This window comes from Tursiops truncatus, chromosome 1 (genome assembly GCF_011762595.2).
Source record: "Tursiops truncatus isolate mTurTru1 chromosome 1, mTurTru1.mat.Y, whole genome shotgun sequence".
Classification (NCBI taxonomy): Eukaryota; Metazoa; Chordata; class Mammalia; order Artiodactyla; family Delphinidae; genus Tursiops; species Tursiops truncatus.
Window position 1 is genome coordinate 87,728,520 of NC_047034.1, and position 141,879 is coordinate 87,870,398.

General features: G+C 48.1%; 4 protein-coding genes and 1 pseudogene across 12 annotated transcripts in view; 3 read left to right on the forward strand and 2 right to left on the reverse strand.

The window, feature by feature from the left end:
- Window positions 1-10,225: 10,225 nt before the first annotated feature.
- LOC101321333 (L-lactate dehydrogenase B chain-like) lies at window positions 10,226-11,068 on the forward strand (annotated as a pseudogene).
- A 26,840-nt stretch (window positions 11,069-37,908) lies between these two features.
- EPS8L3 (EPS8 signaling adaptor L3) lies at window positions 37,909-51,424 on the forward strand. 4 transcript variants are annotated; one of them, XM_033862293.2, is made up of 18 exons: window positions 37,915-37,977; window positions 38,697-38,837; window positions 41,802-41,862; window positions 42,021-42,085; window positions 43,806-43,964; window positions 44,250-44,399; window positions 44,488-44,543; window positions 44,943-45,082; window positions 45,170-45,285; window positions 45,547-45,667; window positions 45,753-45,814; window positions 46,042-46,116; window positions 46,437-46,585; window positions 49,589-49,670; window positions 49,914-49,948; window positions 50,433-50,616; window positions 50,803-50,931; window positions 51,097-51,424. In XM_033862293.2, exons 1-18 carry the CDS (start codon window positions 37,960-37,962, stop codon window positions 51,106-51,108), a joined length of 1,755 nt encoding a protein of 584 aa, XP_033718184.2. In that variant the 5' UTR covers window positions 37,915-37,959; the 3' UTR covers window positions 51,109-51,424. The 4 variants fall into 4 exon arrangements, with proteins under 4 accessions (XP_073666013.1, XP_033718184.2, XP_073666010.1 ...); XM_073809909.1 differs by lacking the exon at window positions 51,097-51,424 and having other exon boundaries at window positions 37,922-37,977; window positions 50,803-51,087; XM_073809912.1 differs by lacking the exons at window positions 46,042-46,116; window positions 51,097-51,424 and having other exon boundaries at window positions 37,909-37,977; window positions 50,803-51,088.
- A 2,270-nt stretch (window positions 51,425-53,694) lies between these two features.
- On the forward strand, window positions 53,695-56,940 carry LOC101320455 (glutathione S-transferase Mu 3). The gene is made up of 8 exons (XM_019920103.3): window positions 53,695-53,836; window positions 54,232-54,307; window positions 54,648-54,712; window positions 55,767-55,848; window positions 55,926-56,026; window positions 56,151-56,246; window positions 56,336-56,446; window positions 56,747-56,940. The coding sequence occupies exons 1-8, from the start codon at window positions 53,789-53,791 to the stop codon at window positions 56,843-56,845; spliced, it is 678 nt and encodes a 225-aa protein (XP_019775662.1). The 5' UTR covers window positions 53,695-53,788; the 3' UTR covers window positions 56,846-56,940.
- Window positions 56,941-72,542: 15,602 nt separating this feature from the next.
- LOC101320747 (glutathione S-transferase Mu 1) lies at window positions 72,543-88,501 on the reverse strand. Its single transcript, XM_004332317.4, is given in 8 exon segments — window positions 72,543-73,059; window positions 86,067-86,177; window positions 86,265-86,360; window positions 87,079-87,179; window positions 87,278-87,359; window positions 87,660-87,724; window positions 88,156-88,231; window positions 88,451-88,501. Coding segments are annotated over 8 exon segments (684 nt in total). The 5' UTR covers window positions 88,487-88,501; the 3' UTR covers window positions 72,543-72,942.
- Window positions 88,502-137,597: 49,096 nt separating this feature from the next.
- The window catches only part of AMPD2 (adenosine monophosphate deaminase 2), a 12,236-nt gene continuing 7,954 nt past the window's right edge, over window positions 137,598-141,879 (reverse strand). For 5 of the 6 annotated variants that reach the window (XM_033862321.2, XM_073809936.1, XM_073809941.1 and 2 more), the window contains 11 exons: window positions 141,832-141,879; window positions 141,448-141,577; window positions 141,087-141,281; window positions 140,867-140,998; window positions 140,494-140,657; window positions 140,132-140,258; window positions 139,879-140,042; window positions 139,465-139,585; window positions 139,036-139,209; window positions 138,743-138,853; window positions 137,598-138,627 (listed from right to left, as the gene is read on the reverse strand). The exon at window positions 141,832-141,879 is cut by the window's right edge and continues 42 nt beyond it. In XM_033862321.2, the coding sequence (XP_033718212.1) occupies window positions 138,418-138,627; window positions 138,743-138,853; window positions 139,036-139,209; window positions 139,465-139,585; window positions 139,879-140,042; window positions 140,132-140,258; window positions 140,494-140,657; window positions 140,867-140,998; window positions 141,087-141,281; window positions 141,448-141,577; window positions 141,832-141,879 (1,576 nt within the window). In that variant the 3' untranslated portion in view covers window positions 137,598-138,417. The remainder of the gene's footprint in view (window positions 138,628-138,742; window positions 138,854-139,035; window positions 139,210-139,464; window positions 139,586-139,878; window positions 140,043-140,131; window positions 140,259-140,493; window positions 140,658-140,866; window positions 140,999-141,086; window positions 141,282-141,447; window positions 141,578-141,831) is intronic. The other variant, XR_012334073.1, reaches the window with a different exon arrangement.

Below are 141,879 nucleotides of genomic sequence, written 5' to 3' on the forward strand. Positions count from 1 at the left end.
AGAGTCCCAGCACAGGCCTGGCTCAGGCCCAAGCAGCCTCCCCCGTGCAGGGGCACAGCCAGCTTCTCTTAGCCTGGACATCTGCCCCCAACCCTCCCCATACCTAATCTGGGTGCAAAAGGAAGACAGGCACCCAGCTCTCCTTCCCTTCCCACCCTGAAGACATGCCTTTAAAGGGTTCACCCCTAACTCCTTCAGGGAAAGCAGAGGGAGAAACAAAAGCATCCTACATTAGGGTTTGAGGAATGTTTCAGACCTTTACAGGCTCTTACAGTCCTAGCCTCTGGGCCACTGCCTCTGGGCTTCTGGCCTCCACTTTTCTACTTGAGGAGGGTGGGTGAACCTCCCATCTGACTGACCCAGGGCAGGTGACCCTGCTCCAGCAGGACCCCCACTCACCACCCACCACCCACCTCCTGCAGCTGAGATGGGCCTTCTGCCTCTCTGAAGAGACTCCAGCTCTGAGGGCTGTGGCTTTGACCCAGAAATGACACAAATGATCCCTCTGGTTTGTCTTCTACAGATCCGAGTTGGGCAACAGCTGCCCAGATATGCGAGTCTCAAACTGCTTCTGCCCCTGCTCGGAAAGAATTTCTACGCTCAGGGCCTGGATGGGCTGCACGGCTGGTCTGGTGCCAGGCTGAGGATGAGCGAGGTGCTACCGAGTCAGCAGGAGTCTGGAGCCCCCCCCAGCGGAGAAAGTGCTGGAAGCAGTGGTAGAGGGAAAGAAGAATCGAGGGTGGGGAGCCAGAGCTCCGTAGAGAGAACTGGGCCAAGGCCAAGGGTGCCCTAGCAACACCAGGGACCCACAGACCCTGAGGGAGGAGCACTGTTGAGAGAAAACCCTGGACCAGCAGCTCAGGATACGTAGGTTCTGTTCTAACTCAGCCACGCAGCAGCTGTGTGACCAGAAGAAGCCGCTTCCCCTCTCTGGGCTTCCGTTTATCTACCTTGAAGATTCAAACAGAGGAAATGAAATACGTAAAGTGTGGAGCCCAGAGGCAGGAGTAGGCACTTGACAGACATGAGTCCTCATCCCGTATCCTAAAGATGGCTGTTGACCCCTTCCCAGGGGTCTAAGGCTCTTCCCAGCCCAGATGCTCTATGTCTCTGAAGGAATCCCTCTTTTCTTCCCCCATTAAAACCTGCAGGGCACACCACACCCAGATCCCAGGGAGACCCTGCTCGGAGTGGGCGAGGCCGGGTGGAGGTGTGGGAGGGGAGCTGAACGCTAAGAAGGGAAGAAAGCCCGGGGTGGAGGCAGGTGGGCAAACATGGCAACAGGAACTGGGGGCTCCCCATAGCAGGGCCTGACATGTATTTACTTGTCCTTCCTGACTTGTCCATCCAACCTGCTCCTGTTCCCTCCCTCCCGCCAACTACCACGAGCCCTTGGGGCTATAGCTCGGACTCAAATCGTTCTGGTTAGTGCTGTGGCTCAACCCTTGTGAAACATTCAGACTAAACTCAACACCCTAAACCCCAAAAGCTGAGCGCCAGAGGCTAGAAAAGTTAATACGATACAGAGCTTATCTTCCAAGAACTTTAAACTATTACTAAGAACACCTATTGATCATACTAGCTAATACCACGTGACAAATTCAACTGCCTTCAAGATCCAGACAGATGATATAAATGGCTGGAGCAGCCCGATGGAAGCCAATAGGACATGGTGGGGCCTGGGGACCAATTATGGATCAACATTTCCTATTTCCAAGTGGGTCAAAGAAGAAACAGCTGCTTCTAGCTGCCTTTTATGGCATTTTCTGAGTTTTCACTAAGTGCCAGGCACTGTGTGAAGTGTTTTCATGCTTTCTTTCATTTAACTCTCTCACGAATTCTGAGAGATTAATATCGTAGGAGACAGATTCTAAGGTTACCCCCATGATCCCCATATCCCCACGTTCATTCCCTTGTGTAATCCCCTCCCCTCGGGTATGGGCAACACCTGGGACTTGTTTCTAATGAATGGAATAACCAGTATGCCAGTATCTAACCAATATTGGCAAAGGTGATGGGATGTCCTTTCCATGATTGCATGTTGTAAAGACCCAGTCTCACCAGCAGACTGGTGCTAGAGACTTCCTTTCTCGCTGACTTTGAAGATGGAAGCTACCATGTTCTGAGAGGGCCTATAGAGAGGGTGTCATGGCAAGGAAGGGTGGCCTCTAGGGATCGAGAGCAGTTCCCGCCCCCTCACCAACCAGCAAGATTTCAGTCTTTTACCGCAAGGAGATGAATTCTGCCAACAACCTGTGTGAGCCTGGAAGTGAATCCATCCTCGCTAAAATCTCCAGATGAGGATGCAGCCCTGGCAGGCACCTTGACTGCAGCCTTGCCGGGGACCGAGCTAAGCTGTGCCCAGCTCCTGACCCATGGACGCTGCGGAGAACGAATGTGTGCTGTTTTAAGTTGGGAAGTTTGTGATAATTCGTTATGAAGCAGTAGAAAACATTAATGGCAATGTTAGCCCCATCCTACCGATGAAAAACCTGAAGCCCAGAGGCTGATCAGAGTCCCCAAATTAGCATAAGGCACAGCAGGGACCAGACCCCCGCCTCCAGCCTCCTGGGGCTGACGTTCTCTCCAGGACCCAGCCTGCCACGCTGGTCATTGTTCTCCCAGTGCCCACCTAGATACAAGAGGAATAATCTGCATGGTATTGATTGAAATATTGTTTTTCCATTTCAATTCAACCGCCTGTTGAACCCTTACTGTGTGCCCCGCACTGTTCCAGATGTTGGGGATACAGCGGTCAGCAGTGCAGACACAGGGTCTCCTTTCAGGGAGAGGCTGGAGCAGTGGAGGATGTAGACAATGGACAAGGGATATCGCTGTGATGAGGGTTACAAAACGAGGAGGGATGGGATGTGCTGGGAACATGTAGTGGGACAGCCAGCCTCAGCAAAGGGCCAGGGATAGTGTCCATGAGGAAGTGACATGCAGGTCCCTTGGGGGTGGGCTTGGTAGGGAGTCAGCCTCTGCATTGCAGGTGAGTGAGTGAGTTGGCGAGCTTTCCTGATCGAGGGTCCCCAGGGAAGAGGCCTCTTCCAGCAGTGTGAAGTCACCCTGTTTCTGTGCACTGGCTTCCAAGACACCTTGTCCCAAGGACCCAGGGTCTGTCTGACTGGCCTGTGACGTCCAAGACCTCAGAGCACTACTTCCTGGATGTATCATGGGTAGACAGGGTAGGCGTGAAAGTTGCTTAGCCATCACTCTCATCCCTTAAACATCCCCAGACATCTGGCAGGGGAAGAATGACAGGTGAGGGCTGGAGGCAAAGCAAGCAGATAGGGGAGCGGGGAGGGTATGAGCAGAGGCAGAGAGAAGGAATTAGAAAGCCGCCCCCCCCCCGCCCCCACCACGGGCCCAGCTGCAATCTGTGATGACTCAGCAGAGCCAGGAGTCCTTGCCAATGAGCTTGCAGGATGGTATGGTTCAATCAGGGTCCCGGCAGGAAGCAGACCACATACTCAAACTGGACCATTTGAGGAGCATTCAATAAAGAGATTCTTTTCAAAGGTAAGGGCAAGCTGTAGGAAAGGACTGCAGGAACCTGGACCAACAGCAACCGTCTGTTCCACTGCTAAGCCTGACGGGGCCGGGGAGGTGACCAGAAAGGGCCTGAGTGAAGAGGCTGCCTGAGAGTATGTAAGGCCTCAGTTGAGGGATGCAGCCAGACAGTGGCAACCCCACAGGGGGCATTAGGGGGAATAAGTGCCCTTGTTCTCTCCCCTCTCTGCCTCCCATAAGCTGGCGGTGCTCCCCACTGGTCAAGGCAGAGAGCTAAGTGTACCATTGAAGCAGTCCCACCGGTCAGCCTCCCAGGGCGCTGCAGAACAGCATGGAGAAGCTGGGGAGCAGACCCGGAAGTGAGGAGAGGCCCAGTCCCAACTCCACTCCTTCCCAGTGGGGGAGTCTGGACAAGCCACTCAACTTTCCGGGGCCTCAGTTTCCTTCTCTGTAAAAAGGACAGCGAGTGTGTCCCGAATTTGAAATTCAGTGATGGATTTAAGAATTCCAGCTTGGAGCCCCGCATGCATTGGCTGGCTGCCAGCACTTGGTTTCTAAGAGGCAGCAAAGAGAACACAAAATCGAGGCCACTGAGGAGCCAGGCACCCTGCACATCCATCCCAGAAAGCCTGGGCATCCAAACGCTGCACTGTGAGAGGCTTGATCAGCAGGTCCTGGAGGCCCTGCCAGGACTGGAACCCAGAAACTCTCTCTCTCTGCAGAGGCCTGAGTGGCACACATGCCCACACACACACACACACACACACACACACACACACACACACAGAGCAGCTGCAGGAAGGGCAGTGCCTCGCCTCCTGGCCCCTCTGGAGAGAAGCAGCAGTAGGCCTGTCGCAGCCCAGGATCTGCCCTCGGTATGGCTGAGGTTGGTGGAAGGACAGACAGCAGGACCGGGCCCCGAAGAACTGCCCGTGGAGCCCAGCTAGAAGGGAACTTGGCAGAACAAGTGCACCTCCCTGTGTGGAAATCCTTCCAGGCACCCTAGACACGAGTCGTTTAGGTGGGACCCCAGCTGCAACAGGGAGGGAGCTCACCACCTCACAGGGCACCCCGGGCAGCCACCTGCCCCTGGATATATAGGCCCCTCCAGGACAGTCTTCGGAGCCTCAAGGACAGACTCCAGGCCCCGACCCCACCTCTGTCTGCCTGTGACATTGCTTCCGTGCCCAGAACAAAGGCAGCGGATGAAACCCACAACCCTCTGCCCTTTATTTCTTTATCACCTGCATTTCAAGTTCACAGGAAGAGGGTTTCAAAGCCTCAGAGTCAGGATGGCACTGCGGTCAGTATTTTCAAAAGAAAGGAAACCAAAAAGGATCACAGAACTGCAGGTATAGCAGATTAAGGCCCTGGGAAGGGGCCAGGGGGCAGGGAAGGGTGTGCATGCGTGCGCGGGGAGCCCACTGCTTTCCCAGCTCTCCAGGGCAGGAGAGGGAGAAGGGGCAGAGAGGGAGGCCGCTGAGGGAAAGGAGAGCAGGGCTGCCCCACTGCTTTTTAGGTTGAGGGGGGCAGCTCGCGTGGCCAGGGCACTGGCCAGCTCTTGCCTCCACTGCGACAGCCCCTAACGTTCGCCCCGCTCCAGCCTCGCGCCACGGTGGCACGTTTCCTTTTGCTGAGCGACGCCATCTCTTGTGCTCCTGGAGGCTCAGATGCATCCTGAGCTCAGCGTGGGAATCGTTGTGTTCACATCTCCGATGAGGCTGTGATTGAATCTACCACGTTGCTCATAAAAAGTGTGGGCCATGAAGTCGTTTGTTTTACTGCCTGTGTTTTCCTTTTGCTTCATTTTTCTGGTTTCTTTTTCATTGACTTTATCTTGTGTATTGAATGAATCCTTTTTAGAAAAAAAACTTTTTTAAAGTTGTGAAATGTTTTTAAAATATAGAAAAGCAGAGGGAATTACAAAATGAACCCCCTAGTACCCACCTACCAGCTTTATCAATTCTTAACAGATTACCACAGTTTTTCCTCATTTTGTTGCGGTTAGATACACTGACACAAAATTTACCGTTTTGACCATTTCAATGTCTTTTAGAAACATAACATTATACGTACAGTTAAAGGGCCCTATGACCTCTCTCCCACGCCCTTCCCTTCTTCCCTAGAGGTACCCACTATTCTGAATTTGATTCCCCTATAAAAGTGATACATGGGTATTGTAAAACAATCCATATAGTGGAAAAGGGTATAAAGCAAAAAGTAAAAATCTTCCTGCTACCGCCAGCCTTAAAGTCACTCCCCCCTGAAGAAACTATTGTTAAAACTTTCTATGGGGCTTCCCTGGTGGCGCAGTAGTTGAGAGTCCGCCTGCCGATGCAGGGGACACGGGTTCATGCCCCGGTCTGGGAAGATCCCACATGCCGCGGAGCGGCTGGGCCCGTGAGCCATGGCCGCTGGGCCTGCGCGTCCGGAGCCTGTGCTCTGCAACGGGAGAGGCCACAACAGTGAGAGGCCCGCGTACTGCAAAAAAAAAAAAAAAAAAAAAAAAAACTTTCTATGAATCTTTCCAGGTATCTTTTAATACATATGAATATATTATTTTGTTTCCTTTCTTTATACATGTGAGCTTACACTATGCATAATGTTCTCCAACATGCCTTTAGTTCCCAGCTGTCACTGTTCCTTGGACACTTTTCTGTTAGTACTAATAAATCTACTGTGTTCTTTTAAACAGCTGCATGAGATTCTACTTTACTTGATAAGTTTCCCATAGATGGGTATTTAGGTGGTTTCCAGAGACTTAGCTATTCTAAACAAGCCTACATTGAACATTTGTGACATATACTTTTGCTCACTTGTGGGAATACTGTATATCTGTAGAATAAATACCTCAAAGTGGAGTTTCCAGGTAAAAAATACTGAACATTTGACACCTTGAAAGATATTGCCAACCCTCCGTCTAAATATGATCAACTCAAACACCAACAAACAACATGTGAGAGTTTCTGTCTCCCCACATCCTTGAGAACATGACTTTTCATACCACTATTGGCCTTTTGTTTATTTTCTCCTGTAAGCTGTCTGCTCTTACCCGTTTTGAACCCTAGCATTTTGTGGGCTTACTTTTTACATTTGAATCTTTGATCCACCTGGAATTAATTTTAGGTGCTGTGTGAGACAGATACTCTTTTCGATGAACATTTATTGAGATTCCTGCTCCATAAGTAGATTGAATTAAGTACTGACATGAAAAGAAAAGCAGATTTCTCTTCATTCCGAACAGGCCACAGCTACGTGGTTTTGCCTCCCCACTTAGAACTAGCTGACATAAGGCTCTAGATTAAGAAATGGACCATCCAGAATGGATGGGTAAACACAGAGGCTCTGCAGACATTCAATCACTTCGTTGTTCAACAAATAGGCAGTGGTGGATTCAGTCACTGGAACTTTGGTTTTTTCCTGAGGAGAGGTGTATTGCATGTGGGAAGAGGGGTACACACGTATTTGGTAGCCAGAGTAGACCGTGGCCAACTGCAAAGAGTCCACCCAAATCCATTTTCTCTCTTCCATTATAACGGGCTTGAAGCTGGGCACATGGCTGCCTGACTAGGGACAGCGTTTCCCAGCCCTGTGCATTTAGAAGGGACCATATGACTACATTCTCACCAGGGGAATGTGAGTAAAGCTGACATGAGCCCCTCCAGATATAATGGTTTTAAAACATGACACAAAGTCTTTGACTCTGTACCTGCCAAGTGGTGGGTGTCTATGATCCCTCTATTTGAACCTGGGCAGTCTTCACCCAAGAGGAAAGTGGGAAGCAATGTGATTTCTGAGGCCAGAGCATAGAAGGCTAGGCAGCTTCTACCTTGTGGGAACACTCGCTCTTGGCGCCCTGAGCCTCCATAAAAGAAGTCCAACTCCCCTGAGGCCACCAAGTTAGAGAGGCCCCATGTCAGTGCCCTGGAACAAGCCCTGCTGAGCCCAGTCTTCTAGCCAAGCACCAGGCAAGTGAAGGTGTCTCCTGACAATTCAGCCTCCAGCCATCTGAGTCACCCCCAGCCACCTGAGTCTTCCCAGCTGAGGGCCCAGACGTTGTAGAGCAGAGAGACAAGCCATCCTCCCTGAATTCTGTCCAAAATCCCCAGCATTCCTCACAGACCCACAGAACCGATGAGGATAATGGAATAGTTGATATTTTATAGCACTATTTTGGAGTGGTTTGTTATTCTGTAGTAGATAATTGGAGCTAAGCCAAAGCCTAGAAAACTCTTCCCCCTTTCTGCTGGCTCCAACTCAGATGTGGCAATGACCCAGCCTCAACTATGCAGATGACGACTCCTAGGAATGACAGAGCCACAGGATGGAAGGAACTTGGGTCCCCAAAGGACCACATGGAACACTGCCGCTAGCTGATAAGAAACACTCACCTTGAGGGTTATACGTGAGAGAGGAATACATGTCTTTATCCCTTAAGCCAAACAAACAGTACATACTGTACACCTGAAACTAACACAACATTGTTAATCAACTATACTCCAATATGAAACAAACAAACGAACAATACCATACAAAGATATAGTAGTGAGCAAGGTACACTGGTCTGGGGAGGAGGGTGGAGGGAGGCGTCACAACAGCAGATCAACCCCCCCAAAAAAACAACGCGATAGGTTTTTTTGTTTTGGCGGTACGCGGGCCTCTCACTGTTGTGGCCTCTCCCGTTGTGGAGCACAGGCTCCGGACACGCAGGCCCAGTGGCCATGGCTCACGGGCCCAGACGCTCCGCGGCATGTGGGATCTTCCCAGACCGGGGCACGAACCCGTGTCCCCTGCATCAGCAGGCGGACTCTCAACCACTGCGCCACCAGGGAAGCCCCTGCAATAGCTTATTTAATGACAGTTGTAATCAATTCTTAGCAGAGATATACAGGGAGCTGTAAAAACAATTCACAGGGGCTCTCACCCAGTGTGAATGGACATGGAAGGTAGCCCTGAGGAAGTGATGCTGCTTTGAGACCAAAAGGGTGAGTAGAAATTAAGTAGGATGATAGGGAGGGAGGAGAGGAAGAATGTTCAGCCGCTGAGGGTGGGTGGAGCATGTGCAAAGGCTCTGAGTCAGGAAGGAGATGGTGAGTTTGAGGAACTGGAAAAAATAAAAGCCAATGTGGGTCTTGTGGGTCAGGCTGAGGATTTCAGATCTGACCTCTAAGAAATAAGAATCCATGGGATAATTCTCCAGCAGGAGAGTGACTTGATCAGGTTAGCCTCTGGAAGCTGTAGGGGGAAGAGACCAGGGGCAGGGAGACCAGGAGGAAGCTGATGAAGACCCTGTTTGTGGTGGGGGCCGTGGAGAGAAGTGATTGGGTCTGAGAAATATTTGGGAGGCGGTCAATAGTATTTGGAGGGTAGGGGGAGCTTGTTGAGAGAGGGAGGAGTCAAGGATGAAATACCAGGGAGATATCTGGTCTATGAGTAAGTTATGATGTCATGGCCAGAGGAAATCTAGACATGGCTAAGTCCAAAGGTAGCTCAGAGCAGGAGAACGGGGACTGGATTTGTTGGTGGGTGCCTTTGAACAAGTCATTTCTCACATCTTTATATCTTTTCTATAATATGGAAACAACCTACTGCACAGGATGGCTGTATGTGTAAGGACAATGGCTGCCCTCATTCACCCAAAAACACTTAGTGAGTGGAGCCTACGATGTGCAGTCAATAAGATAAATACCTAAAGTACATGGTGTGTTAGTGAAAGTGCCAAGGAGAGCAAATAAAGTAGGGAAAGGAGACAGAAGGAAGAAGCAAGCTTTTAGATAGGATGTTTAAGGGGTACACTCATGAACAGGTGATCCAGGTTCTGTGGAACCTGAAGGAGGCTCTCCTCTAGAAGATAAAAATTAAAACATCTTATTTATTCAAATTTCACAAAGATATGTGGCCATATGAGTAGACTTCTAGGGCTTGGAAGGGGCAGCGGTGAGTCAGGGGACCCAGAGCTTAAGCATCCAGGGTTGCTCAGTAAATCCAGCTCCGCTCATGAGTAACAGAGCTGTGGGAGGGGGAGGAGGATGACTGCGGGTGTCACCAAAAGAACCTGTTTTATGACACTTATGGTAAGTCATTCAACTACTCTGACCCTCAGCTTCCTGATCTGTAAATGTCCTTATAAAGTTTTAAGGAGTGAATAGAGGCATATAAATCAAGTTCCTGGCTCATAGTAACAAGTGGTCGCTATTACTTTAATTTGCATTCCTACAATGGAGAACCATGGTCTCAGCCTTGGGGAGGGACCAAAATAAAAAAGGGATTACGAGCCCCAGTGGCAGGCAGGCCCCACGCTGCCTGTGAATGCTGGGGTCAGTGGCTCCCCTGTGGACCTGGCGTGCGGCAATGGCCCTCATGTGCTACACTCTGGGGAACAGCCTTATGGAGATCACACATCTCACGAAGGCCTAGCTGTCCCTATGGACTTGGATGCGTGAACAGGATGAACAGAAAGAGAGGAGGCTAGACACATGGCTGACCTTGTATCCTTTGCATGACCATTACACCTGTCCTCAAAGCCTTCTCTCTCCTGTGCACAACGGCATCTCTTAAGGAAAAACTGATTGCGCTGGTCACAGAAGAGGCAACAGTCCCAAATAATAAAATCATTGTAGTGGGTATTGGACATGTAGGTATGGCATGTGACATCTGCATTCTGGGAAAGTCCCTGGCTGATGAACTTGCCCTTGTGGATGTTTGAAAAGATGAACTCAAAGTAGAAATGATGCATCTGCAGCATGGGGACTTCTTTCTTCAGACACCTAAATTTGTGGCAGATACAGTTTACTCTGTGATTGCCAATTCAGAGATTGTGAGGGTAGCTGCAAGCGTGCGCCAGTGAGAAGGAGAGAGTCATCTTAATCTGGTGCAGAGAAATGTTGTCTTCAAATTCATTGTTCCTCAGATCATCAAGTACAGTCCTGATCGCATCATAATTGTGGTTTCCAACCCAGTGGATATTCTCACATACGTTACCTGGAAAGTGGATTACTTAAGCACTGCGTGATTGAAAGTGGGTGTCAAATGTGGATTCTGGTAGGTCTCACTATCTTATGGCTGAGAACTTGGCATTCATGCCAGCAGCTGTCGTGGATGGATTTGGAGAGAACATGGCAACTCAAGTGTGGCTGTTTGGAGTATATGTGGCCAGCGTTTCTCTCCGGGAACTGGGTCCAGAAATGGGAAAGAACAAAAATAATGAAAATTGGAAGGAAGCGTGCAAGACAGTGGTGGAAAGTGCATGTGAAATCACCAAGCTAAAAGGATAACCAGCTGGTCTATTGGATGAAATGTGACTGATCTCATTGAATCCATGGTGAAAAATCTATCCAGGATTCAACCAGTGTCAACAATGGTGAAGGGGATGCAGGGCATTGAGAACGAAGTCTTCCAGAGCCGTTCATATATCCTTAATGCTCAGGGGTTAACCAGTGTCACCAACGAGAAGCTGAAGGCTGATAAGTTTGCTCAACTCAAGAAAAGTACAGATACCCCGTGGGACAGCCAGAATGACCTATAAGACCTGTGGCTTCTGAGTTCTAGGCTGTAGAAATTTTACAACTCCAATGTGAGGGACTTCCCTGGCAGTCCAGCGGTTAGGACTCTGCACTCCCACTGCAGGGGCACGGATTCCATCCCAGTCGGGGAACTAAGATCCCGCATGCTGCGCGGAGAGGCCAAACAAACAAACAAACAACAACAACAAGAAAAACTCCAATGTGATTAGCCATGACCCTTTGGTTTTCATCCACGTACACGGATCACAGTTTCCTTTTCTCTTCCTAGATGTGTGAATTCAGGTTCACAGAATCAAAGCCCATGTTTGGTTTTATGTTTGCAATAGGAGCCCTTGAACTAAGAATACTGACTATTAAAAAAAGAAAAAGAAGACATGAAGGAAGGAAGGATGGAAGGAAACAAAGAAAGGATGGAGGCTGGGGGCTTGGACAGGTCCTGATTCCAATCCTGCCTCTGCCAAACTGTGGCCATGGCTGGTGGCTTCACCTGCTTGAACTGCCGCTTCCTCGGCTGTCACACGGCAGGACAGTCCTGATACCGCTGCACAGGGCGGGTTGTGAAGACATGATGTGCAGGAACGCACAGAGTGAGGGGCCACTGCCCCGCCCTCCTCCTCTTCCAAGTCAGACACACAGTCTGGGACCTGTACCGGGAGGAGACGAGGCTGTGACGACGGCCTTGGGCACCTGGTGACTGAAACTTCTCCCGCGCCCTGGGTGCGGGGCTGCCACAGCAAATGCTCTCGGGCATATAACGAAGCAAGCTTGACTCGTGGTGGGTGCTGGTGACGTTCGATGACCTAAAACAATGAAACCCATAATCAGAGAGTGCTCGGACTTGGCTGCTGTGGGTTTGTTTGCCCACGCACGAGGTTCAAGCATCTCGCTTGGAGTTACATCGGCTGTTAGCCCTCAATTCTGTTGCTAAGAAATTACGAGCCAAATGATGTTTCCAAAAAATAACCACTACAGGATGTTTCAGAATAGAACCATAATAACAGCCCAAACAGAACGGATATGTTGTTATTGATAAATCCTTATGAAGAGCCCAGGAGTGGGGTGACTGGGGGGATAGCCTGGCCATACACCTTCTATGGAAATTACTGGTTCGCCAAGGTCTTGAATATAACAAAATAAACTCAGGGATAAAACTGTAAGCAACATAATATAACGTCTTCATGATTCTGAAATCCATCAACCAAGATGTATTTGTTGGGGGCCTATGTGCCTGTTCCGGGCATGTTTATGACCATCTTAGCCACATTAAGTTGCAGGCAGTGACGAAGCCTGGCATAGCTGTAACCACCCCTGTTTGGCAGGGTGCCTGCGTGTCACAGTTGATTAAGTGACTTAACAGCCGTTTGCAGCCACCTCCTCCACTATTGCTCTGTTGCTGGGGCAACAGCAACCAGTCAACTAACAGAAGCCCATGTTAGAGCAGGACAAGAGATTCCATCAACAGGGAAGTCAGAAAACAGGGCCCTTGCAAGGAACTGACTGTCATCTGGTGCCTAGACCAGTTCTGCCCGTGGGATTTTCCTGGGAAGATGCAGCCATCCTGCTGCGGGTCCTCACCTCCAGGTGATCTCTGTGAGGCAGATGAATTAATGCAAAGCAGCTGTCATCTGTTAAGAAAGGAACTCCTGATCTCTGCCCGCCTTTTTCCTGACCAGGGAGCCAAGCCGTGTGATGCCAGCCCCGCCTACCTCTTCCCCTCTGGACGGCCCCGTCAGGCCCTCTGCTTGCTGTCTGGCTGGCTTCGCTGGCTGCAGTGGCCTTAAGGTCTACGTTTTATCTCGCTGGGCAGGTAACGGAGGGCAAGTCGTGGTGTTCTTCCTTCTCATTTTACAGGTTAGGGAGCCAAGGTCAGAGGGACAGAGTAAAGTGTCAAAGCCGCACAGCTAGTAAGTCAAGGGCAGACTCGTGTCGTCTAGCCCCAAGTCCCAGGATCCTCACTGCTCGCCAGACCCCAAGAGCCCAAGATGCTTTGCACGGGAAACCGCCAAGTGTTGCAACGGCTCCCAGAAAGGGGTCAGTGTTTCCATGGGCCAACCCTGGTGACCCTCTGTCACCGTGTGGCACCCAGGGAAGGGGGCAGAGCCATGAGCGCTCTGCCTTCCTCTTTCCCCCAAGGGGCAGAAGAAGGGGGTCATGAATCAAGCCAGTCACTAAGATCCCAGACTTGGAAGCTTATTCTGCCACTGAGTACCTGGGCGACCTCAGGCAAGTTAATCTTCTGCAAAGCTGTTTCCTTTCTTAAAATTAGGAGATCAGTACATACGTACTTTATAGGGTATTTATGAGGAACGCGTGAGATTAAATAGGTAAAAATGGTTAGCAGTGTATGTGCGGAACACGTAATGAATTCTAACAGCAGCAGCGGCTGGGGCTATAACAATATCCTCATTTTCACCACCACCGTCATCCATTTCTGCTCAGGACCTGGGGTGCAAGTGGGCAGAAGGCTAGCACCAATTAGAGTGCCATTCTACTCCCCAGTAGCGACTGGCCTGTTCCATGAAAGCTTTTGGTGACAAAGGGACACATTTCCCAGGGTTCCTGGTGATAGATGCTTCATTTTTCAGAAGCTGGACTCAAGGAACGGAAAAGCAGCTTTGTGGGTTTCCATTCCTGTCTAAACACATGTGCTTCCAATTGGCTCTGCTGAGCTGGAATTCCCCGGTGCCCGGCCCAGGCCAGCTCCCTCCACTGCCCAGTGCCCCCCACCTTGAGTCATGCTGGGTGCCTGCCCTTGGCCAGACCTGGGGGCCTCAATGGCAGATTGCTTCCTCCCCACCATTTCTTAATTCCATCCCTTGGAGTGGGAAGACCTGGGGGCCCCCCCGTCCAGTCTGTCTGAAAGTTGTTACTCTGAGAGTCTGAAAACCACAGCCCAGAGAAGGGCATCTAAAGGCGGGCTGGGGGGAGGGTGGAAATGAAGGCTGAGGTGGAGGGGTCATAAATTCACCAGCCCTGCCGCCTGGCATCCACCCCCAATGCAACGGCTCCAGTTATCCTGTGGGGTCAGGATGCTGTTTCTGCCGAGTCATCCTTTCTTGCCCAGAGAGATCCTGGCCCAAAGCCACATTCCTGGTGGGGTCTGAGTGCCACAGAGCACGGAAACGTCCTTTCTCACCAGGCTACCAGCTCTCCAGCCTGGCACACAGGCCGGTCTCTCAGCAGCCTCTGCCGGCAGCAAACACGCTCCTCCAAGTCTGTGTGTGTCCCCCCAGAATTCCAGCCCACCCCAGACCCTGAGCTCCGGGAGCAAAGAACATCCCACAGGGAGGGAAGCAGGTAGTGTGCCAGTACCTGAGGGAAGGGGGGAGAGGCAGGGCCTAAGGGGAGGGGTCCAGAGGGGGACTGAGGAACTATTTAAAATTCCTGCCTGTCCACCTGGTGGGCCCTCCTGCCAGTGGGGGTCCAGCAGCCCCACTGAGAAGGAGACTACTGTCCCAGGACTGGCTTGGGCAGGGACCAAATCTCAAGCCAAAGAGGCAATGAGACAGTCTAGGCTTCAGCCCTGGGCCCATACTTCCCCCAACCCAGTAAGTCCAGCTTCCCCGATCGTGCAAAACGTCAGTGTCCCCAGATAAATAAGCCGACCACACCTTCTGCAGAGCCTAGGTTTCAGGAACACCTTTGAGTACCCACAGTGTGCCAGGCACCGTAATAGACACTGGCCCTACCACAGAGGACAAGGTAGATGTGCCCAAATCCCTGATGTCTTTTCCAGGCCCACTGCCCTTGCCTCCACTGATGTTCTCATCGCAGACTGCTTGGGTTACAATCTTGGTTCCCCACTTCCAGCTGTGTGATATTGAGCAAGTTACTTTACCTCTCTGGGCCTCCATTGTCTCAGCTATAAAATGGGGGCAAGCTAGTATCTACTTTATAGGGATATTAAGAGAGAAAAATGAGTTCACGTATGTAAAATATTTAAGACAGTTTTAAGACAGTGCCTGGCACAAAGAGCTCAACACATGTGTGTGTGTGTTCCTGACTCTGAGCGTTTGTTCAGGCTGTCCTCTACCTAGAGTGCTTTTCCCCTATTCTGTGGGAACCTGTAAGTTCAGACTTGGCAGTTTCCACAAGGGAGGACCAATGGGTCCTAAGGTCAGGCCACGGCCAGGTGAGGGCCACTAATACTTGCAGAGCATTTTCCTGTTTGACAAGGGTTTTACACCCCTGTAAGGCAGATGAGGGAAGGGGGCTCGGGGAGGTAAGACACCTGCCAGAGGTCACAGCCCCAGAGCTGAGCGTGGAGGCTGGGAATTCTGACTGCAGGTAGCACTGTCCCTGCCCCACTTCACAGTGCTGGTCCCCAGGAGCCTTCAGACACCCTGAGGCCATCGCCAGAAACTCAAAGCTCCCCCAAGGCTCAGCGCCCAGAGGACAGGGCCTTCCTGGCCCTTCAGAGACCCTGGGGTCAGTAGGCTTTGTCTCTCAGGGCCAGACAAGGCCAAAGCAGCCCTCAGGACAGGGGGTGCTGGCCTGGCAGAGCCCTGAAGAGGGCCCTGCAGGAAGAGCTCAGCTAAGGAAACTCTGAGCAATGCCAGCAGACCACAGGGCCCCCAGGCTTCCTGCTCTCTCCACACAGGCTGCCCTGTCAACGTCAACGGGTTTGTGAAACCCTGCCGGGCGGGCAATGGAAACTCAAGGGGCCCCAGTGTTCACTGGCTGTGGTCACCCTGTTCCTTCGCAGCCCAGGAGAAGGTTGCTTTCTAAAGGCGGCCATCCACACTGTAATGGAATCCAGCTGTGGGAGACAGGCACCTGACAGTGGCCCCACCATGTTAGGCCCCGGGGCCTCCAGACCCCAGGACTCCTGCCTGCAGGCCCAGATCTCCTGGGACCCCCACAGATGGGAACCCCTAGATGCAGATGTAGGGTGGGATCTGTGGTTGAAGGACTCTGGAGTGAGAGATAATGTGGATTACAAGCCCAGTTCATAGCTCTGCTAGCTGTGTGACTTTGGGCAAGTTGATTAACCTCTCTGTGCCTCAGTCTCCTCATGTGTAAAATGATGATACAAAGTACAGCTCTTGTTTTGAGGATCAAATAGAATAATGTATATGGAAGTTTTGGCGCCTATGTGGCACACAGTAAGTTCTTGGAATATGGAAGCTGCTGTTATATTTAGTAACCTTGATGAGTGGCAACAGAAAACTGGGGTACAAATACTATTGCATTTCTTTGATTTTGGAATTTTAATTAAAACCATCCAGACCCAGTCTACTATACTTGAAGGAAATCTATACCTTCCTCCTGAAACTTCCTCTCCCTTTGAATTGTCCAAGAACCCCAAGTCTTATGTGCTCCGAAGTGGGTGGTCAACTTCCCAAAGGGGGCCAGGAGCCCTGGAACTCTGACCAGTCCCGCTGCCTGTTGACACTATTCCCACATGGTCAGAAGGAGAAGCTGGTCCTGTGCCACCCAGAGCTCCACAGGCCACATGGATCTTCCAGGAGGATAACTCCAGGTACGGCCCAAAGCGCCCCCAGTCCTGCTCCCGGAGTTACTACCCACTCTCATGCTGTTCATGACCATACGCCGCCATTCCCATGCTGAGTCTGCAGGGCTCCTGGGTCCACTCTCCACAGATTAGAGTTTAGTCCCTTTTCCTTCCCCAGGATCCGTGCTGGGGCTGGGGCTACTTCTCATTTCCAGACCCTAAAGCACAAGCAATCTCGCTACTCCTCTGTGTCTGAAAGTCCCCAGAAAGCAGCACACCTTGGCCACCCTCCATGGTTAGCCTCAGTGCTGATTCACCTGCCCACAGACCACCAAGGTAACTCTCACACAGAACAAAGAAAAAAGTGGTCTCCACGGGGCATCATTTTTCTTCTCAGTAACTAGACGGCAGGGAGAAGCCAAAGCTGAGGCCAGGGAAGCAGGGGAGCCTTTTCTTCATGCTCCAGGAGCACCAGATGTGAGCTCCTGGAACAGGGCGGGAGAGGGCTGTGTTCTGGTATCCCTGATGGCTGGCCCCAGCACCTGAGCTCTTGTCAGTTTGTCCCTATGGCTCAATGAATGCTTGTTGACTGACTGACCGACTGACTGAGAGCAAAAAGACCTATCTGAAGGAGTGGATCCAGCAAAGATGCTGGGTTGGACAAAAGAGGGGGAAATGGACCAAGGAAACCAGGGTAATGGGGGAACAGATGGGTCTGCGGGAGGGGTGGGCAGCCTTGTGGGAGCAGAGGAAAGAGGACACATTTCTAGGGTGGCCTAAGAGCGAGGGGCAGTCAGGGTGGCACTAGGTTTCCTGAAAGACCCAGGAGGCATCTCTGGGAGATCCCTGAATTCCTCCAGGTGCACCGTGGGGACTGGGGAGTGTGATGGCAGGACCTAGTGAAGGGGAGGTGTGCCAGAGGTGCTCCCAGGGGGATTCAGAAGCGACCATCAAAATTGTAACTCCCCTCTCTGAAGGGACCACTGGGCATGGTTCAAACTGAATCAACAGCAAGCACACTGCCCTTGACAGAGCTCAGGCTGCTCGAGAGAGGGGCTCCCACCGCGCAGAGGCTGCTGCAGCATTCTCTGGGTCTACCTCAGTGCCCTGTGATAAGACCTCCAGGAGCCTGTGGGCCTTGAACAGCCTGGAGCTGAGCTGGGCTCCCTCAGGAGCACCAGACACGGGGAGTGTCTGAGGGTACAGGAACAGCCAGAGACCACTGGACCACTGGAGTCCCAGCCTTTAGAACCTAATAACTGGGTTCAAACCCCAGCTCTGCCATCTGCCAGCTGTGTGACACGCACCCTCTCTGAGCCTCCGTCATGCACCTTGCCAACAGTACGGACCTCATGGACCTGTTTGTGAGGATTTAGTAGGAGGACTTAAAGCATTTAGCCCAGAGCCTAGCCTGAGGCACATAGGAAAACGATGCCCCAGTTGGCATGACACTGGTACAGGTGTGCTGAGGAACCAGATAAGGGTGACAGGGACCTCTCCCAGGCTCGTGCCTTTCTAAGAACCTTCTTGGCATCTCTCCCTCCTCCAGCCGGGGCTCCAGGCCCAATTAGAGGAGGCTGGGCCCTGGCCCAGGAGCACAGGAGGTTTCTCACCGTGGCAGGGAAATTGCTGGGTTGAGGGTGTGGGCAGCCACAGTGACCGTCTCTGTGCAGGACGGATGCGGCTTTGCTGACAGAGAGTCTGCGGCCTGGACATGCCAGCGGTGCAGGTCTGAGGTCAGCAGTGGGGAGCCAGCCTCACCGCTCCCACCAGGGCCGCACCAGGGCAAGGCATCTGCTTTCAATCAGCCGCCCCTTGGTTCAGGGAGGGGGCGGGGGCTGAGACCTCCTCCCCAAGCCCAGATTCTCATCACACAGAGTGGACACCAAGGGCAAAGAAGGGAGAGAGCAGCTCCAGGGGCCCAGGACAAGGAGACGAGGGTTGGAGATCAGGTTTATTGATGTTAGGTCACTTAAACTCCTTCGCTAGCTCCCTTTTGCAAGGCCGTGCCTAACCCAGCTGTCGGTCCTCCCTCCCCGTCATGTCCTGTCACAAGCCTCTGGCTCGCTCCCCATTCCAGGGCTTTGCATTCACGCCCTGTACCTGAGGGCCCTTCCCTGCCCTGTACATGGCTGACCATCCCCATCCTTCTTCAGCTTAAGCTTAAATCCCATTTCCTCAGGAAAACCTTCCTGACCCCACGTTTGGTCCCGGTTAAACCATCTTGTAGGGCACGATTCATTTTGTACTTAACGTATTTATCTGGGCCACTACTTCACGCCCGCCTCCCCTGTAGACGCTAAGCCCCATGCAGGTAAGAACTTTGTCTGTCTTCCTGGAAACTGTATTCCTAAAATCCAGTGCACGGCCTGGCACAGAGTACGTGCTCAATAAATACGTGGTGAATCGCACCTCAAAAGGTTTCTAGCAGTTTCCTTCTGTAACCTTCAAGTTTTTGATCTCTACTAAGTCCCTGCAGGTTAGTCAGTACTTACGCCCATTTTACAGGCCCAGAGTCGAGGTCATGGGTGAGTTCCTGGATTAGGACCCACTGGCTCCTAATCCAATGCTCATCCTTCGTCTGGAAGGAGAAGGGAGAGGCGTGTGCCGTGGACTCAGAGACCTGAGAGAGGGCTGGGCGAGAGCCTGAGGAGGGTGGGGGCATTGCTGGACCCCTCCAGCAGCCAGGCTCTCCCACAAATAACGTATCAGTCAGCTTGAAGCACTCCTCATTTCCAGGAAAGTCCAGCAGATGCCACTGGGGCTGCGCCTCAGCAGCTCCCCAGCCCTCCCACCCCACCCCTGAAATAGCCTCCGCCACCACCTCAGGCTGGCTGTCAGCTGATGCCCCAAGCCTCAACCCCATGAAGGAAGTGGGCTTGGCAGTCAACCACCCTGGAGTCAAAACAAAGTGCTGCTGCAACTCACAGCTATGCCATCTCAGGCTGGTTACTCACTTCTCTGAGCCTCAGTCTCCTCACCTGTAAAATGGTACAATAATAGGGCTGACCTTAATGGGTTGTGGTGAGATTCCATGAGTCCATGCAGGTCAAACGCCTAGCACTAAGAATTGGGTCTCTGCTCTCCCACAGCCCTCATTGGCTCATGGGGACCATCTCTCAGGCATTAAGTGGTTTTTCTGTTGGTGGTGGACAGGCCTTACTCTCCTCTCCTGGGACTGCCTTGAGGACAGGGACCAGGTCTCATGTGGGCACTCCTAGACTAGCATAGGCCCAGACTGGTTGCTCAGCTAGATGCGTGAATACAGGCATTGTCTGCTCCGGTCCAGAGCAAAAGCTCTGCTATTTTCCTGCTGATGCGAAGACTGGGGAACAGGGAGAGAGGCCCCTCCCCCACCGGGATCTAGTCACTGGAGGATGAGCGTGCAGGGCAGAGCTACAGTGCAAAGGCGAGCTTTCAGACAAACTGGGAGTTCCAAACGAGGCAGCGATAAACTCCAGAAGGGAAGGGGGGCACAACCGGAGTGGAGGCACAATGCAGAAAATAGGCTGTGACGGAGCCTCTGCCGAGGGCGGTGTTAACCTGGGACCCAAAGTATAGCCCCAGGGCCCACAGAGACAGGAAAGGATGCCTGGGAGGGAACAGGAGAATTAGCCTGGACCTCAGCCAGCAGGTGGGGAAATGAGGCTAAAGGAGGCATAAGAATCCAGAAAACAAAGACACTAGCGCGCCACCTGGAATGCTGGAGCCCTCTGGGTGCCTGTAGTACTCTTAACTAGGACGGAGCTCCACCTCTGGGCGTCCCCTTAGCAGCACGGCCCAGAACGGTGCCTGCCCGGAACACGTGCCCAATCAGCGTTTGGGAAATGTATGAAGAGAGAGGAAGGAGATTTTTCTCTCCGCTTCTCAGCTGGTCTCTCGGCTTACCTGCACCCTGCCATCCTTACGGCCGTCTCCAAGATGCCTCCACAGCCAGCAGGCTCTGATCCCCTCGCTCCCACTCAGACCCTCGGGTGCTTCCCCTCCCACCGCAAGCTGGGGTCACACTAGCGGCCTCTGAGCTACATCTGGATCGCAGACCTTTCCTGTTTGACATGCCTGTGTGTTTTTGTTTTGTTATGTGTTAAATCTGAATTAATTATTAACATCTAAAAATAAAAGTGCCCCATAAAAATATGGGTTTCCAGCTTCTCTGAAGACTGAGTTGGGCCGCACATCGACTGGGTGTGCCGGCCCACCTTGGGGAGAAGACCTGCCCTCCGCAGGGCAGCCTCCTGCACGGGCATCTTCACACCCCCCCCCCGCCCTGCAGGCCGCTGAGCAGGCGACCCCTGACGTGGACTAAAGTCCAGACTCCTCCGCCAGGCCCCAGAAAACTCAGAGAAGTAACCCTCACGATGAACATCTTCATCTGTCTGTCTCCACGCTCTCTGTCCCCAAGGTCTGGCCACACCGCACTACTTCTAGTTCTCTGACAGCCCGGGCTCTTTCACACCTCTGGCACAAGTGGGACCTCAGGACAAGGAGCCTGTCTCCATCGTGGGGACCTCGCGGATGCTCATCCACTCTTCACTGTAGGCTCAAGGCCACCGTGGAGGTGGCGCCTCCTGCTGCCCATCCCAGGCAGAACGAGCAGCCCTCTGGGCCCCTGCAGCCCGCGGCCCAAGCTATCCCAGCGAGCCTCCCCGCTCTCTGCAGGGCACCGCTGGCTGTGGGCTTAGGGGCCACGGGAGCCACGTCTTATCCCTCTACCTCTGGGACCCTCAGGCCCAGTCTCTGACCTAGAGTACAGTCTCCTGGGCCTCGCTCAATACATTCCTTGAGGAAATGAATGAAATAGAAGCTCTTGATTTCATGGGCGGCAGAGTCATAAAAAAATCCCCAAAACAACACCAAAGAAATCGAGAGGCCTTTGTTGTGGCTTTATCGAGAGCCGCTTTTTATCACATCCAGCCCAATACACACACATACTGCCCTGGCAGTTCCAGGACAGACGCTGCCCCAACCAGGCCTGCTCTAGAAACACAGGAAAATGCAACAAATGTTTTTAAAGATACACACACACAAAACCACACACACACACATACATGTACACATGCACGCACACCACTACACCCATGCACACACATGTCCCGTGTCAACTACCCTCAAGCACCTCCTCTCTCACCTCCAGCTGGGGGCCCCATGTCTCCTTCACGTTCTAGGCCTTTTCTGACACCCCAGAGGATCCACCTTTCTTCCCCGCAAACGGCTGTGTCCTGAGTTCTCAGCCTAGGCCTACTCTTTGAACTGGCCCACTAAACTGATCGTGGAGTTGGACAGCCCAGACCTGGGGCTAGCGGTAGTTTCGGGTCTCAGACTTAAGAGCTGAAAGGGATTTCAAGACCCATGCATGTTCTGGATGAGACCAACCGGCCTAGAGTCAGACTCCTTCTCCCAGCCAGCTTAGGCAGGCAGGGCCTGGCTGGGACAAGGAGAAGGGCCCCTCAGCCCTCCTCTGACCCGCACAGGAGCAGTGGATCCTGCCAGGCCCCATGTGTAGATGTGGAACCAGCCCACAGAGCCTGCTCCGGTGAGGTAGGCCCTCTCCTCATCTGTCTGGTTCCGGCTCTGGCCCTGAAGCTGCGTTCTTCACCACCATGTTCTGAGTGTCATTGTTATCCGAAAACTGGGTTCACCGGTCGGTGGGTGTTGAATCAAAAGACACAACCAAGCCAAAGGACTGGAGAAGGAAGGATTGATTGTTACTTGCCGCAACTAAGGAGAACACCGGGGACCTTTCCCAAAGCCGTGTCCCCCCGAACAGCAAATTAGGGAAGTTTTAAGCTAGGGGTGCATGCATATTCATGAAGGGGCTTGAGCAGAGGAGAATTCAGCACAGAATTGGGGCAAAGGTCAACAGAGTCCAGGCTTTAGTTGACTGAAGTCAGGAGGGTCAACGTCATTCCGTCCTCCACCTGGGTGGGGGCCTTAGTTCCTGCAGCATTAAAGACAGGTATCAGATTGTAATGTGTATCCTCGAGGAGGAACTCGGACTTTATTGTATTCCTGAACTATTATTTCTTGACTGCTTTCCTTTTGTTCCTGCATTCCCTCACTTCCCTTAAGATCATTAGTTACTGAGAACTGTTCAAGGGCAAGCATCGTGGCCAGACTTAGATCCCAAAATGCCTTAGGCCAAAAATGGCTTCTCTTATGTCAAGAAAGCCATGCCTGGTTCTCTTTCTCCAGGACCCCCTACCCTACCTGCTTATATCATCACTGGCTCTGACAGGCATGAAAGGGAAACAGAAGTTAATACACCTACCGAGTCGCACTGTACACGGGAGCAGCGTTCAAATTCGTCATCGTGGTAGATTTGTGTATTTACTCAGTGAGGTAAACTTCTGCAGAACCAAAGTAAACCGTGTGGAAGACGGGGTGGTGCTTTCTCACTGCCTCCTCAGAGACTCCGTGTGGGCCCAGGCCTCATCGGCTGAGGGAGCCCACGAGATAAGGAGGTATCAGGAGAGCGGAACCAGGCGCTATCTATAAGCTACCTCCTGGTCCTGTTTTCCAGAGGAAGCGCAGGCTCCGGGGATGAGTCACATGCCTCAGGCGCGGTTCCAGGACAGAACCCGGGTGGACTTGCCTCTGACCCTGCCCTGACTCTGCCCCCGCCCAGCCTCGGGTCTGCTCACCAGGCAGAGAAGCGCTCTCACCCTGGAAGAGGCAGGAGAACCTCTCCTTCTCCAGCCCTGGGGCGGGGGGGGCGATGCGGGGTTCAGCAGGACCACAAGTCCCTTCCACCCCAGCACCCGCCACAGCTCTGGGAAGCTGGGGCTTCGGGGTGTCAGCTCAGGTTCTTCTGGGCTTCCTCCGCCTCTGCTTCCTGCTGCTCCCGCAACCATAGCCAGCCCCATTAATCACTTTCACTTGCCAATCCCCAGGAATGTGGCGGTCTCATAAAAGTCAGCCCTGGGTTAAATGAACAAACCAAACTGGAGGCTTCTAAGTCCGTTGCAAAGGCTCCACCAGGGTTCTCCTTCTCCCGCCACCCGTGCCCACCCCCAGTCCCTGCTCCCACTGGGATCTCAGATCCACCCTCCCACCCTCCCCCCCAGGACTAGGAGGCAGCAGTGCCTCCCCCAGTGGAACCACCTTTAGATTGAGGGGGGGTGCCCAAAAGACTGGAAACCACCTCCCCCTGCCCCCAACCCCCCAAATCTGTGCCCCCCACTCCTCCATATTTGGTGTCTAGCACCCCACTCCCCAACTGCAGGCTCTGCAAGCCAACTCTCATCCTGCCCGGGGCTCTACACACCCCACCTTAAGGGAATGGGATGTGGTTCTGAGGAGATTCCCCCGAGGAAGTGGAGAGGCCAGAGGGGTTGGGGCCATCTGGGAGCCTCTTCCTGCCACCCCTCCTGCCCTCCTCCATCCCCTCCTCCATCCCCAGGACTCAGCACCAGTAAAGTCCCACTGGGCCTGGCCTGGGGGCAGGCTCAGTCCTGCCTCAGGGACTTTCTGCTGACAAAAAGAGGGACCCACATCACTAAGTGTCTATAAACAAAGGAGAAATATGCAAACACTCAGCCCACTCACCAGAACATAGGAATCCACAGCTGCACCGAGGGATGAGCACAGGTGCAGACGACACTGCTGCTCAAGGGAGCCGCGCCCAAGGGGCCAAAGCTGTGGCTGTGGCTCCCACGCAAGGGCCCCAGACCCTAGGGCTCCTCAAGTATTTCAGAAAGCCAACAGACAGCCTACATTTAGCCACAGGGAGGCTTCTGGGATCAACAAAAAGTCTAAGGCTTTGCTTTCGGCTGGAATTATATCAGCTCAATGCAGACCATCTCGTGCTGATAAGCATTCTGAGGGTCCGGGTACCAGAACCAGATTGAGAAAATGGAGAAAGAAGTAATAACTTAACAATCTCTATATAACAAATTTTTTCCAAATGGGGAGTGTATAGCGGATAATAAAATGGATCTTAGATGCTTATTTCCTTAATATACAAAGAGCTCCTACAAATCAATGAGAAAAAGATGCATAGCCCTCCCTCAAAAGGGTCAAAGGCCAGTAACATGGGATTCACAAAAAGAGAAGAAAGTAAAATAGTCAACAAATATAGGAAAATATGCTCAACCTCACTCTTCAAGACACTTAAAAAATTTTAATGACATATCACTTTTCACCTATCACATTGGCAAAGATTTAAAAGTTTGATAATACTCATATTAGTGTAGATGCAAGAATATGGACATTCGCATACACTACTGGTGGAACTGTAAATTGTTATAGTGTTTCTGGAAGGCAATTTGGTAACATATATTCAAATTTTAATCAGCTGACAATCTGCAAATATAGTTGTTCATCTCAGCACTGTCTGTAATAGTAAAAACTGGAAGCAGCTTACATGTCCAGCAAAAAAAGGAACTGGTTACTCGAGTCTTTACAATGGACTTTGCAGTCAATACAAAGAATGGGTAGATCTACAGGTGTCAACGTGAAAAGGATGCCCAAGATATGACATTAAATGAAAAAAAGTAAGCTTTTATTTTTGGCTGTGTTGGGTCTTTGTTGCCGTGCGCGGGCTTTCTCTAGTTGTGGCGACTGGGGGCTACTCTACGTTGTGGTGCGCGGGCTTCTCATTGCGGTGGCTTCTCTTGTTGCGGAGCATGGGCTCTAGGCGCGCGGGCTTCAGTAGTTGTGGAGCGCAGGCTCTGGAACGCAGGCTCAGTAGTTGTGGCGCACGGACTTAGTTTCTCTGCAGCATGTGGGATCTTCCCAGACCAGGGCTCAAACCCATGTCCCCTGCATTGGCAGGCAGATTCCCAACCACTGTGTCACCAGGGAAGTCCCTGCTTTTAATTTTCATATGCCTTCCTCTGATCTTATATTATTTATCCAGATTTTTATGATTTTTTTATTAAGTATAATTGATATATAACATATTAGTTTCGGGTATACAACATAATGATTCAATATATGTATATAAATTGATTTTTTAAGGGGCCCTTGGCAAGGAAAAGATGACAGCCCCCAGTTTAGAAGCACTGGGTGATTTCTAAGAAGGGGCCATTGGAGGATGTGAGGATGGCTGTCCCAAGGCCTAGAGGGGAGGCTTGGACAGTCCATTGCAGAGGAGGGAAGCCCTGTAGGAGCAGGCCTCTCTCTCATCTGCAAGAGGAGGTCCGTGGAGGGAGGTCTGCTCTCTCAGCACCTCCATCCCACTCAGGCAGGGGAGACAAAGGGAGCCTAGGGAGAGAAGCCAGCCCTTAGATACAGCACAAGCGTTGGCGGGGCAGGCGGACTTACCCTGGGGTCTGGTCCAGCCCCTCCTCCTCTCCCTACACCCCAGGGTTCCTCCTTGTCTTTCTGTCTGACCCAGGCCTGACAAAATCTCTGACCCACAAGAACAGAATTTGCACAAGAACTTTTCTGAAAGGAAAAGAAAAAGTGAAAAGACCGGCAAATAGATGGCTGTTTGAGAACAGGTTTTTGACCGAAAGATGTCACAGCCTAGCCAGAGATGCTGGGGCCAAGGGTGGGGTCCTCTGGTGGAAGAGGACTTTTGTGGTCTTTGTGATATCCCTCCAGCCCACCCATCCCCACCTTAACGCCAGTGCTATGGAGGCAGAGTAGGGTCACATGGCCCTTGACTGGGATGTCAGCTCCTAAGTTTCTTTCCAGGGCTGTCACTTTGCTTCCCTGACCATCTGTCTCTTTATCCATAAAGTGGAGATCATGGCACCTTGAGGGTTGATGTGAGAATTAGAAACATAATATAAATAAATGTTACAGCACGATGATTGCCACATAAAAAGCATATAGTTAACTACCTTTTTTTGGTAATCACTTTGCAATATATACATATATCAATTTATTATGCTGTACATATTAAATTTACACAGTGTTACATGTCAGTTATATCTCCATAAAGCTGGGGGGTGAAGATCGTATATAACCGTATCTGTTCATCAGTGTTCTCTGAACACAACCTTACCTCTGTGCCTTCGCTCTGCTCGTGTCCCCATCCAGGATGCCTTTCCTTTTTCTCCATCTGGCAAAATCTTATTCATGTTTCAGGGCCAAGCTTCAGTATTACCTCCTTTGTCAAAACTTCTGCAGCCCTCAATGAGCAGAAGCATCCTCTCCTCCTCAGGGTTTCCGGGCACTTGTTCATAGCCCCTCAACCCTTACCAGCTAAGTCGTGGGAGTTTTTGGCCCTGTGCACTGGGGGGGTCTGGGCCAGGATGCTGCCCTCCCATCGTTGTGTCCCTCTCTCTAGCACAGAAGCCACCGAGTAAAATCTTTGTCAAATGCGCATGTGAATGACTTCTGCTTGTCCTGACAACCTTCCTTCCTCCACTTTGGGGAAGGGAGTGAGTAGGGGAATGGGACTTCCTTCTCCCTAGCTGCTTTCCTGGATTTGGTTTGATTCCAAAGGAGCTGGGGTGCCCTCAGGCATCCAGTTCAGATGCTTCCTGATGCTGGGGCTCCCTCATTTGGTGGAGGGGCTGGGGATACCAAAAGCAAGGGGCACAGCTGGAGAGCTGGACTCGGGTGGGGCGTATGTCCTAGAAGGGTGGGTGCCCAACCCAGGGCTGTCCCATCAGGTCACCTGACCTGGCAGCTTCAATGGCCACACGCTGGCTTTTTAAGGAATGGAGCCGGCCTGCCTCCACCCCTACCCCAACACACACACACACACACAAACACACACACACACACACACACACACACACACACACACACACACACACACGGAGCTGTAAGCAGCTGGCCTGTTTCCTCTGGGCCTGGTGTTCCTCCCCACTTCCAGAAGGGCCACCCCACCCCAGACCTGGGCTAAGGAAACATCGTGGGTCTGTCCTGCCCCCTGCTGGCCTCGGAGAAAATGGCCCCTCGGCTGACGAGGCTGGGGAAAGCGCTGGGGGCTCCCTGGCCACCCTGAGTGGCATTGCTCCCGAAGATAAAGACCACCCCAGGCCCAACCTTCCCACTGCCCTGTGGGTCTCACCATTCGACCTTACTTACTGTTCAAGTCCAAACTCCTTAGCCGGGCAAAGTCCTCCAGGACCTGGTTCCAGTGTCCCTTTCCAAACCGATTTCCCACCACTCCCTCCCCAGACCTTGGGCCCAGGTGAAGCATCTGTTCTTTGTCCTTAGAGCACACTTGCCAGTGTGTCCTGACCTCCAGCCTCAATGCAGACTATCCCCCGTCTAGCAATGCCCTTGCCTTTTCTCTCTGCTTCAAGATCTGGACAAGTGTCACCTCCTGGCTGAACGCCCCAGCTTCAGACGTCCTCACCCTGCCGAATCTGTCCTCCAGCACTCGGCCAGAGTTCATTCCTGTCCCCTGCGGCTTGTGCTCACCCTAGTCTCATCTGCAACTAGACCAAAGGATGCTCACATTGGAATGTGTGCAAGCTCAGAGGTTCAGCACAGGGCCCTGCACACAGTCGGTGCATAATCAGTGCTGGGTGGGGCAGGTGATCAATCCCAGCACCTCATATTTCCGTCTCTCCCATCAGCCCCCAAAGCCTTGAGGAGGCTGGCAGGGTCCCTCGGGAGGGGAAGGATGGTCTCAGTTTAAACTCTAGGTCATCCTCCAGCCCCCTTACCGTCACAGAACTAGTATTCTGGCAGTGCCAGCTGTCAGGGAGAGGTGGCGAAGAGGGGGAGGCCCCCTGACATGCAGCTGGACTTGGGAGAAATATGTGTCCAAGGGACACCGACCCCTTCCTCAGAGCAGGATCCAGGGCACTCCCTCCACTCACAGCCACTTCTGCTTTCCTAACTTCTGGTTCCTGTCTACCTTCATTCATTCATTCACTCACTCATTCATTCACTCAGTGATCCTCTGTTAGGTGGCAGGCACTGGCTTGGTTGTGGGTATTACACGGAAAAGACAAAGAACCCTGTCCTCGAGTATTTCCTTGCCTAGTAGAAGAGAAAATGAAGGTCTTCACCAATATCTTGGACTGAGGTTTAAGACAGAGATATAAGAAGCGGCACGTCCTCTCAGACCACAACCCCTGAACCGGCTGAGAGGCAAGGGAATCCAGGGAGCCTTCCAGGATGAGGGCATGTTGGAGGTGAGATGGGAAGAAGGAATAGGCATTAATCAGGCTAGAAAGATGGGGTGGCAGAAGGTGAAGCAAGGTCTGGATTTCCAGGTACTTCTATGCAGATGGCTTTAGGGTGGGACGGGTGTGAATGGGAGAGAAGGCAGAAAGCAGATCTCAAGAGCCATGGGCGAAGCTAAAAAATATTTTTTTCCCCTTAAAGCAATGGGAGTAACTGAAGGATTTATAAGCAGGGAAGTGATGTGTGTAGATCTGAAGTTTACGAAGATCTGTTGGGCAGAGGTGGGGAAGCAGCAGAAGGGAGAATCCCTGGGGAGGAGACACGTGGGAGGTTTGGGAGGCTGTGGTGGAATAAGGGGTGAGGTGCAGGGGTGTGGGGACTGTCTGAATTAAGGCAGTAGCAGCAGGGATGGAAAACCGTGAGTGCATTTGGGAGTTTTAAACAAGAAAAACCCAGGACTCAGTGACTGGATGTGGGGAGTGGATGGTGGGACCAGAGACTGAGATAAGGACACATGCATGAGGAGGAACAGACTCAGTTTGCAGCATGGTGAGCCCGAAATGTTTGGGGGACATTGGCCAAAGCCGACCAAGAGATGGCCAGAGCTGGGTCAGAGGTGCCGAGAGACTGGGCCTGAGCCATCAGTGGAGGCACCTCCTAGACCATGGCTGAAGCCTCGGGAGTGGCTGCACTCGCCCAGGGACAGTGGGCAAGAGAGAGGAGGGAGGTGGAGATGGAAGGTCTTGCTCATTTTAGAGGTGCTATAGCCAACCACCGAGGGACAGGGAGGAGAGAACAAACTAGAGGCAGTGTGGTTAGTGGAAAGGCGTTCACATCAGAGGACATGGATTCATATTCTAGCTCTTTCAGATACATAACCATTTCCTTACCTCTCCAAGCCTCAGTTTCCCCAATTGTGAGATGGCCTTCATAATACCTACTCTGTAGCATTATTGAAAGAAAAAATAATAATACCCGTAAAGCACATCACACAGCTCCTGGCAAAGAGATGTTCAATAAATGAAAGCCACTATTATAAATGGCAAACATGGAGAAGCGGCAAAGTTTCCAGAATCTTCCAAGTCTGCTAGTGCGCCTAACTGGAAGCCCCTTTGAGCCTCACCTGCCAATTTTGTTAACAGGTAGATAAGCGAATCCAGGCAGGACATAGATGTCCCTGAAGCTCCCACTTGTGTCCCTGAGGGGCACAGGCTGGGAGACCCAGCCCTCTGGGGCCCCTATTCTCCCCAGGGATGGTGTTCTCTGGATGGACACCACAACCCACCCCTCCTGACCCCTGCCTTGCCCTTCAGGACCTTCCCTGGAACTGCAGCTTGCTGGTGGAAGGGCATAACTGGGGCCTCAGCCTCTGCCCTGTGTCTGTGCCCAGCTGTGTCCTCCCCACCACACAAGTTCCTGCGCTTCCTCTGGGCAGCCCCAGACCGAGTGAGGTGGATGGGATAAAAAGGTGCAGGACAGTGGAGGAGTCAGAGAGCCCATTAGGACTGAACTGCCCAGCTTCCCTGCGGGGGACAGGCGGGGGAGCTCCCCAAGCCAGAGGCCATGCAGGCAAACTTCATTCAATGAGGTGTCAGCCCTGGCCCCAGTTTCCTCATCTGTAAGATACCAGGCGGGGCCAGGCCACCTCTGAGGTCCCACTCACCAAGACTGCCTATGATTCCACCGTGTCCTCGCCTTTCCTGTCTGCAATTCACCTACTGACCAGCAGAGGGAGCCAACACCTCTTCCCAGCCAGCGCGGAGGTCGGCCTGGGAGGCTGGCCAAGGGTGAGGAAAAGTTCTTACTAAATCACCGCTGTTCGGGGCGTGGGACATGCTTAGTACAGTGTCAGGCCAGGGCAAGCGTTCAATAAGTAGTAGCCATGGTTGTCTCCATTTTGCAGATGAGGAAACTGAGGTTCCAAGAGTTAAATCTGCCCCCAGGGGTTCAGGCACTGATGACTATTTAGGCAGCTCCGGGAGAACTTGATACTATCTCTTAACCTGTGAAGAGCTTTCCTTAAAAGAGGAGACACACTAGGTGATCGTTCCAGGAATGCAGGCCTGACACTGGCCTAAGGAAGAATGTTCTAACAGTCGGGGCTGGCTGGCTGGAACAGGGACTGCCTTGACTGTGAGCACATTCTCCAAGGGAGTGTTTCAGGGGGCCAGGAATTAAGGGGTTGTGGATCTCCCTAAGGCCCCCTCCAGCCCAGGGGACCACATTCTGAGAGGACTGAAGGGCCTGGTACAGTGGGTGCCTGCCCTGAGTCACAGACACCACTGCCCTTCTGGGGCTCAGCGCCCCGCCCCCCTCACCCCCACCCCGCGGGGCCTTGCAGCTGTCCACACTCTCCCTGGGACACGGTCAGCCTCAGGGCTGGAGATGCCCAGCATCTTCTCTGCAGGCCTCTGGATCCCAGTCCCAGGACAAGGGACAGCCCCCCACTGGCTGTTCCACAGCTGGCCCCTCCCTCTGAAGCTTGTTCTGGAATCCAGGGAAGGCCTCTCAGGGCAGGGTCTTTGGTGGCCTGAGTTCTGTGCTCTTTGCACAAGGTTACGGCCCTGCCAGCCTGCTGGGGAGGTCAGTGCAGCCACAGATCAGGCTCATCGGGCTCATTCTGGGAGCCCAGTGACGCTGGCGCTCAGACCTCTCTTTGGACAAATATTCTGGGTCGGAGTTGGGCAGGCTGGGGTTCCAGCCTGAGCTGCTGTCCAGTTTCAGAGCAGAGCATGGTGGGACTCTTCTCTGGAAGGATGCTGCCTGTCTGTGGCACAAGCGCACCCCATGGGGGGGACTGAGTGGGGAGGGTGGGAAGCGGCCAGAAGGACAGCCTCTCAGGCCCAAGCTGGTCAGGTAGCAGCCTAGCACCGGTCTCTCCTGGCTGACACACTTAAGGCAGGACATTGCCCACTGGCTCCCATCGAACCGCTGGAGAGACTGTAAAACTTTGGACTCTGGGACTCGTTCCTGGACTCTGCATGGGTGGAGTCTAGGACTCTGTATGTTCAGCCAGGCTTCCCAGGGATTCCCACGGAGCCAGGTATTCAAGACAGTGCTCTGCAGAGACCAAGGTGGCAGCCTGCCTGGCACCGTGCTATGCTGGTGTTGCCAAGGGAGCTGGGGAAGACCTGCCAGGGAAGAGACATCTTGGAGGTATCAGGTCTGTTCCGTGTGGCTCTGCAGGGAGAGCTGGGAGCAGCAAGAAGGACTTACGGGGAGGCCAGTGCTGGGAAGCCTATTTACGGAGCCCCTCCCCTGCTCCAGACATGTGACCTATGTTGTCTTGCGTCATCCTCCCCGTCATCATCAGCCCTTTTGATGAACCATGAACCCGAAGCTCAGCGAACTCAGGTTCCAAGGCCACACAGCTAAGAGCCAGAGTTAGGGTTCACACTGAGTGTTTCTGGCTCTGCGGCCCTTGCTCTGGGCTGTGGAGGGTTCCACACGGCCTGCGTTGCTGGAGAGGTAGTGAGGGCCTGGTCGCTAAGAGGGTCCCAGTAGCAGCTGGATGCTGCAGAAGGGCACCTTGCTTCTTGTGGAGGAGCCATGTGGGGTGGGACTATGTGGCACGGGTGTGAGGGCCAAGAAACCACGGAGACTGCTCAGCTGGCCCTAGGCTCCCACCCATCTCCCCGCCCCCCCCCCGCCCAAGGCTCAGGAGGGACAGCACAGCATGTCCAGCACCTCTCAAGGCCAACCAGGGTATGGCCTGGCCCCAGCCCAAGTGCTGGGTGGCCTCCATGGAGAGACCTGAGATTCCTCAGGGGCACAGCCCAAGGCCTTTGGGACCCTCGGGGACCACACAGCGCAGAGGGGAGGGCTGAGCCCTCCCGCTGGCTCTCCTGGGGCCCCAGGCTACTGAGCTCACCCACCAGCAGCCACCCCTGGGCAGGACTGAGTCCCAGGGCTGCAGGAGGAGCACCTTCCTGGACATTTTTGTGTTGTTTTGTTACTTTAAAAATTCCCATTTATTTTGCATGGGGTGGAGAAGGAATGGAGAGACAATGAATACAAAAGTAACATGCTCTTTGGGGAAAAGTTGGAAAATACAGAAAAGCACAAAGAAGAAGCCGCCCTGCAAAAAAGCCCTGAAGATACCTGACATTGTTTCTTCAAGTACCTTTTCTTCAAGCCAAGTTGCGTAGGTTCCAATGGCACTCCTGCCATCTCTGGGCTGTGACCCAGGATAAATTACCTCTCGCCTCCTGGTGCCTCAGTTTCTTCCTGTCTAACCTGGAGATGAAAATAACAGAACCTACTTCAAAGGGTTGTTGTGAGCATTCAACAGATAGGTGCCTGTCACAGAATGGAGGCCGAACAAATGTTTAGATTCACATGCTGACGTTTATTTCTATGTTTAGATTTTCGTGATTACAATTCTTTTTTTTACAAAATGGAGTATTACCATTTTGTAACAAGCTTTTTTTCACCTAATACAAAATCATGAACATTTTCTATATTTAGATTTACGATTGCAATGTTTTCTGTTTCGATTTACATGATTAAAAGTTTTGTTTAGATTTTTTCTGTTTTCATTTATATGATTTCAATTTATGTACTTCTTTGTTTATTTCACAAAACTAGGATCTCACAGTATCTACCACCGTGTGGCCTGCTGTCTCCGTCTAATGCCGCACTGTGAACTTTCCTGCGCATCACTGAGTAGACTTTTACATGCGGCTTTGAATGGCTGCATCGTGCTCACCTTGGGCAGTGGATTGAAATGGAGACAGGAGCAGAAGTGCATGACAGAGGCGCTGGGTGAGCCCGCTCCCCTGCACACCCATGACAGGCGGCCAGGCCAGGCCCAGGGAGGGCGACCCAGGCTGCTGTCCCTCTTGGGACAGTGAGCTGGGCCCATGTCCGTCCCCTCCCTTGAGATCATCAAGGAAAGGCCCTTCTTAGAGACTGCCCCTTCCTAAGCAGCCCTCCCCGGCCTGACCCATGGTTCCCCTGTACGCCAGCTTTTCTGGCAGCCTGCTCTGAATCACAGTCCAAGGTTCAGGCCTCTGGTGAGGAGCTTTCCAGACGTCCCTGAGGGCCTTTCCACCAGGGCTGTCTGGGTAAGGGGAGGCTGGATGAATCTGGGCCCCTGGGACCACCTACCTCCCTGGATGAGGGGTGGGATGCAAGATGGAGGGGAGGGAAGAGGAGGCATGTGTTGGAGTGTCACCCAACGGATCCAAGGCTGGATATGGAGGCGGAACCAATTGCCCAGAAGTGGGGTGAGGGGTACTGAGAATGTCATCTAGATTGTCATCTAGAAAAACATCCTGCTGCCATGGACAGTTAGGAGAAGGAAGGAGAAACAAGGCCTGAGAACTGGCTTTGGGCTCGGAGGGTTAGGAGACTGAGGAACTCAGGGTGAGCTAGGCAAATGGGGGCAGGCCCGAGATTCTAAGCCCAGTCTCCCAGTCCCTGGATGGGGCTGTTTCTAGGAACGCCTAAGGCCCAGCCTTCCTTCCTGAAAACTTAATCCTCCGACACCACACAGGCCCCACAGAGTTGACCATTTGCTCTCAGATCACCCCCTCCCAGCCTCCTCCTGCTGCCAGACCCCTTTCCTTCCTCGGCCTCTGCCGAGAGGGAGGTGGAGGCTCCAGAGAACCAGGGCAGAGGCCGTGCGCGCAGGAGCTCCCGCTGGCTCAGGCCCCTTCTCTCCCAGCGAGGCCGGCCTGTCCAGCTACTCCCTGGACCCCACTCTATATCTGTCTGCTTCTTCTACCCCTGGAATGCAAGCTCCAAGTGCAGGGATGTCATCGCCCTTATTTACTCTGTCTGGCTCATAGAAGTAATTTGCCCTGCATGCCAGCACTGGGGGCAGCAGAGATGGGGTCTGTTTCTGTGACTCCCAGCAGCCCGGGGGCCAGGCACCAGCCCCTGGCCGTGACCACCATGACTTAGGCCCCAGGCCCCCAATCTGACGTGGAGGCCGTGCCTCGTCTGTGCAGGATGCCAGCCAGAGCTCGGGCTGGACGCTGCTCTGGCACTCAGCTCCACGAGCCTGAGGTGCTCCTAGCTGACACCCCACCGCTGGAGGCCTTTCAGCCACAAATAGGCCTCTCTCCTCAAATAACCAGAGCCCTGGCCTATCTCCCTCACTGCTCTTCAGGAAAGCAGAGCTCTCTTTCCCCAGAGCCCTCCAGAGATCCCCACTACCGATCAGGGTCTGTTCTGGAATTTCCGAGAAGCCCAGGCCTGTTTCCCGGGCCAGGCCAGGATAGCCTGGAGGGGCTCCTTGGCCCCTTCAGTCTAAAACCTGTGCACCTGGGTCCATCCCTACCCACCATTCCTCAGCAGCCTCTCTCTATGCCCTGAGAACAAGCAAGTGGCAGGGCCCTCTCGGGAGGCAGGGACCAACGACATCCTTGTCACACCTTTGTGCAAAAGCTTTCAAAGAGGGGCTTCCCTGGTGGCGCAGTGGTTAAGAATCCGCCTGCCAATGCAGGCGACACGGGTTCCAACCCTGGTCCAGGAAGATCCCACATGCCGCGGAGCAGCTAAGCCCCTGCGCCACGACTACTAAGCCTGCGCTCTAGAGCCTGCGAGCCACAACTACTGAAGCCCGTGCACTTAGACCCCGTGCTCTGCAACAAGAGAAGCCACCGCAATGTGAAGCCTGCAGACCGCAACGAAGAGTAGCCCCCGTTCACCGCAACTAGAGAAAGCTCGCGCGCAGCAACGAAGACCCAAAGCAGCCAAATAAATCAATTAATTAGTTTAAAAAAAAAAAGCATTCAGTGACTCCACTTACCACCAGATGATAAAGACACACTTATCCCCTGTCACCTGCCACCACCTGCCTGCCATACTCAAACACACATGCGTGCACACACACACACAGACACACACACACACACACAGACACACTCTAGCCATTCCCAGTTTCTAATACTCCATTTCACCCATCCATCCAACAGGATTTTTACTCCTTCCACCTGGCATTCCCTTCCCACTTCATTGCTGGGCCAAACTCCTACGTGATTTTTAAGCACTGACCCCAGCATCCCCTTCTCTGGGAAGTTTTCTCTGATGCCCCCAAACAGAGTATGGTCCTTTGTGCCTGGGATGCCACAGTGTATGTATTTGTCCACAGGTCCTCCTCTCCTCTATAGACTGTGGTAATAAACTACCCTGGGGTCTCAGGCATTCCAGTCTGATGGGGACATACCCCTCAATGTGACACCTGCAGTAGTGGGGGGACACGTGTACAAGGCATCTGGGAAGCCAGGGCCAGAGTCCCCACCAGTCTTGGGCAGTGGGAAGGCTTCCAGAAGAGGCAGAGCTTACGGGTAGACACGAAGCATAGTGGGCTTTTCCCATGGGCAGAGAGAACAGCAGGTATCTAGGTACCAAGGCATGACGTGTCGAGGAATCACAAATCATTCTCTAAGCTGAGTGTAAAGTGCAAGTGGCACAAGTAGGGGGAGATAAAGCCATAATCAGAGGCAGGAGCCTCAAGTTCATGAAGTTCCTATTCCATTAAGTAGGACCTATGGCGCTGTTTGCTACATTTGGGTAAGAGAGAATACGAGTCTCTCATCTAGCCACCATTTCATGCGCTGCTGCTGAGTAATTTATCAAGGCAATGGTTCAGGGGCGAAATGATGCCCAAAGTGATCCAAGTCCCAGTTTAACAAAGAATGTAATAGTGAAAGCTTTTAGAAGGAATTCTTTCTAAATCCTTTGAAATTGAATTCCTGGATCTTCTAGGTTCTTACAATTAATAAGAATTTATCCAATAAATTGTTAGATATCTTCAAGTTTTAATAAATTTGTGCATCTTTTTTAAGTGCCATGATAAGGCATTTGGATTTTATCCTGAGATGAGCGGGGAGTTAGTGATGGGTTTTAGACAGAGGAGTGAATGATCAGATTTCCAGTTAAGGAAGATCCCCTGTCTGCAAGGAGGAGGGGAACTAATAACAAGACTGGAGGCTGGGAGGGTAGGAGACTCCAGCACCGTCACAGGCAGACAATTTGACAAGTGGGGGACACTCAGGCCCCGGCGGTGGGGTGGGAGGAAGATGGATCTGTACGAACTTGCTAAGGAGATGGGACCCACAGGATGGGTGATGGGCCAGGTACAGGGGCTGAGGGAGGACTTGGGGTGGCCCCAGTGCCCTGCTTGCATGCTTGGCTGGTGTTGGTGCCTTTGCTGAGCTGGGAACATGGGAGGAGAGGCTGGGCGGTTTGGAGGGAGACACTGAACTCAAGCTGAGTTCCAAGGTGTCCCTAGCATGTAGCACAGTGCCTGGCAGAGAGGAAGCCCTCAGTATATAGCTGTGGAGTGCATGTATAAGTGAATGAATGAATGAATGAGTGAATGAATGAAATGAGTCCCTAATCTCTTCCCCTCCCACCTGTGTCCTGGCTCCTGGTGCCCCAGCCAGGATTACTTTGCCAAAGAATTGCTTTGACACTTGGAGCTTTCTTTGTGCAGAAGCATCAGTTTGGTCCCCCAGTCCCCAGGGATGAGGGGCCTGGCCTCTCCATCTCTCCTAATGCCCCTCTTTACCGGAGTGGTTCCACAATGCCTGGCACTGAAGAAGCCCCAGGCCCAGCCCCACCCAAGCTGCAAAGGGCTCCTGTCTGAGGATACCCACACTGCTCCCAAGGGCACTCCTACAGGCCCCTGCAGATGCAAGACGCTGAGGATGCAGATGGAGCTCTTGGTTTCTCCACCTGAAGATTTCACGCGGATTTCTGCAGTGGGCTGCGCCCCTCCCCCAGCCCCCTCCCCCATCCTCCATGAGAGTGCCAGCTGTGCTGGCCCCTGAATGCGAAAATGGGGAGAAGCCTGTGGGAAGGGCAGGGCCTGGCCTGAGCTGAGTAAGATAAGAGACATAGTCTTGGCTGGGCACCTGGGCCGGGGCTGGGGCCGGGACTGGAGGAGGCAACGAAGGGACAGGCTGTCCTATCTGGAAAGAAGCTGAAGGACCAAGAGGCTGAGACCCAGGGAACAGAACAGCCAGGGAGGTCAGGAGAGCTGGTCCCATGTGGCCACGGCTGGGGGCTGGCTCAGCAGCCACCTGATCCCTGGGTCCCTAAAGCTGGCTGCCCAGTGGACTCTCTTAGGTGGGGAAGGCCCCCAGCCAGCACCCCCTTCCTGGACTCCAGGCCATCCAGGGAGGTGTTGGCTGGAGTGGGGGCAGGGAAGGAGGCTGAGATCTCCTGGAATGGACCCAAGGAAGCGAAGGGTGGGCATGCTGGCTCTGCCTCCAGACCACAGGGCTCTCCAGCACAGATCCTAACCCGACGGGTCCCGGGTCTCTGCCCACGAGACCCACCACCGCATGGACACGGGCATTTCCCTCCCTCCTCTCCCCTCCTGCCTCGCTCCCTGTTTACACCCTACCTCCCTTGTTAGACTGTGAGCCCCCAGAGGGCAGGCAGCCTGGGTGCCAAGGAAGGCTTTTAAACACCATGAAGCACGAGGACTGGGTAAGTTCACGAATAGGCACAGAGGCAGACCTCAGTTTCCTATCTCTGCTGAAGCCACCCAGGCTCAACCAGAGGTCTGAGGGCATGGGGTAGGGTAGGGCAGGAAAGAGCGGATGGGGGAGAGGGCTCCCTGCTGGGTCAGAGGGGAAAGAAGAAAGGGCAGAATGAGGTGGGCCCTGCTAGGAAGAAGTCTTATCCCTCCACCTAATGCTCATGGTGGTCCCGGCCCCCAGCCTTCATCTGCTCTCACAAACTCCGCATCCTGCTCGCAGGTACCACCTGGGCACACACGGTCACGAACCCACGTGCGCAGCGCACACAGGCACACGTGCCAGCCCACAGCTGCCCCCAAGGCCGGGGCCCACCTCCAGCCGCCTGTGCCCTGACCACAGAAGCCAGACTCTCCCGAACCATGGGTGCCCTCTCCTTCTGGTCCCAACCCTGGTGCCTGTTGCTGACCTGGGGCCTGAGAGGAGGTACCCAAAGGGGGAGGCAAGAGGGGGCCACACACTAATGGCAGAGGCAAGCAGAGGAGGAAGCTGGGAAGCAGGAGTCTGGCTAAGCTTGGGACACATGTTGGCGCAGGCATTGCCACAGGCCCAGGCTTTGGTGCTGGGCAGGTGGTGGCCTAGGAGGCCTTCCCACCCATCAGAGTCCAAAGAGCACAGGTGTGGCTGCCTCATGGCCTCACCAGCGTTAAGACCTGTCTGCGCCGTCAGGGCTCACCTGATCACAGGGCCTCTGCCTGTGGCTGCGCCTCTAGCAGAGAAGCCACTGCCTTCCCACCACCAGCATCAGACCAGCAGCTCAAACAACTGCGCCTTCGGGGGGACCAGCCACCAGGCCTCACTGGGACCCAGGTAAGGGACTGGCCCTCGGTGAGATCAGGGCCCACCCAAGCCGCGGGGGATGCCGGATGCAACTCAGTGAGGCTTCCAGGCCAGGGCCTCCTGCCCATTGTCAGATGTAGCCAGGACGAGCAGCCTAAGAAGAGCTTGGGACTCGGCCAAGCTAGCCAGCCAGGAAGCAGGGCTCCAGCCGCATCCTGGGCTGCTTCTCCCAGGGTCCGTGATGCAGACCCGAACTCCTTGCCCACTCCAGGTCCCTAAATGTGGGGGATAAATGGGGAAACTGGGCTGCCAGAGATCCCCCCTTCCCAGGGGCAAGGAGGCCCCCGCTCCTCCACCCCCCACCTTTCATCCCCCCATCCCCACGCCCCACCTTGAGGATCCCCCCCACCCCCTGCCTGTGTCATCAGGATCTTGAGCAGCAGATGTTTCCCTGAACCTGCTCACAGAGACCCACAGGGACCATCCTTGTGCGAGGCGGCTGGCGGGGAGCTAACCGAAACACCGTTCATTTTCTCTTCTTTGTCTTCTGGATCTAGAAGCAGGAAGTGTTGCAGCCTGAGAGGTGCAGCTGGGGAGAGGGAGAGCAGACTTTTAGTACCCCCTTACCCTTGGTGGGGAAAGGGTTCCTCCCAAACAAGGAAAACAGAGACCCAGCCACAATCCCTTAATTGTTTACTAGCAACCATTTCCCCAGCACTGAGTCATCTTATCAGATCTTCTGCTACTTTCATAACAGTCCTGGTAACAGGGGCGTGGGCTGCTCTCTGACACTTTGCCCAGGATATTCCAAGGTTTCTGGACAACTCAGAGGCACCACGCAGATGCACGGACACCCACGGAACTGACACCCTATTCGTGATGCATACCTACATCATTAAAGTGACACATGACCTTGACCCACACACTCAGCTAACTCCCGCCCCACCCTGCACGTACACACGCACCTCATTTACTTCCATTCCGTTTCAACATATACATATTCTAGACCCCCTCTATGCCAGGAGGGTGCTGTGTGGACAGCAGTGGCAAGATAAGTCCGTCCTCAGGAGGTCACAGCCCAGTGACAGAGGCACATATATAGACAGTTAAAACATGGAGTTTGCAGTCAGACACGGCTGGGTTCATTCTCTATCAAATACTTCCTTGAGATTTCAGGCCTGTTACCCTCTTTGAACCTCAGCATCCTCATCTGGTAAATGGCATAATAACAGAACCCACCCAGCAAGGTTGTTCTGAGGATTAAATGAGTTGATGGGGGTAACATCTGTAGAACAGTGCTCAGCACATAGGGCCAAGGAAGTATAAGCGATGGTAGTGAAAATTAAATGATATAAGGTTCATAAGGCACTTAGCATTAGGCTCACAGCACTAACCAGGGTGGCTGCTCTTGTTAGAGAGGAACGTACAAGGTTTGATGTGGCATTAGGATGATGGGAAGGGTGGAGTGGGGTGGTCAAGGAGGGCTTCACGGAGGAGGTGATCCTTAACCTGGAATCTATTTATTTATTTAGATTTTTTTAATTATTGAGTTAACCTTGGTTTATAACATTATATGTTTCATGTGCACAACATTATGTTTCTACTTCTGTGTACACTATAGCATGCTCATCACCAAAAATTTAATTTCTATCCATCGCCACACAGTGATTCCGTTTACCCATTTCCCCCTCCCTCCTGCCCCTTCTCCTCTGGTAACCACTACTGTGTCCCCTGCATCTACATTTTCGTTTGGTTTGGTCTGTTTATATATTTTGTTTCGTTTGTTTGTTTCTTATATTCCACAAAAGAGTGGAATCATACGTTATTTATCTTTCTCTCTCTGTCGTATTTCATTTAGCATAGCACCCTCAAGGTCCATGCAAATGGCAAGATTTTATCTTTTTTATGGTTAATTCCATTGTATATACAACATCTCCTTTATCCTGCATCTGTTGATGGTCACTCAGGTTGTTTCCGTATCTTGGCTATTATAAATTCCATGATGAACACAGGGGTGTGTATTTCATATTCCTTGGATAAATACCCAGAAGTGGGATTGCTAGATCATATGGTAGTTCTATTCTTCATTTTTTGAGGAGTCTCCATATCGTTTTACACAGGGGCTGCACTATTTTACATTCCTACCAACAGTGCACAAGGGTTCCCTTTTCTTCACTTCTTTACCAACTTTTTTTTCTCTCTTGCCTTTTTGTTAATAGCCATTCTGACAGGAGTGAGGTGATACTTCATTGTGATTTTGACTTTGACTTGCTTTTCTCTAATAATTAGTGATGTTAAACATCTTTTCATGTGCCTATTGGCCAACTGTATATCTTCTTTGGAAAAATGTCTATTCCCTTGAGCTGGAATTTAAAGGGTTGTGTGGGGAGGGACTCTGAGAAGAGGGTTCAGAGAATGGAAAGGCAAAGAGACAGAAGATTTAGTAAGACATTCAGGAAAGTGCAGATCACTGACACATCCTACAGAGCCCATCATCAACGTGCATACAAATGCATGTGCATACACACACACACACACCCCTCCTGAGCGGGTCCCCAGCATAAGAGCCAGCATTGGCCTCCTCCTAATTTGAGGAATTGAAACAGGCTTGGACAAGAGGCTTGCTTTGGCAGGGAAGGCTGCAGACCCTAATTCCTTCCCTCCAGAAGCTAGGCACACCCATCTGGCATATTTTACACTCAGCCCCAGGATGGGATCTGGTCCCAAGTTCCTGTCCACCCAGCTTTCCTGAGCCCATTGGAATGAGCTTTACTGGCCAAATAATGGGAAGCTGGGAGCCTGCCTGGGGGCCTCCAAGGCCCAGCCAAGATGGAGGGCTCCTCAGCAGAGGGTATGTCTGGAGAAGGATCCAGAAAGACCTGTGGTCCAAGCCTCAGACCCGGGTCAGGGATGGGCTGCAACAGCTGTCCTGCCCAGCTCTGCCCCAGTATCCCTCTCCCCAGCCCTGATTGCTGTCTCTTCCATTCATTTCAGCTTCTAGGGAGTCATCTCAGCAGTGTCAACATGTCCCGGCCCAGCAGCAGAGCCATTTACTGTAAGCTGTCCCTGCAGTGCCCTCTCCTGTTCCCTCCCACTGAGCTCCCTGAACCCCCTGCCCTCCATTCCCTCCCTCGCCAAGTTGACCAACCCCTATTGCTGTATATGTCTCACCTCCTTCTTCTGCCCCCACTCCCTTGCTTTGGGCCACGGCAGTGCACCGGAAGGAGTACTTGCAGAATCTCACCTCAGAGCCCACCCACCTGCAGTTCAGGGTGGAGGTGAGTAACCCGGGGGCCCCAGACAGTTTCCTGATTCAACCCAAGTTTTCCCGTGTGTCCACCGCCCTGACAAAAAAACAGACATCTGAGATAAGTCTCTGCCACAGAAGCCAATGGCCTGACCCAGTCAGAGCAGGTGGGCTTGGGTCCAGCAAGCCTAACTGAGCATCTGCTGAATGTGGGGAAGGAAGATGGGCAGGGAAGGCCAGGCTAGAGGTTGAGGTGGTGGACATCCTATCCCCGGGCAGGAACAAGCAGCAGAGGGATGGGTCAGGAGGCACCTGCCACCACCCCATCCCCGCCTGTCTCCCAGTCCACCCCCTGCCCCAGGATCTGCCACAGCTGGAGGAAGGACTGTGTGAGGTTAGCGGTCCCTGTTTGAGGACTTGAAAGGACCACTGTCTGAGAGCGGAGCTTTCTGGGCTTGAGCTCCCCGGGGCAGGCCTGCGCAGCTTAGAGCCTACAATGGAAGCTCTGGCCCTGCGTGGGAAGACAACACTGGCTCTGCCACATCTAGTTGCCTGGAGAGTTGCTGACACCACAGAGAAAGCTCAGACTGGAAGGGTGTGGCGGAGAAGAGAAGACACCAGGTCAGGTTGAAGGTCTGGGGTAGAAACCGCCCCTGGGCAGCAGCAGATCTAGGGCCCTCCCGGAGAAGAAGCAGAAGAAGCAGCGAGGGATGCTGGAGCAACCGTCTGGGGGCTCCAGAGGGCGGCAGAGGTCAGGGCCCCCCAGCCATCTGGGCTGGGCCCAGGAGCACTGGGCTTCATGGAGGGATAGGGGTTAGGAACCGGCTTCGGTTAGGTTTAGCAGGCAAGAGCAAGAAGAGGCATGTCCAGGATGCCAGGGCACTTGGTCATGTTGTCAGAGCTCCTGAATATGCCAGCCATGTGAACTGGGAGAGGAGCTGGGAGCTATGCAGAGGGCGGCGTTGTGGGATCAAGGGGCAGGAGGCAGACAACCTCCCCCCAACCAGGGCCTGGAGGGGAGGGTGAGGGGCAGGACTGTCACTTGTGAAGGCAACGTTTGGATAGGAGAAGGGAGGGGTCTCCTCAAGGATAAAAACACTGCTGGAATGATCAGACTAGCGGGGGGCAAGGGCCTGAGTGGAGAGAGAGGTCAGTATGGACTTCTCTGGGCAAGAATCAGGGAGAAGGGGGGCTTGACTTCTTCCTGAGAGACTGGGAGGTGATGGGTTAGCAGAGGTGGAACGCGCCTTCTGGGCAGGGGGAACAGCATGAGAAAAGGCACAGAGACAGGTACGCCAGGTCAGGGAGGAGATGGACCAGGCTGGGATGGTGATTCCAAAGAGGGCAAAGGAAGCCGGGGACAGAATTTGAGCATCCTATATATATCCCACCCAGAGGAGTTCAGACTTATTTGTTGGGTAGCTGAAGCCCACATCTACCACGATCTAGCCCCCTCAGCTGGCCTGGACTGTTAAAGGCCATGACTGTCCTTCCTCCAGAGTCCTAAACCCCCTCCTACAGCCCCTCAGACCCTGACTTGGGAGCCCCCTCCTAGCCTGACTGCCTCTGGCCATCACACAGGCCCCTGAAGTTTGCTTTATAGGGATGGCCTGGCACTCCCCAACAGGGAGGCCAGGGACATGTCTTCCCCCTCTGCTGCCTTTCTCCCACCCCCCAGCCCTGCGCATTCCCACCTGTGATCCCCTTCTCCAAACCTTCTCCCAGTCCTGCATCTTCTCCTCTCCCCTCAGCACCTGCTGACATGTAAGCTGGGGACGCAGAGAGTCCAGGAGCCCAAGGATGCCCTGCAAAAGCTGCAGGAAATGGACGCTCAGGGCCAGGTGTGGAGCCAGGACTTGCTCCTGCAGGTCAGGGATGGCCGGCTCCAGCTGCTGGACATCGAGACAAAGGTCAGCCTCCCACCATTCCCCGCAAGGGATCATAGCTGACCCAGGCCGTGGGAAAGCGAGCACCAGGCGTGAACACCATCGATGCATGTCCCACATGGCAACCACCCCTCCCCATACACAATACATACCCAGGACTAGGAAGAAACGGGGGACAGAGACACAGGGATCAGGGGAGACGACGCCCCATCCCAGACCACTAGAAGGGTGGAGCAACCCAGGTCAGGAGCTCCCAGGAGTCAGCTTGGCTCTCAGTGACCTCACAGCTGACCTCTCTGCCTGGCCCAGGAGGAACTGGAATCTTACCGCCTGGACGGCATCAAGGACATGGACGTGGCACTCAACACCTGCTCCTACAACTCTGTCCTGTCCATCACTGTGCAGGATTCAGGCCTGCCAGCCACTAACACTCTGCTTTTCCAGTGCCAGGAAGTGGGGGTGAGTAGGTGTGGAATCCAACAGCCATCACCCCCCCACTCCTCCCCGACCCCCCATCCCCAGCCTGTCTGACTGCTGCTTCCTGCAGGCAGAGCAACTGAAGACCAGCCTGCAGAAGGCTCTGGAGGAGGAGCTAGAGCAAAGGTAGGCAGCCTCTGCCCCAGCCCACCTGCAGGACCTCAGAGCTCAGGTCTGCCCCACATCTGGGGGAGCCCAGGAGCCTGTGGCCCAATAACATAGGCATAGACCTGGGGAGGGGCCAGGCTGAAATAGGGCACAGATGGGCATGGGGAAGGGGCTGGGGCGGGGCCCAGTGAACACTGGAGGCTGGCCTCAGAGGCTGACGTGGGAGGGGCTGGCCCCAGAGAGCAGGCAGATGAGGCAGGGGAGAGTCAGGGAAGGCTTCAGATGGAGACCAGGGAGCAGGGCTGGTCGGGCTCCTGGAGAGAGGGAGTGGTACCCTTGGGTCCTAGGGCAGAAGGGTGGGCAGTGCCTCTGTCCCAAGAACCCTGTCAAAGCTGTGTCCCCACCATGTGCTCACAGGCCCCAATTCGGAGCCCTTCTCCCAGGTCAGGACAGATGCAGGGGGCCTCTTCTGGAAAGGCCGATCCCTAAGGAGCAGGTACCTCCTCTGGAGTGCAGACCCCCTCCAGAGCAGCACCACTGGATGACCCCAGAGCACAGTAAGCTTGGGCGTGGGGGCCAGTGGGAGGAGAGGATTCCCGTCAAAGGTCAAAGAAGTTCTGGGCCATGGTTCCCTTCCATTGCAGACACACCACGATCCCCAAGGCCCCTGCCACACCACTCCATCATCCAAAACTCAAGTGCCTTCACTTTGCCTCCTTCGAGGAGGTCCCCATCCCCCGGGGACCCAGGACGGGATCAGGTAACTGCAGACTGTCTTGGGCTCCTTGAGGATTTTTGGTCCTGGCCCAAGGGAGGACACCAGTCGTCTCCATCACCCCAAGGAGCCAGGTGCCAGGATGACCAAGGCAGGGCCTGGGCTGAGGAGGGACACGGAGCCTTGGTCAGACCCTGGGCTGGGCCTGAGGCTCAGGCTTGTGGTAGGAGGGGGCAGGGGGTCAGGGTTGGGAGTTCCAGGGTGGGCCTAACTGCCCACTCAGACCATGGGTTGTTTGGGGTCCAGGAGGTGCTGAGCCACGTCCTAAGAGACATCGAGCTATTCATGGAAAAGCTGAAGGAGGACCAGTCAAACACCAGTCATAAGAAGAAGAGACAGAGGAAGAAACAGATAAAGCATCAGGGGGGTGAGTGTTGAGGGCCAGGGGAGAGGAGTGGGGGGAGAGTCTTGGGATGATCTGTGACCCACCACCTTCCCACTTCTTTCTACAGGGATAACAGAAGCACATTACATCGACTGCTTCCAGAAGATCAAGTACAGCTTCAACCTCCTGGTATGTGGCTCCCCACAAGTTCCCCAGCCCTTCCCCCCACCCCACCTCAGCAGTCCCCTCCTCTCTTGTCTTATGGACATCCCAAGCTTCTCCAGCTTCTTCCCACTCTTGGGACTTTTGGAGAAATGCCAGGCTCCCCATCAAGGCCCAGAACAATGGGGCCCTGGGGTCCTGGTGAAAGTAGGGTGGGAGGAAGGGTGGTAACAGGCTTCGCCCTGTATCCTCAGGGAAACCTGGCCACGATGCTGCAGGATACAGGCGCCCCTGTGTTCATACACCTCCTCTTCCAAACTCTGAACTCCGTAAGTCGGGGGAGGACAGGGTGGTGCAGAGGGACATGCTGAAGTTAAGATGAGACAGAGGCCTGGGTGGGAGGTAGGGGGCAGAGGGAGTCTGTGGATCTGCCCTTTGCTCACCTCAGCACATTCTTCTCCTTGACCCCAAGACGCCATCCCCACTATGCACTGTCCTTAACCCCAAGGACACCAGTGGGGGCAGGAAGGAGCAGGCCTGGGGCAACGCGGTATTGCAAAAGTGGGAAGCCAGGGACCCCAGGCCCTTCCCCACTCCTGTCTGGCCCTGCAAGAGCCCAGGCTTCCTGAAACCTTCTGTCCCTCCCCAGATCCTGGAGCAGTGCCCTGAGCCTGGCCTAGCAGCCCAAGTGATCTCACCCCTCCTCACCACCAAGGCCGTTGATCTGCTGCAGTCCTGTCTAAGCCCACCTGAGAGTAACCTCTGGAAGGGGCTGGGCATAGCCTGGACCACCAGCCAGTAAGTGACGACAAAGCCTAACTGAATCAGAGGCAAGGGACGTGGGGGCATAGGGCAGGACACACAGGGCAGGAGGTGGCAGGCTCTACATTGTGTCTTAAAACAAACAGAAATTCTGTACCCATTAAACAATTAAACAAAACTCTGTACCCATTCTTCCCACTCCCCAGGCCCTGGTAACCTCTATTCTATGAAATATCTCAAAACAAATTGAAGGACTCTACCTGGAGTGTCCAACTTTTAATTAGGCTAAGTACAAACAATGAAAACAAAACAAAACCACCACTTACCATCACCCACCACTGAAGGAAAGCATTATTTCAGAAAAAAGAACAATTCTTCCCAAGGAAGGAGAGTTGGCAAACTTCTAGTAAAATTTTTCTCATTTTTGTCAAGGACAAAGTGAAAACTCTGTCTCAATTCCTGCCCAGATTTTAACAATTACTGATGTAAGAGATGCTGCAAATGTAACATCAATAAGAGTTGCAACCCAGCAGCCAAGGAGCTAAGAGAGAAAGAGATATTCCACGCGGGTGGAACCGTGAGATGGGCAGTTGGGTGGCAAGGCCAAATTGATGACAGCTGTGGGGAGGGGAGGATGAAACCAGCTTGGATATGCTGAGCTGAGGTGTCAATGGAACCTGCGCAGAGACAGGGTGGCCTGGGCTTTGGGGGAGAGGTCCGACCTGGCTACAAGAGTTTGAGAACAGTCAGTACAGAAGTGATATTTGGGGCCACCTGGAGGTAAGCACTGTGGTGGGAGCCCCAGAGCTCACTTTAACAAGCATGGTCTGCTCTCCCCATGAGAGAAGGGCCTGGGGAAACTTCAAGGTGGTGGAAGGAAACATGGTTAAGGAGGCAAAGAGAAATTCCAGAGAGTTAAAAGGAGAAACAAAAAAGCAGAACATGAAAACCAAGAGAGACGAGGGTTGGGGTTTTTTATATAAACTTATTTATTTCTTTTTGGCTGTGTTGGGTCTTCGTTGCTTCATGCAGGCTTTCTCTAGTTGCGGCGAGCAGGGGATACTCTTCGTTGCGGTGCACAGGCTTCTCATTGCGGTGGCTTCTCTTGTTGCGGAGCACGGGCTCTAGGCGTGCGGGCTTCAGTAGTTGTGGCACGCGGGCTCAGTAGTTGTGGCTCGCGGGCTCTAGAGCGCAGGCTCAGTAGTTGTGACGCACAGGCTTAGTTGCTCCGTGGCATGTGGAATCTTTCCGGACCAGGGATCGAACCCATGTCCCCTGCATTGGCAGGCGGATTCTTAACCACTGTGCCAACAGGGAAGTCCAAGAAGAGGGTTTTAGAAAGAGAAATCAACTGGGAAAAAAACCAGTGGTTCTAGGATTCTTTTTGCCTAATGAGCAGGGTTTTTTTTTCCAATTCAGCCCCATTAAAGGATTTTTGTGTCCAATTCATCTAAAGACATAAATTATAACTTAATGTAATCAATTTCTTTTATTGTGGTAGAATATACATAGGATAAAAGTTAGTTAAACTATTTTTAAGTGTATAATTCAATGCCATTAAGTACATTAACAGTGTTGTACAACCATCTCCACTATCCATTTCCAGAAATTTTTCAGCATCCCAAACAGAAACTCTACCCATTACACAATCAACCAAAACTCTGTACCCACTCCTCTCTTTTCCCAGCCCCCTGGTAACCTCTATTCTATTTTCTGACTCTGTTTATTATTTTAAATATAAAATTAAGTCAGATGTGGCCTAAGATGTTTTCTCATTTCTTAAAGTAACCAAAAATGAACGAACGAATGAGATGAAAGACAGAAACACAGAAAATAGAATAACTAAAGAGTTGTAAAAACTCTCAAAATAGTTAAATTTCAGGTAAATTTTATTCAGGTTATTTGATTTTAGGCAAATTGACCCAAAACTATAAATAACACTAAATTCTGTGGTAATCCAGAAGGATATAGACCATACAAGGCCACTGGATCTGGCAGTCAGATTATCAGGACTTTAGAAGAACTAGTTTCAACAGAGCAATGGCAAAGGTAAAAGTCAGGTTGCAAGGCATAACGAAAGAACCAGAGGTAAGAAAATGCAGGCAGGGCATGTGGACACGTCCTCAAAAAACTGGACGAAGATAAGGGAATAGAATGACAGCTTAAAGGGCACAGTAACAGAGTCAAGGGAAGACCTGAGCATGTTTTTAGGGCAAAGAAAAGGAGCCGATAAAAACGATTCAGAAGGGGGAATCACTTACTTGTCCCCGTTGAATAAATTAGCTGCCTCCTGTGTCCCATGCACTGTACTATGGATACAGCTCTCAAGGAGTTCAACGTAAGTAAGAGACACAGACATGTGAGAATCATGTGCCATTCAGCGTGAGAGGAGCAATAATCCAGGGTGTCTGGAGTTCAGCAGCAGTGCAAAGAGGAAGCATTCACCTCTGCCTCCGAGAGGTAGGGAGGGGACTTCCTCGAAGAGGGGACTTGGCATTCCCCAGGCCGGCAAGCAGAGCATGACTGGAGACCACCAACAGTGTGCTGCTCCTCCTGCGTGCTAGGCAATGGGTGAAGGGGAGGCTGAGTGGCAAGTACCAGCTCCCACCCTAGAGCCGGCCAGAGTGCTGTGCTGGGATCACAAGGCGGAGTTCCACGTACTAACCCGCTAGAAAGGGATCTGCTGCTGGGAACTCTAACCAGTTAGACCCCGCGGGGGTCTTCCAGCCCTAACGCTCTGCGGTTCTACCACTCTCAGTCAAACCCCCCATCAGTGAGATAAAGTACTCATCTCTTCTGGTGTTGATATGTCTGCACTTTCACGGGCAGAGGTGAGGCTGGCCCATGGATACCTGCACTGTGGGATTTGCACATGCTTAGCTGTTCGCTCCTATGTGGGTGTCCCGGGGCCTTTGATCAGTGCACGTGGGCCACGTCCTCCACTACCTAGAAGATTCCCCAGGCTAGGCCCTGTCATCTCCGCCCTCTCCACATCCCACAGCCTGGCACAGAGTGGACTCAGCCTTGTTCTTTCCCCAGGTCCAAATGGACAGGCAGTGAGCCCCTGCCCTACCAACCCACATTCTATGACGGTTGGCAGCTTCCAGAACTTTCCTACGAGGTAAGGGGAGCTTAGCACAGAGTCCTATTCAAAGCCCTAGTCTCTGGCTGGGCTTTCTCAGTCCACTATCTCAGTCCAAACCATGGTCACGTGACACCTAAGTGGTAGGTGGGTTCTGTGTGGTGGGCAGACAGGTGAGGGGATATGAGGCAGCTGTGTGCAAGGGGGTCTGTGGTCTCACACCCCACCTCCCTACCACCACGCTGGCTGACATCCTGCTCGTACTCTGTTCTACCCCTACAGGAGCCTTCAAGATACCAAGACTCTACTTCCCCCCGGTACGCCCTGGGTTTAGTCAGGACCGTAGGGTCCCAGGGAGGGAGGGACAGGGCTGATCTGTGGATCTGTGGATTCTACATGTCACTGATGTCCGGGCTCTCTTTTAGCCAGGCACATACATGTACAGGCACATCTCTCCCCTACCTTGGGTGAAGAGGCAGTTTTTCACCTTCCTAGGCTCCGATCCCTTCTTCTTTCAATACTCTCCACACGTACCTCTGATTTCCCAGAGCTTGAGTATTAAGTGCTCAAAGGAGATGCAGAAAATTCCACTGCTGGAAGAGTCCTGAGAAATCAACATTTCAGACCCCTTCTGCTTATAGAAGCGCACACCCCAAGCCCACCTAAGAAGGACCTGCCCTCAAAATCTGTGGAAGCCCAAAAGTCACCGTTAGACTCCAACGGGGAGGTATCTGGGGCTGAGACAGGGGCCCAGTCTCTGAGGCCCCACTCTCCGGCCATCCTGACTGTCTCCGGGGGTAGCGGGGGAAGCCCTAGGTTAGGGAGCAACTCGCACTTGGCTCAAGAGGAGACACACAACCACGGACGCCACCCTGGGCCCTCCAGACCCGGACCTGTCAAGCCAGCCGTGAAGATGCAAGTCCTATATGAGTTTGAAGCTAGGAACCCACGGGAACTGACTGTGGTCCAGGGAGAGGTACTGGAGGTGAGGCATGGGCTTGAGCTGATAAAAGGAGGTGGTGGTTGGTGGGAGCTACTGGGAGCATGGCGTGGGTGGCCTAGAGAGGGAGAGGGAAGGTGGGGAAGGGCCAGAAGGGAGAAAGCCTGGGGGGGGGAGGGGCAAGGCTGGTCGGACAGAGGCTTGGGTCACCGCTGGAGTGACTCTTGGCAGGTTCTGGACCAGAGTAAACGGTGGTGGCTGGTGAAGAATGAAATGGGACGGAGCGGCTACATCCCCAGCAACATCCTGGAGCCCCTGCAGTCGGGGTTCCCTGGAAGCCAGAGCAAGTCGTTCCCTCCGGTACTACCCAGCCTAGACTATTCAGAAGCTATAAAGCCTGAGTCAAGCCCCAGGGGCTTGATTTCATGTGCTCAGGCATGCCTTGAAGCTCCTAGCTGATTGTTGGCATCAGCTCTGGGGTCCCTCACCTGCCACCAGCCTCACCTCAACCTTTTCTTTCCTCAGATGAACCCTTAGGCAGCAACTCAAACACCTCCAAGACCAAGACTTTCTCACAAGCAAGATAGCGGATATGATAACTCTTTAGAGCCCCGAGAATTCTTCTTTCAGGACCCCAGGTTGCAGCGAACCCCACACCCCAGCTCACACAGCAAAGAAGATGAGCAAGCCCAGAGGTTGAGACGAATGGTGCCCCTTCTCGCTGTGTTGAGAGCTCTCCCCAGTTGCCACCTATTTATTGCATCTCTTTCCTGACCCTGGAGCACTTAAGCCTAGGTTTGTCAGGACTCTGTTTAGCCCCCCTCCTCCCCAATAAAAGTATCTTCAAGCTTGTCATGCGCCTCTCTTGCAGCTTCCTCTGGCCCTGATGGGGGCCAAAGGCAGAGAGTCAGGAAGAGCTGGGACACTGGGCATGAAACAGCAGCAGCCCTACATCCATCACTGGGCCAGACTGTTTGAATGTGAGCGGGAATTCACTGGAGCTGAGCCAGAATTTGAGAATTATGGTCCAAGCTCTCCTTACTTTATAAACAAACTCCAAAATAAGGCTATCCTTGACATCTTTATCCTTCTGTGTACACTTCTTCCAGTATATTCCAAGGCACCCAGCACAGCTGAGGACACAACACTTCACAGGAGCAAGGAGTACCGGGGCTGACAGTGGTAGGCTTTGATCAGCCATACTGGCTGATGATCCAGAGACGCACTGAAAAAGCGTGTCAGGTGGTCCACGCTCTACTTGGCAACTTTCTCTTCTAATACTTTTGTCCCCTCCTGTTGGGTGAGCTAAATTTGAGCCCCCTCCCCAGCTTGTCTCTTTAGTGGCAGAGCGTAGGGAACGCTGGACTGGAACACTGGACTGCCTGTGTGAACTCTGGCAAGTCATTTCACTCTCTGGCTTCCTTTTCTCTCAAACGTTAAGTGAAGAGCCTGTACTGTCTGTGGCTTCTGATATTTAGTATACATAGCCTTCTTTAATCTCAGAACTGTCACAGACTGCCCTCCCTACAAAACCGGTTGTACTTTCATTGATTTAGTCTACAGATAAGGCTTGATGTACTTATGGATTAAGGGTCCTTAAGATTTTCCCTTAGTCTCTCTTAATTGAATTTGTCCATGACCCTAACACTGCCAGAATATTGTATTTTTCGACTGCCTATGTCATCCCCTCAAGTTCCTGGCCTCCGAAAATCATCTCTCTTAGCTGATGACACTGAATAAGAAAGCAAACATCTTCCCTCACAAAATAGAACAAAAGTGAGACCCTTAAGGTTTGACTTTCAAGGGCAAAAGTTAACCAGAAAAGTTAATTTGGGGGAACGGGGAGAGGAGATATTGACACATTGCCTTCTGGGGCTTCATGGAGCTGAAGGAGTCCTAGAAACAGGGAAACCCTCCAGAACCAGATAAAAAAAAGTATGCTCCCCAGATTTCCCAGCAAGGACTGAGATGAGGTGAGACTGTCTGGATATCCAAGTGCAAAGGAACTAACACAAATTGGGCTGACAGACCTAGGTTTGAATCCCAGGCCACCCATGGAAACTTGAACCTAGGCAGGCAACTCACCCAACCTCTCCAGGCCTCAATAATCTTAATGGGCATAAAACCTACTTCACAAAGTTGTTGTGAAGCTTAAATTGCAATAAATTAGTAACATACGTGAAATACCTAGACTATTGACTAGCATATCATAGGTGTTCCTTAAGTGTTAGTCTTATACCCAAGTTAATTTGTAACTGGCCTGTTATCTTAGGAGGAGAAATCAGGCATTATAAATGCATCTGTCCCAATGTGTTTGTACTTTTTTCCTTTCTTCTTTTAGTGAACTGTCCTTTTAAAAAGTCTCATCTGGGCTTCCCTGGTGGCACAGTGGTTGAGAGTTCGCCTGCCGATGCAGGGGACACGGGTTCGTGCCCCGGTCCGGGAAGATCCCACATGCCGCAGAGCGGCTGGGCCCGTGAGCCATGGCCGCTGAGCCTGCGCATCCGGGAGCCTGCCCTCCTCAACGGGAGAGACCACAATTGTGAGAGGCCCGCGTACCGCAAAAAAAAAAAAAAAAAAAAAAAGTCTCACCTTTGCTTCAGCCAAACTAAGGGGGAAATGTGAGTTCCCAAACCCTGGCTAGGGGGTCTTAGAACACAGGGGCTCTGTGTTCTAAGTAGCTGTGCTGTAGAGGCCAGGCCAGACACCTAAAGAGCAGCTCCGAACTCCTCTCCATCCATCCTCAGTGCACACGCCAAAGACAGAGATTCCCTGGTGGTCAGTCTCAGTCGCCTCCTGGTTCTTGCCCACCTCCCCCCAAACCCCCCACACCCGCTAGATAAATATTTATGGCATGAATCGCACTCTCCGGGGGTAACCAGGGCCCTCACCGCCTAGGCTGTTAGGGCTCCTCCCACCCTAATTGGCACTAGTAAACAAACACAATTCCGCTTCACGCGTGGAGAATGCAGAGACCCAAACCCAGGTCCGGGTCACTGTCCTCCCCTGCCTAGCCCGGGGACGGCCCGCCCCCAACCCCAGGGACTGCAGCAGTCGCGCCTGCGCGTGGCCACGCGGACACTCGGGGGGGGAGGGGAAGATGACGATGGGGGCGGAGTCAGGCGCGCACGTTGGTGCCACCTACTTACGTCGGGTATAAAGCCCCTCCCGTTAGCCAACTATCCCCAGTCCGCGAAGGCAGGCACGCAGTAACGAAATGTCGTCGAAGTCAACCATGATTTTGGGTTACTGGGATATTCGCGGGGTGAGTGCCGTCTCAATTGACAAGCCGCTCGGTCTGGTAGACGGACGCGGAGGTGGCCGGGGGCTCACGGTCAGTGGTCTCCGAGAGAAGGGGTTCTACTCGGGGGCCAAACTTCCTACGCCGCGACGCTTAACGCAGCGCGGCCGGCCCCAGCCGAGCTCCCGGGCCGCTGAGGCCGACCCCTGCCCCGCCTCTGGACACGCTGGCCTGGGGGAGAGGGGCTGAGGGCAGCAAGCCCAACGTGGTAGGTCTCAGGAGCCGTTTAACTACCCGCTCGGCGGGATGCAGCGTCTGGGCAACCGTGGGCCGGAAGGGGGCGGGGCATTGGCGGGCGTGGATTGGGGGTGCCGTTGGGAGCTGTGCAGATGCTGACGGGGAACTTTTTTACTCCCCAGCTGGCGCATGCCATCCGCATGCTCCTGGAGTTCACGGAGACAGCCTATGAAGAGAAAAGATACACGTGCGGGGAAGGTAATGCCCCTCTGGGTGGCAGTGCGACGCCGCGCTAAGCCGAGCAGGCCCTCCAAATGTCCCTGTCTTCTTCTGCCCTGAGGGTGGCATCAGGACGAGGTCGGGTGGGACTTCTGCCCCAGTCACCTGGGAGCTCTCTGCCGTGTCCAGTGTGGGGAGTGATCTGGGGATTCTCTCTCTGCCATAGCCCAACCCTGTCTTAACACTTTATGAGTAATAGTTAAGCTTTGGGGGTCTAGGTATGTGAGGTATTGGAATTAGGGTGTGTCTTTAGATCTTTCCACTCTCCTCAGGTCGGATATTAAGGAGGTTGGATCCCACTTCATTCTCTCTCTTACAGCTCCTGACTATGATAAAAGCCAGTGGCTGGATATGAAATTCAAACTAGACCTGGACTTTCCTAACGTAAGTGGCTTTAGGAGAATAGGGGACAGAAGGGAAGGTCTTCAAGTATATCCTTGCTCCTTTCCTCTCTATTCTAGGGGGATCTAGAATATGGGCTCTTAACCTGGATAGAATAGGTAGAATTCAGGGGTCCTTGAACTTAGATGGAGAAAAAATTACATTTTCATTTCCACTAACTAAAAGTTAACAATTCCTTCTGTTGTGAGTATAGGCAGTCAGTGACCTTGATTATTAGCCATGCCTGTGACTTTGTCACTAGTAGAAAATGGATATTTTTGTATTATATTAATGTGTTGCAGATATTATAAATAAATATTATTTACACTTATCATATTTTGAAAGTATGATAGTTATTACCTCTTGTTATTTAATGCATTCATAGGCACATATTACTCTTACAATTTTGTTCTTTTAATATTATATAAATCGTGTAAATATATGTAATTTGCTTTATGCATTTAAAAACCTTATTCTAAGAAAGGGTCCAGGGCTTCCCAGGTGGCGCAGTGGTTAAGAATCCGCCTGTCAATTCAGGGGACATGGGTTCGAGCCCTGGTCTGGGAAGATCCCACATGCCACGGAGCAACTAAGCCCGTGGGCCACAACTACTGAACCTGTGCTCTAGAGCCCATGTGCCACAACTATCGAAGCCCACACGCCTAGAGCCTGTGCTCCACAACAGAGAAGCCACCACAATGAGAAGCCCACACACTGCAACGAACAGTAGTCCCCGCTAGACACAACTAAGGAAAGCCTGCGTGCAGCAACGAAGACCCAATGCAGCCAAAAATAAATAATTAAGAAAAAAAAAAAGCGTCCATGGCGTGCACATACGCATACACACACACACACACACACACACACAGATTAAGCACCCCTGTCTAGAATCAGGTGTGGACTCAGTTACTAACTTTTACTTACTCTCTTCTTTCTCCTGACACAGCATCTTCTCTCTACTGTTCACTTCCCTGCAAGTCTTATCTTTCCCAGGAGAGAGAGGCAGGTAGGCAAGAGAGAGTCGGGTTGTTCATTTGGCCTTTCCTTTTCCTTCCAGCTGCCCTATCTCATGGACGGTAAGAACAAGATCACCCAGAGCAACGCCATCTTGCGCTATATCGCCCGCAAGCACAATATGTGTGAGTGGGGTAGGGCTGGTGAGGTGAGGGCTGCTCACCTGGGGGTGGATAAGGCCAAATGACAGTTTGGCCTACAGGTGGTGAGACTGAAGAAGAAAAGATTCGAGTGGACATGATGGAGAACCAAATAATGGATTTTCGCATGCAACTGATACAACTCTGCTACAACGCTGACCACGTGAGTTTCCTCAGCAGGAAGGCATCAAGAAAAAGGAGCATTGAGGAACCCAAGTGTTATTTCTGCTCCATTCGCATGCAGATGATGACAGCTATTCTCACTTTCCCTTTTACTTCTCTCCCAGGAAAAACTGAAGCCTCAGTACTTGGAACAGCTACCTGGACAACTGAAACAGTTCTCCTTGTTCCTGGGGAAATACTCATGGTTTGCAGGGGAAAAGGTAGGAAGAAAGGAAAAGGAGGGGATCCCTTTCTATCTCTGCAGGTGTTAATGAACTCCCCAGACCTGATGATCTTATCGTTCCTCTAGCTCACCTTTGTGGATTTCCTCACCTATGATGTGTTAGATCAGAACCATATCTTTGAGCCCACGTGCCTGGATGAATTTCCAAATCTGAAGGCTTTCATGCGCCGTTTTGAGGTGATGCTCCCTGCACCTTTCTCTTACAAAAACAGACTCTCCCCGGGCCCCAAGGGACCCCATTGTGGTAGATTCTTGCCCAACACCAGCTTTTGCCTAAAGGGATCAAGGTTGGACACCTCTAAGCCTTTAAGTCTTGGGAAGGCCCTGGCTTCTATACCTTGAAGGCACTGTCTACAAGAAATGGCAGGGGTGAGGGCCTTGGGGGTGGAGTCAGGCAGCATGTGAGTGTTGCTGTTTTGGAATGGGGCTTTGGGCTGGGCTAGAGTCTTTATAAGGTTTGGTGTGCTTTCCCTTCAGGCCTTGGAGAAAATAGCTGCCTACATGCAGTCTGACCGCTTCCTTAAGATGCCCATCAACAACAAGATGGCCCAGTGGGGCAACAAGAGAATATGCTGAGCAGGAGGCATACTTGCACTGCTTGTTTTGTTCCATCCTGTCCCTAGGGGGGCCTGTACTTTCTCTGCTCTTTTCAATAAATAGCACTGCAGTTACTGGTGTCCAGCTGGATGTCTCTTGGGAGTAAAGGCCAAAGGAGAGTAAGGACATGTTATTTCAATCACTGCAACGTTGACATTCCCCCACCCCACACCTGAGTTCGAGGGCTAGAGGTTCTCGCCCAGCCCTTCAGAGTACTAGAAATAAAGGTGAGATTGCACGGCTGTAGATGACAAGTGTATTAAATGAGACTAGAGCCCCTGTGAAGACCTGGTGAAGATAAGTAAAACTGTGTGGTACTATGAACTCAACAGAACTAGCGTTCAGAAACAGACCCTTATATATGTGATAAAGATGATATTTTAAACTGGTAGACTAACCAACATATAGGAGTGGGACAGTTACTTAGCAATTAAAATAATAGACCCTGGGCTTCCCTGGTGGCGCAGTGGTTAAGAATCCGCCTGCCAATGCAGGGGACATGCATCCAAGCCCTGGTCTGGGAAGATCCCACGTTCCGCGGAGCAGCTAAGCCCGTGTGCCACAACTACTGAGCCTGTGCTCTAGAGCCTGTGAGCCACACGCTGCATCTATTGAAGCCCATGCATTCTAGCGCCTGTGCTCCACAACAAGAGAAGCCACCGCAATGAGAAGCCTGCGCACCACAACAAAGAGTAGCCCCCACTCACCACAACTAGAGAAAGGTCGCGCGCAGCGACGAAGACCCAACACAGCCAAAAATAATAAATAAATAGAAATAAATAAATTTATTAAAAATAATAATAATAGACCCATACTTCATACCATTCACTAAAATTAAGTCATCTGGAGTTTAAGGCCCAGTGTTAAACATAAAGTATTAATGAAAACGTATGAATGTTTGGAATCATAGGGTAGGAAACATTTCTCTAAGACATTTTAAAAAGCTATAAATGGAAAGATTTACAAATTCAACATTATTCCACATAAAAATTTTTTGTGACGAAATGACAAGTGAGATAAAGGACCAGTATAGAGACCATATAAAGAACTCTCATTAAGGCAACTTGGGATTTTTTGGGTTTTTTTTTTTGCGGTACACGGGCCTCTCCCATTGTGGAGCACAGGCTCCGGACGCGCAGGCTCAGCGGCCATGGCTCACGGGCCTAGCCGCTCCGCGGCATGTGGGATCTTCCCGGACCGGGGCACGAACCCGTGTCCCCTGCATCGGCAGGCGGACTCTCAACCATTGTGCCACCAGGGAAGCCCAGGTTTTTTTTTTTTAATTGAATATAGTTCCCTATGCTATACAGTAAGTCCTTACTGTTTATTTTATATATACTAGTGAGTGTCTGTTAATCCCAAACTCCTAATTTATCCCCTGCCACTGCCTTTCCCCTTTGGTAACCATAAGTTTATTTTCTATGTCTGTGAGTCTGTTTCTGTTTTGTAAATATGTTCATTTGTATATTTTTTAGATTCCACATGTAAGTGATATATATGTCTTTGTCTGACTTACTTCACTTCGTATGATAATCTCTAGGTCCATCCATGTTCCTGCAAATGGTATTATTTCATTCTTTTTTATGGCTGAGTAATATTCTATTGTGTCTATATACCACGTCTTCTTTATCCATTCACCTTTCAGTGGACATTTAGGTTGCTTCCATGTCTTAGCTATTGTAAATAGTGCTGCTATGAACATTGGGGTGCATGTATCTTTTTGAATTAGAGTTTTTGTCTTTTCTGGATATATACCCAGGAGTGGGATTGCTGGATCATATGGTAACTTTATTTTTAGTTTTTTGCGGAACCTTCGTACTGTTCTCCATAGAGGCTGCACCAATTTACATTCCCACCTTCAGTGTAGGAGGGTTCCCTCTTCTCCACATCCTCGCCAACATTTATTATTTGTAGACTTTTTGATGATGGCCATTATGACTGGTGTGAAGTGATACCTCATTGTGGAGGCAACTCTTTTTTTTAAAAAAGGACAAAAATCTATGAACAGATGATTTATGGAAATAGAACTATTAATAGCCAAAGAAAGTTTTAAAAATGTTTATAATCCAAGAAACTGCAAATTATACCAGTAAGAGGACCATTTTTCAGATGAACAAACTTAAAGTTTGTGAATGTTGGCAAAGCTTGGGAAATTGATAAGGATTTCTTGCTGGTGAACTTGTGAATTGGTATAGCTACTTTGGAGGACAATTTGTCAATATCTTCTAAAATTCAAATCATATCCTGTGACCCAACAAAGATGACCTTGCTTCCCCAAACCCAGTAAGGTAGAAAGAGTCTCCTGGCAAGAGGGACACTACAGTCCTATGTAATATAATCAAGGAAATGACATCCCATTACTTCTGCTGCAGTTTATTGGAAGAAATCATAGGTCCTGCCTACACTCAGGGGGAGAGGATTTCACAAGATCGTTGAGTACCAGAAGGTGGAATTATGAGGGCCATTTTAGAGTCTGTTCACCACAGGGAAGAGGCAAGGAAATGGGAAATTGGCCTTGCAGTCCCCTGAGAAAAGAATCCTGGGAAAAAGTGATGACAGAAGAGAGCACCATGGCAATTGTAAAGGAGAGGTTTTAAAAGCATAGGTCCATATTGCACCTGAATTCCAGATAGACTGTAGAAAAATCACATGTTCCAAATTTTTCTAGTCATTATGTTTGTTAGGGAAAATCCACTTAACGGTTATCCAAAACCAAGAAAGCAGGGAAGGTCACTGAGGAACAGATCCATTCCACAGGAGATGTGGCTCCCCCAGGTCCCAACTGCCCCTAACTCTAATTCTAAGACGGACAAGAAGAGAACACTCTCACGGTGGTTCCCTGCAAGGAAAGAAGGGAAGTGGATGCCCTATCATCCCAGAGGCACAGAGATCGCACAAGTGTGAAACTAGTAGACTAGTGATGGGTTTGTGCAAGTAGCGTCAATAAGAACTTTTTAAAACAAAAAACTTGTGATCGCTGACTTGAAGTTGGTGGAGGAGGTCCCCAAAAAGTATTAGGGAAATTCATTTGTATTCATTGTTGAGCAACTGGATTAAGGCATTTCCAGTTCAGAAGGAAATAACTTATGTGATTCAAGAAAAAATTGTAGAGTTATTTCATTGATGGGATGGGTGGAGTGAGGGACTCTGATGTGTATGGGCATGGATCTGCCTTTAAAGACAGTTTAAGGGCTTATGAAAACACCTGGACTTGGTACAGAAATTGCATTTTCCTTATCCTTCAGCTGCAGGACTAGGTGGCACAATGAGCCATGTGGATACAAAGGGATTTAAGGAGTTCAGGTGGATGGTAGGGGAGAGGGAAGGAAGTGACATTTAGCCAGTGATTTTGCTAATGTGCAGGCTTGCTCATGTCACTCCCCTACTTGAATATGGCTAATGGCTTCTTAGGCCTCGGGAAAAAGACAATCTCCTCCAGTTTACAAAATTCTTCATAATCTGACCTCTGCTTCCTTTCCAGCTACATCTCTTGGCAGGCGCCCGCCTCTTTCCCTGCCCCGGAGCACTGGGTTCTAGCTTTTCTGAATTCCCTAGACTCTAGAGTCAGGCTACCTGGGTTCGGGTCCTGGCTCTGCTACAGTAAACCCTGGCCTCCTGTGCCTCTGTACTTTCTCTGACAAATGAACCCTCCCTCACCGGGACCTTGTAAGGAGTAAGCCAGTGTTCTTAAAACATTTAGGATGGCTGGATGCTATACAAATTTGTAAATATAAATTATCCAGAAGCACCATGTTCTCTTTTATCTTAACGCTTTTGGACTTGCTGTGCCCCTGCCTGGAATGCTTTTGCTCTGGCCAACTAAGCCTGCCTGATGCCTATTCATTGTGTAAGGTAAGCTGAGAAGCCCCTGCCTAGAGGAGCCACAGCTGATAACCCTTGTGGGAAGCATTAGTGATGGTCACCAAAGATTTCTGGTTGTTTTCCTTTTAGGGAAGCTTCATTACCTTCTTGAACTTACGTGTAACATTCTGACTTGCTTTGGCCAATTAAATGCAGTGGAAATTATACACGTTTTCTAGGCAGAAGCTTTAAAAGCCAGTGTGGGAGTGGCCATATCTGCTTCCAACTGCTGTCATGACTGAGAGCAGGTGCCAGGCAGAAGCCTCCATCAGTTTGGGTCTCTGACAGACCATGAAAACCAGGGCCTGTTGACCACAGTGGACGTGAAGCATAAGCAAGAAATAAATATGCATTAAGCCACTGGGGTTTGGTTTATCCTGCCGGACATTCCTCCACCTCCCCCCAGCTAATTTAAATGTACTGACTTTTAAAATCCCTGTTCCTACAGGATTCAGTGTTCTCCTCCATCAGCACTTTCCACACTGAACTCTAATTGCTGGTTTAAATGTCTGTCTCTGCCGGTAAACTGTACATTGCCTGAGAACAGGGACTGTGACTTAAGCCAATTTTTTTTTTTTAATTTGGAGCTTGTATAGAGCCTGACACAAAGTAGACGCAACGATGCATTGATTCCCTTCCTTCTAATGAGAATGGAAGGAGAAAAGAAGAGTTTGCTTCAGAAAAGTGCTTCATGCTCTCAAGGAACTTTAAAAATTTCTCTCTGTTCTGGTTGGGAGACAACACAACACGAAATGCCCTGTTCTTGAAGCAGATGGCCGAAGTGCTTGGAATCAGCATAGAAGTTCAGGTTCAGGGAGGTCCCGGGGATCAGCAAAGAACTCTGAGTCTGGAGGGTGGGTGATGAGATTTCGTGGTCTGGCATGCTCCTTGCTTAGGCCAAATTGTAATGAAACATTGCTGAGGACCAACAGGCATGAGCTCTTAGTGTTTTTGGGGGGTTTTCAATAGAAATAACTATAGGTGCTTCACACGTGAGATTTAAATCCAGAAGAAAAGATTATATAGATGTGAGTATGTTTGAATTTCAAATGAATAGGTGCTGCGGTGCAGAGGACACATGAAGACCCAGGGCCAACCTGAGGTTACTGTCATTAGAGCGGGTATTTACAGTGGTGGCGAGGGGTGGGAATAGGATAAACAGGATAATGTTCATGCTATGTGAGAAGTTGGAGGGAAAATGAGAGATTATCTTTTGTGGTGTAATGTTTCCAACTGTATTAACAGATTTTTTTTTGAACTGTGACTGAAACCATATCTGCTTCCTTCCAAAATTATGTTTAAAATGGGAAGAAAAGTAGAAGAATGTAGGAAATGCAGAATGGCTGTTGGGCCTTTTAGACAGGACTATGCTTTTTCAGGGGGTGTGGCTACCCCACCAAGGAGAGTCTAGGAAAAGCCAGATCTGATTAAATAGGAATAGGACAATGGGCATGTTCTGGAATCCACCAGGACTGGACCCTCTTCTTTGCTTCCAAGTCTTGAGTTACCACGTAGAGCAGGCTGGTCTCTGTGTCTGTTATCAATCAGGTGGTAGACTAATAAAGTGGGACGATCATGAACCTGGAAGTGGGGTCACCAGAGGGATGGACACAAGAGCTGATCCAGGGAGTAATTTTAGTTTGCAGGTATCAATGTTTAGTATAAAAGCCTTATTATGCAGCATCTCTTTGGAATCCTCTCACCAAAGAAGAACGTCCTATAAGCATTGTAGATAAATGCAAAACAGCTTATCTGCAAATCTGAGTGCAGGCTGTTTTAAGTTATAGAGCTCGCTTAATTTTCCCTGTTTTACACCTCCCATTCCCTTACTATTTCATATGGGATGAACTGGAAGTCACTGACATTATGCTTTAGTCTGTCATTTTCAAAATATCAGTCTGAATGTCACCCCGAGATGCCAAACTTGGAACTGGATGCAGTAGTTGATGACACTTTGGGTGGTTCCTGTTTTGGGTGAAAGAGGGTACACGTGTTTTTGTTTGTACAGGGATGGTTGCATGAGTGTCTTGTGGTGGCTGTAGGGATGATTGTTTGGAAATGCACGTGTGGAAAAGGTTATGTTTCTGTTAGGCATCTATCCTCTGCATCTTTTAAACATCATTCTTATAGGTGGGGAATTTCTCACATTATAGGTCCCACCTCCCCAAGGTAAAAGATTGCTAGTTGACACTTGATATCCCATCTCCCCATCTTCTGTTGTCACAGAATCTCCACTTCTGCTGGGCATGTTACTTCCCAGGAAGACATCATTTCCAAAATGATTAAGTTCTAGCCAATGAGATATAAATAGAAATGTTATATGTTACTATCAGGAAGTTTCTTTAAGAGGGAAAGAGCAAGCCCCATTCCTCTTTCTCCCTCCTGCTGTCGGGAACACAGATGTGACAGGGCTTTAGCAGCCGTTTTGTGTCTATGAGGTGACATAGAGAATGGAAAACACCTGCTGAGGATGATGACGCATAAAGTTAAGAAACTAAGTCATTAAACCTACTATGAAGCCAACATTCTCAGTGCTTAACTATCTACCTCCAGATCTTCTTTCACATGAGAAATAAACTTCTGTCCTATTTAAGCCACTGTTATTATTTAGTTATATACAGCAGAACTTAAAACCCTAACTAATTCACTTGCTCTTCCAGCCTCCCTTGTGGCTGAGGCATGGGCCTGTGACCCAGGCTCTGTTAACTACACACGGTGGTACAGGACCTCAGTTCCAAAGAGGCAGGCCCTGAGAATTTATCTGGCATGGGTAGTGGTGGAGGGATCAGGATTTTGGAGGCAACAGTGGTGACACATTCGCCTCCAGTGCCACATGTCAGGGTTAGGAGTCCCAGTGTCTGTGCCCAGCAGTGGCTGTGGGGTTGTCTCTAGGACAGTCCCACTTGTGGTTAGGCACACTTCCTAGCTACCCAGCTTCCAATGCCAACTCCTTGGCCCTCCCAGGGATTCAGTGAGCTACCTGATACCTCTAAAAAATTATTTTCCTGTTTCAGCAAGAAGGAACACTAAAGGATATGCCACTCCCCTTAGGTCTATCTGAAGATAAACATCTTATCTTTAATACCTTAGTCTCTATCCTACCTGCTTGAAACCACTGGCTTAAACCCAAGGTTTCTGCTTGAGTTTAACCTTTAATCCTCAGTCTCCTGGGTGTGGGAGAGACTGCAGCTGTCCACCAAATCTATTCTTCTGTTGAAATATGTGTCTACCCTTGTGACTAGGTAAAGCCACACAACTGATCACAAATGGAATGTGATCACTTGTGATGTTCGCAACTTCTGCCTCACTTGTATAATGGGAAGTTGCTTCCTTGGGTTTGCTCTGTTTTCTTTCCCATACTCATGATAGAGCTGCAACCAAGGAAATGAGGAAGCAGCCTTACGAATGGCAGAGCCACAGGATGGAAGGAGCCTGAGTTCCTGAATAACTTCATGGAGCAAAACTGCCTCAACAGCCTGGACTATTCCCCATGGGACACGAAGGAAGACTAAACTTCCATTTTCTATAGGCCGCTGGCTTGGGATCGCTATCAGCTTCATCTTTCTCTGCTGATACAATGATAATGGAGGAATACTAGGCATGGAACTTGTAATTAACAGCAGGTAATTACAGGTCAATGGAGGAGACCCCAATGCAGGCAGCCATGTTCTCAGAATGTGTCTTGTTTTCTCATTCTAGAGGGAAAGGTGCACATTGAATGGTGTAGGAGCACTGCCATGAGGTGCCAAAGAATCCCAAGTCTTAAGAACTCTGCCAGATCCCAACCACCAGAAAATTCATCTTTTTTGGTTGCCTCAGTTTGAAGTACATACATTCTACTGCTTCTACCCCAGACTTTAAAATGTATGTCTTTACCTTTTATAATTTTGACCACAATGATTAGAAAAACTTCATTTGCAACTGACTTCATCATCACGTATTCCTTCTTTTCTTAAGGATTGAGTTATTTTGCTCCTTTTTTCCTTGATAATCACCTTTTACATTTCAAATCTAAGATTTAAGCTTTAATGTAGCTATGCCCTTTTAACTTGAGCTTCCAAATCATGAGTAGGGAAACTAAGGCCACCTGTTTTTGAAGTTCTGTTGGAATACAGCTCCATCCATTCATTTATGTATTGTCTATGGCTGCTAAGGGGACCAATTGTCACAGAGACCATATGGCCCGCAAAGCCAAAAACATTTACTGACTTATCTTACCAGTTTCATTAACTTTTAGCTCTACTAGACTTTATTTTCTTCATGTCAGATTTATTTTTGATCTGGGCATTTTTTCCCGCTCTCTCATGTCTTTTTTAAAAATTGAAGTATAGTTGATTTATGGTGTTGTGTTAGTTTCAGGTATACAGCAAAGTGATTCAATTATACACAAACACATTCTTTTTTTTCAATTCTTTTCCATTATAGGTTATAAAAAGATATTGAATATAGTTCCCTGTGCTATACAGTAGGTCCTTGTTGTTTATCTATTTTATATACGTAGTGTGTATCTGTTAATCCCAAACTCCCTAATTTATCCCTCCCTGCCCCCACCCTTACCCCTTTGGTAACCATAAGTTTGTTTTCTATGCCTGCGTATCTGTTTCTCTTTTGTAAATAAGTTCGTTTGTATCATTTTTTAGATTCCACATATAAGTGATATGTGGTATTTATCTTTCCCTGTCTTACTTCACTTAGTATGATAATCTCTAGGTCCATCCACGTTGCTGAAAATGACATTATTTCCTATTTTATGGCTCAGTAATATTCCAGTGTGTGTGTGTGTGTGTGTGTGTATGTGTGTGTGTGTGTGTGTGTGTGTGACATCTTCTTTATCCATTCATCTGTTGGTGGACATTTAAGTTGCTTTCATATCTTGGCTGTTGTAAATAGTGCTGCTATGAATATTGGGGTGCATGTATCTTTCCGAATTAGAGCTTTCATCTTTTCTGGATATATGCCCAGGAGTGGGATTGCTGGATCATATGATAGCTCTATTTTTAGTTTTTTAAGGAACCTGCATACCGTTCTCCATAGAGGCTGCACCAATTTACATTCACAACAACAGTGTAGGAGGGTTTCCTTCTCTCCACACCCTCTCAAGCACTTAATATTTGTAGATTTTTTTGATAGTGGGCATTCTGACTGGTGTGAGATGATACCTTATTGCAGTTTTGATTTCCATTTCTCTAATAATTAGTGATGTTGAACATTTTTTCATGTGCCTATTGGCCATCTGTATGTCTTCTTTGGAGAAATATCTACTTAGGTCTTCTGCCCATTTTTTGATGGGGTTGTTTGTTTTTTTACATTGAGCTGTATGAGCTATTTGTATATTTTGGAAATTAATCCCTTGTCAGTCTCATCATTTGCAAATATTTTCTCCCCTCCCATAGGTTGTCTTTTTGTTTTGTTTATGGTTTCCTCTGCTGTGCAAAAGCTTTTAAGTTTAATTAGGTCCCATTTGTTTATTTTTTCTTTTGTTTCTTTTACTCTAGGAGATGGATCCAAAAAGTATTGCTGCAATTTATGTCAAAAAGTGTTCTGCCTGTGTTTTCTTCTAAGAGTTTTATAATATCTGGTTTTGTATTTATGTCTTTAATCCATTTTGAGTTTATTTTTATATATAGTGTTAGAGAATGTTCTAATTTTATGCTTTTACGTGGAGCTGTCCAGTTTTCCCAGCACCACTTATTGAAGAGACTGTCTTTTCTCCTTTGTATATTCTTGCCTCCTTTGTCATAGATTAATTGACCATAAGTGGTTTATTTCTGGGCTCTCTGTCCTGTTCCATTGATCTGTATTTCTGTTTTTGTGCCGGTACCACACTGTTTTGATTACTGTAGCTTTGTAGTATAATCTGAAGTCAGGGAGCCTGATTCCTCCAGCTCCATTCTTCTTTCTCAATATTGTTTTGGCTTTTTGGGGTCTTTTGTGTTTCCATACCAATTTAAAATTTTTTTGTTCCAGTTCCGTGTAACGTGCCCTTGATTATTTGATAGGGATTGCATTGAATCTGTAGATTGCCATGGGTAGTATGATCATTTTAAGTATTGATTCTTCCAATCCAAGAACATGGCATATCTTTCCATCCATTTGTGTCATCTTCAATTTCTTTCATCAGTGTCTTATAGTTTTTGGAGTCCAGGTCTTTTGCCTCCTTAGGCAGGTTTATTCCTAGGTATTTTATTCTCTTCTATGTGATGGTAAGTGAGATTGTTTCCTTAATTTCTCTTTCTGATTGTTGTTAGTGTATAGAAATGCAAGCAATTTCTGTGTACGAATTTTGTATCCTGCAACTTTACCAAATTCATTGATGAGCCCTACTAGCTTTCTGGTGGTGTCTTTAGGATTTTCTATGTATAGTATCATGTAATCTGCAAACAGTGAAAGTTTTACTACCTTTCCAATCTGGATTCCTTTTATTTCTTTTTCTTATCTGATTGCTGTGGTTAGGACTTCCAAAACTATGTTGAATAAAAGTGGCGAGAGTGGGCATCCTTGTCTTGTTCCTGATCTTAGAGGGCATGCTTTCAGCTTTTCATCAGTGAGTATGATGTTAGCTGTGGGTTTGTCATATATGGCCTTTATTATGTTGGGGTATGTTCCCTCTGTGCCCACTTTCTGGAGAATTTTTACCATAAATGGATGTTGAATTTTATCAAAAGCTTTTTCTTCATCTGTTGAGATGGTCATATGGCCTTCAGTTTGTTAATGTGGTGTATCACATTAATTTATTTGCAGATATTGAAAAATCCTTGTATCCCTGGGGTAAATCCTACTTTTTCATGGTGTGTGACCCTTTTAATGTATTATTGGATTCAGATTGATAGTGTTTTATTGAGAATTTTTGCATCTATGTTCATCAGTGATATTAGCCTGTTATTTTCTTTTTTTGTGATTTTTTGGTTTTGGCATCAGGGTGATGGTGGCCTCATAGAAAGAGTTCAGAAGTGTTCCTTCCTCTGCAATTTTTTGGAATAGTTTCAGAAGGATAGGTGTTAAGTCTTCTATAAATGTTTAGTAGAAAAAAAACCCTGCATTTTACTCTCCTCCCCTCACAATTACTGTTTTCAATATCATATATTTTACATCTAATTGTTTTGTGTATCTCTTAACTGCTTATTTTGGATACAAATGATTTTATTATTTTTGTCTTTAACCTCCCTACTAGCCTTGTGTGTGGATGATTTCCTACCTTTACTGTATGTTTGCCTTTATCAGTGAGCTTTTTCACTTCATAATTTTCATGTTTCTGTTTGTGGCCTTTCTTTTTTCACCTAGAGAAGTTTCCTTTAATAATTGTTGTAAAGCTGGTTTGGTGGTGCTGAATTCTTTTAGCTTTTGCTTGTCTTAAAGCTTTTTATTTCTCCATCAAATCTGAACAAGAGACTTGCTGGGTAGAGTATTTTTGGTTGTAGGTTTTTCCCTTTCATCAGTTTAAATATATCATTCTACTCCCTCTGGCCTGCAGAGTTTCTGCTGAAAAATCAGCTGATAGGCTTATGGGAGTTCCCTTGCATGTAATCTGTTAGTTTTACTCTTGCTGCTTTTAATATTCCCTCTTTATCTTTAATTTTTGTCATTTTGATTACAGTGTGTCTTGGCGTGTTTGTCTTTGGCTTAATCCTGTATGGGACTCCCTGTGCTTCCTGGACTTGGGTGAATGTTTCCTTTCCCAGGTTAGAGAAGTTTTCAGCTATTATCTCTTCAAATATTTTCTCAGGTCCTTTCTCTCTCTCTCTTCTCCTTCTGGGTCCCCTATAATGCACATATTAGTGTGCTTGATGTTGTCCCAGAGGTCTCTTAAACTGTCCTCATTTCCTTTCTTTCTTTTTTTGTGTTCAGTGGCAGTGATTTACACTACTCCGTCTTCCAGCTCACTGATCCATTCTTCTGTATCATTTAGACTACTGTTGATTCCTTCTAGTGTATTTTTCATTTCAGTTATGGTATTCTTCGTCTCTGTTTGGTTGTCCTTTATATTTTCTAACTCTTTGTTAACAAATTCTAACTTCTCACTCTGTACATCCATTCTCCTCCTGGAGAGAATGATATCTTTACTTAGTTCTTCTGAGGTTTTATCTCATTCTTCCATCTGTAACATATCCCTGTGTCACCTCATTTTGTCTAAGTTGCTCTTTGTATTTTTATGTAAGTGGTAGGTTAGTTACATTTCTCAAACTTGGAGAAGTGGCCTTCTGCAGGAGATGTCCTATGCATCCCAGCAGTGCACTCCCCTCTCATCATCCAAGCTATATGCTCTAGGGGTTCCCCCTAAGAGGGCTGCATGGGTCCTTTTGTTGTGTCAGGCTATGTGGGTGGTCTGGTAAGCTTGCTTGTTGCCAGGTCCTGCCTTATGCAGATGCTCCAACTGCAGTTTAGCAGAGCCTGGCCATGAGGCAGCTGGTTACAGAAGCCTAGGGGCCAAGGAGCTAGTGCTGTCTCACTGGTTGGTAGAGCCAAGTTTCTGAAGACTCCAGGGCTGTTGCCAGATCCTGGGGTTAGTGCCATACTACTGGCAGGCAGAGCTGGTTCCTGGAGTCTGCCTGCAGGGCCCAGGGGTCCAAGACCTCATTTCAGATCATTGGGGTGGAGGTGGGAGCAGTTCCTGATACAGTTGGGTATGGGGTCCAGAGTGTCCTGAAGGTTGCATTGGCTGGCTAGTGGGCAGGGCCAGGGCCCAGCTGGTCCCAAGGTAGGGTATGGGCTGCTATTGGTGGACTCTGTGTGCAGGATGCAAGATCATAGTTTTCTTGATTCTGGTGTCTACCCCCTGATAGATGGAGCTGGTCTAGAGGCTAGTTCAGACTTCCTGGCAGGAAGGGCTGGTGCCTGCCCACTGGTGGATGGAGCTGAGTCTTGGCCTTCTGCTGGGCAGGGCCACGTCTAGGGGTGTGTCTAGAGGTGGCTATGGGTTCAGGAGTCTTTAGGAAGCCTGTCTGCTGATGGATGGAACACTGCCCCTGCTTAGTTAGTTGTTTGGACTGAGGCATCCCAGCACTGGTGCCTACAGGCTGTTGGTGGGGGGCCAGGGCTTGGTACTACTGAGCTAAGATGGCAGCAACCAACAGGAGTGTTTACTTTGGTTGAATGTTCCTAAATATGTCTGCCACTAGTATCTGTGTCCCCAGGGTAAGCCACAGCCACCCCCCACCTCTCCAGGAGGCTCTGCAAGACCAGCAGGTAGGTCTGACTCAGGATCCTATCAAATTACTGCATTTGCTCTGGATCCCAGTATGTGTGATATTTTGTGTGCACCCTTTAATTCTTCTAGGTCTTTGTTAAACATTTCTTGCAGCTTCTTGATCCTTGCCTCCATTCTTTTTCTGAGATCCTGGATCATCTTCACTATCATTATTCTGAATTCTTTTTCCAGAAGGTTGCCTATCTCTACTTCACTTAGTTGTTTTTCTGGGGTTTTATCTTGTTCCTTCATCTGGGACATATTCCTCTGCCATTTCATTTTGTCTAACTTTGCGTGATTGTGGTTTCCATTCCACAGGCTGCAGGACTGTAGTTCTTCTTGCTTCTGCTCTGTATTTCTTTCTTGAGATTCCTTTCAAAAGAGGTGAAATTTTCACACCCTGTGTCACCTTTCACTGTTTCTCAGAGATCACCGAGGTCTCTGTTCACCCTCTTATCAGCTTCCTTGGTTCTGACAGGCTCAGGCCTTTCTTGTCTTTCTGTGGTGTTGAGAAAACACAGGGGGCAGCAGGGCTGAAAGATGAAGGGCAGCTCTGGTCTCTGCTGAGTAGGGACGGTTGACCAGAAGGAGATCACAGCAGCAACTTTACCTGCTGCCAATCAGCCTTTTGCCTGATCCACATGCCCAATTTCTCCAGCCACATGATGGTCAGGATCCAGGGGTAAGCCAAGAACTTCTTGTAGTGCAGCTGAGCCCCTTGACACAGCACAGACCACCTCCTAACTGTGCCCCTCGTTCTGGTCTAAGGGTGCTTGGTGCCTGTGATAGTGCAGGTCCCTAACTCTTTAGTTGGCTGAGACCAGCACTTCAGGGGGGGTCCCTCCAGTTCATGTGCACCCTTTAAGAGTGAAATCTCTTTCCCCCTTCAGTTAATCCCCACTGGCCTTCAAAGCCAGGTGCTCTGGGGGCTCATCTTCCCAGTGCTGAACCCCCAGACTGGGGAGCCTGATGCAGGGCTCAGAACTCTCACTCATGGTTTGCAAGCAGTTCCCTGACCCCAGCTACAGAGCCATGCCACAGCTCTGGGGACCTCACACACCTCAGCTAGGTGAGCTAGAGCTCAAAGTGTCTACCACTGTGTCACATTTTAGGATCTTTATTAACTATTTAATAATGCCATACATTTGTATAAGGTTAGACTGTTTGTTTGAAAACATCTGTTCACATTCCATATTTCAATAAAATTGTATTGGTATTGGTAGAAAAAAAAGGGTCATCCACATAGAGGGTATGGGATTTCATTATATCGGGAGTCCTCCCCTCTTACCCATCTTGTTGTGGTTCCTTCTTTGTGTCTTTTAGTTATAGAAGATCTTTTCTGGTAGGTCCCAGTCTTTTTGATTGATGGGTTCTTCTGCAGAGAGTTGTGATTTTGCTGTGCTCATGAGAGAGGGTGAACTCAGAGTCTTACTACTCCACCATCTTGGCTGCTCTCCGTTACTGGACTTTGTTTTAGCATACCACTTTTATCTTTAATCACTTAATTCTTAAAGACCTTTAACATTATTTTTACTGCTGTTTATGTAATAACTGCAAGAAATGGTCATCTGGACAAATATTCAACAGGATACCTCTCTAAAGCTACTCCCTGTTTTGAGCTAAGACTTGAGGCCGTGCCTTAAGATGGCCCAACTCCACTATCCAGCCACTGTTTGAGGAACCTGCTAATAAGATGGTACTCTAAAGAGCCCTACACTTTGCAGGTATCCCAACATAAAATGGCCACACGACCTCTTGACTGCACAGAGTGGCTACACTTGATCCAGCGCACTAGGCCTGCCCATTTCAGATCAGGATATCCAAGGGGCAGCTACAGCCTACTAAATGCTTAAGTTAGAGAGAGCTAATGGCTTTCCCCCAGACCTGTAGATTTTAAACCTTCTGAAATTGTATTCTTTATCTCAGATGGCTGAGATAACTATAGCCAAGGCTCTAAATCCATATAATGGCTGTAGAGTTCGCCAGGGCTTTAACGAGAGATAATTCTTTCAAATTTCCAAATTTCATTACATGTTTATTGTGCACCAGGCAGTATGATCGATATAAGAAGTATAAAGTCAAATAAGACATGGATTCTCTCCTCAATGACTTTATGGTTGAGTTGGAGAGCAAAACAAGTAAAACAACAATTATAATACAGTGGGGGTATGTTTTATTGAGATCTAAGAACACAGATGAAGGGTATCTAAAGCAGGGAAAGCCTCCAGGAAAGGGTGACAGAAGGTAGGCCACCAGGATCCCACACTATCAGTAGACTACTCAAACCCCTTCCCCAGCACACCCAAGAGCCCCCTGAACCATGACACAGAGTACCACAAGCTGACAGGAGGCTTCCCATGAATGCTGAATTAAGGAGGGAACCAGGCACAGAAGGGCCCCCCTTCTGTAAAGACCCCATGCTAAAGAACAGAGGTACATGAAGTAGAAATAGAAAGGAGCAAGCAATAGTATAATCCCACCTGTTCCCAACCCCCCGCCACACACACACATGCATGCCCATCCACGGAGCCTCTGCAGTGGACAACAGAAGGAAAAATGGACACCCACACACACCCAACAGTCAGTCGTGACTCCAGGAAGCCAGGAGGGAATAAGACAAGACACAGCAGGTATCATTAAGGCTTTACTGGGGATCAGACAGGGCTGGGCAGGAACCACACTGGGAGGCAGGGCCTGTACCTGCACACCAGGCCAATTCTGATCTTCAGGGCAGTGCTGGGAGCTCAGAGCAGAGCTCTGTGGGCCAGGGGTCTGGTCGGGCTCCTCACAGCAGAAGCAACCATGGAAGGGAAGGATAGTCTAGTTGGCTTTAGTGCAGGAGGGATAATGTGGGGTGGGGGAGGAACTTTGCTGAAGAAAAGTGGGGAACTGAATAAAGGATGGATGAAAAGGGGGTTGGGAGGGAGATAAAGGGGGCCAAGACGGCATCTAAAGTGAAAAGAAGGAGAAAGAAAAAGACAGACGGTTCTGTGCACAGGGAGGTCCACCTGGTCTCCAGGACAATGGCTCCTCACTCCCGTCTCCTGGTTACAGGGCAGTATTTGTTGCCCCACATGGCAGTCTTTAGAAACAGAGGGCCTGGGAGGAAGCAACTGGACTTCATGTAGGCAGAGATCTTCTTCAAGCCCTGAGGGTGGGAAAAAGAAGGCCAGACCTCAGGTCTGCTGCCCCACTGGGGCTCATGCAGCTCTCCCCAGGTTTGGTACCCTGGTACAGCCCTTCCATGTGGGGTCAAATGTTGGGGCAATAGACAGCCTTTTGGGATGCTCAGCTCTGGAAAGTTGACTGTTCCAATTTCCTGTAATGCATTTGATTTCTTAATAAGACTTTTCACATATGGAGACTCCACCCTGTATAAGGTGCTGTGTATCCACTAGAGATGATAATATAGGTTTAGAATCTCTACACAACTACCTGACAAGATAGGTTCTACTGTCACCATTTATCAGAAGGGAAACTGAGGCACACAGAGGATAAGCACCTCCCTCCTGGTCACACAGCTCATAAGTAATATGTCTAGAATGCAGCCTGGCTCGCTCTCACTCTCCATTCTGAGCTCTTTCTGCTGCACTCCCTTCCTCGCAGCTGAAAACAAAAAGAACAAGGTTCATTCATCATCCACTTATACAAAGAGTTAAGTCACCACTCAGGGCAGTTGCTCACCAACAGTGTGCCTGGAGGGGTACTCAGGATGGAAAAAACCAAGATGAAACATTCTGTATTTCGGATACCTGGCCCCTAGATAGTTAAGATGCATAACTCAGGAAAAACTCCAGTCACCTCAGATGTGTGCACCTTTCCATCCACGGAAAAGCACTAAAATCACTAACTTGAGATACCTGTTTTTGGGTGATTAGCAGTGATCTTTTACCAAGACTTAGAGTTGATTATTCTTATTTCCCAAACCTCCCCTCCTACTTCTTGAGAGCAGTTCCTCGGAGCTATCTGAGAGGCTGTCTCCCGGGATATAGTCCTCAGTAAGTTCCCCAAAAAAAGGGAAACCCACTGCTCTTACGTTGTGTGGGTTTTACTTTCCAGTGGACAGTTCTAGTGGCCACAAAGGGGCCCAGAGGAGACTTCTTCCCCTCACCGGAACTTTACAAGGATCTGGAGCCTTGGTACCAGCAAGGCCCCTTGTGCCGGTCCACCTCTCTACATGTCCATACGAATTTGGGTGAGTCTCTCCTGATCTCAGTTTTACCATCTTGGCTGACAATCCTGAGTTTTATTCAGTGGCAGATGAAAAAGGTACCTGACTTCTCAGTTCAGAGATACTGAGAAAGTACCCAGTCAAGAGCCACTGGGAAGGTTCAGGCTGGGTGAGTAGGTAAGGGGCTGGTTGGCATCTTTCCTTGAATTGACAACTTTAACAGAATTAGTTGGAATATAGTGTAGATACCATATAAGAGCTCTTAACTCCAAAGATAAGGGACAGAGCTCTTCCTGGCCAGGTATGGCTTTCTCAGGCAACTGAGAAACTTGCAGGAGTGGTGGAGGCCAGTCCTTTATACCACACAGCAGTCCCATAGGGAAACCCATTCTTTAATTTACAGAAAGTGGCCCATCTGGGGACACACAAAAAGATTTGGCCTCCAGTGTTCCCAGTGCCCATCGAGGCTTTAGACTGTCAGAGGGAGAAACTGAGACGTGTAAAAGACCTGAAATGACTCTAGGGTGACAACTAGGAGAGTTCAGCTCAAAAACAACACACTGGCCCACCACATACAGTTTCAATAGTAATTTATCCTGAAAAACAGACTCTGAAATGGGAAACAAAGCTTTCTAAACAAAAGAAAGAAGAGTGACAGATCGCTAACCTATGAGTAACACCACAGCCAGGTTTAGGTACATTACATACGGAGCTTATACTTGCAAATATGTAATTGGGGAAGCTATACCAAAGGAGATCTCATCCTAAAAATGGCCAAAACGGGGTTCTTTGGACATTCCAATACTGGGTTTTTGGGTGTATACAGCTAGAGAAAGCAGGTTATAAGATCAAACAGACTGAATGGAATGCTCATTTCGATTGGTATTTAGAAGCTTCTAAAAGAGGAAATGAGAAAGTAACTTCTTGCAGAAAAGCAACAAAAAATGGCTTGAAATTATATCCGAATTTTTAAAAGGCCCCTGAAGCTGGACCTGCTCTCCATTGCTCCTTCCCACTCCTCTGAGTGTCCACTGCAATGCTCTCCTTCATGCTATTCGTCTCTCTCTCAACTTCGTTTTTGTAACACCAAAATTGATTCCCCACAGAAAGCAACAATAATTCAAAAGCCTTGGTAAAATTGTGATTATTTTGGCCAAAAAGTTTTTAAAACTTTTTTTTTCCAAAATTCTGACCTTAAGGAAACAAATGCCCTTCTAGGAGGAACGTGCATCATCTCCCCATGCCTTTGAGATATAAATATTCTACCTGATCTTAGGCATCTTCTACTGTGTTTTGGTAGCTTAGTCTCTGCAATTGAGAAGGTACACATATGGTATACATTTGGCAGAAAGTTGCATAGTCTGGGATTCCAAGCAGTCTTTTTGTCCAGCTACGCCAGCTTCAGGGAAACGTGTCATAAGTGGTCCCAGTCCATAAAGCGCCTTTGTTGTCTCAACCTTCCTTGTGTCCCTGTACAACAAAGGCCTTTATTTTCTTCGACTATATTTGGGAGTAAACTTTCTGGTTCTGGTGAAGGCTACATCCTTTGCACTCTCTTTTGGGGATGCCTCTTGCATCTTATTGGTTTGAATCACAACTAAAAATCCTAACAATTGATCCTTTAAATTGGAAAAACTTCTAAATTGGTAAATTTTTAGAGACCTCTCATTGTAAACAGTTGTTTTATTGGTATCTATGGAAACCCAAACTAGAAGGTGGATACAAAGAAATATAATGGCTAACCTTAAGAACTCCCTTAGTTTATAGGACGGAAATCTTTAGATGGTTATTAAGAGATGGGATAAATGAAACAGACTTCGACAGCATTAAAACAACGGTTTTGATACAACACTACCAAAAAGGATGTTTTGGAGAGGCCAAAAAGACCCCTTATTGGTCCTCCTAATGTTAAAGGGTCCCAAACAAGTCCATTCTATTTACCCCAGTTTAGAAAAATTTTAAAGGCAAAAGGGTAAAAAAAATTACATTCAGATACTTGACCAGCAATTGCTCGGGGCAACATGCCAATCAATCAAGTTAAAGATTGACAAAAAGCCCTGGGTCCCTTGGCTCAACCCCTCACTGGAGACCCCAAAGCCTTTTATACAGAAATGGGTAAAATGGCCAGGGAATAAAAAGGAAAGTTTCTGGGACTCCTTATAAGACCAAGACTGGTTAATAGGGTCCTAGTGAGGGCAACAGTTAAAGGTATAAGAGTTGATAGAATTGAGATGAAAGTTTATTAAAAATTGGTGTATTTGTGTTTTTTTTAATAAATTTATTTATTTTTGGCTGCATTGGGTCCTTGTTGCTGCGCTCAACCTTTCTCTAGTTGCAGCGAGTGGGGGCTATTCTTCGTTGCGGTATGCGGGCTTCTCATTGAGGTGGCTTCTCTTGTTGCGGAGCATGAGCTCTAGAGCACAGGCTCAGTAGTTGCAGCGCACAGGCTTAGCTGCTCCGCTGCCTGTGGGATCTTCCCAGACCAAGGCTCGAACCCGTGTCTCCTGCATTGGCAAGCGGATTCTTAACCACTGCCCCACCAGGGAAGTCCCAAAAAATTGGTGTATTTGAACAGGCTTTATGTAAGATGGTTCATCTCTTTTACCTGATATATTGTGGGGATGTACAATATGTCTCACTGGGGAATGCTCCCCTGCCTGGTATAAGACAGGGTATATAATCTGTCTCTCAGGCAATGTTAATTAAACATGATAAAGGAAACCAATAGGGTTACATGAGTCCACAGAGTATGAGGTAAAAGCTGCGGTCTAATATTCAGGGGCTAACAAAAGCAATAATGGAGTTTGGTTTGGGGGTTTTGTTTGTTTGTTTTGCTTTGTTTGTCCCTAGGGTAAATTGGTCTGAGTTTGACTTGTGCACTCAGAAAGAGGACCTTCTGCAAACATTTGAAGGCATGATACACTGATCCCTAAAGTTCTGGAATATGGAAATCTTTTGATTTCCAGTTTAGTTGGAAATTTTCCTTCTGATATAAGAAAACAAATTAAAGAAAATGTAGTTGGGCAAATCAATCTTTTGGTATCATTTAGGTGGCAGCCCAGTTCTTTGGGGAATTAAAAGCAACTGTGGGGACTTCCCTGGTGGTACAGTGGTTAAGACTCCAAGCTCCCAATGCAGGGGGCCCAGGTTCAATCCCTGGTCAGGGAATTAGATCCCACATGCATGCTGCAACTAAGAGTTTGCATGCCACAACTAAGGAGCCCATGAGCCGCAACTAAGGAGCCCACCTGCCACAACTAAGACCTGGTGCAACCAAATAAATAAACATTTTTTAAAAACAAAAAAATAAAAGCAACTATGTTTGCCTTGCGAATCCCCACATTTCAGAAATGTAAATACAGCCCACAATGACCTGAGACTGAGCCTGATTAACTTAATAAGGTAGAACCTGAAACCAAAGGGAAAAAATAAAGGAAAAGAGGCCTTTTAAAATTCAAATGGTTAGAAAGCCTCCTTCACCCAAAATCTAATTCACAGCCTCTTTTAAGGATTTGTCAAGAATGAACGTAAATCTTAAGTCTTTTCCACGAATAGTAAAAAGCCTAAAGAGTTTCCCTCATTATCGGTTTTAGAAAGGAGGAAGCTGCAACCCACTGCAGTCACCCACTGACAGTGCGCCCTGAGGGGAATTCAGGATGGAGAAAACCAGGATGAAACATTCTGTGTTTTGGATATGGGGGACCTTAAAGAGTTAGGATGCATATCGAACAAAGAATTTCAGTCACCCCAGATTCGTGCATCTACCTACACATAGAAAAACACGAAAGTCATTAACTTGAGATATTTGTTTTTCGATAATTAGCACTAATCTTTTACCAAGATGCATGCTTGACTACATGTACTTCCCAGCCAAAAATTCATATACCTACTGTCTCCTACCTTACGTCTTGAGAGCAGTTCCTCCGAGCTCTCTGAGAGTCTGTCTGCCGGGCTACAGTCCTCAGTAAGGTCCCCAAATAAAACTGAAACTCACTGCTCTTAAGTTGTGAGGGTTTTTTTTTCCAGTCAACATCTTGTTATGGGAGTACTCGTTCTTCTCATTCTGCAAAAACATCCTCTTTTTCAGAAAAGACTTCTAGGTTCCCAGGGTTTGCCCACAGAGGGATGGACACCTAGCAAAACAAAGGGTCTCAGAAAGTGCCCAAACAACTTGCAGAAGAGACCAGATTTCACTCAGCAAAACCTGGATGAAAGGTGATAGTGAAGCAGGAGATAGATGGGACCCAGGCCAAACAGCTGAAGTTCATCCCCTGTGGACAGAAACTCCATAATAGCAGAAACTCCATAAAAGCAGGATGATGGAGGAGGCTGGGCCCTGCCCAGATAAGAGATAAAAGACCACATATTCCTCATTCTCGAAGTCAAGGAGACCTCCCCGACTACACATGCACAGAAAGCCTCCTTGGAGGTCAAAAAGCAAGGGGGTGCCAACTCATAGTAAGTGATGTCAACTACCCACAGGCCTCTTCGCTAGAATCCATCTTGGCTAAGAGATGTGCAAGCACATAGGGGAGGACCCTAAGATACATCAAATACAGACTCAGAACCAGGCAAAGCAAGATGACTGGTCAAAGGAAACCTGGAAGAAATGCCCCATAAAAGTGATTCAAACTACCACAAGGGCGTGACTGTCTCTCTGAGCCCACCTGGGTGTCTATCCACACGTACTGTACTCTTTTTTTTTCTCCTAATAGAGAAAAAAATAGACACTTTATTTGTTTCACTACTTTCCATCTTCGTGGGAATTCTTTTCTGCAAAGCCAAAGGGCCAGGGCCTTGTCACTGACCACTGTTCTAGCAGCTAGGATTTGGTGCTCTCAGCGCCACGACCCAACCTCAGTCTCTGGCCGGGAACCAAAACCCTGCTTCAAGCCGCTGCAGGCTGTGGCCACCTGAGATCTTATTTGGTGCCAAAACCAGGGAATTTAAGGTAAATTGCGGGCTTTGCCCAGCTGCGGCTTGAGGCCTCTGACTTTCACTCTTGCCCTCTTTCTCTTGCTCTCTGCTTCACTTTCTTTTCAAGTCCCACCCCTCAGGCCCTCAGGTCCTGACCCCCATGGCATTTTCCATTGCGGCCAACTCCAATTCCTCCAGAGTTCCCCCTTCACTCCAGGCGTTGGCAGTCTGCAACGGACAGCCTATTGGGTTGGCCACCTTCAAGCAGACTGCAGTGCTCAAGGAGAGCCCTGGCAATACACCAGCAGTGGTTCAAGGAACCCCTCACTTGAGGGACTGGGTAGACCAGAGATGTCTGGTCAGGGATCAGTGGGAGAGTAGAGGACACTCAAAATCCCACCAAGCACAGGATTTGAAGGAAATTCAGAGGACGCTCTGAATCTCCTTCAGGTGCCTCCTAGTAATGTTTCCAGAATGCTGGACTTCATTTCTAGGAGCGCAGTTAAGCCAGATGGGCTGAGAAAGGAAAGCTTAGGTCCTGCTGTAACATTGCCTGGCCTTTATTTAAGTAGGGGGATGGAAAAAAATGGCCTGAAAATGGGTCTCTTACAATTAGATCTTTACTGCCATAGTATGGGGAAATGGACTGAGGAAAACTCTCCTGACCTTCTAAATGATCCCTTCTAACTTCTCCCAACTCTCAGGGGGGAAACCAAGCTCCCCCCACTCCTGCAAGTTCCCTTACTCCTTCAGATTCTTTTGATCAAACTAAGACCCCCACCTCTCTGGAGGGACAATCCCTGCCAGGACAACATTTTATCAGCCAGTCTGCCCCTGTATCCAGGCCAATCTGAGCACTAAATTGGTCTAAATTTTAGCTATGAAACTATGACCAAGGAAAAAGAAAGATGATTTTTGAGTGTGGCCACAATATTCTTTAGTCTCTGGAGAAAACTGGTTAAGAAAAAAAACTTTTTTTTTTTTAAATTACAAAACTGGTTCTTTTTTCATGTGCAATTAGAAAAAGCTAGCTTGTTACTTTTTTCAGAATTCTGACACTGAGGAACAAGTCCTACTAGCAGAACTTGATTCTGCTAGAACACTCTCAGGAACACTTACCTAGACCATCTCTAATTCCTGAAGCTGAGGAAAAAAACTGGAATGAAGCCTTTTAAATTTTTTCTTATTCCAACTGTTATTTATAAACTAGTGAGTTTTACATTGTGATATCTAATTCATGACTAAGTTTAGAAAATGAAGTTAGATCTCTCGTTGGATCTGTCTGGATATATGTATGTCTCAGTGTATGTCTTTGTCTTCGGATAATATTGCTGAGGTTGATTTGTAAATGAGCTCTATTTAATTGGCTTAAAGGAAAGTAAGCACTTACAAATCAGGCAATTCTAAATACAAGAGAAATTAAGCTAAGTGAATTTCAGGTTCACATGAACTGGGAAATATTCAGTATTAAATTAATACGTGGTATTAATGTTTAAGTTTGTTGATCTAATTAATATAGACATGTCTTTAGAGTCATCAACATTAAGTATAACACTTTTATTGCATCTAGGTTTAATATAAGCTAAATAAAATCTTGTTATATCCGTTGTAAATTTGTCAGCAAGGAAAGTAACTCAATGTGAACAAACTTCTAAGGAAAAAAATTCAAATGAGATAAGAGCTTCGGGTGAACTTTTTAGGAATAAAATAAGATACTGAAACATTCATTACTGAACACTGGCTTCCTTTTACAGAGAAACAAAAGGTCTAGAGCTATTAATAAATATGTTTGGTGCCACACTGAGATATTTTCTGTAAGAAAGCACATTTTTCAGGAAATTATTATTTGGATTTATGTTTACCAATCTACAGAGTGCTGATACAAAGGACAGTTCATGGTTGCTTAAAGAAAGTAGGATGTGTGTTTTTAGTAAAGAAGATATGAGGAATGGAATTGCATTTTATTAAGGGAAAAAGAAGTAGGTCTGACTTACAGGTGGCTGTTTCTAGATGGAAAAATAAAGTAATGGATACAGAAACTGACAAAAAGCTTTGTGGAAAGTGGACCCCAAGAAAAGAGTTTTGAGAATGGTCAGGATTGACTAAGCTTAAAATAAATTTAACTGAGTAAATGAATTTTAAAAGTAAGCTGGTGCAAAACTTGAATTGGGGGACTTCCCTGGTGGCACAGTGGTTAAGAATCCACCTGCCAACACGTCCTCAATGGGGAAAAACTGAAACCATTTCCACCAAGATCAGGAACAAGAAAAGGTTGCCCACTCTCACCACTATTATTCAACATAGTTTTGGAAGTTTTAGCCACAGCAATCAGAGAAGAAAAAGAAATAAAAGGAATCCAAACCAGAAAAGAAGAAGTAAAGCTGTCACTGTTTGCAGATGACATGATACTATACATAGAGAATCCTAAAGATGCCACCAGAAAACTACTAGAGCTAATCAATGAAAGTGGTAAAGTAGCAGGATACAAAATTAATGCACAGAAATCTCTTGCATTCCTATACACTAATGATGAAAAATCTGAAAGAGAAATTAAGGAAACACTCCCATTTACCATTGCAACAAAAAGAATAAAATATCTAGGAATAAACCTACCTAAGAGATGAAAGACCTGTATGCAGAAAATTATAAGATGCTGATGAAAGAAATTAAAGATGACATAAATAGATGGAGAGATATACCATGTTCTTGGACTGGAAGAATCAACATTGTGAAAATGGCTCTACTACCCAAAGCAATCTACAGATTCAATGCAATCCCTATCAAACTACCACTGGCATTTTTCACAGAACTAGAACAAAAAATTTCACAATTTGTATGGAAACACAAAAGACCCCGAATAGGCAACGCAATCTTGAGAACGAAAAACGGAGCTGGAGGAATCAGGCTCCCTTACTTCTACAAAACTACAGTAATCAAGACAGTATGGTACTGGCACAGAAACAGAAGTATAGATCAATGGAACAGGAAAGCCCAGAGATAAACTCACGCACATATGGTCACCTTATCTTTGATAAAGGAGGCGAGAATATACAGTGGAGAAAAGACAGCCTCTTCAATAAGTGGTGCTAGGAAAACTGGACAGCTACATGTAAAAGAATAAAATTAGAACACTCCCTAACACCATACACAAAAATAAACTCAAAATAGATTAAAGACCTAAATGTAAGGCCAGACACCATCAAACTCTTAGAGGAAAACATAGGCAGAACACTCTATGACATAAATCACAGCAAGATCCTTTTGGACCCACCTCCTAGAGAAATGGAAATAAAAACAAAAATAAACAAATGGGACCTAATGAAACTTAAAAGCTTTTGCACAGGAAAGGAAACCATAAACAAGACGAAAAGACAACCCTCAGAATGGGAGAAAATATTTGCAAATGAAGCAACTGATTAATTTGCAAATGAAGCAGCTGATTAAACAAAGGATTAATCTCCAAAATTTACAAGCAGCTCATGCAGCTCAATATCAAAAAAACAAACAACCCAGTCCAAAAATGGGCAGAAGACCTAAATAGACATTTCTCTAAAAAAGATATATAGATTGCCAACAAACACATGAAAGAATGCTCAAAATCATTAATCATTAGAGAAATGCTAATCAAAACTACAATGAGGTATCATCTCACACCAGTCACAATGGCCATCATCAAAAAATCTACAAACAATAAATGCTGGAGAGAAGGGAACCCTCCTGCACTGTTGGTGGGAATGTAAATTGATACCATGGAAGCAACCTAAGTGTCCATCAACAGATGAATGGATAAAGAAGATGTGGCACATATACACAATGGAATATTACTCGGTTATAAAAAGGAACGAAAATGAGTTATCTGTAGTGAGGTGGATGGACCTAGGGTCTGTCGTACAGAGTGAGGTAAGTCAGAAAGAGAAAAACAAATACTGTATGCTAACACATATATATGGAATCTAAAAAAAAAAAAAAAAAAAAAAGGTCATGAAGAACCTAGGGGCAAGATGGGAGTAAAGATTCAGACCTACCAGAGAATGGACTTGAGGATATGGGGAGGGAGAAGGGTAAGCTGGGACGAAGTGAGAGAGTGGCATGGACATATATACACTACCAAACGTAAAATAGATAGCTAGTGGGAAGCAGCCGCATAGCACAGGGAGATCAGTTTGGTGCTTGGTGACCACCTAGAGGGGTGGGATAGGGAGGGTGGGAGGGAGGGAGATGCAAGAGGGAAGAGATATGGGGACATATATGTATATATATTTATATATATATATATATAACTGATTCACTTTGTTATAAAGCAGAAACTAACAACCATTGTAAAGCAGTTATACTCCAATAAAGATGTTAAAAAAAAAAAAGAATCCACCTGCCAATGTAGGGGACACAGGTTCAATTCCTGGTCCAGGAAGATCCCACATGCCATGAAGCAACTAACCTCATGCGCCACAACTACTGAGCCTGCGTGCAACAACTACTGAAGCCCGTGTGCCTAGAGCCCGTGCTCCACAACAAGAGAAGCCACTGCAATGAGAAGCCTGCACACCGCAACGAAGAGTAGCCCCTGCTCACCGCAACTAGAGAAAGCCCATGAGCAGCAACAAAGACCCAACACAGCCAAAGATAAATAAATAAAAATCTACTTAAGATTTAAGAAGCCTAGCTTGTTCTTTCTAAGGACACAACGGTTTCCCAGACAAGGTGACGGTGATGCAGAGATTCCAGACACTCCTTGGAACAGATCCTGCTGGAATAACAGCAGATGTCACCCCGGGTCGCTTAATGAGTCAGGGCGAGAGCTCTGTGACCCCAACTAGGTAGGGTCTGTGAGCCCCTTGACAGCCTGAAGAAGCTACAGAAGACAGACCTTTGCCTTTCGTCCTCCCAATAAAGATTTCTTGGGGTTCATGTCTCTCAGGGGGGGATTTGAGGCAGGAGATAGATGGGCCCCAGGCCAAACAGCTGAAGTTTGTCCCCTGTGGACAAAAACTCCATAAGAGCAGAAACTCCATAAAAGCAGGATGATGGAGGAGGCTGGGCCCTGCCCAGATAAGAGATAAAAGACCACATATTCCTCATTCTCGAAGTCAAGGAGACCTCCCCGACTACACATGCACAGAAAGCCTCCTTGGAGGTCAAAAAGCAAGGGGGTGCCAACTCATAGTAAGTGATGTCAACTACCCACAGGCCTCTTCGCTAGAATCCATCTTGGCCAAGAGATGTGCAAGCACATAGGGGAGGACCCTAAGATACATCAAATACAGACTCAGAACCAGGCAAAGCAAGATGACTGGTCAAAGGAAACCTGGAAGAAATGCGCCATAAAAGTGATTCAAACTACCACAAGGGCGTGACTGTCTCTCTGAGCCCACCCGGGTGTCTATCCACACGTACAGTACTCTTATTTTTCTCCTAATAAACACTTTACTTGTTTCACTACTTTCCATCTTCGTGGGAATTCTTTTCTGCAAAGCCAAAGGCCAGGGCCTTGTCACTGACCACTGTTCTAGTGGCTAGGATTTGGTGCTCTCACCGCTGCGACCCGACCTCAGTCTCTGGCTGGGAACCAAAATCCTGCTTCAAGCCGCTGCAGGCCGAGGCCACCCGAGATCAGTATGAGGGTATGGAGCACAGGCCAGGCCAAGCCAAACTCTAATTATTCCACTTAAAGGACAGAGTCCACCTGCCTGGCCTGGGACTGGAGCCCAGTCTCACTGGGCCCCAACCTACCACATCCCCAGTACTGCTGCAGCCAACTAGCCAGTGAGACACTCAGGTGTATCTGTGCACAGTCTTCCCAAGACAGACAGTGCCCAATAAGTTCCAAGGATTCAAAGATGCTGGGGGTGCCTGTACCCAACAGCCCAGGCCCCAACAGGCCACACACTGCAGCCCACATCTGTCCCCATCCTCCCTGCCGGGAAGTCATCCCAGCTCTTGCAAAATTCTCAAGGCCAATAAGCCTGGAGCAGAACCAGAGCTGATGAGAACTAGCTAAGAAAGCAGATTTGATGATGGGGCCGGGTGGGGAGTGAGGGTGGGAATAGAGAACAGATTGTACTGAAAAAACCTATTGGATTAGAGCTTCAAATTCCCAAATCTGACATAACGCAGACTTTGTTGCTCTCCCACTGGTGGACTGAGGGTGACCGATGATGAGCTGGGAGGTGAGGTCAGGCTGTGCTCCTCCAGCACCAAGTGGTTCCACGCACACCACACAGCTCGGGGTTCCTGTAGTTCTCCAGCTGCACTGAGCCCCAGAAGGTGGGCGCCAGGACTGTGTTGCTTCTTCATCCCCACTGTGCCTGACACAGTGCCTCATACAGAGGAGAGGGTCAGATCAGTGAATGTTACTAAAAATAAATGTACCATCCCGCCTCTGAGATCGGAAACTTGGGTAACTGGAAGGAAGAAGGAAGGAAGACGAGGGAAGGAAAGTGCCCACTGTAAGAGGTGTCGAGATAAAATCCTTCCAAAGGACACCTATGTATGTACTCAAATCCCAGCACCAACTACAGTCCTGAGAATCTCAATACAACTGGCGGCGATTCACTTGTGCAGACCCCTCTGGAGATCTAGAGAAGATATTGTCTGTGTTTTTAGTACTTGATATCAGTCCTACGGTGTCTCAACTCTACTAATGCCAGCTGCAGGGAAACTCCTGAAGGTTCTGCTTCCTCCACACTTTCCAGAGCTCTGAACCAGACAGGAAAAGGACCTGAGCTTTCTTTTCCATACAGGAAAAGGAGAGCCACTCACTGCTGCCCATAGAAGCCAGATGCTCTGACTGGGAGCCCAGCACAGCCTGTACTGGCCCTGTGACCTTCAGAAATTATCCTTTCAGCTTAACTCCTTATCTGTAAAATGAAGAGGATAATTCTTTTACCACGGAGGAATGTTACAAAGATTAAATTTGACACAATATATGTTAGATGCTGAGCAGAGATTCTGGCATAAACCAAGTCCTCATTAAATGTTATTCTTCATCTGGGTTCCAACTAGGAAAGCATCAGTGAAGAGAGGGAAGAGAAGAGAGATATAAATACTAGAGGGGTCAGGAGAATCACCTCCAAACGGGAAGTGAAGTCTTTCAGGTTTGGGAATTCATCCAGACACCTGGGCTCAAATGTGCGGTGCATGTCAAGGATGTCGTACGCCAGGAAATGCACGTAGGTGAGCTGCAGAAAGGCAAAGCGTGAATGGGCACCAAACTCTGAACACGGGAAAAATGACAGCTCTCCATCCCCCGAAGCCGTCCCCCTTACCTTGTCCCCTGCAAACCGGGGCCTCTTCCCCAGAAAATCTGAGAAGAGCTTCATCGTTTTAGGGATCTCCTTCAAGTAATCAGGCTTTAGTTTCTCCTGAGGCACAAAACAGCTGTCACTGCCCTCAGATATAGACGCCCTGGGCAGAGACCAGGCCTCCCAGGGCTGTGCCTGATCCCAGCTGCCAAGTACACCTGGGTCAGTGCCCAGGCTGCGATTTAACCCACTTGTGTTCATTAGACTCCTACCAGGTACCACCTCCCATCTGTGAGAGGAGATGGGAAGGCAAAGGGCAAAACAACACCGCGCCTGAACCTGTCACCACTCAGCTCCAAACACGTGCCGTGGGTCAGACCAGCAGTGCTGTGAGACCTGGCAGAGCGCAGGCCTCAGACCTCAGGAAGATCAACGCTCAAATGACTCAGGAAAGAAGTCCTAAGTTCCAGCGCGGGTGACAGAAAGGGTGTGAATGCCGATGCAGTCTCTGAACAAATGAGGAGAATCTGAGAGGCTGAAAGGAAGGAGGGAGAGGAACAAAGTCTGACCCCAGGCTGCCTGCTGGGCACATGTGTTTATGCCTGAGATGCCGAGGAGGAGGTGCTGGGCTAACGAGGAAAACACCCTGTCTAGGAACTGAATTTCCACCCAAGGATGTCTGGACTCTATCCTAAGATTGGTGGGAACTAAGTCAGAGTTTCCAAGGGAATGTCTTGGTGGATCAGTAGCTCCAAGGAGTTCAAAGGCAAAAGACCAGTGTAGACGCGGCCCTGACCAGCATTTCAAACCCTGTCCGGCCCGGTGGGAGGGGACTCACAAAGTCAGAGCTGTAGCAGATCATGGCCATGCACAAGCGGACATCCATAACCTGGTTCTCCAATACGTCCACGCGAATCTTCTCTTCTTCTGTCTCCCCACCTGTGGCCACACAACAGGGACTCACCCTCAGGATCCCGCCCCAGACAAGCCCAGGGCATGGCCACCTGTGCCCCTCCCCCACCCACAGCTCCGCTCACACATGTTGTGCTTGCGAGCAACGTAGCAAAGGATGGCGTTGCTCTGGGTGAGCTTGTGAGCCCCATCAATTAAGTAGGGCAGCTGGAGGAACAACAGGCCAGGTCGGTTGGGCCACCAGGCTCCCCTGCACCCACTCCCTTGAGCAAGGGCAGAGATGAAACCTGGCACTCACAGAGCCTGGCCCATGGTAGACACTAAATAATATACTGTAAAATGAAGGGATGAGCTGGGACATACAGCATTAGGGAAAGGCAGTGAAGAGAACCAGGAAGCTGAGAGGCCGAGCAGAAGGCACCGGACCCTGAAACCTCTAAGCTGGGTAAGCAGATGGACAGGGACACCGTCCACTTTCCCCCAGAGCACCCCAGCCCCTGCACCTACATTGGGGAAGTCCAGGCCCAGCTTGGATTTTTCATTCAGCTACTGGCTTCTGTCATAGTTGAGAGCTGTGGTAAAGAAGATGCAGTGAAACAAACTGCCCCGGAGTCCAACCCTCCTTCCCGGGGGACCTACCAAGGAATCAGAGACAAGAGCCCCTGAACAGGTGGATCTGGAATCTGAACCTCTAAATCTCGCATGGAGTTTTGGGGGAAAGCACAATTAGACGGCTCTGGAACCCACATGAGTAAGATTTACAAAGGGTTAGTGCAAGCAATAAAGGGAACCCGTGCCAATGGCTGATACAGGGGCCCGGCCATCGGCTCTCATGGCCGGCCTTGGAGGCCAGCTAGACACTCAAAGAGTTCGGGAAGGGTTAGACCTCTCTCCAGCTGCTGGAGGGCAGCAGACAGAAATAACAGGGGCCAGGACATGGGTTCCTTGGTACCAAATCAGCATGAATTGAGCAGAAGCCAGGACATGACAAGGATGCCATTACCGTCCCCCAGCGGGTACTTCTTCTCCTCCTAGTTTGAGTCTGTGTCCTCCAGAAGCAGGCGGATGGCGTGAGCCAGCTGGGAGAGATAGCCGGGACAAAGGACAGACATGAGGTTTAACCGCGCGACTTTCTGTGCTCCGGGTCCCCTCCCACACTCCCAACCCTCTCCCCGACCAGGGAAGGAGAGGCGGAGGGAAGGGGCTGGGCTGCAGCGAGCCCCACAAACGAAGTTTCTGGCGAACCGGTCCCCAGCTGCGCAGCATTTCCCTGCCCGCCCTGGTGGACCCCCGCTCACCCCGCGGATATCCCAGTAACCCCGGATCATTGCCATGGTCAGGGTTCGTGGATCGGGGTACCCTCTCCGAACCGCTGTGGAAGTTCATCCGGGTGCCTAGATCAAGCCTGGGTGTGGCCTGAGTGAGGCCACGCCCCACCGCGTCTCTCTGCCCCGCCCCCAACTACTACCCAATCTCCGAGGCCTCCTGCGACCCGGGGCACCCGGGGTCCTCAGTGCGGTATCTGCACCCAGAGCAGTGGAAATAGTACGTGTCCCCATCCAGGCGCGGAGACTCGGGAGCCGAGCTCTGGGCGCCAGGACGCTGAGGGCAGCCTGGTTCCCGTCCCCAGTCAGATCTCAGGTAAATCGGGGGAGTTGGCAGTGCGCTCGGGGAACAAGCCTGAATCACAAGAGCACGAATCTTCCACCTCCCCTGCCCTCCCAGGAATCGCTCAGGCTTGCTCCTGGGCTGCCGAGTTCCCCCGGGCTCTGGGAGGCTCTGACTGCCAAGTTAAGTCCAAAGAGTGGTGTCCCTCATATCGAAACTTTAAACGAGCCACTAGCACAGGAAGATGAGGACTCCAAGCAATCCTAACGCTCCCCCGACTCTTTATAATCCCTGACAGCAGCATATCTTCTAGAACAGACTATCAATGGTATACAAGAAACACCCACGACAAGGTACAGAAAAAGTAAATGTGGTCAGTGCTTTCCTTTCAGGGACTATGGAGGACTCGTCCCTTCAGTCGTATGCCTAAGAGTGATAATGACCAACTGTTAATTAATCGAGTAGCTTTATGGCCTAAATAATGACTCTAAATTCAGAACCAGGCCCAGCAAAGAAGATATCCAGGTGCAGTCCAGAGATGTCCCGACAGCCAGCTGGATGACCCTCACGTTGACTGGGTTGACTGGGTCAGTGACCTGGATTGTGGTGGTCACAGAGGGATCTGAGTGGGGGGGGAGAGGGCTGTCCTTTGAGCAGCTAGGAGCCTCTCCTGCTGCAAGGGGGGCCAGAAGGGGGGACCAGCAAGGAGCCTGGAGGACTGGAACAGGACCACAGGCAGAGTGGGCCCAGCACACCTTGGCTGCCCAGGTCCACGGATTCCTGCCCTGATCCTTGGCTCCTGACCCGCGTGTGGTTTTGTGTAGGAGAGGGTGGCTCAGGTGGCCTTTGATGACGCTCTGTGATACAACCTCCTCAAGAACAATGTCCTACCTGCCAACTTTCCTCTTTGAAGCTTGAACGTTATTTCAGAATGAGGAGAATAGGACAAGGTTGGTCTGGGTTCACTTTTCCCTTGTTTAAAGTATATTACAAGGTAATGGATATATGAAAAGAGATAAGAACTTTTAAAAGCAAATGGATTTTACAAGTTAAAATGCAAGGTTGGTACACTACAGAAAAATAAGTTTAAATTTAGCTAACACTTTACAAGGATAGAAAGGTATGAACCCAGTATTCAATGAAGATTTCTGACCACCAAGATAGAGTATGGAGTGGGGGTTTGAGGAAAGCAGATATATTCTATCTAATCCCTGTTAATTCACAGAGTCAGAGTCTGCACATCTCTGCTAAGTTGGGGAGCTGGGAGACTGTGTCACCAGAGACCAGCAGAGCTCAGTCCCCATGGCAGATGCTTCTAGCCATTCTGACCTTGCCAGTCCTCAGGGCTCCAGGTTGAGGTCCAGACTCAGCATGCAGCTCAGGGTCAGGTGGATTCCTAGTTCGGTTTGCCCACAGGGAGGCGATGGTGGCCACACACACACAAAAGTGCGGGCCCTCAATAGTTATATTTTTCACAATATAAAGAAGTTGTCATTCTGAGTTTTACACATCTTGAGCTTGGAAAAGAAACATGACCAGATTCCACTGAGAAAATGATTTTCTTAAACTAACATTAAACAGTCATAATATTTAAAATATGTAGAACAGATATTATTACATTAGCATTCATCCATTCATTCTTTTTTTTTTTAAGGCTGGAAAATACAAGGACAGATTTTAAAATATGGAAGAGATTTTAAGTGTTCAAACACTGAGAGGGACTAAGAGGGAGAGGGGTTGAAGGCAGGAGAAAGAGGCAGTGCCTGGTAGGACAAGGAACTGCAGACATAGGGACTCCCAGAGCACAGGTGGCCCCTTCAGGAGGAAGAGGACAATTCTGCAGGAGGATGAGGAGGGCTGGCCGAGCAGGCTGTCAGACTCAGCCCCCAGGCCCAGGGGTCACACCCGTAGGTGCAGTGGGTGTGAGAAAGGCAGTAGCAAGCAGTGGGGACTTGGGAAACTGGAGAGTGGGCTGAAGGGCGTGATGCAGCCAATGGCTGCATAGCCAGCGCCTATGTGGCCACATCTTCTGGATTTACATGTGCTCTCTCTTGACTGTAGCGTGTTGATAAGTTCTAATCTTTTAGAGAACACTGTGCAGGACATCAAAACATGTTGTATCCAATATTCAGTTGAGAATTTGGTCTCTAGTCTGACTCTGCACTGCATTCCATCCTTCCAGCTATACTGCTGACATTATGAACTCTCAAAGTAAATTTAAAATTCTGTATAAAATAGCCACAGAATACAAAACAACACACTAAATAAATACCAACAGTAGTATTAAAATGTGTCCTACCATATACTAATTTTTTTAAAGGTTTTCAAAATATTGTCTGGGTAAACTTTGGTAATCCACGATGTAAAGAATATTTTTTAATCTGAATAAAAAATAAAAATCATTATTTATTAGCTTCTGTGATAGTGGAATATAGAAAATAAATTTTCTACATGTCTATAGTATTAAGAATAAATAAATACAAACCAAGGCTTCAAGAATTTAGAAAACAATTAAATTTAAAATAAATAACATGTGGAATTCTATTTCTACATGTTTCAGTCCTGTTAGGTTTTGTGTTTCTAGGAACATATTTATTTTATTCAGATTATCCAATTTGTTGACATATGGTTGTTTGTAGTATTCTGCTGTGATATTTTTACTTCTGTAGAATCAGTAGTCCTGTCCCATCTTTCATTTCTGATTTTAGTAATTTGCATCTTCTCCCTTTTTTCTTAGTCAGTCTAGCTAAAGGTGTGTCAATTTTGTTAAACATTTCAAAGAAATTTCCTGAACCTTTTCATTGATATTCTCTACTGTTTTTCTATTCCCTTTTTTATTTATCCCTGCCATAATCTTTATTATTTCCTTTCTTCTGCTAGATTTGTGTTTAATTCTTTCCCTAGTTCCTTAATTTATTAAGTTAGGATGTTTATTTGAGATCCTCTTATTTTTAATGTGGGCATTTCTAGCTGTAAATTTCCCCCTTAGCAGTGCTTTTGCTGTGTTCCATTAGCGTTGGCATTCTGTGTTTTCATTTTCACTCATCTCTAAGTATTTTCTAATTTCCCCTGTGATTTCTTATTTGACTCATTATTTAAAATGTTTTGTTTAATTTGCACAAATTTGTGGATTTTTCCAGTTTCCTTCTGTTATTGTTTTCTAACTTCATCCCATTGTGGTTGAAGTAGATAGTTGATATGATATCTATTTTTTAAATTCCTGATGCTTTATTTGTGTCCCCACATATCTTGGAGATTGTGCCATGTGCGCTTGAGAATAATGTGTACACTATTGTTGTTGGGTTGAATGTTCTAATATGTCTGCTGAATCTAGTTCATTTATTATGTTGTTCAGGTCCTCTATTTCCTTACTTTTCCTTCTGTCCTGTCCATTATTGGAAGCATGGTGGCATGGTGTTTAAGTCTCCAACTATTATTGTAGAACTAGTTCTCTCTTCAATTCTGTCAGTTTTTGATCAGTTATTAGGTGTGTAAATGTTTATAATTTTTATATCTTCTTGCTTTATTGAACACTCTGTAATAGATAATGTTCTTATTTCTGTCTTATAACATTTTTTGATTTCAAGTCTATTTTGTCTGATATTAGTATAGCCCTGCTCTCTTTTGGTTACTGTTTGCTTGGAATATCTTTTTCCATCCTTTCACTTTCAACCTATCTAGGCCTTTGATCTAAAGTCTGACTCTTGTAGATATCATGTAGTTCAATCATGGTTTTTTAAGGCATTCTGCTTATCTCTGCCTTTGATTAGAGAGTTTAATTCATTTACATTTAAATAAATTATTGATGAGAGACTTACTTCTATCATTTTGCTATTTGTTCTCTATTTGCCTTATAGTTTTTTCTCCCTCATTTCCTGCATGACTGTCTTTTATGTGTAGTTGATGTTTTGTCATGAAACTTTTCATTTTCCTTCTCATTTTTATTTGTGTTTATTCTATAGCTATTTTTCCTTGTAGTTACCATTGGGGATTATATTCAACATCCTATAATTACAACACTCTAATTTGAATATCTACCCGCTTAATTCGAATAGCATTCAAATACTTTGCTCTTATACAGCTCTGTCCCCTCTCTTTGATTATTGATGTCACAAAATTACATCTTTATACATGTGTGTCAAAAAACATAGACTAATAATTATTTTCTAATGGACTAATCTCTTAAATTATATATAAAACAAAAAGAGAGTTATAAAACAAAGTTATAATAGTACTAGCTTTTATCATTACACGTGTATTTACCTTTTCCAGGAGTCTTTTTTTCTTCACATGGCTTCACATAACTCTCTAGTCTCTCTTCATTGCAACCTGAAGGACTCCTTTTAGCATTTCTTGTAGGGGAGGTCTAGTGATAAAAAACTCTCTCAGCTTTCACTTATCTGGGAATGTCTTAATTTCTACTTAATAGTTGAAGGACAGTTTTGTCAGATATAGGATTCTTGGCTGACAGGTTTTTCTTTCCTTTATCACTCTGAATATGTCAACCCACTGCTTCTGGCTTCCAAGGTTTCTAAGAGAAATCTGATAACAATCTTTTTGGAGAGTTCTTGTATGTGATGAGCTACTTCCTTCTTGTTGCTTTTAAGATCTCTCTTTGTCTTTGTCTTTCAATAGTCTGATTATAATGTGTCTTGGTGTGCATCTCTTTGAATTTATCCTACTTGGAATTCCCTGACTCTTTCTTCTTCCTTCTTGAACCTTCCTTTGAATCCTTCCAGTGAATTTTTCATTTCAGTTATTGTAATTTTCAGTTCTAAAATGTATTTTTGGTTCCTTTTTTATGTTTTCTATATCTTTTTCGATATTTCCATTTTGTACACTTGTTTTTGTTTTACATCTTTATTGGAGTTCAATTGCTTTGCAATGTTGTGTTAGTTTCTGCTTTATAACAAAGTGAATCAGCTATACATATACATATATCCCCATATCCCCTCTCTCTTGCGTCTCCCTCCCACACTCCTTATCCCACCCCTCTAGGTGGTCACAAAGCACCGAGCTGATCTCCTTGTGCTATGCAGCTGCTTCCCACTAGCTATCTATTTTACATTTGGTAGTGTATATATGTCCATGCCACTCTCTCACTTCATCCCAGCTTACCCTTTCCCCTCCATGTCCTCAAGTCCATTCTCTACGTCTGCGTCTTTATTCCTGTCCTGCCCCTAGGTTCTTCAGAACCATTTTTTTTTTAGATTTCACATATATGTGTTGGTATATGGTATTTGTTTTCCTCTTTCTGACTTACTTCACTGTGTATGACAGACTCTAGGTCCATCCACCTCACTACAAATAACTCAATTTCATTTCTTTTTATGGCTGAGTAATATTCCATTGTATATATGTGCCACATCTTCTTTATCCATTCATCTGTCGACGGACACTTAGGTTGCTTCCATGTCCTGGCTATTGTAAATAGTGCTGCAATGAACATTGTGGTACATGTCTCTTTTTGAATTATGGTTTTCTCAGGGTGTATGCCCAGTAGTAGGATTGCTGGGTCATATGGTAGTTCCACTCATTGTTTTCCTAACTCTGTCCACGTCTTTTAGCTCTTCGAGCATCTTTAAGACTGTTGACTTAAAGTCTAGTAAGTCCACCATCTGGTCTTTCTCAGAAATAGTTTCCACTGATTTACCACCCCCCTCCCCTTGGAATGGGCCATACTTTCCTGTTTCTTGTATGCCTTGTGATTTTTTTAAAAAATGAATATTTGAATCTTATAATGTGGTAACTCAGAAGATCAGATTCTCACCCTTCTCCAGAAGTTGCTGTAGTGCATGTGTGTGTGTGTGTGTGTGTGTGTGTGTGTTTCAATTGTTATATGGTGTCTTTGTGTCAGGGATCAGTCTGAGATGTACATGTAAGGTCTGTGTGGTGCCTTTCTAAATTCCCCCATATATATGGTTGCTTTTGAATGTCCTAGACCTCAAATGTCTGGTTTCCAAAAGGAGAAAAAGTGAAACATTGAGAAGAGAAAAACCATGGCACTGGCCCTTTAAATCTCCTGGCAGCAGCAGGGCCAGTTGGAGAGTCCAGGTAGCCAGGAGGGAAAACGACAAGACACAGCAGGTGTTGGCCAGCCTTTACCTGGCAATCAGACATATCTGGGGCTGGGACCAGGCCAGCTGCTGCAGCTGAGAGCAGTAAGGGGCCCAGCTGGCCATGAGGCCTCCATACCAGGCTGGTACTTTCCTGGCAGGGCAGTGGAGAGCAACCTCAGGGTTAGGTATAGCAGGTGAGAGGTCTAGTTGAGCTCTTCAAAGCAGAGGTAATCACAGCATTTGCCCCAACTCCCCTCCTAAGTTGGGGACCCATTTACTGGGCAAGGGTACTACCCTTCAGTGACCCTGACAGCAGAAGAGAACATCCAACTGGGGCAAGTGCAAGGGAACTTACTGAAGAGAAGTGGGCAGCTGAGGCCTTAAAGGACGCCTGGAACTCTCCAGGGCTCCGGGGTCAGTTCTGCCCTGGGCTGGAAGGAGCAGCTGGCTTTCTGCAGGCAGAGATTCTCCTTTAGGCCCTGAGTGTGGGGAAGGAGAAGAGCCTGACTCAAGGTCTGGAATCCATCAGAGCACAGGCACTGAACGCACAGACTGCCCAGGGAGGCCCGTGACAGCTGTGCTCTGTGGGGTTAATATGACAAAGAAGACAGCATCTGTGAACTAAATCTCAGCTTTTCTTCCAACTTCTTTGCAACAAAAAGGGGAAACTGAGGCACACTGAGGTTAAGCAACTTTCTCATGCTCACATAGCTAGGAAAGGCTGGAACGCAGCCTGGCCCTGGCTCTCCCGAAGGTCTATGCTCTTTCTGCTGCACTCCCCTCACTGCCACCCAACCACCCCTGTCCCTCAGGAGGCCCCATCATTCACTCTGTCTCTACAATATTCTTCTGTTTCAGAAGGAGGCCCACAGCTTCCCTAAGGTGCAAACTCAGGAGGCACCCCAGAAGAACAAAGGAGCTCAGAAGGTTCCTGTGTAACTTGCAGGAGATGCTGAATGACTCAGCAAAACTGGATAAAGCTTGATGAGGGAGGTGCCGGGCCAGGCTCTAATTATTCCTCTTAGCGGAGAGAGTATTTAAAATTCCTTAGCCTGGTTTTGGGACCCTCTCGAATTTCCTAACTTGCTCCTGTAACTTTGTCACCTGGTCTCTGAGACAGGATGGCCCTCAGGTGTGTAACATGAGCAGGGGATTCAAGGATTAATAATTCCCTCAGAACCTGGAGAGATTAATGTGACCTCATCTTCTAACACTAAAACCTTCACGCTACTTCCTCCCACACTGACCTTGATGGAGTGAACGATCCTCCCGTCTTCGTGTCTTTGGCTGTCCTCCACCCACCTTCCAAGAAGCACCTTCTGGCTTGGAAGATAGGACCTAAACATCCACTGGGCTCCCATCTACAGAGACTGACTCGGAGGACATGTCCCCCTGGCCTTCTCTGCTCCCTTGTCCCTGAGGGTCATCGTTGACAGGACGGATGCTTCCACTGGCCTTAGCTGCAGCTGGAGCACAGAATCCTCCTGGACCGCCCTTCAAGGGGCTGCCAGGGTGGCTCCACCCACTCCTGCCCACCTGGCCTGCCAGGTGCTCTGAGACCTGGGAAATGCAGAGCCTCTAGCTGGAAACATCTGGGGAAGAAGTGAAATCTGTTTCTACCTCTCAGCCCCGGGGATCTGAAAAACCAAGCTCTCGAAGCTCTTAGAAGCCAAATGAGTGGGCGGAAACAAGAGCTGGGTTGGTGCTGGGGAGAAGGTTCTCTAAAATCTAAAAGGATTTAGGTGAAGGAGCTGTATTCCAGAGAAATGCCCTGGTGAACTGAACTGATCCAGGCAGCCTTTGATCTATAAATACGTTGTTATCCTCTTGCTTTTACCTTTCTTAGAAGTCCCAACTCTGTTAGTCACTCATTCAACAAACATTTCGTTACCTCTATGTGCTGGGCTCCATGTACGACTCTGAGAAGGCAAAGAAACAATCCCTACCCTCAGGAAGCCTATAGTTTAGAACTGAGCTGTGCCACGTGAGATCCACCAGCCACATGTGGCCATGGAGAACCTGAAGTGTGGCCAGTGCAGCTGAGAAACTCAAATCTTCATTTTATTTCATTTTAATTAGCTTAAGTTTTTAAACTGATACTCAATTCAGTCACTGAAATCTTTTAGGTATATTTGGGATGATTTGGGTATGTAAATCAATTTTTTCAACTGTAAATGTTTTGAAATCTAGATACAGGTTAAAGTATTTCTAGTGAAAACTTAGGATCTGAATTGAGACGTGCTCTAAGTATAAAGTATACATCAGATTTCAAAGACTTAGTAGGGACAGAAAATCTTGTAAAATATCTCATTGATCATTTTAAGTTGATTTACGTGTTGAAATTATAATTTTTGGATATATTGGGTTAAATAAAACATACTATTAAAGTTACTTTTTAATGCGGCTATTAGAACAATTAAACAGGTGGCTAGCATTATACTAGTCTTCCTCGACTTTGGAGAGATTATGTCCATAAACTCACTGTAAGTTGAAAATGCATTTAATACACCTAGCCTACCTTAAATATTCTCAGAGCAATTACATTAGCCTACAGTTGGGCAAAATCATCTAACACAAAACCCATTTTATAACTGTGTTGACTACCTCATGTAATGTACTGAATACTGTACTGAAAGTGAAACACAGAATGGTTGTCTGGCACCGAACGGTGGTAGTGCATCGGTTGGTTACCCCCGGAGACCGCGTGTCTGGCTGAGAGCCGCTGACTGGCCACCCAGCCCAGTTATCAGGAGAGAGTGTCATACGGCGTATCACTAGCTCGAGAAGAGAGCAAAATTCAATATTCAAAGCAGGTTTCCACTGGATGAGAAGGGGTTTCGCACCATCGTAAAGTCAAACCATCGTTAAGTTAGGGACCGTCTGTATTTCCACTGGATGGCGCTGGTGGAGAGTATGAGGAAATCCACAAAGAACGGCCACCCGGCGTGGCAGCGTCCGGAGGACAGTGAACGTGGGAGAAAATGGTCAGGAAAGTCTGAGGGAGCCAAGTATGAGCGGCACCTTGGAAGGTGCACTCAGATGTGGGTGTCACCATTCTGCGCAGAGGGAGGACACAGAAACAGAATGCAATGGGCACCTTCCAGGAACTGCAGGGGTGTGGGAGGAGGCACGTCTCTTCAGCTCTCTTCAGCTCACCACCACCCCCTGGCGGCCACAGCCCATGGTCAAGGAGACAGCTGAGGACAGCAAAGGCAACGGCAGGTGCTGGGCTGGGGGAGGGGGAGCTGCCCCTCTTCCCTCCACACTTAGGCCTCCCTGGATTTGAGGGTATGTTTGTGCTGCTTTCTTTGGGCTGCAGAATCGAGAGCCTACTGGGTCCTGAAGTCCATCCATCCATTTCAACATGGCACTTAACGATGTGAGCTAGACCCTATATCTAAAGGTAGTGCAGGGATCCCGGCTTGAGTTAAAGAAAATCCAAAACCTTGCCTTAGCATGGCGATGTCCTTTCTTACTGTTGATGACGGGGGCGGGGGGGGGGGGGGGTGATGGTGAATTCGACTTCTCAGATATGGCATTTGAAATGAGCACTGAAAAGTCATCTGGGATGAGCCTTCGAGGGACTGCCGGCAAGCTGAGCTAAAGCGCTCTCAGAGGCTGCCTGGGGAGGGCATCCCTCAGAACCGCAGCAGCCTCACAGGAGAGGCTGAAACAAAGCCAAGTGGGAAGGCCGAGGTGTTGTGGAGACTCCCAGAAATGACGGAGATGGGGAGGGAGCAGGCCTCCTAAAATGCAGGTACTTGGAGTCGCAGCAACCCCATTTTAATTCTGGGCTATTGGGTCCTGGGAAAATATGGACCACATTCTTTATGGAGCATAAAAAGAGGAGACGGGGAGAAGTACCCATTTTATTGATGCTAAGATGCCCTTATTTTTTCCGCATTCTAACGTCTCTAAAATCAGGATGTCCTTGTACACACTGCTATATTTAAAAAGGATAACCAACAAGGACCTACTGTATAGCATAGGGAACTCTGCTCAATGTTATGTGGCAGCCTGGATGGGAGGGGAGTCTGGGAGAGAACGGATACATGTATATGTATGTCTGAGCCACTTTGCTGTGCACCTGAAACTATCACAACATTGTTAATTGGCTATACTCCAGTATAAAATAAAAAGTTTGAAAAAATAAGAAGATAGGGGCTTCCCTGGTGGCGCAGTGGTTGAGAGTCCGCCTGCCGATGCGGGGGACACGGATTCGTGTCCCGGTCTGGGAAGATCCCACATGCCGTGGAGCAGCTGCGCCCGTGAGCCACGGCCGCTGAGCCTTCACGTCCGGAGCCTGTGCTCCACATTGGGAGAGGCCACAGCAGTGAGAGGCCCGCGTACCGCAAAAAAAAAAAAAAAAAAAAGAAGATAAAATCAGGATGCCTTACAGTCAACAGCGCTTTGTTGTTTACATGGTAGGGTTTCTAAAACTTCTTATTTGTCCATAAAATAAAAATGCACCTCACAATGGATGAAATAGAGTCTGTGTGCTTTTTTCCTCCACTCTGACATTTTTTGGGCTACAGTCCGTTTCTCAGAGCAGACTTGTATATACCATTAATATTTTGTTATGCAAAGTGTGTGCAGGGCCTAAAAGAATACTCCAGCGCACCCATGGAACGACACTGGTTCCTTTAGTGGACCAAATGGCCAAGGGCCACTGTGATGTGGGGAACACCCACCCAAGCTAGTGACAGTGGGCTGTGTCACAGGATTTTAGGATATGGGCCATCAGTGAGGCATCTCTATCTCATTCCTCGCCCACACTAGGTGGCTAGTTGGTTAATTGGTGCCTTCAGGCTGAATGAAGGAGATTTTCTTCACCTAGAAAATAAGGATTATTATACCCATCCTATCTCATAAGGTGGCTATGCAAATCAAGTGACAGTGATCTGCAAACTCTAAAGTGTTATACCCAATATAAGCAAAGAAAGTTGTCATTTAAGAGGATTCAACTAAGAACAAGAAGATGGAAATTGTATCAGAGAGACACAGGCAATCCCTTGTCCTCTAATCCAGGCACACGCCCTGGTTGTGTTGCTTAACTTTTATTAAAAAAATAAATAAAAATCAGCCTTTCCTCAAGCTCTGCTGACTTCAAAGCAATAATTCTCAACCTTGTCTGCACAAGAATCACCTGAAGAACTTTTAAAACAGTACTGGGCCCCGTCACAGACCAATGAAGTACGAATCCCCGAATGTGGTAGCATCTGTAGTTTTAAAAGCTCCCTGGGTGATTCTCTCGTGGACCAGGGTTGAATAGTTGCTTCACAGAATATGCTGTCTTCTTATCAGAAACACAGAATATCCACACTCCAGGATTTGGTCAGAAGACCTCAGTCTGAACTCTCTACCACTTGGTAATTATCAAATGCTCCACCGCAAGAAATAATATTCTTTATATTATTTCTGCAGTTCATTCATTCCTTTAGATACTTTAGGTTGTAACACTGGATTAAAACAGACTTTCAGAAAGTGAGTCTTTAGACCACCTTTTTTTTTTAATTGAGGTAAAATACACATAACATAAAATTCACCGTCTTAACCTTGACCACACTTCTGGGGCCACTCATAAAGCGTCTTTAACGGAACAGAGCTTTGGCATTTTGACTTCTGCCTGCTGTTATGCGAGAGCCTGGGTAAAGTCCCCTTTATGGGACTGGAGACCCTCTGACAGCACCATGAAACAGGTGCTCCTGCTGTGACCTGCAGCTATGGGTTACTGTGACACTGGCCCTCGTGGCAGGGAGCCCCGTGATGCCCTACACGGTGTGATCGCGAGAGGCCATGTACAGCCCGGCCAGGAGGGGAAGACAGTCCTCAGCTCGGTGGATCCTAAACCAGTTCTTTAGAAGGATGTTGCAAGAAATAGCCTCCTGAAACCTGTCATTGAATTTCCCCTTGTGAATAATGTGGATAGTATTCACTGTAACAGGATCCTGCAGGAAACATTCTTCTAAGGGATCATTACCAGAACAGGGGCAATTTCCCCAAGCCACTTGTTCATTTTCAAAATTGTACAGGTACAGAATTGCATAACAAATTGTACTTCACTCCTTGCCTTTACTTCTAGGAAATTTACCACTAAATTTTGTCATTTGGAAAGAACACAAGGTCTCACAATGTTCATTCTGTATTAATCTGGCCTCTGACTCAGCACTATTTCTCTTCCTTTTATGGTACTTTTTTCCCAATTACCTTGCTTTTTAAAACTTTGTATGTCTTTTTATGTCTCTTGAAATGCCTCTTGCAAAAAGGGAGAGACCAGAGTGGGCAAGGGAGAGACATGGGCACCTGAGAAGTACAACTGTTATAAAAGAAAGCAACACTGAACAACATACATCGCCAGACACAGAACTGTTTTGCTATATGGGCCAAGAATTTTAAATGGTGGGCACTGTCGCTGCCCTCCAGCCAGAGGCCACCAGGAACACAGCTGCGGTGGCCAGGCGGGTTTATTGATCTTTGCAGCCAGGGAGAACACTCAGGGACCAACAGAGTGTCTCAGGACGAGTGTTAGAAAGACTCTATCAGGGCATTTGGGTTCTGGTTGGCTAATCTGGGAGAAGTCCAAGGAAGCAGGGCCTACATCTAGATTTAATGCTGTCAGAAATTTGCAGGGGATGGGGAATGGGGGCAGCGATTCTGTGATTGGGTATTTTGTGAGTAACACAGTGACCTTGTTTTTGTCTGTGATTAGGTAAAATGATGGAGTGATCTTGTTTTGTTTCATTTTATCATGATCTCAGAGTAACTGTGAGGTTTTTACTCTGTGGGCTTATTGGTCGAAGAAGAGAACAGGGTCCTGCTGTCAGCATCAGAGCAGCTTGCAATAACTTTGAGGTCTTGCTCTGAATGTCAGATCAGTTCCGGACACCAGGGACTGCTTTCTTTCTTTCTCAGCGCCACCCCCAGCCCCAATCTTTGGGCCAAGGACAGACAAAGTCAGACCACAGGACGTTAATTCAGGAAATCCAGATTTCCTCCAGAGATTTTGCTAAGAGCAGAAGAGTGTGCATTGAGTGTAGTCTGCAGTTAAGCTGAAGTTAATCTTTTCCTCTCCTTCTGTTGCAGGATGAATGGTTGAACTATCTGATGTGACAATGGCTGTACAGTCATATTTAAGACTCAGGACGTGGGGACTTCCCTGGGGTACAGCGGTAAGGAATCTGCCTTGCAATGCAGGGGACACAGGTTCGATCCCTGGTCAGGGAACTAAGATCCCACATGCCGCGGGGCAACTAAGCCCGTGTGCCACAACTACTGAGCTTGCACGCCTCAACTAGAGCCTGTGTGCCGCAAACTACAGAGCCTACGCGCTCTGGAACCCACACGCCACAACTAGAGAGAAGCCCGCGTGCCACCACAAAGAGCCTGTGGGCCTCAACTAAGACCCGACGCAGCCAAAAATAAATATAATAAATAATTAATAATTATAAAATAAATAAATAACACATCTAAATCTTTTTTAAAAAGACTCAGGACATGATACATTAGCCAACTGTCAAATAGGCAATTATCAGAAACAAAATGACTTTCAATCCTTATAATACATCTCCAAACCAAAAGGTAAAGTAGTACTTTCCTTTTCAGGAAAACAAAGTAATTAAATTATCCTCTTAAATAGAATCGATGCTATTAGTTGTTTAATTGACATAAGTTGATAAATTGATATCAGAATGTTAATCTTTTTTTTTTTTTTTTTTTTGGCTGGGCGGCATGCAGGATCTTAGTTCCCTGACCAGGTATCAAACCCACACCCCCTGCAGTAGAAGCGTGCGGTCTTAACCACTGGACCACCAGGGAAGTCCCAATAGCAGAGTGTTCATCTTGATCTGAAGTCTTGAGCAGAAGCTGTCCACTTCTGAAGTCAGCAACTTCTGGAAGATTCCTAAGAATCTCAGTTTAAGATTTCCAGTGGAGTGGACATCCAGTAGTCAGAAGGAAGTGTTTATCTTTTGAGGTGGGAAATATTAACCTAAGGATCAATACTTTGGAGTTTTGTTGGTCTGTTTTTAACTGTACCTTAATAGGTCATTTTTTTTTTTTTTTTTTTTTTTTTTTTTTTTTTTTTGCGGTATGCGGGCCTCTCACTGTTGTGGCCTCTCCCGTTGCGGAGCCCAGGCTCCGGACGCGCAGGCTCAGCGGCCACGGCTCACGGGGCCCAGCTGCTCCGCGGCATGTGGGATCTTCCCGGACCGGGGCATGAACCCGTGTCCCCTGCATTGGCAGGCGGACTCTCAACCACTGCGCCACCAGGGAAGCCCAATAGGTCATTTTTATCTAAGTTCAAGGGCAGTTTATCTCAGGTATCTTTTCCAGAACACTGTTGCAAATGAGAAGTGAGTGGTTTGGAAATGTAGCTTGTAACCATTGATGATAAAGCTGGAGGTACTGTATGTGTTCCTTGGGTACTTGATCATATTTCATTGCAGTAGGATAGAATTTAGATTGAGGGTGAAATTTTTAAAGGCATGGACCAGAAATTTATTAATTCATAAGGAGATAAACTGCGAGTCCCAGAGGGGGTTGATCTTATACACCTTAAAGCCAATGGCAATATTTTAGGCCATGGAAGTTTAAGGGAGCTTATTAATTTCAGTATTTAGAATTCCATTAGTTCTACTTTTCTTAAGGACTGTGGATGATAAAAACAGTAAGATTTGGGCTTCCCTGGTGGCGCAGTGGTTGAGAGTCTGCCTGCCGATGCAGGGGACACGGGTTCGTACCCCGGTCCGGGAAGATCCCACATGCCGCGGAGCGGCTGGGCCCGTGAACCATGGCCGCTGAGCCTGTGCGTCCGGAGCCTGTGCTCCACAACGGGAGAGGCCACAACAGTGAGAGGCCCACGTACAGCAAAAAAAAAAAAAAAAAAAACTAAAACAAAAACAAAAAAAAACAGTAAGATTTGGAGTTAAAAGGCAAACATTATAGATTTCCTTAATAATGGTACCAGTAAAATGAGTGTCTGTCATTATTAGAGAGATAAGTGGAAATTCCCCAGGCCAGAAAACAAAATCAAGCAAAAAAACATTTTTTTTTTTTTTTTTTTTTTTTTACAATTAGAGCCACAGCTCTCTGGCAAGGGAAAGCTTTAACCTACTCTGAGAAGAAACCAGAAAATAACCAGAACATAGTATTTATAATCCATTGCAAGAGACATTTGTATAAAGTCCATTTGGAGGATTGGAATTTGGTCCTTGTCCGTAACCTACCTTTACAATTTACCAGGATCACATCGTTGGCAGTAGGATGTGTTTTAAAAACATCTTTCTCAATATCTTTAAAGTTACCCCACCACTGTTTGTTTAGTATTGTCAGTGTATCTGCTCCTATAAGTAATATCATGAAGCATTTTTGCTAAACTCCAATTTAAATTATTTGATGTTATGAGTCAGCCATTCTGAGAGCACCAAAAGTTATCCTTATGCAACTTTCCCCACTTCTGAATTTTTCCAGTTTCCATTTTTCCAAATTAGGGATTTGTCTCTGACAGTTAAGAATAGCCTCTTTGAATTCCTCCAAGGCCTCTCTTTTCTTTACAATTACAGGAGCAATTGTCTTGGTTACCACTGCTTATGTAGCAGAATGGTCAGCTAAAAGCATTACCAGGTGGTGGTGGGTCTTGGTGCTTTGAATGAAGTTCTACTTTTATTATAGCTATTTCTTTAGGTAACAGCAAATCAGCTAAAAGGTTTTTCATAACTTGTCCAATTTTTATATGTTTTGTCAAAATTAGAAAACTCTTCACATCTAAAGAATTCCAAATTTGCAGACTACCCCAAAAGCATATCTACTATTAGTATACATGCTTGTTCTTTTACTTTTTAACCAGCTGGCAGGCCAAGGTGAGGGCAAGTATTTTAGCCTTTGGAGCTGATTTAATTTCTGGACTGGTCTATATTTTAAGGGTGAATTTAGATCTGTGATAGCATTTTAAACTACAAACGAAATTAGGTAAGGACTAACCAAGAGAATTTCCAACAAAATGATTTAAGAGTATGAGAAAAGCACTGAAAGTTATGAGAATCATTTGGTTAAAAAAATAAAAGGGGGCTTCCCTGGTGGCGCAGTGGTTGAGAGTCTGCCTGCCGATGCAGGGGACACGGGTTCGTGCCCCGGTCTGGGAAGATCCCACATGCTGCAGAGCAGCTGGGCCCGTGAGCCATGGCCACTGAGCTTGTGTGTCCAGAGCCTGTGCGTCCAGAGCCTGTGCTCCGCAACGGGAGAGGCCACAACAGTGAGAGGCCCGCGTACCACAGAACAAAAAAAAAAAACAAAAAAAAAAAAACAAAAAAACAAAAAAAAATAAAAGGAACCTCTGCTAATCTGGGCATAAAATAATTTAGTCATTTTACATGAAAGATCGAATTCTAATTTTACTCCTTTGGTACATTATTTTTGTAACAGATTGTAGTAAAGGATCTATTAATATTCCTTTATTTGTATGTATTTAGGCATATGTAGATATATAAATATAAAATAGATAATTTAAAGCTTTTAAATATAGCTTTAAAATATAATTAACTTTTCCATATATTAACTAAAACAATATGTGTCATATTAAATTTATCATTTGAATAAATTGTAATAATTTTTCTAAATAAACAGAAAATCACCTCTTATTCTGTGTATATACCTATATCTCTCTGCAATTACTATATCTAAGACAATTAACTAACTACACTAATTATTATCTTTAATTACAGTAACCAATATTTTTTCTTGTTTTTAGACACAAGAGAAACTCAGAGGAAAGTTTAGAAGCCATCCAGCTGTCTTTTATGAGCATTTATTTCACAGCATGTAAACATTTTGAGGTGGCCAAAACAAATATACATGCATTAGCATCCATATTCTGTTACTTTACTGGCATTTTAAGAAATAAGGACAAATTTAAATTATGTTTAGTAACCCGTGTTTTTGTATCTTTCCCCTCCTCTTAGAAACCACCTTAGTTCTGTCTGCCTGGATGCAGGAGCTCGTCCGACTCCAGCTGGGTGATGCTTGGTCTTTGACCAAGTCCCAGAGGTGCAGGTCACACTGAATGTTTTTATGGATGGTCACACTATAGTTCTCATGTTGGCTTTTCCATCTGAAACTGTGCCCCCCTCCAAACCAAACACCAGCCCCATTCATTCTTTCCCACTATAATGCTCATTCCTGTGTATCTTTCTAACTGGCACAGTTTCACCAGACAATTTGAAACTCCACTGGCCACTTTTGGGGAACTTTACGACGGACAAATTGTTCATTTGACAGGCACCTTAAAATAAAACAAACAGGACTTCCCTGGTGGCACAGCGGTTGAGAATCTGCCAATGCAGGGGACACAGGTTCGAGCCCTGGTCTGGGAAGATCCCACATGCCGCGGAGCAACTAGGCCCGTCAGCCACAACTACTGAGCCTGCCCGTCTGGAGCCTGTGCTCCGCAACAAGAGAGGCCGTGATAGTGAGAGGCCCGCGCACTGCGATGAAGAGGGGCCCCCGCTTGCCGCCACTAGAGAAAGCCCTCGCACAGAAACAAAGACCCAACACAGCCAAAAATAAATTAATTAATTAATTAAATAAATAAATAAATAAAATAAAACAAACAAAATCCCCAACTGTCCAAGTCAGCTTTCTTTAATTAGTGTTAGGAAACTAGCTTCTAAAAGTAATTCAGACTCAAAAAATTTCCTCCCTGAAATATTCTTCAGCTAGCGCAATTACAGAACGTGAGAAACTGTCTCCCTAATCATCTCCTTTAGACATTAATCAGAATTAGCTCGTGATGTTATTCTAATTCCCTTCCCACTTTTTTGTTGATGGTTTAACATCAAAATGTAAACCAAAATTGGAAAATCACTCCATTGCACGAACTTCAGCTTTTGGTTAAGCATCTTAAAGAGATTTTGAAGACCAAAAACAAAAGAACTGTCATGAGAAATTGTTTGTCCTCTTTGTCTAAAGAGATCACTTTGTTTAACGTGGGAGGCGTGCCCTCCTTCATACTTTGGGGGTCAGTAGGTGCTTATGCTTTAATCTTATGGCAACTTTTTGTGTCCCAGACAAGGTGAGAGCCTCAGAGCTGGGCTGGGATGTCCCTCTTTAGTGCTTACTTAAGCCCCAACCCAAACCTTGAGAAAAGTGACGGTGAACGGTGACACCTGTCAAACATGAGTTTTTGGAGTCAGACCACACCTTGAAGTGGAAAAGGGAGAGGATTTCCCCGAAGGGGATATTTGTTCCCCATTTGCTCCACTAATGGTCAGAGGACTGGAAGAGAAGGATGGGGGAGGGATGGAGTGGGGAGTGAGGCAATTTGACCTGGAATCCCAGGTGTGGGGAGCCATGCTGATAGAGGCTGAATTTGCATCTCCTGTTTAAAGTCTTCTGAGAGTTACATGGGACTCTCAGTAAGGTTTGTGCCTGTGGCTGCTACGTGTAAACCCTCCTAGAGACACACTAGCTTCTTTGGCTTAGCTGCCTGAGGTTGAGATATTAGTTTCCTCATCTGTTCAATGGGGATAATAACAGTACCTACCTCATTGGGTCGCTGTGAGGATGAAATGAAGCAGTTGGAGCTGCCTGGCACACAGTGTTAGCTGTGAAGATGATGATGATAGCAATGATGGTAATTCCTTCCATTATTCTCACACCTGGAGGAAGTTCTTGTTAACTGCTTTCCACCTGCTTTCAGTTCAAGGCTCTGAAGTGGAAACACTGGGGTATGAAGGATGTCACCACAGGAGACAGCTGTGCCCGGCTTGAGGCCGTCACACTGGAGTCAGAGCAGGGGAACAGGGGACACGCATAGAGCAGTGCTCTGGGCAGCTAGCAGAAAGGAAGTATATATGAGCTGGCACCTGGGTCAAAGAGGCTCCTGCCATTCACAAATCAGCGTAAAAATGAAACGTTATCTCAACGTAGATTGGGAACATACAGGTTACAATATCACAAGTAGTTCTGCACAGCAAAAGAAACAATCGATAAAATGAAAATGCAACCCACAGAATGGGAGAAAACATTTCTAAGCCATATATCTGATAAGAGGGTAACATCCAAGATAGGGAACTCATACAACCCAGTAGCAAAACCCCCAAAAACCTGATTAAAAAATGGTTAAAGGACCCAAATAGACATTTTTTCCAAAGACGATATACAAATGACTAACAGGTGCATGAGAAGGTGCTCAACATCACTAATTATCAGGGAAATGCAAATTAACATCACAATGAAATATCACCTCACACCTGTTAAAATGGCTATCAAAAAGATAAGATATAGCAAATGCTGGTGAGGATATAGAGAAAAGGGAACGCTTGTGCACTATTGGTGGGAATGTAAATTGGTGCAGCTTCTATGGAGAACAATATGGAGGCGCCTCAAAAAGTTAAGAATAGAACTAGCATATGATCCATCAATCCCATTTGTGGGTATTTATCTGAAGGAAATGAGATCACTACCTCAAAGAGATACCTGTGGGGCTTCCCTGGTGGCACAGTGGTTGAGAGTCCGCCTGCCGATGCAGGGGACACGGGTTCGTGCCCCGGTCCAGGAGGATCCCACATGCCGCGGAGCGGCTGGGCCCGTGAGCCATGGCCGCTGAGCCTGCGCGTCCGGATCCTGTGCTCCGCAATGGGAGAGGCCACAACAGTGAGAGGTCCGCGTACCGCAAAAAGAAAAAAAAAAGAGATACCTGTGCTCCCGTGTTGATTGCAGCATTATTCACAACAATCAAGAGGTGGAAACAACCTAAGTGTCGACAGATGAATAGATAAAGAAAATATGGTGTGTGTGTATATATAGATACACACACACACACACACACACACACACACACACGGGAATGATATTCAGCCTTGAAAAAAATAAGGAAAAGGAAATCCTGCCATTTGTGACAACATGGACGGACCTTGACCATTATGCTAATTGAAATAAGTCAGACAAAGAAAGACAAATACTGTATGATCTCACTTATATGTGGAATCTAAAAACACCAAACTCAGAGAAGCAGAATAGATTGGTGGTTGCCAGGAACTTGGAGGTGGAGGAAGTGAGGAGGTGTTAGTTGAAGGGTACAAACTTATAGCTGTGCGAGGAACAAATTCCCGGGACCTAACGTACAGCATGGGGACCATAGTAAACAATATTGCATCGTGCACTCAAAAGTTGCTCGAAAGTCTACTCGAAGTGAGTAGATCTTAGATGTTCTCACCACACACTGTGCGGAAATGGTAACTATGTGAGGGGGTGGATTTGTTAACTAACCTTGCTTTGGTAATCATTTCACAACATATACATACATCAAATCATCACATTGTATGCCTTAAACTTATGCAATGGTATGTGTCAATTATATCTACTTCCATAAAGCTGGGGAAGAAAATCCCAAGTAAGCCTCCTGAGCACCTTAGTTCTTTTCACAGAATCAGCACAGTAACTCTAAATGCATCCTTTCATCTCTTTGTCATATAATCCCAAGTTAAGGAAACCTGGCAAGACAGACGAGCAGTTTGTCAATCAAGGCCCGCATCAGAATCACCGGTGGACAGAGTCTGTGAATGCACATCCCTCAACTCTCCCCCAGACCTCCTGAATTCGAATCTGGGGAGGGTGGTGGTACAGGGCACTTGCATATATTTATTCCAGACCCACAAATGCTGCTGATGGGCAGCGAGGGTTGAGAGGCCCAGACTGGAGAGAACATCCCCAGGCTGGGCAGGGCAATGCTCAAAGCCCTCCAGGCTCCAGAACCAGAGAATGAGCAGTTCCGGGGCTGAGGCGGGAGGGGAAATGGTGAGAAGTGGGTAGAGGGAGAGGAGGGATGGCGCGGAGAGGTGGGGAGCAGAAGAGCCCCCAAAGTGAAGTGGAGACCCAGCCACACCGGTGGCTACTCTCTTTCTAGCTTATCCTTGATTTATTTCCAAGTTAGTTTCTTCTCTAACAGATGACCCCTTGTAATAGGGAAGAAACTTTGCTATTACAAGTTAATCACTAAAGGGATTAGTGATTACAAGTCACCTGTAAGCTTAAATTATACATAATGGCCCATTTCTGGGAGCCCTGCCTCCCAGGTAATGAGCATTAAACTAAAATACCTTTGTTTAGCTCACAGGAAACACCCTGACCAGGCCCACCTGTGAATGACTGCAGGGAGGAAGAAACTAACACATGCCCTCCAGCTGACCAGAACCAGGACTTTACTCCCAAACCTTTCAGTATAAAAGAAGGCTGAATTCTAACTCAGGCAAGATGGTTCTTCCAGACCATCTTCTGGGTCTTCCAGCTTTCCGAATAAAGTCGCTATTCCTTGCCCAGCAGCTCGTCTCTCGATTCATTGGCCTGTCGTGTGGTAAGCAGTACAAGCTTGGACTCAATAACACCCTCACAGGCTGCCCAGAAGGAAGGGCAGGTTCAGACACCATCACACCCCTTTCTCACATCCTCACTGAACGTGCAGAACACGCTTGGACAGCCCAGAAGGATTTCCAATTGGATGCAAATCCACCAGCCTTCAACCCTGGAGATCTAATTCCCTGCAACACCCTTGTCGTCAGGAAAAACTAGAGTCTGCAAACTTGTAAACCAGACCTTTTATTGAAATATAGGAAAACTGTATTCTGTGAAAATGGGAAATCAAGGGTCGGTGAAGATAAGTGCCCCAAACGTAACTCTCCTGAGGTTACAAATATCTACAGATAGCCAAGGTAGGAAAAGCTCCAAGTAAGCAGGTCACAAGAAGGGAAAGAAACTGGTCAGACGTTCTGTGAAAACAGGCAGTGGGGAGACTGGGAATCCAGAGGCTTGCAGACAGCTTCTCACTGTGGCCTGGGTTCCAGTCCTGACTTGGCCCTTTACCAGCTGGGGAATCTTGGGCAATTACTTAATCTCTCTGCATACTTGAATTTCCTCTGGCAAACCTCACAGGGTTTGTTCATTCACCGAGTTTGTACCAGGTATCAACTATGTGGCAGGAACTCTTGTGAAATTCAACAGTGAACAAAATAGACAAAGTTCGGATTTCACAAAAGCCATTAATGGGGGGTGGCTTGGGAAACTGAATCTCCTAACATGTGAAAAGCACTTTGATCAGTGCCTTGCACGTGGCGAATGTTCCGTGAGTGTGTGTCATCCTCAGGCCGGGCCTGGCTCGCTGCCTGTGGGGTCTGCAGCCACTCTCCTAAGACTGGGGCCTGAGTGCTCATCTGAGGCCCCTCAAAGCTCTGTTATTCTCTGAGGTTTGATCCCACGTTTGGCTGCGGGCCTTTTACCTAATTCCTCAGAACAACCCTGCCTCTGCCTCACCCAGCCCAGATGGAGGGCCCAGCTCCTCAAACCAGCAGAAGCTGGAAATGGCCTTTCTCCTACTTTTGTCTGAGGGTGCAGGTCCCTAGCACCACGTGGCAACGCCTCTCCCCTGCACCCTGAAATACCCCTCTCCCTGACCTCTGCTCCTGGATGTCTTGGGGAACAATAACTTCTTGGCAGCCAAAGATGTTTGGAAAAAAGCTGTCTTCCTCTGTAAAGGAGGGGTCTGTTTGCATTGACTAATAATCCCAGCCAATATTTCTGAGTGCCAATCACATCTACTACATATATTCTCTCAATGAATTCTCGAAAATTACATATTTCTCCCCCCATTTTATGGATGAGGAAACTAAAGCTCAGAGAAATTAAGTAACTTGCCCAAGGACACACAGCTAGTAAGTCACTGAAATGTTTTTGATTAAGTCCAGCCAACCCCAAGGCCCAGTGCTACCCAGGACACCACACTGCCTGAAAAGCCTGCAGAGTGAAACCACAGGACCGGAAGATCCGACAGCGATCCAAGACTGTTTCCAAACACTGTGGGAGCTGATACTAGACAAACTTGGCAGTAAGCAAAGGACCCTCACACACAAAGCACAGTGGATATTTCTTAGAACGCTTTGTGTCCCTTGTATCCCTTATCGGCAAGAAATGCAACTTCACAAGGCCAGAATATTTCAGTGTAAGTAGATCTTATAAACACTTGAAGTGGTGTCAACAAGGTAACTGATACACCCGAGAGAGACCATAAGCCAGAAAGAATGTGCTGGAAAGATTCAAAGCAGTGGATTGGGGCGCAGAAACCTCACTGGGCTGCAGAAGACCCGTTGTATCAAACCTTTGGGCTTTTGCACATCATGATAAGATTAGTGAAGTAAACTTCTAAGTACAAAGAAAGTGTCAGAGAAAGGCTGGGACCATATGGAGGGAGATGTAAACAAAGAAGAATAGAGAGCATTGCTCATCACCCAGTTCTACAAGGATTGACGCACTGCAGTTGCGGACTGATAGCGTACTCTGTGCTCCAGACAGAGGAAATGACTATAATAACAGGATGCCCTGTGCTTTGGACTTGCAGACCTCTTAGATGTATATCTCAAGAAGAATTTTGATGACCCCATATTCTTGTACCTTCCCATACATAGGAAAACACTTAAATCATTAACTTGAGGTATCTGTCCTTTGTGACTAGCAGTGATCTTTTGCCAAGATGTATGCTTGACTGTACATATTCCCTAGCTAAAAATCACATATAAACTGGCTTCTCCCTCCACCTCTTTGGATTAGTTTACTCCAAGCTACTGAGCGACTGTCTTCTGGGCTACAGTCCTCAGCAAGATGCTGAATAAAACTTAAACTCACAGCCTTACATTGTGCCTCTTTCTTTTGGTTAACAGTTTTGGTGACCACAAAGGGACCCAGAGCAAACTTCTCTCCTTCCCCTGAACTCTACAAGGATCCAGAGCCTTGGTACCAGCAAAGTCTCCTTGTGCCCATACACCTCATCAGCAAGTCCAGTCAACTGGGTAAGTCTCTCCTGGCTTCAGATCTCACATCTTGGTTGATGATCCTGAGTTTTATTTGATGGTTGGTAAGCTCCTTGCTATGAGGAGAAGGTTTCTCTGAACTTAAGGCAGTGCAGGAAGAGGTACCTGGATTCTCAGTTGAAAGACAGTGAGAAAGTTGCTCCGTTGAAAGACACTGAGAGGGTTTGGACTGGGTGACTAGGTAGGGGGCTGGCCTGGTGTTTTTCTTTAATTAGCTACTTTAACAGAGTTTGTTGGAATAAAAGTGAAGATATCATATAAGAGCTTTCAGCTCCGAAGATAAGGGACAGAGCTCCTACTGGCCGGGTACAGCCTTCTAAGGCAACTGAGAAATTTACAGGAGTGGTGGAGGTGAGTCCACATACCGTGCAGTAGTCCCATAGAGAAAACCACTCAGTAATTTAAAAACTGCTTGTCTAAAGTGAGAGAGTGGCATGGACATATATACACTGCCAAACGTAGAATAGATAGCTAGTGGGAAGCAGTCGCATAGCACAGGGAGATCACCTCGGTGCTTGGTGACCACCTAGAGGGGTGGGATAGGGAGGGTGGGAGGGAGGGAGACGCAAGAGGGAAGAGATATGGGAACATATGTATACGTATAACTGATTCACTTTGTTATAAAGCAGAAACTAACACACCATTTTAAAGCAATTATACTCCAATAAAGATGTTGAAAAATAAATAAATAAATAAAATAAAAACTGCTTGTCTGAGAGACACACACATAAGGATTGACCATCCAGTGCTCTGAGAGCCACAGTGATTTTAGACTGCTGCAGTGAGAAGCCAGACACGTAAAAGAGCTGAAACGACTCTCGGGTGACACCTAGAGGAGTTCAGCTCACAAACAGCACACCAGCCTGCCACACAATTTTCAGTAGTAATTTTATCCTGACAAACCAATACTGAAATGGGAAACAAAGGCTTCAACTAAAAAGAAAAAGGGGCGCCAGATTGTCAAACCCCGACTAACACTCCAGCCGGGTTTATGTATGTACAGAGCTTGTAATACTTAGAAGTACTTACTTAAGTGAGAACTAAAGGAGATCTCGCCCTGAAATGGTCAAGACGGGGCTCCAAACTGTTTGTGTGTGTATGCAGCTAGAGAAAGCCATATTGAAAAAAACATCTTTTCAAAGTTCTGACCCTAAGGGAACAAAAGTCCTTCTGGGGGGAAATTACATTTATCTCCCTGTGCCTTTGAGATGTGAATGTTTCTCCAGGTTTTCTCAGGATGCTCTTATCTAGACCATCTCCAATTCCTGAGACTGAGAGGGAAAAAAAGGGAAAATAGGCCTTTTAAAACTCAGACAAGTAGGCTTAATTTATTCCAACTGTTATTTATAAACTAGTGAGTTTTGTATTATACCTGTTTCATAACTAAAACCTTAAAATGAGAGCTATGCCATCTCTGTGTCTATCTATTATGTCTGCGTATACACTATAGATATGATATGTTTCTAACTCCGGAGAGTATTGCCAAAATTAATTTGTAAAGCAGCTCTATTTAACTGGCTTAAAAGTAAATGCTTATGAATTAATTTTTTTTTTTTTTTTTTGGCCACACCGTGTGGCTCGTGGAACTTCCCTGACCAAGGATCAAACCCATGTCCCCTGCCGTGGAAGTGTGGAGTCTTAACCACTGGATTACCAGGGAAGTCAGAATTAAATATTTCTAAATGTAATAGAAACTAACCCAAATTCTTTTAAGATCACATGACCTAGGATTAATCCTTAGTAAATAAAAACAAGTTTGTTGGTTGGTTTAATTAAATAGGCCTATCTGTCGAGTTATCAACATTAAATGTAAAACTTTTATTCTACCTAGGTTTACCAAAAATGAAATGTTCATGTTATCTCTTTAACAAAATTTGTCAGCAAGAAAACTAAGTTGGTATGAGAATTTTTTCATAAGTAAATTAAATGTAAATGAGATTAGAGCTTTTAGGCAAACTTTTAAGAATAATTATGTTTATGGTATGTCTACTTAAAAGCAGTTTCTCCAGATCTTTTTAGTAACTTGAAACTTTAGAGTTTTGCTACATTAAATTATGGGAATTCATTGAATCTCCAGATTATTTCCAAAATAAGATAAAATACTTATGCATTAATTGCTAAGCAAGTCTGAATTTACCTACTTTTGTCTTCTTACTAGAGGAAAAAAAGAAAGATGTTTGAGTTTATCGGACACACATCTTGTGCCACATTGAGGAAATAAATTATGCTGTGAGGAAATGCGTGTTTCTAGAGGCTGTGGAATGTGTTCATAAGTTTGCCAATCTACAGACTGCTAATGTGAAAGACAGTTTATAATTGCTTCTTAGTTTTCACTAGAAATTAAGTTTTTTAAAGGTTAAGAATTCTAATTAATATGTGTGATTAAAACTACTAAAATTAATAAGGAAAAACATCTTGGTATGCAAGGAAACAAAGGTATAAGGAATGAAAATGCATTTTGTTAAGGGGAAAAAAGTAATTTTGTCCTAAAGAAAGGTTAAAAAGAGAAGGAGAGAGAAAGGGAAAACATAGAACAAAATCTGAAGATAACAAAGAAGGTTGTAAAAGGTTTGTGGAAGAAACCCCGAGAAAAGAGTTTTGTGCATGGTCAGGACTGGCTAAGTTTAGAATGAATTTAATTGAATGAATGAATTTTAATATTAAAAGTAAGATGGTACAAAACTAGAAATTTGTTTTCTATTAGAGGACAAAGTTTTCTTGGAATATCAATCTGCTTTTGATAACAGATTGTAAAGTTTCTTTACCTTTTAAGTAATCTGTTGAAACTTTGTGTATTTGCCTTTGAAATCTTTATTGTCACTTTGGTTAAGTGAATAAGCATTGTTTCCCAGTGACCTATGACTCTATTTGGCCAAGTGTTTTAAAATCTTTTGATATCTTTGACAAACTTTCCAAAATCAAATTCTAAATGAAGTCCTTTTGACTCCTAGCTAACTCTGGAACATTTCAGAGGGGCTCTGAAAATTTCAAAGAAAGATATTAAACTAATTAGGCTTATTTGGTGTATTAAATTACGTAATAAGCATTGTCAAATCAGTGATAATAAACCCTCTTAGGTTATATTGTATGGATAAGTGTTATTAATATAAATGCTCTAGAAATTATACTAAATTTGCATATGCCCTGGTATAATGTTATCAGTCAAAATTCTAGTTATTATCTTGAAATGTTGTATGTCACAGAAATAACCAAATTCCTTTGTCAATTGCATCATAATCAGATCTTTAACCGTGCCATTTTAAGTCTTGTCATTTACAGACAGTTATTGTGTTACTCCGATGCTTTTACAAAAGGCCTTATCTTCAAGACAATTCATAGAAAGAACGTTTTGACAAGTAGAGGTTTCTGATAACTTTGAGACCATACCACTGAACTAGGTTAGAAATTATAGAACTCCAGTGGAGAAACTGATGGCTTCCTAAAACTGTTAACAGAAGATCAAGATCAACAAGAATTAGTTACATAGGGCTGAAGGTTTCCTTATGTTGGAAACTGTCAAATCATACTAAGGATAATCAGCCTAATAACAGTAGGAAAGTGGGCTGGGTGCCTTATGAGCAATACCAATACATCATTACCCTTAAAGATAGCACGTGGTACAGAACGGACTGAGTCAGGTAACCGGGGATAAACTGGGCTGCACCTAATGGGAGTTCTTGACTTAAATTTTTACTTGTTATTAGCTATATTGTATTCGGCTTATTTACAAGATTGTCGTTTCTTGTATTTCCCAATGAGTAAGTGAGCCTCCGACAAAGATGATGATGACTTAAGTGACCTGAAATTATTGACCAAATATATAGTGCAATGTAAGATTAAAATGATTGTAATAGTGTAACTCTTGGTATAGGAAGAAACAACAAGGCAGAATCATGTCCTGGACCATAACAGTCAGACAAGTGGTCCAGAGACTTTTACAGCTACCATTAGAAGGGCCCATTCCAGTCATGACACATGGAGTGGCCTGTCAACAAAATCCTCATTTGACCTAGGAATGAGCCTTCCTAGCACAGTGGGACATATTGGTCATGAAATGCCTCCCAAATCTTCGTTGAATTTATCACCAAAAGGGGAGAAACTGTAAGTAAAGATCAGAGAGCATTGCTCATCACCCAGTTCTACAAACATTAACCCACTGCAGTCGCTGACCAACAGGGCACTCTGTGCTTCAGAGGGAGGAAACGAAGACAATAACAGGATGCTCTGTGCTTTGGACAAGTAGCCCGCAGACAGTTAGGTGCATGTCACGGGAAGAATTTTAATGACCCCAGATTCTCGCACCTTCCCGTGCACAGTAAAGCACTAACATCCTTAAACTTGAGATATCTGTCCTTTGTGACCGGCGGTAACCTTTCACCAAGATGTATGCTGGACTGCACGTATTCCCTAGCTAAAAATCACGTATGAACTGGCTTCTCTCCCTGCCTCTTCAGAGCATTTTACTCAGAGCTATTGAGCGACTGTCTCCTGAGCTATAGGTTGTAAGACCCTGAATAAAACTTACGCTCACAACTCGTGCATTGTGCGTTTTTCTCTCAATCGATGGTGGCAACAAGTTGGTCTGGCAGGAGCACAAAGCAGGTTGTAGGCTTGGCTCCAGAAGACTGGACTGGGCCTTGTATGCATTCAGGAGGTCTGACCTGGGATGGGAGAAGCAGGAACCTCTAAGTAGCGATGGTGGTGATGGTGGTGTTGTTCAGGGAGTTCTGCCCTTGGTAGAGAGCATCAGGAGTTGGGGACACCCCTAGAGGAGGGGCAGTGAGAGCTGTGGTTTCAGCAGGCAATCTGGGATGCCAGGTCGACTCCAGCCTGGCTGAGAACTGCCCAATTAAACATGAAGCAGAGGTTGACACAGGCTCATGCAGAAGTGGCTGGGAGAGAAAGGCTGTGACTTTGTGACACGGAGGGGTCAGACACACCTCGGATCCCCAGATCCCTGAACCACCAGCAAGGAGACCAACTCTAATCCACCAGCCCCTGGGTCTGAGCCCTCCCACACTCGGCCTGCCTCTCAGCATCAGCCCTGCCCTGAAGGCAGAGGCAAGGCCATTAGTGCGGTAGTTGGGGGTGGCTGGGCCTTGGACCTCCACTCCAAGCTCACCCCCTCGGTGTAGAAGACACAGCAACCCCTCTACTCTATTCAGGGTGTAGGCAAGAGAAGGAGAGGAGAGGAGCCTAGAGGGATCATCTGGCCATGGGTCAGTGTGGGGCTGGGGGATTTTCCCCTCCCCCTCTTCGTTCTTCTGGCTGGCGTAAGGCAGATTAACAGGAGAAAAATTTATTATGTGCACACAGGCAATCCACATACGTATGAAGAATTTCAAAGACAGCAAGGCAAGATGAAATACACACACACACACACACACACATTGGACCAAAGAGAAGTTTAAGGTAGGAGTTTGAGACTTCAAAAGTAAGTAAGGTGAGACCTTCAAGATGGCGGAGGAGTAAGACGCGGAGATCACCTTCCTCCCCACAGATACACCAGAAATACATCTACATGTGGAACAACTCCTACAGAACACCTACTGAACGCTGGCAGAAGACCTCAGACCTCCCAAAAGGCAAGAAACTCCCCACGTACCTAGGTAGGGCAAAAGAAAAAAACAGAGACAAAAGAATAGGGACGGGACCTGCACCAGTGGGAGGGAGCTGTGAAGGAGGAAAGGTTTCCACACCCTAGAAGCCCCTTTGCGGGCAGAGACTGCGGGTGGCGGAGGGAGAAAGCTTCGGAGCCGCGGAGGAGAGCGCAGCAACAGGGGTGCGGAGGGAAAAGCGGAGAGATTCCCGCACAGAGGATCGGTGCCAACTGGCACTCACCAGCCCAAGAGGCTTGTCTGCTCACCCGCCAGGACGGGCGGGGCTGCGAGCTGAGGCTCGGGCTTTGGTCGGAGCACCGGGAGAGGACTGGGGTTGGCTGCGTGAACACAGCCTGCAGGGGGTTAGTGCACCACGGCTGGCCGGGAGGGAGTCCGGGACCTGCCGAAGAGGCAAGAGGCTTTTTCTTGCCTCTGTGATTCCTGGTGCGCGAGGAGAGGGGATTAAGAGCGCTGCTTAAAGGAGCTCCAGAGACTGGCACGAGCCGCGGCTAAAAGCGCGGACCCCAGAGACGGGCATGAGATGCTAAGGCTGCTGCTGCAGCCACCAAGAAGCCTGTGTGCGAGCACAGGTCACTATCCACACCCCCCTCCCGGGGAGCCTGTGCCGCCCACCACTGCCAGGGTCCCGTTATCCAGGGACAACTTCCCCGGGAGAACATACGGCTCACCTGAGGCTGGTTCAACATCACGCCGGCCTCTGCTGCCGCAGGATCGCCCCGCACTCCGTGTCCCTCCCTTCCCCCGGCCTGAGTGAGCCAGAGCCCCTGAAGCAGCTGCTACTTTAACCCCGTCCTGTCTGAGCGAAGAACAGACTCCCTCAGGCGACCTACACCCAGAGGCGGGGCCAAACCCAAAGCTGAACCCCAGGACCTGTGCGAACAAAGAAGAGAAAGGGAAATCTCTCCCAGCAGCCTCAGGAGCAGCGGATTAAATTTCCACAATCAATTTGATGTACCCTGCATCTCTGGAATACCTCAATAGACAACGAATCATCCCAAAATTGAGGTGGTGGACTTTGGGAGCAAATGTAGACTTGGGGTTTGCTTTCTGCATCTAATTTGTTTCTGGTTTTAGGTTTATCTTAGTTTAGTATTTAGAGTTTATTATCATTGGTAGATTTGTTTATTGATTTGTTTGCTCTCTTTTATATATATAGAGATAGATTTTGTTTTTTCCTTTTTCTCTTTTTGTGAGTGTGTATTTGTCCTAGGGTTCTGTCTGTCCGTTTTTGTTTTGTTTTTCTTTTTTAGTATAGTTTTTAGCACTTGTTATCATTGGTGGATTTGTTTTTTGGTTAGGTTACTCTCTTCTTTCTTTTTTTTATTACTTTTTAATTTTTTTTATTTTTCATAATATTTTTTATTTTAATAAATTTATTTTATTTTATTCATTCTTTCTTTCTTTCTCTCTCTCTCTCTCTTTATTTCTTTCTATCTTTTTTTCTCCCTTTTCTTCTGGCAGTGTGACTGACAGGGTCTTGGTACTCCGGCCGGGTGTCAGGCCTAATGCCTCTGAGGTGGTAGATCAAAGTTCAGGACACTGGTCCACCAGAGACCTCCTGGCTCCATGTAATATCAAATGGCAAAAGCTCTCCCAGAGATTTCCATCTCAACACTAAGACCCAGCTCCACTCAACGACCAGCAAGCTACAGAGCTGGACACCCTATGCCAAACAACTAGCAAGACAGGAACACAACCACACCCATTAGCAGAGAGGCTGCCTAAAATCATAATAACTTCACAGACACCCCAAAACACACCACCAGATGCAGTCCTGCCCACCAGAAAGACAAGACCAGCCTCATCCACCAGAACACAGGCACCAGTCTCCTCCACCAGGAAGCCTACACAACCCACTGAACCAACCTTAGCTACTGGGGGCAGACACCAAAAACAACAGGAACTATGAACCTGCAGGCTGTGAAAAGGAGACCTCAAACACAGTAAGCTAAGCAAAATGAGAAGACAAAGAAACACCCAGCAGATGAAGGAGCAAGGTAAAAAACCCACCAGACCAAACAAATGAAGAGGAAATAGGCAGTCTACCTGAAAAGAATTCAGAGAAATGATATTAAAGATGATCAAAAATCTTGGAAAGAGAACAGAGAAAATACAAGAAACGTTTAACAAGGACCTAGAAGAACTAAAGAGCAAACAAACAATGATGAACAACACAATAAATGAAATTAAAAATTCTCTAGAAGGAATCAATAGCAGAATAACTGAGGCAGAAGACGGATAAGTGACCTGGAAGATAAAATAGTGGAAATAACTACTGTAGAGCAGAATAAAGAAAAAAAGGATGAAAAGAATTGAGGACAGTCTCAGAAACCTCGGGGACAATATTAAACGCAACAACATTTGAATTATAGGGGTCCCAGAAGAAGAGAAAAAGAAAGGGACTGAGAAAATATTTGAAGAGATTATAGTTGAAAACTTCCCTAATATGGGAAAGGAAATAATCAAGTCCAGGAAGTGCAGAGAGTCCTATACAGGATAAACCCAAAGAGAAACACGCGAAGACACATATTAATCAAACTATCCAAAATTAAATACAGAGGGGCTTCCCTGGTGGCGCAGTGGTTGGGAGTCTGCCTGCCGATGCAGGAGACACAGGTTCGTGCCCTGATCCGGGAGGATCCCACATGCCGTGGAGCGGCTAGGCCCATGAGCCATGGCTGCTGAGCCTGCATGTCCAGAGCCTGTGCTCTGCAACGGGAGAGGCCACAATAGTGAGAGGCCCATGTAATGCAAAACAAAATAAATAAATAAATAAATACAGAGAAAAAATATTAAAAGCAGCAAGGGAAGAACAATAAATAACATACAAGGAAATCCCCATAAGATTAACAGCTGATCTTCCAGCAGAAACTCTGCAAGCCAGAAGGGAGTGGCAGGGCATACTTAAAGTGATGAAAGGGAAAAACCTACAACCAAGATGACTTTACCCAGCAAGGATCTCATTCAGATTCGATGGAGAAATTAAAAGCTTTACAGACAAGCAAAAACTAAGAGAATTTAGCACCACCAAACCATCTTTACAACAAATGCTAAAGGAATTTCTCTAGACAGGAAACACAAGAGAAGAAAAAGACCTACTATAACAAACCCAAAACAATTAAGAAAATGGTAATAGGAACATACATATTGATAATTACCTTAAATGTAAATGGACTGATGCTCCAACCAAAAGACGTAGACTGGCTGAATGGATACAAAAACAGGACCCATATATATGCTGTCTACAAGAGACCCACTTCAGACCTAGGGACACATACAGACTGAAAGTGAGGGGATGGAAAAAGATATTCCATGCAAATGGAAATCAAAAGAAAGCTGGAGTAGTAATTCTCATATCAGACAAAATAGATTTTAAAATAAAGACTATTACAAGAGACAAAGAAGGACACTACATGGTGATCAAGAGATCAATCCAAGAAGAAGATATAACAATTGTAAATATTTATGCACCCAACGTAGGAGCACCTCAATACATAAGGCAAATGCTAACAGACATAAAAGGGGAAATCGACAGTAACACAATCATAGTAGGGCACTTTAACACCCCACTTTCACCAATGGACAGATTATCCAAAATGAAAATAAATAAGGAAACACAAGCTTTAAATGATACATTAAAGAAGATGGACTTAATTGATATTTATAGGACGTTCCATCCAAAAACAACAGAATACACTTTCTTCTCAAGTGCTCATGGAACATTCTCCAGGATCGATCATATCTTGGGTCACAAATCAAGCCTTGGTAAATTTAAGAAAATTGAAATCGTATCAGGTATCTTTTCTGACCACAACACTATGAGACTAGATATCAATTACAGGAAAAATCTGTAAAAAATACAAACACATGGAGGATAAACAATACACTACTAAATAACCAAGAGATCACTGAAGAAATCGAAGAGGAAATCAAAAAATACCTAGAAACAAATGACAATGAAAACACGATGTCCCAAAACCTATGGGATACAGCAAAAGCAGTTCTAGGGCGGAAGTTTATAGCAATACAATCCTACCTCAAGAAACAAGAAACATCTCAAATAAACAACCTAACCTTACACCTAAAGCACTTTGACGAAAGTAGAACAAACGAGAAAGAAGAACAAAAAACCCAAAGTTAGCAGAAGGAAAGAAATCATAAAGATCAGATCAGAAATAAAAGAAAAAGAAATGAAGGAAACAATAGCAAAGATCAGTAAAACTAAAAGCTGGTTCTTTGAGAAGATAAACAAAATTGATAAACCATTAGCCAGACTCATCAAGAAAAAAAGGGAGAAGACTCAAATCAATAGAATTAGAAATGAAAAAGAAGGGACAACTGACACTGCAGAAATACAAAGGATCATGAGGGATTACTACAAGCAACTCTATGCCAATAAAATGGACAACCTGGAAGAAATGGACAAATTCTTAGAAAAGTACAACCCTCCAAGACTGAACCAGGAAGAAATAGAAAATATAAACAGACCAATCACAAGCACTGAAATAGAGACTATGGTTAAAAATCTTCCAACAAACAAAAGCCCAGGACCAGATGGCTTCACAGGCGAATTCTATCAAACATTTAGAGAAGAGCTAACACCTATCCTTCTTATACTCTTCCAAAACATAGCAAAGGGAGGAATACTCCCAAACTCATTCTACGAGGCCACCATCACCCTAATACCAAAACCAGACAAAGATGTCACAGAGAAAGAAAACTACAGGCCAATATCACTGATGAACATAGATGCAAAAATCCTCAACAAAATACTAGCAAAAAGAATCCAGCAGCACATTAAAAGGATTATACACCATGATCAAGTTTATCCCAGGAGTGCAAGTATTCTTCAGTATATGCAAATCAATCAGTGTGATAAACCATCTTAACAAATTGAAGGAGAAAAACCATATGATCATCTCAATAGATGTAGAAAAAGCTTTCAACAAAATTCAACACCCATTTATGGTAAAAACTCTCCAGAAAGTAGGCATAGAGGGAACTTACCTCAACATAATAAAGGCCATATATGACAAAACCACAGCCAACATTGTTCTCAATGTTGAAAAATTGAAACCATTTCCTCTAAGATCAGGTAGAAGACAAGGTTGTCCACTCTCACCACTATTACTCAACATAGTTTTGGAAGTTTTAGTTACAGCAATCATAGAAGAAAAAGAAATAAAAGGAATTCAAAACAGAAAAGAAGAAGTAAAGCTGTCACTGTTTGCAGACGACATGATACTATACATAGAGAATCCCAAAGATGCTACCAGAAAACTTCTAGAGCTAATCAATGGATTTGGTAAAGTAGCAGGATACAAAATTAATGCACAGAAATCTCTTGCATTCCTATACACTAATGATGAAAAATCTGAAGGAGAAATTAAGGAAACACTCCCATTTACCATTGCAACAAAAAGAATAAAATATCTAGGAATAAACCTACCTAAGGAGACAAAAGACCTGTATGCAGAAAACTATAAGACACTGATGAAAGAAATTAAAGATGATACAAACAGATGGAGAGATATACCATGTTCTTGGATTGGAAGAATCAACATTGTGAAAATGACTATACTACCTAAAGCAATCTACAGATTCAATGCAATCCCTATCAAACTATCAATGGCATTTTTCACAGAACTAGAACAAAAAATTGCACAATTTGTATGGAAACACAAAAGACCCCGAATAACAAAAGCAATCTTGAGAAAGAAAAACGGAGCTGGAGGAATCAGGCTCCCTGACTTCAGACTATACTACAGAGCTACAGTAATCAAGACAGTATGGTGCTGGCACAAAAACAGAAATATAGATCAATGGAACAGGATAGAAAGCCCAGAGATAAACCCACGCACCTATGGTCCCCTTATTTTTGATAAAGGAGGAAAGAATATACAATGGAGAAAAGAAAGCCTCTTCAATAAATGGTGCTGGGAAAACTGGACAGCTACATGTAAAAGAATGAAATTAGAACACTCCCTAACACCACACACAAAAATAAACTCAAAATGGATTAAAGACCTAAATGTAAGGCCAGACACTATAAAACTCCTAGAGGAAAATGTAGGCAGAACACTATGACATATATCACAGCAAGATCCTTTTGAACCCACCTCCTAGAGAAATGTAAATAAAAACAAAAATAAACAACTGGACCTAATGAAACTTAAAAGCTTTTGCATAGCAAAGTAAACCATAAACAAGATGAAAAGACAACCCTCAGAATGGGAGAAAATATTGCAAACGAAGCAACTGCAAAAGGATCAATCTCCAAAATATACAAGCAGCGCACACAGCTCAATATCAAAAAAACAACCCAATCCAAAAATGGGCAGAAGACCTAAATAGGCATTTCTCCAAAGAGGATATACAGATTGCCAACAGACACATGAAAGGATGCTCAACATCACTAATCATTAGAGAAATGAAAATCAAAACTACAATGAGGTATCACCTCACACCAGTCAGAATGGCCATCATCAAAAAAATCTACAAACAGTAAATGCTGGAGAGGGTGTGGAGAAAAGGGGACCCTCTTGCACTGTTGATGGGAATGTAAATTGATACAGCCACTATGGAGAACAGTATGGACGTTCCTTAAAAATCTAAAAATAGAACTACCATACGACCCAGCAATCCCACTACTGGGCTGAATATACCCTGAGAAAACCATAATTCAAAAAGAGCCATGTACCACAATGTTCATTGCAGTTCTATTTACAATACCCAGGACATGGAAGCAACCTAAGTGTCCATCGACAGATGAATGGATAAAGAATATGTGACACATATATACAATGGAATATTACTCAGCCATAAAAAGAAATGAAATTGTGTTATTTGTAGTGAGGTGGCTGGACCTAGAGTCTGTCATACAGAGTGAAGTAAGTCAGAAAGAGAAAAACAAATACCGTATGTTAACACATATATATGGAATCTTAAGAAAAAAAAAAGATTCTGAAGAACCTAGAGGCAGAACAGGAATAAAGACGCAGACATAGAGAATGGACTTGAGGACATGGGGAGGGGGAAGGGTAAGCTGGGATGAAGTAAGAGAGTGGTATGGACATATATACACTGCCAAATGTAAAATAGATAGCTAGTGGGAAGCAGCCGCATAGCACAGGGAGATCAGCTCGGTGCTTTGTGACCACCTAGAGGGGTGGGATAGGGAGGGAGACACAAGAGGGAGGAGATATGGGGATATATGTATATGTATAGCTGATTCACTTTGTTATAAAGCAGAAACTAACACACCATTGTTAAGCAATTATACTCCAATAAAGATGTTAAAAAAATAAAATAAAATTTAAAAAGTAAGTAAGGTAATTCACAGGAAGATAAAAAGATTAATGTTTGGTAAACAAATGTTTGCTGGGCCAGCCAAAAACAATGGGACACAGACAGGACCGATCAAAAGGGCCTTGCTAGGTTCCTCTCTGTCTAGCACACCTAATTCATACTTTACTATAGTTAGCTCCTTCCTGGGACAGGCTTCCTATCCTAAATTCTTTTAGGCAGTAAGAGGGAATTTCAAAGGTTCTTCCTGAGTCTTTTGGGCCTTGCTTGTTTTCAGCTCAAAATAATCTACATGCCAGAGGGGGACATCTTGGCATAACCTGCCCTGAACCCCATCATCGGCGACATGAGAAGACTGGTGAACCCCGACGTAACTCACACTTAGTAGACTGCATGGTTACCAGGAGGTTTGCAAGTTTAAGTGATTGGTATTCTGTAAGGCCTGAGTCCCAGCCCGATTCCCAGGGAGGACAGCTCCAGCAGCGACCCTGGTGGCCATATGTGCAGGGCCCAGGAGGGAGAGAGGCCACGCCTTCCCTCTTGCCCAGGGAATGTCCAGCTTCAGCCTCTCCAGGCCTCCCACAGAAACCTGCCTGCTCCCCAGCAGTGCCACTACTCCTGCAAGGGGCACGCCTTTGTCCACATGAGAGCGACAGCCCATTACGTGCCACCTCGCAGCTAGAGCTCTTCGGGGGTTTTGCCCAGGGATGTAAGCCACAGCCCCCAGGGGCCAGCAGGGAGCCTGGGTCTTCCCTGTTGCAACCCTAGGAAGTGGCATTCAGAGAACAACGGCCACCTTTTATTGACGAGCTGCAGTCCAGCCACTTTGCACACACTGTTTTATTCCTTACCACCTCCCATGAAGTAAGTAGTATTATTAGCCTCTTTTTACCAGTAAGGAAACCGAGGCTGGTTGTTTCTTCTCACAATTCATTTTATATTGAGGTGAAATTCACCTAACATAAAATTAAACGTTTTAAGGTGAGCAATTCAGTGGCAAGAAGTACATTTACAACGTTGTGTAACCGCCATGTCTACCTAGTTCCAAAGGTTTTTATCTCCCCAAAAGGAAGTCCCATACCTCTTAAGCAACTGCTCCCCATTGTTCTCCTTCCTCAGCCCCAGGAGCAACCTGCTTTCTTGTCTCTATGGGTTCGCCTGTTCTGGATATTTCATATAGATGGAGTCATACAGTATATGACCTATTGTATCTGCCTGCTTTCATTAGCGTAATGTTTTCAAGGTTCATCCATGTTGTTGCATGGATCAGTACTCCATTCCTTTTTATGACTGGATAATATTCCATTGCATGGATATTCCACTGGTGTCGTTTATCACTTCATCTGTTGAGGGACCTTTGGGCTATTTTTACCTTTAGGTTATTGTGAATAGTGCTGCTGTGAATATATATGTTGATGTACTTATTTAAATACCAGTTTTCAATTCTTTTGGGTATATACCTAGGAGTGGAATTGCTGGGTCTGATGGCAATTCTATGATTCACTTTTTGAGTAACCACCAAACTTTCCCACAGCGGCTACACCATTTTACATTCCCACCGGCAATATACGAGGGTTTCAATCTCTCCTTCCTTCCTTCCTTCCTTCCTTCCCTCCTGCCTCCTTCCTTCCTTCCTTTCTCTTCCTTCAAATTATAGCCATCCTAGTTGTTGTGAAGTTGCACTGAGACTGATTTTTTAAGTGAATTAATTTAAAATCAATTTTAAGAAAATAATAGCATGACTCTATGCGGATAGGGTAGGAAAGGCTGGCAGACACTAAGCCTGAAGCTTGGAAGCAGGAAAACAGATTTATGCCGGTTTGTCACTCTCTACTGGCCCACACTGCCTCCCCTCTAGCCACCCATGCCAAACCCAACCCCGAGTCTGCAAGAGGCTTCCAAGTCTCCTTTATCCCCTGCATCAAGGTGAGCTCCAGGTGGAGGCAAATCTCCTGTGGTGAAGGGCCATCCTTGCGCCTCCCACCTTAATACCAGGGACCTGACCACAGAGCCCAAGTCTCCTTTGCAGTCTCTACCTGGTCCTGTGCATGAGAATGCCCTGACTCGGATCGCCAGGGTTCCCAGGGCAGGTCTGTGGGTTAGCTCCACCCTTAACCATGATTTTGGCTTTTAACTTCTTACTGGCATATTAAATACATATAGGAAAAGTACACAATTACAAGTGCACAATTTGATGTATTTTCACAAAATCCGCACTCTGGATAACTGGCACCCAGATAAAAATAGGACATTATTAACACCCCCAAACAGCCCTAAAAGTCTGTACTACCCCCAAGGGTTACCACTAGTCTGACTTTTTTTTTTTTTTTTGCGGTACGCAGGCCTCTCACAGTTGTGGCCTCTCCCGTTGCAGAGCACAGGCTCCGGACGCACAGGCTCAGCCCACGGGCCCAGCCGCTCCATAGCATGTGGGATCTTCCCGGACCGGGGCAAGAACCCGTGTCCCCTGCATCGGCAGGTGGACTCTCAACCACTGCGCCACCAGGGAAGCCCTAGTCTGACTTTTAATGCCATAGAGTCGTTTGGCTTGGTTTGAGGTTTACGTAAATGGAATCACATAGCATATACTGTGCTCTTGTGTCTGGCTTCTTCCAGCAGCTCTGCTCGTGTGACGTTCCTCCATGTTTGTGTATGACTGCGTTTTGTTCATTTTCCTCACTGTCTAGCATTCCTTTGTGTGAGTCTGCCATAGACATTTATTTATTCCACAGCTGACCAGCACTGAACAGACTCCTTGCTGAGCTACCTGGATGGTGCTGCTATGACATTCTACCTCGGAGTGGGGTTCCCGGCCACAGAGCGTGCCTATGTTCTGCTTTGCCAGATACTACCAAACAGTTTTCTGTAGTTGCACCCATTGACACTCCCACCAATAACACAGGAGAGTTCCAGTGGCTCCACGTCCTCATCAGCACTGGGTGTCATCAAGCTTTTTCCTTTTGGTCAGTTTGGCAGGTGTCTGGTAGTGGCAGTTTGAGGCCTCAGTGTAGATCTCCCTGATGGCAAATGAAGATGAACACCTCTTTGTGTGTTTATTGGTCATTTATTTATTTATTTTTTTTTTTGCTGTACGCGGGCCTCTCACTGCTGTGGCCTCTCCCGTTGCGGAGCACAGGCTCCGGACGCGCAGGCCCAGCGGCCATGGCTCATGGGCCAAGCCGCTCCGCGGCATGTGGGATCCTCCTGGACCGGGGCACGAACCCGTGTCCCCCGCATCAGCAGGTGGACTCGCAACCACTGCGCCACCAGGGAAGCCCTACTGGTCATTTAGATGTCCTCTTCTGTGAAATGCCTGACCAAGACCTCTGTTTATTTTCTAGTGTTGTCTTTTCCTTATTGCTTTGTAGGAACACTTTATTCTGGATGCAAGCCCTTTATTTTCTGCTCTCATCCTGTGGCTTTTGATAAACAGAATTTCTTTATCTTAATATAAATCTCATTTATCATTTTTTTCCTTCATGATTAGTGCTTTTGTCTCCTGTTTAAGAAATCTTGGCACTCCAGGGTCATCAAGATGTTCCTCTATATTTTCACATAAAGCAGATCTTCAAGACCTGTGAAATTGACTTCTGTATTTAGTGTGAGGCTGGAGTTGTTGGCATTGTTTCCATATGCACATCCAGTTATTGAAAAGGCCATCCTTTCCTGAGCCCCAGTTTTGAGGTAAGTGATGATAGTAACTTCTCTTTGACTCAGGGTAGAGGCAGGTAGAAGGCATTCTGTTTTCTCCAGGTCTTGGATAAGGGTTGCACTTAGGACTATATATGTCATAGCCATATAAGTGGTAAGTAGTTCCAAGGAGAAAAATAATTCTGCTCAGGAGCCAGAAGGTAGTAAGGAGATCAAAGGAAGACCCTAAGGGCCAGAAGAGGTCTATAGGTGTAGGTGGGGCATTCACAGGGAGTCCAGGGGGTGGCGCTGTGGCTTGGCAGGTGTGAAACAGAAAGTGGGGACAAAGAGTTGATTCTAACTTGGGGTCACAGAGACAGGGCAGGGCCCAGGCTGCCATCCCCGAGGGTAGGGCTGTAACCACAGCCTACACGTGGAAATTCACTGAGAGGGGCTGGTGAGGCCTTCGCTTACAATCTGTGGGACCAGCCTCCACCCTGCCTAGCCATCATGGGCTCCTTGGCCACCTCATCCACAGAACCCAAAGGAAGAAGGCAGTGGGGCACAACAGGTAGAGACAGACCTCCTGGGTTGGCATCCTGGGTCCACCACTTGCTATCTGTGTGACCCTGGGAATGTCACTTAACTGCTCTGTGCCTTTTTTCTCTGTAAATGGCAATAATAATGGTGCCTATTTCATATGGCCGATTTGAAGATAAATTAGGTCATACATGTAAAGTTCCTAAAACAGTGTGTGGCATATGAAAAGTGCTTAATAAATGTTAGCGATTGTTATCATTATCCTTGATGGATGAATTCAGGCCCCCAAACTCCCTGCCAGAGCTATATGCTGGGCATCCATGGGGAGCAAAGTACTGAACAAGCCTCCCATGCCAGCTGACTCAGCCCGTCTCCAAGAGGCAAGGACACCCCTCCAGGTCCCACCCCAGCGAGGCACTGCCCCTGTGGCCTTCAGGACACTGACCCCACACCAGAGGATGAGGGGGAGATGCCCCCATGCAGCCCCAGGATGTCTTCCTCCCTCCCCCTCCTCCATGAAGTTTCTCTCCATCCTCGCAGAGCCCGATCAAAGCCCACCTCCTCCTTGGAGCCCAGAGCTTCCTCCCCGCTGACCACCACAGCCCAAATGGACCTCTGCCAGCACTCTTAGCAAGGAACCTTGTCTCCTCGACTAGGACTGGGGTGCGGCTGGTACATGGCAGGGACAGATAGGCCTATCCTCAAGCTCTGAAGGTTACAGGAAAATTCACTCAGAGGAGATAAAATGAACTGCTGCAGAAATCGTCTTAAAACTAAGAGGCGGGCTTCCCTGGTGGCGCAGTGATTGAGAGTCCGCCTGCCGATGCAGGGGACACGGGTTCGTGCCGCGGTCCGGGAGGATCCCACATGCCGCGGAGCGGCTGGGCCCGTGAGCCGTGGCCGCTGAGCCTGCGCGTCCAGAGCCTGCGCTCCGCAACGGGAGAGGCCACAACAGTGAGAGGCCCGCGTACCGCAAAAAAAAAACAAAAAAGCTAAGAGGCGCTCCTGATGAGCAGCAGGGGCAGCCGGGAAACGCAGTCAGGACCTGCTGAGTGTAGAAGGAGAGGGGGCCTACCCACATGTGGCCCACAGAGCTGAAGAAGAATGTGGTAACAAGAGAAAGGGGTAGAGCGAGGTCTAGAACAGCACAGCAAAAGGATTAGAATCCTGGGACTTCGCTGGAGGTCCAGTGGTTGGGACTTCACCTTCCAATGCAGGGGGTGCGGGTTTGATCCCTGACTGGGGAGCTAAGGTCTCACATGACTTGTGGCCAAAAAACCAAAACATTAAACAGAAGCAATATTGTAACAAATTCAATAAAGACTTTAAAAATGGTCCACATCAAAAAAAAAAATCTTTAAAAAAGAAAAAAAGGATTAGAATCCTTGTCCAGGACAAAGGGTGTCCACATCAGCTGGCCTCTGGGCAGCTCTACTCCTGGGGGACTCCTGGCTTAGCCTAAGCCACATCTCACTGGGAGGATTCGTACGTGAGCCAGTCTGCCTACTGGGCTAGAGGGGCGGGGCCCCACAGGTGCCCACTGCATGAGTCAGTCAGTGGCATGGGTGCCTGGAGAGGGTGCCCCAGCCCAGCCTCAGAGCCAGGATCTGCGGGCAGAAGCCCGTGGGGTTCTCCCAAGGATCTCAGTACCGCCACCGTGTGGACATGTTGGAAACTGCATAGGGCTACCAGTCCCGGGTTGCGGCTGGGCAAGGGGAAGCTGAAATCCAGTCTACCCTCTGCTCACCAAGGAACTCACCCTGGCGTGGCTGCCTGTGATTACCTGGGGTGGGGGAGAACACCCTTTTCTCTACCCAAAAATGCCATCAGTTCTGTGAGCTGTCACAGCCACGTCTGCCCAAAGGGGCCACCTTTTCCTATCCTGCCACAAAGGTGATAACGTGGGTGAACATCAGCCCTGGGTGTGCGCATGACCCAGGTGTTCAAGCAGCCCTGCAAGGCCCCAGATGCACAGGGACGGGATGTGGCAGAGAGGGCGGGAGAGAGCCATGCGCCCGATTCTTCACAGTGGGGTCTCCAGCGCCCGAGGAAGACTGTCCAGGGGACACCGTGGCATGAACACGTGCACCCCGACAGCAGCACTGAGGCACCAGGGCAGCTCTGTGGCCACTGAGCCTTATTCAGCTACAGAACAGGGATGGACCAGAGGTGACTGCAGCTTCATCTGACTCATAAGCTCATGTAGGACGCTGCCAGGAACTCCCAGACCTGGCTGGATGACATCCTCCAAGAGCAGATGAGAGAGCCAGTGGCATCAGTGACAACGTGGCTGCACACACACCCTCAGGCTGCAGGTGCCCAGGGGCCCCAGGGCCAGTCTGCTACCTACATCCAACAGGGTATCCACTGACAAGAGCCCCTGGGTGAGCAGGGACCAAAAGCCAGCCTATTCTCTGCTCACCAAGCTGTGCTCCCCAGCATGAGGCCCGTCTCCTCAGAGAAGGGGCATCTTTTTCTAAATACACAAAGGCACTCTATGAGTTAGAATGGCTCTGCTCAGGGACACATGGATGCAGAGGAGAAGGAGCCGCAGGGCCAATAGAGGCTGTTCAAAACCCTGGTTGCATCTCACCACTCACCAAGCCACTGCTGACTGACTTTTGAGAAAATCCTTTGCTTGGTGTTTTGATTCCCTCTCATAAGTTGGTGAGTAACTTGCCTGTTCTGCTGTGAGACTTGCATGTCTCCTGTGACCTCGGTCAGAGGGAGTCGGGTCCTGTGCACTGGTCATCTCCGGACACCATGACAGACAAAGGATCAGGCCTGCAGGGTTGCCTCCCTCTGCAGCTTTTGAATACCATCTCTGTCTCGACCTCTGCTAAGATGCTCACCCACTGAGGCCCTCAGTGAGTACAGCCAAGGGGTCTCCTCTCTGCTGCTCTCCTCCCCCCACTTCTGCCCCAGCACGTGCCTCTCGCCCAGTAAATGTCTTTGCTGCCTCTGGGATGTGAGCAAAAAGCAGCAGCAGGAATTGGACTCCATGGTCTGCTGGGGAGAAGGAGGGGTGGATGGAGAGATAGAGACAGGAAGCAAAAAGGGCATTAAGGTTTCATAAGTTTCAAATAAGCACCAAGGGTTTTCTGTGTGCTGATCACTCTGCTAAGAGCTTTATATACGGTATTTAATGTCCACAACAGCCAGTGCAGGAGACCTTGGTGTCTCCATCTTATAGATAAGAGAACTGAAGCTCAGAGTTCATACAATTTGCCCAAGATCACAGCCAATAAAGTGAAAGAGCTGTACCGCGAAACAGTGATTTAACCCAGGGATCACAGTCAGATACCTCCATGGCAGTGTGTGGATTGGGCCAGGTAAAAGGCATCAGGGAGGGATGGGGCTTGTGGCCAACTGGAGTACACACCTGCCTCAGGGCATTCACATACTCAGTCTTTGATCAGGCTGTGCCAGCCACTGAGGCCAGTTCTGCTACCCCTTTCTCTTTTATTTGCCACCCCTTTCTTCACCACTGGTCTTAACTGCCTCCCCACAAAAGCTCTCCACTCCCACTCGCACCTGGGATGCTACAGGAGCCTCCTCCACAGCCTTTGTGCCTCCAGCCTTGCCTCTGCTGGTCCATCTGCTCACCAGAGCCAGGCACCATCCCTTCCCTGAGCACCCAATTCTACAGAGACCCACCCCCACCAGACATGCAGCACTCACAGGCCCCCCCCCACCCCCGCCCAGGGACCGTCATAGTGTAGGAGGAACAAGGACTTTGCAGCTAGACAGTTCTAGCTTCAAATCCTAGCTCTTGCATTTGCCAGTGGGGTCACCTTGGATAAGTTACTTAACCTCCCTGACCCTCAATTTTCTCTCTAAGGCAGAGCGTCATGATGAGAGCTAGCATGCAGAGCCCTTAGGCACATGAAATGCACTCACACTTGTAAAGTGCTCAGCCCAGTGCCGGGTGCCCGGGAGGTATTTACCCCACATGGAAAACACAGGCTGAGAATGGGTTGTCACCCCCAAACCCAGAAAGTCAGGGAGGAGGGGGGACTTGCCCAGCTAATAAGTGGAACACTCAGGTTTCAAATCCAAGTCAGTTCCTCATCTGCAAAGTGGAGACAAACTCCAGGCACACAAGGTCCTGCACAGACCTAGAGAAGATGCCTGTGGCAGTAATAGGTGCCCTGCATCTGCCTAGACTCATTAGGGAGGCAGGAGGGCAAAGGGACCAGGCTAGTCCAGAGCTGAGCTGATCCCCGCCCAGAGCAGGACTGCATATAAAGGCAGGGCGCTTTTAGCCCTTTCCAGACCCTGCATCAGACTCTCAGAGGCCCCACCCTCATCGCCACAAACATTAAAACTGCACCCACATTCCTCATTAAATATAACTCTGCTTGAAATGTAAAAGGATTTTTATGAATTTGCTTTTGAAATTACTAGACTCTGAGTAACTCTTTCAATTTACTACTGGCTATGATTTCTCTTCAATCATTCCTGCATATTCTGGAACTCATGACAAAAATCCAACCTACAAATTGTTTTCAAATATAGTGACATTTGTATGGATACCAGACTTAACAAATATTAAAGTTGACATGTTACTTTCTGAAGGCATTAAACATTTAGCAATTTTGACGCTTTTTCGTATTTTTCAGCCCCCAAAGTTTTTCTTTCAAGTCTCCAGCATTTCCTGGGCCTTTCGAAGTCCGCCCTGGCCCCTGGACAGGACGGGATTGCTCGCGAAGCCAGCACACTGGCTCCTCTCCATCTCCAGACATGCAGCCTGCCCCTGCAGGTCCAGCTGCCAGAACACCCGACCCCGGATGGTCCAGGGCATCCTTATTTGGGTACTTTTATTCTCATTTTGAAAACAAAATGATTTGCCAAATGTTGGATTAAACGTGATTTAATGCTTAAATCTTTATTGGAGTTCCATATACATACATTTATGAATGAGGCAATGCTTTGATGGGGCGAACGTTCTCACGTAAGGTTTGGAAATCAGGATCACTGTCATCCTAACCAAGCCTTACCAGCCCCTTCCATCTGGGGGCACAGCCAATTGCCCCTCTGCTCCCCTCAAGTCCCCCAGGAAGGGGCACCAGGAGGTGAAGCAGGGCAGGGTGTGACGTGGCCTGGCACAGCCCACCCAGCCACAGCGTTTTGTGACTGACAAGAGACAGTCCCCCAGTGCAGACGTCACTCAGGGCCGGGCCCATTCAAAGCAGACTGGCCAAGACAAGTTGATTTGCCTGTTTTATTGCACTCTGTCTGGGGCCCTTCAGAGCAGACCAGTTTTTTGAATTCCCTCTGCCATCCACTCCACTCCTTTCTCCATGCAAGAGGCAGAAGCCCTGGATCCCGACCATCGAGGAAGGAGGGAGAGGAGGGAGGATGCAGCCTCTTCACAAAACTTCCACACACACCTCCCAAGCAGGCACGAGGAGGGGCATGACATAACTCCAAGAAAGGGAAGGAGGTAGAAGGACTGCACTGGAGTGGGTGAGAGAGAAGGCGGGGAAAGGACTTTAACTGCAGTTGACACACTTTGATTCATTCTATCAAGAAGCAGTAAGATAGATATCTTGGACCTGGTCATTTCATTCACCGTCATCTAGATTAGGAATAATCTGTAAAGCCCTATATGCAAAGATAATAATATTTAATATTTATTGAGCACTTAGTGCTTTATGTCGAGACTCAGTGAATCCAAAATCAACCCATGAGAAAAGTGCTGTTATTATCCCTATGAAATTGGTGAGGACCTGGAGGCACAGAGAGGGGAAGTAACTTGCCCAAGGTCACACAGCCAGTAAGCAGTGAAGCCAAAATTCAAACCCCAGTGGTCTGGAGCCAAAGCAGACACTGGTAGCCACGACATTAGGCCATGGTTATCCTTAACAAAGAAGAGCCATTATGGTGAGGCTCATCATGGGGCAGTGTACAGTGATTAAAATTTATAAAGAATGTAAAAATATTAATGAAATGTGGAAGGACATTAAAATATTTTTAAAATACAAAATTATACATGTATGATCTCAACTTAAAATGCCTTTTTAAAAAGAACTGAAAGGAATATGTAAATATATAAAATATATTTTAAACATATAAATGTATCTCAGACAGAAGTTGATCAAATATTTGTTGAAACTGGTAGATTATGAGTGGGCTTTTCTCCTCTTCCCATTTTTTCTATATTTTCCAAACTTTTTAAATGAAAATTACTCTTTTCAGTTAAAAAAAAGTACTAAGGTCTGTTTTAAAATTATTTGCTCTCAATAAATGTTTAAAAGAGAAATTTCTGAGAGACAAAATATCTAGAAGCAAGTTGTTTAAAAAAAACAGTGGGGAGGTTGTTAAGAAACTTTTTAAATTGGTAATATTCTTACAGCTAGGCCTCAGAACACTGAGAAGAATGTACAAGGGACGAGAAAATGGAATGAAGGATTCTATTATATGACAAGTTCAATGAGAAAATACGGAATCTTGGCTGTCCTAAGTGCTAGCAAATGAGACAGGTAATTCTTGCCTTCTAGAAAGATCTAATCCTCCTTCCTGTCTTACAGATGAAGACACAACATGTTTTTTACTATTAAATACATTCACCTCCTTGAAAAGTTAAGTTCCCTTCAGCCTGTTAAAGCAACCTCCCTTGGGCAGATGCAGGCCCAGTGTGAGGTAGGGAGCCCTGGACCCCGAGCTCCCCTGGCTCCAGCCCAGATTCCGCCACCAGCCAGTTGCATCTCCTGGGTCTGTTTCCCCAACCAGAAACCAGCCAGACTTGTACAATCTCTTGCTCAGCATCCAGCTCTAACGTTCTGCTCTACGTTGTGTAAACGGCTAGAACAAATTGGCTAGAGATGCCTTCTGAAGACAGAAGAACCCTGGGCCTTGGCCAGGAGTGCGCCTGGCCAGTAGCCCTCAGGAGGCAGTGGCATCGGGGGAGCTTCTGCCCAGAGGGCTAGGCAAGATGCAGATGCAGGAAGAGAGGCGGGGCTGGAGCAGAGCGAGCTGCCCAGGAGTGGGGAGGCAGCCAGCCTCCTGTTCCCTCTCCAGGCCCTCAGTTAGGCAGGATCACACTGTTCTAGGGCTAATTGTGTCTGAAGCGACCAGCCGTCTTTCCCCTCCCTCAGCAGCAGCAGCAGCAGCAAACAGCTTCTCCATCGCCAACCCAAGACCCTGCACAGCACAGGGCACATTCCACTCTCCTCCTTACACGGGCAACAGAGTCCAGCAACCTCTGTGCCCAAGGAGGTGCTCCAAAAATCATGAATTAAACATGGGACTGAAGCCAAGCTGGTTAGGTCTGGATTCAGAAGGCAAACGCTTGCTCCAACCCTTTGCAAGAGAATCTGCCGGGAGCTTGCAGATTTCTGCGCTATGCCTCCCACCTACTGAATCAGAATCGCAGAGGGTAGGACCTGGAAACAGCGTTTTAAACAAGCTCCCCAGAAGGGCCTGATGTCCCCAGAGTTTCAGAACCACTGGCCTCAGGCTTGCTTGTAATCTCACATTCCCACATCTACTAGGGTGTCCTAAGAGGCTGGAGGTGAGGAGGAAGTAGAAGGTGGAAAGGGGATGCTACTCCCCAAACTGATGTGACAGAGATGTGCCCGAGACCTGGGGCCAAGTCCATTTCAGAGGGGGCAGGCTGGACAAGGGCCTAGGGGCAGCAGACAGGTCCCCGGTGGGCCTCTCCTCCCACCCCGCTGCCTTTGTCAGTTTCCACATGCATAAACACACTCAGTCAAGCCCAGTCACTCCCCTCAGAATTTGCTGTATCTCCATCCGCAGTGTTCCTGGACCCGACCTCAGCCACCATCCACCACGGCTCTCCCTCTCCCAACAGAGACCCCATCTGCCTCGTTACTTAAATAATCTTTATTTCTCATGCACTAGGAAAGATGGGATTGTATGAAACACCGCAATTCATAGCAAAGGCCTCGGTCCAGAACACAACACAGGGGACCAGGTGGGATCCAGGTCTGGTCAAAACTCTGGGGACCATAGTAGGGATACTGCCCTCAGGGCTGGTGGCAGATCCAGGACCCTCCAGCTGCAATGGCGTCAGACACAGCACAGGGCAGCTGCCCCCTCCCACAGAGGCACAGGAAGCTGACACCAGGGGAGCACATGGACCAGAGGAAGGACGGTGAAAGCTGCTGGGCCGTGACTTGGCAGAGGTGCTGGTCCAGCACCTCCGGGGCCCAAGCCCAGGCAGCTAGGGCTGTGACTCAGCCAATTCTACCTGCCGCAGATCCCTGGCAGTCCGTGCCCACAACACACGTGTACAGGCCACACCTGACTGCCCCTCAGCCGCATAAGCAAGACGGAGGCCCAAACTCAAGCCCCAGCCAAAGCTCAGATTTGCCCAAGCCAGGACCCCAAGGGCCAGACCCCCACAACCATCCCTGGCTCTTGTGGACACTCAGATGCCCGCAGGACAGCCAGCCTTCAGAGGATCCTGGGACAGGTCCACCAGCAGGGCAGACCTCAAACCTGGGCCATCAGGTGCCACCCAAGCCAAGACAAGGGTAAAGCGGCTCCTGGGCGGCACAGATACAGGTAGAGACATGCAGGACGGAACAAAGAACAGACACATGCAGAGACCACAACAGGGCGGGAGGGGTCTGAAGACAGAACGTGGTCAAGGTGCCAAGACGCGGGGGCACTGTTTGGGCTGGGCTCACTGAGGCCCCGGGCTCATGGTGATGCCCGCCTCCTCCGGGATAGTCTCCAGCATCTCGCTCTGCACGGCCTGCGTGATGAGCGCCAGCTCCTGGCACAGGGTCTCATGGCGGTAGCCCACACGGATGTCCGGCACATTGGTGCGGCGGATGTCATTGCCCTCAGGGCCCTCCTTGGTATAGTTGGGTCCCAGCCAGTGGCTCTTCACCTGAAGGGGCAGGACAATGCGCAGGGCTGCAGCCAGCTCTGAGGGGCCAGCTACCCTGGGACCTTCCCAAAACACAGAGCAGGGGAGGAGAGGGGATGCCAAGGGGGTGCAGTACCTTGTGGGAGAAGCCACTCATGAGCACACTGTTGCGTGCCAGCTCGCACATGTCGCAGGAGCTGAGCTTCCACACCTGGGTGGCGATGCTGTACTCCTCCATCAGTGGCTCCTGCACAGGCCAGGTTCCCTCAGGCGGGGGGACCGGGCCTGCCACCCGCCCCTCCCATGGACTTGCCATGAGGCATGCTGCACTCCACCAGCAGAGGGCAGCACCAGCCCCGAGACCTGCCCTGTCCGGGTGGTCTTCGTGTCCCAGGACACCCGCCCACCAGGCTGCCGCCATGTGCTGACCTTGGTGAAGTGGAACTGCAGGGGATCGTCGGTGGACAGTGAGACCATGAGGCCACGGGACAGGTACTCAGGTAGTGGGTTCCGGTGGTAGCTGAGGAAGAGGCTGTTGTTGCTGAGCGGGGACATGGCGATGCCAATCTGGGCCAAGTAATACAGGTACTGCAGGACCGGGGCCTGGGCAGGCAACAGGGAGGGCAGGTCTGTCAGGTGGCCTCCAGCCTGGGGAGGACACCTGGCTCTGGGGGTTACAGGTCACAGTGGGGGACAGGGGGCAGTCCAGGATGGGCCTGAGTTGCAGAGGGTCGGTTACAGCCAGAATCCAAGTTCGGGCCTCCGTGTGGAGGCTGGGGTCCAAGCTGGGGAGGAGGACCAGTTGCTGAAGAGGCTTGAAGGGCTGGGAGGAGGGGAGGCTGGGGTGCAGAGCCTGACCTTGCGCAGAAGCAGCCCATGCGAGATGTTCTCAGCCAGCATGAAGGCCGACACCAGATGGTGGATGGGCCCGGCCTCCCCACAGTGCGGCCTCAGCACAAACGTGTGGAAGCCCCTCTGCCTGGGGGGCGTGAAGACAGCGTCGGGTCCCAAGCCTGGCTCGCCTGGGCTCCTGAGCCCCCACCCAGTGACTTTGTGGGCCTAGGACCAGGGGGCAGGGGTAGATCCTTGGTCAGCAAGGGCTGACCCACAGAGCCCCGAGGGCAGAGAACCCATCCCATCTAAGACTGGGGCCAAGAGGTGGGTCAGAGATCTGGTGGCCCCAGCCCAGGGCAGGCCCAGAGCAAGGCCTGCTGGCTGAGAGCTGGCAGGGCAGCCAGAGACATGGCACCAGCGGAGCCCAGGAGCAGGCACCTGCGCAGGTGGTTCAGCATGGCCATGTTGACGAAGGTGTAGTACAAGTAGTAGGCATACGGTGGGTTGTCCTCCTCCACCCAGGCCTCGGGGAGGGGGCTCTCCAGGTTAAAGATGTGGTTCTCAGGCTTGGACTCATCATCCACGCTGTCAAAGCCATCCACCTGGCACAGGACACTGGGGTCAGGTCCAGAGCCGCAGCCAGGCCTGAGGCAGTGTCCCCCCCACACCCAGCCCTGGGCCACACCCTCACATGCTCCAAGAAGAGATGCAGCTCCGGGTGGCTGGCAGGGTGGATGGTGGCCTCGAACAGTGGCAGAAAGATGTTCTCCAGCATCTCCTGGAAGTTGGCCAGCTGGCCCTTGGTACGGTACACGTCACTGCAGGCGAGACGAGTGCACACAGGTATGTGCAGGTCAGGGCAGAATCACAGAAGCATTTTTGAGCCACATTGGGTGTGCCGGGCGGGACAGACCGTGAGTGGACCAGGGAGTCCCTCCAGTTCCGAGGGCTCGGCTGGGACAGGGGAGGGTCAGCCATCCCAGGAGGGCAGGAGGAGGCCCTGGCCTCCTGACCTCTGCCCCCACGTTCCCTCCCACTCCAAGGGACACTCACAAGAGGCGGGGCACCTGCACGAGCCAGCGCACGTTGGGAGAGTGTACACGGTGTATGACGGCCCAGTGCGCCAGCTTGTCCCACTCGTCCCTTGAGCGCCCGTAAATGGAGAGCCGCAGCTCCGCATTCTGGTATTTGCTCTCTTCCAGGTCCGACATCACCTCCTGGGACGTGTGAGGCAACTGTCACCCTCAGGCTTCTCACCCGTCCCTGTTTTCGTGCCCACCAGGTGTGCTCAGTCAGACCCCTTCATGCCTCTCACCCACCCTCCCCACCCACCTATGCAAGCCCCCAGCTACCCACTCAGGGAGGGCTGCCGCAGGCCGACGCTGCCCCTCCCTATACGTGGGCCCTGGCAGCCCCTCCTCCCTACCTTGATGATGTGAGCAAAGTACTTCCCAGAAACCCTGTTGTCGGTCTTGATGAAGATCTCTCGGAGGACAGACTCCCCAATAGGGTTATATTTGGCATTGAACTTGTCAAAGCGATGGAAGGTGTTCCTGTCCTGGGGGAGAAGGGCAGGCCCAAGTCACCCCTGACCCCTGGCCCGCACACTGGCCCAGCCCCTCAGCCCCTCTACCACTGGGACGGACCGCATGCACATCGAGCGTGTCCACACTCAGGTCGTAGGCAGTGAGATTCATGCTCTCGAAGACCTCCCGCAGCGTCTGCTCGCGACCCTGCTCCATGTGCACGATCTCCTCCAGGTGCCGCTTCATCGCCCGTTTGATGAAGCGCAGCAGATGCTTCTGGTTCATGCAGGACGAGGCATGGATGTGCGTGTCCACCTGGGGGGGAACGGACACTGCTGGGTCCACGGGAGGCCAGGACAGTCCGGAGCCTGGGCGGTGGGATGGGAGAGGACTCTTCAAACTGGATGCTGGGTGGGGACCCAAGCCCTGGAGGGGGAGGCTGGGCAGAGGTGCAGGGTCAGGCTTGGGGGTGAGGACCCACCTTGCGGATGTTGTAGAAATCTCGGTGTGGCACCTTCTTCTGGGCGGCCAGCTCCTTCATCTCATTGAGCAGCACGTGCATCTGGAACTTAGAGCTCAGGTACTGCAGCCGACGGTAACAGAATGACTTTCTGGGCAGAAAGAGAAGCAGGCAGGGGCTCAGGCCCGCAAGGAAGCACCTGGGAGGGCCTGGGTAGCAGAGCAGAGGGAGGAAGCAGGAAGGTGCAGGCCTGAGGCTGCCAAGGGGGCAGCAGATGACGGGAAAATCTAGGACTCGGTGACTGAAAGGGTGGGAGACTGGGTGACAGGTGTCTGGGGCAGGGCTGGGGCTGGAAGAATCCGGGCTGGGAGGGGAGACGAGTGTCTGGTACGGGCACAGACTCACATGGGGCCATTGATAATCAGAGCCATCAGCACGTTGACATCTGCCACA

Excerpts from the sequence above, each read along its gene's own strand:
- EPS8L3 (XM_073809909.1), top strand. Across the intron at positions 46,117-46,436 it reads TCTTCCAAACTCTGAACTCC|ATCCTGGAGCAGTGCCCTGA; the intron begins GTAAGTCGGGGG and ends GTCCCTCCCCAG. Across the intron at positions 46,586-49,588 it reads ATAGCCTGGACCACCAGCCA|GTCCAAATGGACAGGCAGTG; the intron begins GTAAGTGACGAC and ends TTCTTTCCCCAG.
- LOC101320455 (XM_019920103.3), top strand. The coding sequence starts at position 53,789 with ATGTCGTCGAAGTCAACCATGATTTTGGGTTACTGGGATATTCGCGGG. Across the intron at positions 56,027-56,150 it reads TCTGCTACAACGCTGACCAC|GAAAAACTGAAGCCTCAGTA; the intron begins GTGAGTTTCCTC and ends CTTCTCTCCCAG. Across the intron at positions 56,447-56,746 it reads CTTTCATGCGCCGTTTTGAG|GCCTTGGAGAAAATAGCTGC; the intron begins GTGATGCTCCCT and ends CTTTCCCTTCAG.